The sequence below is a fragment of the Colossoma macropomum genome, unplaced genomic scaffold, assembly GCF_904425465.1.
Source record: "Colossoma macropomum unplaced genomic scaffold, Colossoma_macropomum, whole genome shotgun sequence".
NCBI classification, from domain to species: domain Eukaryota; kingdom Metazoa; phylum Chordata; class Actinopteri; order Characiformes; family Serrasalmidae; genus Colossoma; species Colossoma macropomum.
Window position 1 is genome coordinate 17324862 of NW_023494784.1, and position 144179 is coordinate 17469040.

General features: G+C 38.9%; 6 protein-coding genes across 13 annotated transcripts in view; 2 read left to right on the plus strand and 4 right to left on the minus strand.

The window, feature by feature from the left end:
* Positions 1 to 17928: 17928 nt before the first annotated feature.
* Positions 17929 to 59589, minus strand: tbc1d4 (TBC1 domain family, member 4). Of its 5 annotated transcripts, none has more exons than XM_036580921.1 (21): positions 58490 to 59589; positions 48279 to 48875; positions 46123 to 46212; positions 45598 to 45702; positions 43721 to 43853; positions 43522 to 43613; positions 43326 to 43436; positions 42550 to 42666; positions 41017 to 41067; positions 37204 to 37406; positions 35285 to 35431; positions 32721 to 32869; positions 31440 to 31646; positions 29860 to 29862; positions 28233 to 28394; positions 27349 to 27507; positions 25675 to 25919; positions 24496 to 24655; positions 23158 to 23327; positions 21726 to 21902; positions 17929 to 20012 (listed from the first exon to the last, which is right to left on the minus strand). In XM_036580921.1, exons 1-21 carry the CDS (start codon positions 58886 to 58888, stop codon positions 19782 to 19784), a joined length of 3708 nt encoding a protein of 1235 aa, XP_036436814.1. In that variant the 5' UTR covers positions 58889 to 59589; the 3' UTR covers positions 17929 to 19781. The 5 variants fall into 5 exon arrangements, with proteins under 5 accessions (XP_036436814.1, XP_036436659.1, XP_036436888.1 ...); XM_036580766.1 differs by having other exon boundaries at positions 37204 to 37409; XM_036580995.1 differs by lacking the exon at positions 35285 to 35431 and having other exon boundaries at positions 37204 to 37409.
* Positions 59590 to 62577: 2988 nt separating this feature from the next.
* commd6 (COMM domain containing 6) lies at positions 62578 to 69048 on the minus strand. Of its 3 annotated transcripts, none has more exons than XM_036573442.1 (9): positions 68996 to 69048; positions 68778 to 68828; positions 67445 to 67503; positions 67231 to 67296; positions 67065 to 67141; positions 66126 to 66294; positions 64774 to 64926; positions 64627 to 64673; positions 62578 to 63172 (listed from the first exon to the last, which is right to left on the minus strand). In XM_036573442.1, the coding sequence occupies exons 1-9, from the start codon at positions 69015 to 69017 to the stop codon at positions 63076 to 63078; spliced, it is 741 nt and encodes a 246-aa protein (XP_036429335.1). In that variant the 5' UTR covers positions 69018 to 69048; the 3' UTR covers positions 62578 to 63075. The 3 variants fall into 3 exon arrangements, with proteins under 3 accessions (XP_036429335.1, XP_036429350.1, XP_036429342.1); XM_036573457.1 differs by having other exon boundaries at positions 63140 to 63172; positions 64609 to 64673; positions 68996 to 69047; XM_036573449.1 differs by lacking the exon at positions 62578 to 63172 and having other exon boundaries at positions 64398 to 64673; positions 68996 to 69046.
* Positions 69049 to 71375: 2327 nt separating this feature from the next.
* On the plus strand, positions 71376 to 78807 carry grtp1b (growth hormone regulated TBC protein 1b). Its single transcript, XM_036573468.1, has 8 exons — positions 71376 to 71512; positions 72611 to 72762; positions 72877 to 73035; positions 74250 to 74374; positions 74668 to 74764; positions 77238 to 77410; positions 78261 to 78446; positions 78556 to 78807. Exons 1-8 carry the CDS (start codon positions 71448 to 71450, stop codon positions 78652 to 78654), a joined length of 1056 nt encoding a protein of 351 aa, XP_036429361.1. The 5' UTR covers positions 71376 to 71447; the 3' UTR covers positions 78655 to 78807.
* A 1737-nt stretch (positions 78808 to 80544) lies between these two features.
* On the minus strand, positions 80545 to 86410 carry lamp1b (lysosomal associated membrane protein 1b). Its single transcript, XM_036581174.1, has 6 exons — positions 86065 to 86410; positions 84697 to 84881; positions 83551 to 83673; positions 82601 to 82667; positions 82344 to 82511; positions 80545 to 82197 (listed from the first exon to the last, which is right to left on the minus strand). Exons 1-6 carry the CDS (start codon positions 86123 to 86125, stop codon positions 82058 to 82060), a joined length of 744 nt encoding a protein of 247 aa, XP_036437067.1. The 5' UTR covers positions 86126 to 86410; the 3' UTR covers positions 80545 to 82057.
* A 12768-nt stretch (positions 86411 to 99178) lies between these two features.
* cd247l (CD247 antigen like) lies at positions 99179 to 119628 on the plus strand. 2 transcript variants are annotated; one of them, XM_036581300.1, is made up of 8 exons: positions 99179 to 99379; positions 108028 to 108125; positions 108221 to 108271; positions 108688 to 108768; positions 111167 to 111199; positions 116443 to 116496; positions 116593 to 116622; positions 117764 to 119628. In XM_036581300.1, exons 1-8 carry the CDS (start codon positions 99322 to 99324, stop codon positions 117839 to 117841), a joined length of 483 nt encoding a protein of 160 aa, XP_036437193.1. In that variant the 5' UTR covers positions 99179 to 99321; the 3' UTR covers positions 117842 to 119628. The 2 variants fall into 2 exon arrangements, with proteins under 2 accessions (XP_036437193.1, XP_036437274.1); XM_036581381.1 differs by lacking the exon at positions 99179 to 99379 and adding an exon at positions 104154 to 104233.
* Positions 119629 to 125303: 5675 nt separating this feature from the next.
* pou2f1b (POU class 2 homeobox 1b) overlaps positions 125304 to 144179 on the minus strand; it is a 24173-nt gene continuing 5297 nt past the window's right edge. Inside the window, exons 2-14 of the mRNA XM_036581512.1 lie at positions 141696 to 141761; positions 140939 to 141030; positions 137262 to 137441; positions 135242 to 135380; positions 135046 to 135137; positions 134682 to 134855; positions 133949 to 134090; positions 132659 to 132804; positions 132293 to 132472; positions 131974 to 132079; positions 130801 to 131143; positions 129626 to 129714; positions 125304 to 128706 (exon numbers count right to left, since the gene is read on the minus strand). Coding sequence (XP_036437405.1) covers positions 128414 to 128706; positions 129626 to 129714; positions 130801 to 131143; positions 131974 to 132079; positions 132293 to 132472; positions 132659 to 132804; positions 133949 to 134090; positions 134682 to 134855; positions 135046 to 135137; positions 135242 to 135380; positions 137262 to 137441; positions 140939 to 141030; positions 141696 to 141761 — 2042 coding nt within the window. The 3' untranslated portion in view covers positions 125304 to 128413. The remainder of the gene's footprint in view (positions 128707 to 129625; positions 129715 to 130800; positions 131144 to 131973; positions 132080 to 132292; positions 132473 to 132658; positions 132805 to 133948; positions 134091 to 134681; positions 134856 to 135045; positions 135138 to 135241; positions 135381 to 137261; positions 137442 to 140938; positions 141031 to 141695; positions 141762 to 144179) is intronic.

The window sequence follows — 144179 nt, forward strand, 5'->3', positions numbered from 1 at the left end:
AGTGGGCAGGGATATGTGCTCATTAAAAAAGCCAACACACACTGCCTCTTCCCCACATACACACACACACACACACACACACACACGCACACTCACTCACACACGCTCACAGACAGCCATGTACACACATACCTCACATAATCTCTATATTAGGTCCCATTTCCCTTTTCATTTTCACGCATGCATGAAGTGCATCTGGCCACTTAGATACCCCTCAGAGTGGATGTGCTCGGTTTGAAGCCTGGCCTCACGCTCTAACTGCCCGGCAGTGTGTCTTTGCCCGCTGCAATCTTCTTGTGTTTTTCTGCTACCGGAGGTGAGTCAAATAGCTGAGTGATTTGCGCTGGTGGAGAGCGAGGTGCTGGATCGATACTATTTTTCATCTAAGGTTATAACTACTCTTCAATAATTCAAGCCTGCATTCAGAGATCCTATCAGTCAAACAAATACCTGGGCCACTGTCAATTTTCCAGCTATTCCAGAAATTACATCAGGCTCGGCTGATAAAACGAGACGGCCAACCGGCGGACAGAAGGAAGCACACCTGAGGCACCGCTGGCGCCTCCTTTGGAGCACACAAGACCGCCTAATTGCGGGGCACGCTATCAATCCGCAATTTGCATGTCTGCAATTAGTCACAGCCGATATCAAGAGGGCCCCATCTCCTCCCCCCTCACCACGATGACGCAGTCCACACGCTCGCCTCGACTCCGCCATGATGAATCCGGCCTGATGAGCTCCAGGAAAGGTTAATGAAGCACAATGGGAAATCAGTCCTCCTCCACCCGCGCTCCACACACACATAGACACACGCAAAGGCTGGAGGAGGTTCTCTGGGTGGAGTGGGAGATAGCAGCTCCAGCTTTTCTCTCCAGCAAGCAGAGGCAGCGCTGCCCACACAGGCAGAATAAAAGCCCAGCCCAAACTCCTGCTGGAGAATGATCAGGCAAGCAGAGGGACTGGAGACTGCAGGGGAGAGGGGCTGGAGAGATCCAGAGGAGGAAAGTAGACATCTCAACAGCTCAACTTTTACCTTTATTGAGGACAAATGAGGAAAACAAGCCTACAAGCCTGTATTAGAACAAAGTTGTCCAAGTTTCAGTGAGTTCACGCCTTAAAAAACAGACGACTGCAAGACAGTAACACTGAATGTGCATTGAAAAACCTGTTGCAACATTCATTTCATTTCAATTATGTATATTTTCAAATATATTAATGCATATTAACAAAAATTATATTTCTAAAATGGTAACTTTACAAGCGAAAGGAAAGGTCCTTACGTTGTACTCTAAAGTAAATTTGCAAAGTAATTTGTCCATTACTGTAATGCAATGTGAGATTTTATTACAACTAAATTTGAATCTTTTTTTAATCGATCTAGTCAGGCAGCAGACATTTTCAAAATAGTGTAAAAAAAATGGAGATTTAAGGTTTTGATGACAGTGATGACATAACATTTTTAGAAAAGCAGAATTATGAATATTTATGATTCAGTGACATAGCTCAGTGACATAAATCATTGACACTGATTACAGGATTGGTATTTATTAATTAAATAGTTTAATAAATACATAAATAATCTTAAATTAAATGACATGTATTTTAGGCACTTACACCTCCAAAAATTCTAAAATGTCAGGTGGTGCGACCATCAAATCACGTATGCAGATTAAGTATGCTGTTAAACGGGTAATTTAGTCATATAAAATTCTAAATAAAATAGTTTGGCATGGTTTTAAATCATTATGGTTTAAAATCATCATATGTTGCAAAATCAGGCAGCTTTAAAAGTATTCAACCTGTGTTCAAGGATGTAAGAGTTGTAATGTTCTGTTTCTCCCTGTCTGCCTTTGTTTACCTTCCCCTGTGTATCTGTCCGTGTGCTTTTGTTGTTGTTTTTGTTCTTGTCTCCTCCCCTGTCCTGCCTCCTTGTTGTCTCTCCTGTGTGTAGTCTGTAGCTCTGTCCTTTCATTAGTCCCAAATGTTTTGTTTGTCCTGAACGTATTTGTACCCCTGTTTTTTTGTCTTGTGGTTGCTTGGCATTGTTTGTTCAGTTGTGACTTTGTTGCCCTGATATTTCTTTGTGTTTATTAGCAACTTATCTCGTTCCTTTTTTGTTTTATTATGTCCCAGTTTTCTTCGTTTTTTAGATTTGTTTCATTCTTGGTTGTTTTAGATTCTCTTTTCTCTGCATTATTCTTCTTTTATCTTCCATGGCTCACAATAAAACCAACTCGCGCACGCATCCTGCTTTTCTCCTGCTCATCCTACAATACCAAGAACAAAGATTTTTATGGGTGTCCAAGTACAAAGACTAGTTTATACATGTTTTCAGTAGTGATGACTTTCAAATGTAATATTTTTATGAATGTGTGGTTGCGCCACCTGACATTTTCTGGGTGGTGAAACTGATTTTCCGTTTTTAACATAAATTCCAAAACATTGAGTACATTGATGCCCTGTGATGGACTGTCCAGGATGTTTCTTGCCTTTCGTCCAATTTGGCTGGTCTACGCTCCAGCACCCCCCACAGCCCAGGAGGATTAGTGGCTTAGATGATGAGTGAGTGAGTGAATACATTGACTCTTGCAAATGCACATCATATTTTTAATAAGATTTTTTTAACTAATCTTTTTGAAAGCCTTGCCATTCACCTTTTCACAAACATATATTTTGCAAATCACCTCACTGAGCAACACCTCTCACAGCCCACCTGCATTTCTTCCTTACCCCATTTATGAATAGCTCTGGGTGGCACTAGTCCTCTCTTCTGATAGAAAAATCAGTAATAGACAGAGGAGAGAGAGAAAGAAGAGAGATAGAGAGAGAGAGAGAGAGAGAGAGAGAGAGAGATAGAGATAGAATGGGCCCCCAGCCAGATGCCTGAAACCTGAGGGAGATGGAGCATTGCCTGCTAAAGCCAGACACAGGTCTCTCTCTCATTCAGCATCTCCATTCATCTCATCCACGGAGCACAGGCGATGACCCCGGACAACTGCAAAGGCCATGGAGAGAGGCTGTATAATGCGCCTTAGAAAAAGTACAAGGCTGCACAGTGAGCTTGATGGTGATGGCGAGGTGTTGTGGTTTGCGTTTGAGTGTGCAAGCGAGGGCGGAGGCTGTTTGTTATTAGTTAAGAGGGTGTGGTGTCAGTGGTCGGAGATGGTGGTGGGGGGGTTGTGAAATTAATTGAGGGTGTGCCCACGGCCAGAGCAGCTGGCTCCCCTCCCTCTTCACACTTCAGCACTGTCAACTCGGCAGTGCATGTGTGTGCATGTGTGCTTCTTGTACACACCCTGGTTACAAGCAGCTGCTCGGAGCGAAACTGAACACAAATGAACAGTTGCACTCCACAATTTGTCAAGTTCTTCGTTGCCATTTGTTAGTATTAAAAATACATACATTTGAATTTTACATGTGGTACTCACTCAAAAAGCACATACACTATATGGCCAAAAGTATGCAAGTACCTGATCTTCACACCTATATGAGCTTGTTGGACATTCTTCCAAAACAATGGGCGTTAATATATGGTTATAACTGCTATAACAGCTACAACAGTCTCCACACTTCTGAGAAGACTTTCCACAAGATTTTTAAGTGTGTCTGTGGGAATTTGTGTCCATTCAGTCAAAAGAGTGTTTGAGAGGTCAGGCACTGATGTTGGATGAGAAGTCCTGGCTCTCAATTGATTTTCTAATTCATCCCAAAGGTGCTCAGTTAGGTCAGAGCACTGTGCAGGCCACTGGAGCTCCTTCACACTAAACTCGTCTTTATGAACGTTTCTTTGTGTGCAGGGGCACAGTCATGCTGGAACAGGAAAGGGCCTTCCCCAAACTGTTGCCACAAAGTTAGAAGCATATCATTGTCTAAAATTTCTCATTATGCTGTAACATTAATATTACCTTTCAGTGAAACTAAAAGGATGAGCCCAAACCCTGAACAACAGCCAAAGTCCATCATTTCTTCTCTTCTACACTATGCCTTCTGGTAGATGTCGTTCTCCTGCCGTTCACCAAGCTCAGATCCATTTTATATAAATAGCACTTACAGTTGTCCAGGGCAGATCTAGCAGGGCAGAAATTTCACAAACTGACTTGGTGTTCTCTGACAATGCCATGCTTGAAGTCACTGAGCTCTTCAGAATTCCCATTTTATTACAAGTGTTTGTCTATGGAGACTGCATGGCTATGTGCTTGATTTTATACACCTGTTAGTAATGGGTGTAGCTGAAACACCAGCACTCAATGATTAGAAGAGGTGTCCAACAAGAAGGAAGCCGGGCACCCTAAGCAAGAATCTATATGAGAGACCCCTATCCCCCATCCTTGTCAATTTATTTTGCAAATAAGAATGAAAAAAATACTTTTTTTTTTGTCTAGATAAATAAACTAAATGCAAATAAAATACATGACAACGTGTTTTTAAGTGCTTTGTAATTGAATTACTGACACACACAATATTTTATATGTACAGACAGGTGACAAATGAAAGTGATGAAAGGGATATTATAGAAGGGCTGGAGTGCATAAACCCCCTACTACTAAGATAATTGCACGTTTGAGAGCTCAGTGGTGTACAAACCACTGAACTGATGGTAGTGGTCTTATCCAGGGTGGCAATGCCACCATCCACTGGGCACAAAGAGACACTGAATGGTTGATGAGTATGAAAAAGGTGTAAATCATGTTAACCCTACAGAGCACCTATGAAAGACTTTGGAATGACATGTCCGAAAGCAACCCTACCATCAAGGAAGAATAATGTTCCACCCCTCTAGTTCAGTTCCAGGGGCTTGTAGAATCTATGACAAGGCACATTAAAGCTGCTCTGCTGGCTTTAACTTTAGAATAAATAGTTAAGAATAACAATTATAATAAAGTAACACCAGAATAAAAAAACACACTATCCAGATAAAAGCCTTAACATGCACAGAAATTGCCTGGTAAAAGCAGTAAAGGAGGAAAGCAGAGCCAGACCTGCTCCTCCCAAAGCAAAGTTCACTGGCAACATGCATGGAAGATGAGCAACAGTTTATCAGCAGTGCCACACAGGCCACACTGCCAGGAATGGAGCAGAACAACAAATATTTGTCAGCAGTCGTTTCACCGGCCAAAGGCCTACAAGAACCCCACCCCCCCAAACCTCCTCGCTGCATGTTTGCTCTGCTCACGCTCTTCACACTGTTTTCATTGAGTTGCACTGAGTTCATCTCTTACGTCAGAGCGCTGTGGTGTCATCCAATTCCCTCTCTGCCCACTCCAACTCAGCGGCCAGAGTGCAGCATCCGCTGACCAGGAGGACGTGCCGAATGTGCCGATGAAGTCAGTGCGATCCTCACACCCATAACTCCTCAATGATGGCCCACCAAAGTCTCCAGAGCGGAGCTCCTCCCTCCACCGAGGTCAGAAGAGACATTCTCCAAAAAGATCAGGCCTCTTCTGCTTTTCTTTCATGTAAATAATAAGTCCACTTTGACTAACACATAATTCAATTACGAGGGGAGTAGCCAGAACGTTGGCTTCGATTGACTCTCGGGAGCAAGACACATTCATGAAGAGATCTTACCTCAGCTGAAAAAATGGGTTTTGATTGGCTGAAGTCATGAAAGAAGTAAGTTTTGTTGTTATCAGTCCTGCATGACAGTTTAGTCATCAGCTGATGGATATATAATATATATAATATACTGCAGATAATGGTCATTTTTTTATTCAAAGGCTTGTATCTTCTCTTAGATGCTCCTCTTACACATCCTAATATATTACTCTGCATGCATGCAGCACCCTCCATCAATTGTGTAAGGTTTTTATTATGCATGTACTGGCCAAGTCTCTCAGTATATATCAAGCTAAGACACATTTTTGAAAGCATCTATGTGTCAAAGTGCCTGCGCTGGACTTGTAGGTATTTCCTTGTGTCTTCTAAGTTAACATGGACACTCTTGGAGCCAGGGCTGGACTGGGAACTAAATTCAGTCCTGAACTTTTGTCCACACTAGCCCACTACAATCACAGTGACCTCCCCACCCACCACGACCTCCAAAAACCATGACACCCCCTTCAGTTACAGTGAGTGAACACATATTTTCGAACAACAGTAAACACAGTTTATCTCTTTCAAATATGTGAGCATGAACTGGTCAAAGTCACTGCAGCTTGGCTGAGAACTGGAGTCACTGCTAGTTAGCTAATTAGCCAGTGTCTGATATACATTAACATTAAGCTAGTCCTTTGTAGCTTTATTGTAAATACATGTGAAAACGAATACACTGAATGAAATGGCTAATTTACACTTTCTGTACTTTGGCCCTTCAAGTTCTCTTCTAAGCTAGCTTTCATAGTTTAGCTTTCCCGGTTGTTATCATGTGATGTTCTGGGGGTGGCGGCATTTGTGGGATTGGCCGATGGCCACACACTGAGAATGCAGTCTGCCACTAGCATGTCTAGACATGTGCACGCCAGTATTCACCAAGCACATACTGTTTGTCCCAGGCGGTCTCCATTCATTTTATATAGGACTACATTAGAAACAACCATGCATTTCTGTCTTTATCACTTTCTCAGCTGCCCACCCACACAGCAGCCCATCAGAAACTGTCCTGGTCCTTCCAATGGCCAGTCCATTCCTGGTTGGAACAAAACTCTATTTTTGTCTCCATTTTTTATTTTTTGACAACATTTGATAATACCAGCTGTCTTTAGCTTTATGTGAAAATTTCATGATGAAGAATGATGTAGAAAGTGGAAACAAATTCAGTTGTTATAGGTAAGTTGTTTTCATGACTTAGTAAGGTGTGGGAATGAGAAAATTAAGTTGTTGTAGTTAAGATGTGGGCATTAGAATGAGATAGCTGTTATAGTTAAGTCATTGGCATGACTTAGTAAGGCGTGGTAACGAGATAGTGGTTATAGTTAAGCTGTGGACCTGATTTCATAAGGCGTGGGAACAAGATAGCTGCTATAGTTAAGCCATGGGCATGACTTAGTAAGGCATGGGAAAAAGCTAGTTAAGTTGTTATAATTAAGCCGTGGGTGTGACTTAGTAGGGAGTGTGAACAAGGTAATTAAGTTGTTATAATTAAACCTTGGGCATTACTCAGTAAGATGTGCGAATGAGATAATTAATTTATTATAGATAAGCTGCGGGCATGTGGTAAGGCACGGGAACAAGATAGTTAAGTTGTTATAGTTAAGCTGTGGGCATGACATAGTAAGTCATGGGATTGCATTAGGATCCACAGATGCAGGAGGGTGTTTTAAGTTGTGGATGCTAAAATTCTTAGCACCATAAAGGTGATGTACACCATGACATCATGCTAAACACTATTTTTTTCATTTGAATTATTTGGATAACATGACACAAAACATATTGTGTTGAGAGATAGCAAAAGAGATATGTACGTATGATTAACACAACAACCACTGATGCACACCCTGTTGTCTGTTCTCTCATCCTTGAAGAACTCTATGCAAATATGGTGAGTGTCACCCAATCAGATGGTTGATATAGGTGTGGAAACCACTTGTGTCACGCCTACTGTCAACCTACACAAGCACATCTAGCAGCAGATTATTACAATGATTGAAGAAAATTGAATGAGAGATGGAGATAAGTATGTTGGCAAAAAAATAAGTTTTATATGAATACGGCTGCGTCGAGGCACAGACAGAGCCTACGACTACTGCATGTGTTTTAGCAACGCATCCCCAAAACACCCAGCAGTTGGTGAGGCAAGTGATTCACTTCACTCTAAAATTCAGCGTCAAATTGATTGCACTGTGCTGTTCTTTTGTTATTCTTCTGTTATTGTTTTTAGCAGTTGCTGGTAAATAATCCTGAAATCTGTGGATGCTGCAGCCCTCTCCTTTCAACCCTACTTACCCTGCTAACCTTAATAAGTTGTGGTCACGTATTATTTTTATGAAGAAGGGATGTCACCAGCAGGGTTCTGTACAAATGCTCTTGTGTCTGAATGCAACCTTGCAGGTGAGCAGGTGTCTACAAACTTTTGGACACATTGTGTATCTCTATTTAAACAGAACAATCAAATATCGTTGCTGTAACAAAACATTGCGTCTCAAAAATTGTAACTTTATCAGGCAAATATGTTCTTGACTTTCATGTATGTTAATGTTATGAGATTCTATTCCAAGTAGAAAAACACGTTACCTATGTGCAATTTTTTTATGTTATTTAGCATATTTAGTGCAATGATTTTACTGAATCAGGGTAAATCTTTTGGCTGCATTATTTCCTTAAAGCTATTATACATATTCTGAAATTATTTTAAAACAACTGCTGTATTATTTTCATAAAATGTGATGTGCACATCTGAAATGGTCTGTCCTTTTGGTCATTGTGAGCACTTGAAATTCACATTGCACAGAACAAAGGGGTGTGGGGAAAAAAAAACAGCTGCAAAAAGCTCCATTTCTGGAAATCTTGGACTGTAGGAGAGGTGCAATGTGCCACGGGCAGCTGTGCCTGTTGGAGGAGTCTTTGGGGGGGATGTGGAGCCAGAGGGGGCAACTGAGGAGGGTGTGGACACCCCCCACCCCCAGACGAAGCAGCACTTTGTTCCCCTCCCAAAGGAAAGCAGATTAATTCAGCGCTGGATCAGGTAAAGCCAGTGATTTTTCCAGCGACGCTGCAGCCGGTCCTGTGGGATTAGTGTCGAGCTGGCCAGGCAGTTGGGGGGGGATGTGAGAGAAAGTGTGGCTCGCAAATGGCCTCCAGGCAGGAGAGGAGCCTTGACAGGTACACCGGGACAAACACTGATTGCATTCAAAATCCACTGTCGGGCATGATTCGTATCAAGCAAAGATCTCATGTTTTGTGTTCTTGCCTCCTCCATCCAATTTCCCTCGTGTCAAATGTGACACAATGGACCATTACTGGTGATTGGCTTAGACACCATGAATGCTTGATGTCTGTTTGACATTTGGTGTTCTGAAGAAGAAGAAGGAAAATAGTGCCTGTATTTTACCATGCTTCACAACAGTGCCCAAACCTATTCAATTTAAACAGCCTATACCATGGAATACTAAATCTTCTCCCTTTTTTAAAATTTTCATGTAGCATGTTAACGTTTCAAAACTCGCCATTCACTTCCCAGTCCATACAGTCCATATGTGGAAAATGAGCTGCAAAAACAGCCCCATTTTCAACACATTGTTTTAGTGATGTCATGAAAACCAGCACAAATATAGTTAACCTACTGCATTTTAGCTCCGCCCATTTATGCTGAAATTTCATCCTGGACTGCTTTTAAAGGGTGCAATACATCATAAGTGGGATGCAGGAGGAGAAAATGTAGGATACAGGCCCTTTAAAGGCACTTTCAAACAATTTCTTATATTTTATTTTTTGCTCGATGGTGTTTTGTTTTTATATACCAAAAATAATTACAATTCATTTTTTTAATGATCATTTCATAACCTCTCTTTATCCCTTAGAATCCCTTAGGGTGTTTTTAGTACTGTGTGTTTTTGTACTGACATCACAAAAACAATGACTTCGAAACAGGCTGTTTTTCTAGCTTACTTTCCATGTATGAACTGAATGGACCGGAGAGTGAAGGGTACTGGTAATGGATTTGAAACTTTAGCAATCTTTTATTTTAAAAAAACAAGAGAAGTTTTGGTTTTGTTCGATACGGGTCCTTTGAAGCAACTCAGCCTACAGAAAAGATTTCACTTACGTTAACTGGGCACTGGCAGTGACAGGCCATAACAGAGTGCATAAGCTATGGCAGTGAACTGAGGGAGGAAGGGGTGACGAAAGCCCCTCTGGGACGCAGCCGGCCTTGTCCAGATCTCCTGGGCCCACGCCTCACACCTGGGTCTCCAGTGCCCTGCAGCTGCCTCTGTCACCCGCCCTCTAAACTCTGAGCACACACTGCCCTAATGGAGCATGACTGCTGAATATACGAGCGGCTAACTATCACAGAGCACCACTCTGCACTGTTGGTCTTTTACATGATTGTTTGTCAAATCTAACTATCAAATTTACAGAATTGTCTCATTACCAAGAGCGAACACAGGTTCAGTGTCCAAAGTTTGCTTCTTTAGTTTTGCTCTTCAGCTATAAGGCTATTGTAGCTAAAGAGTAATAAAAGCTTAGTATCAACTATTAGCACCACACAAACTGCCTGCTTCAATCATCCACACTTCCTCAAAGCAAACAGACGTCTTAAATAATCTCAAGTAGACTTGCTTATGTGGTTTTGAACATAACCTATTACTATCTATAAAAATGGGGAAAAGTAAAGAGTTAATTCCATGAAAAGAGTGCCATTGAGTCCACATTACATTTACATATATAGCCAGCCTACAGCATTTTAGCCCCACCCATTTCAGGAAAAGGACACTGTGTAACATACTGCTATCTATGAAAATGGAGTGCCACTTGAGTCCACAATGTTTAATTTACAAACATTTACATATGCATCCAGTCTACGGCATTTTAGCTCCACCCATTCATGTTGAAGTTATAAGCAATGTTTCAGCCCAGACTGCTGTATTTGAGCCACAATAAATGGCAGCCAATCTGAACAGATAAACAGATAAAAATTCATGCTTCAAAAAGGCTGCTACTGCTGTTTCAGCTGTGCAACATTTTATAAGACTAGAGTGTCAGAAAAAGAGTGTCTAATGTGAAATAGTCTTCATAAAGAAGACTATTTCACATTACTTAATGTGGTTTGCGGCAAGTGTGATGATTTAGGAATTAAGTTTTCACTGCTAACCTGTTGTTGACAAGCTTCCATTGCTTTTTAGCCACATTCGCCTCTTAGCTCTAAGGCAAATCCAAAAGAAAAAAGTAAACTTTAAATGACTGATCGACAACCTTTGGGATAAACACAGAAGTTCATGCTTTCTCCAACTGTAGAAATGTGAACATATCCATTCAAACTGGTCCTGCATGCTTATATAAGCTTAAGAAGCCAGACTGAGAATTATATAGGCCTTATAGGACTCATTACAACAACATACTTCAGCTTATACGCAAGGTACTGCATTGCTGAGGGCGAGCCTTTGGTTTCCTTTTTCCAACTGTTCTCGCTCTCTGCAGTAGATACCAGTCTTCTCTGCCACAAGCCATGCAGTGAGAATCACCTTATAAGGCAGGAGGGAAACTTCCCTCCCTCCACAGCCATCTAACCTCACCAGCACCGCCTGCCAGATTCTAAGTCTAGCTTCATGACGGTGACCCTGAACCAGCCCTGCCCTCAAACACAGGTTTATAACTGCTGGGAGCAAGCTGTGTCCAGGTAAAGGCTGAGTGGGAACCAGAAGGCTAAAGCAATACAGGAGAATAAGATAAGCAAGAGAACACAAAAAGATGCAGAAAGGTTTGAGCACTTCTTGTTGTTCCTTATGTGTAATGTGGAAGTAGCTTAGAGCATTTCTCAATTAATCTCTATCATTATCACAATAATATATTTATTTATTTATATTGGACACCATTTGAAAATGCCAGCAGCTCTTTAAATCATGTGGACATTTTATAATGAATGGCCAATAGAAATGGTCTAAATGTGCTTGGAATGCAGTCCTGTTACATTAATATACATGAAATTAAAAAAGGCTTTTGCCTTTACCTATAAAGTTGCCACTTTGGTTATTATTTTTCTTATGACAGCCACAAAAACAAAATGAAAAATGGAAAATCTATCAAATATATATCATACATCATACATTCTTCTTGAACTTCTTGAAGGGTTTATGTACCAAAAACGGTCATTTTTACTTGACCATTTCCAATCTCTTTTTATCCCCTAGAACAGAACAGGCTGTTTTGCTACTGTGCCTTTAAGACTGGTTTTATTTTCATGCAACTTTAGTTAATTAGATTCTTGCTTCTAACCATACCATGGTTCTAACCATTGCCACACCTGCTCCAGCTAATCAACATCTTCCCAAGTTCATGATTGGCTGGAGCAGATGTATAAGAGTTAAGTAAGGGACAGAGCAGATTATTGGAGACAGGTTAGAAGGAAGGTATCTCTTCAGAACAAGGGATGGAGACCACTGATGTAAAGCCTCCTGCAACTCACACGAAACTCAGTCGCAACAGTGGCATGTGTCTTAACTTTGTAAAACAATTTCATGAAAGTATCAATCAAAACAGCAAAATTACATTGCATGATCACGTCAACTGACGTACTTTAAAATGACCATCAATGTACAAGAAAGTAAAACAAATGATTTTTATTTGTAATATATATAAAATATATATGAGAGTTAAAAGAGACAGATGAAAGATATATATAGGTATAGAAAGAAATAACAGCTGGAAAATATATACTTAAATGATAAAATTGCTGCAAACGTAATTGCATGTCATAAATAAGTATGATATGGCGTATCAAAAAATACATCTAGAAGAGTAATCGAATATGTCGAGTGCAACTTTTCCTGTTTTTGAATTGCTCCATGTTACTGTCAAGTTGCACAGAAATTATGCTGCAGGCAACTCAACCTGCAACTAGTTGCATGAAAGTTTCACTGTGTAAAACCAGTGTAAGACTGAATCTGTAAATTCTTCGTTCTAATTGGCTGCCCTTCTATTACACCTCATTGACAAAGCAGTCTGGGCTGAAACCCTTTTTATAACTTCAGCGTTAAAGGGTGGGGCCAAACTACTGTAGGATGAATAGGCGGAATGTGCTGGTTTTTGTGACATCACAAAAACAATGAATTCAAAACAGGCTGTTTTTTGCAACTTAGTTGACTGCATGGACAGGACAGTGAATGGTAACAATGTTTACACACTACATCAACTTTTACTTTAAGGAAAAAAAAAAAGAGAAACATTTGAGAAAAAATTGTTTTTTCATGATATGGGCCCTTTAAAAACATCCATACAGGGAAATCATATCCTTCACAAGACTGCACAGTCTACAGTGTTCCCAAGCACTCTCCTGGCCTTTGACATAAGCCACTCCATTGTATATTTCCATGGTGGGGAGTGAAGACGTGGTACAAAACAAACAGCAGTGATAAGGCTGTGCAGAGGAAGCGTTGTGTACGGCAATCCTTCCAGCATCCATCCAGGCATTCCCTTCCGCAGGAAGCGCCCTCGCTCGGGAATATGCAGGGAATGTAACCTTTTGTTTAGAGTACGATATGCGCCGGGATGCTGCCTGCCGAGCGGCTCTTTGCGGGCTTTCGCCAATAAAAAAGAGGCTTATCTAAACAGAAGGGTGAGCAGCACATTGTCTCCAGATCTCAGGGCAGGCCTAATGATTCACACGCCTCAACTCCCTGCAGTAAAATCAGCCGTTATTTTCCATCCGCCTCTGAGACAACAGCCCTCCACCTTCTCAACCAAACTCCAACCTGTGACAGCTCAGCGTGCTCATAAATCTATACTTATGAAAGCACTTACGCTTTTTTTCGTGTATCAGAGCATATTCATCTGAGAACCACAAAACACTCCCTGGTCAGCCCATATGCGCTACACAATTGTTCATACCCCAAACTCATGATCTCATTGTGACACCACCTGCAATAATGTAAATCACAACAACACAAAGACAGACATGATCCTTTTTAACCATATAATCATACTCAAACCTTGCACAGTGCACAGCGTTCACCTAAGCTGACACTGGTAATGATGGTGATTTGATACAGGCTACAGTGTTTCACAACAACCCTGGCAGAATAAACTGCTCTTATTGCTGTGTCACTGTGATAAAGAAATGTCAATGACGAAAAGCCAAAGGCCTAAATATTTCCACCCAATGAAGTTATCACAAAGACTACAGCTCCTGCATGAACATCGCAGGATCAATCCTAGCCATTGATGATATTGAAAAGATCAATCATTGTAGGCTAGAGCTACACTATGTAAGATTTAAGGATTTGGAGACCTCTCTGGTGGAAATATGTAACTGCATGCAATGTGCAGAAGATCATTTTGTAATGTGGGTTGTGCTTCGGAGTCCTTCTGATGATTGAGAGCGTGTTGGAAAAAGTTTTCAAAAGACGTGTCTTCTGAGGATGTAAGTGAATTATCTACTATTGTCATCATTCCGCTATTCTTCCTGGGGTCCATTAGACATACCATATGATACCATAGCATGTGATGTTAATACGTAAAAGCATATGATGTGGTCTGAAAAAAAAATCGACACCTCCGAATTTTTAAATTATTATTACAAGATTTACAGGTTGACTCGCAGCAGCACACACACACCATATTTTAGCAATACTCAGTAATGCTACTACTGCTCAAAAATCAGGGTAGGGTAACTTGGAGGAAAGAAGCCTCATCCCTCATTATTTTCTCTCATGTTCAAAAATGATCAAATGATGCAGCCAAATCTAATGTCAACATATTGACTGAATGGCTATAAACGGATCTAATTCATCTTTGTCATCTGATAATAGTGATCTCTGCATTTATATAAAATTGGACGAGAAAAGTTTTTAAAAATATGTGCATGGGGGCTGTAGAGAGAGCAATACATGCAGCTTTGAGAAGGGAACAAAAATTCCCCCCAAGACAAAAGTCAAAAGGCCCTCTTTAGCATACTGCCATAAATATATTACATAGATTTTCTTCACAAATACAAACTTGTTTACTGGAGCTTCACTGGCAAGCAGCTACTAGCTTTACATGCTACCTACAGATTGTTAGCTAGTATTGGGCAAAAATTTTAGCTGTCTTGTGGGAAATGAGTTTTACAGACTTTTTCATCATATGCACTAATTACTTGCACTTATCCATTAAATGCTACAGCTTAGTTTGTAGTGTTACTGTTGCATTATATTAATGTAATGATAAAGTCCTGTGACTACTTCATTGGTCAAATTAAGGCTCAACCAGAAGTGCATATACTTCACATTTAGCAAGCACAGAGTATTTAACATAGACAGGGGCTGTGCCAGTCCTCTATGCATGAACCTGTAAAGCAACAAAACTAACAGCCTTTTCTGAACACCACCATTACACTCCCAGGCAACCAGTTTTCCATTTTTTTAATATTATTTTGATTTTCAAAGACATTTTCCAAACTTTGGCAAATAACTAAGGGGTTGAAGTATGAAAACAGAGTGAAGGACATTCTTAACAGAAGATGGACATCTTGACTGTTTATGCGATGCACGAAGTCCATGACCCTCTAACAGACAAGTGGATAGAGTGTGCTGATTGTACTGTAATGGTAATCAAAGAATAAACACGAAACAGTGCAAACAGTGATGCTGTAACACATACACCAACTAGACTGAGAGGAAAAAAGACCATAATATGGACCTTCACACTGTGATTATGTATCAAGTTTTATGAAAAACAAAAACAGAGATTGTATTCTGGCACCGTCTTTACAAAGCAACAGAAAGCATGACTTAACACGTCAGTGCACCACTGCGGCTCATGGCTGTGATGAACTCTATTCAACATGAACGTTATGCTAGTTTAATTAGCATACATACTTCATTGCCTATATGAAGTAACACTTCACACATTTACAGAAAGAGCAGAAATGTATGGACTGGTTAAAACAGGAATTCCACAGATTTTTTCCACAATTTTTTTTCTCATGGTTCTGCATGGTTAAGATGTATTCAAGAGCTGCTCTCTCCCAGAGAAACTTAAGTCAGAATTGGTCACAGTGGTGGTGATGGGAACCAGACGTCTAAAGGTTTAATGCCTCTAAAAGCTTCTTCACCCAAAGCTAATACATGAAATGGTTACGAATACGCTGCATAATGTCTGAAACATTGTTTTATGATAATTTTGTAAGAAATGTTTGGCCTAAAATATAGTTTTTAAAATATAGTTTTAAAAGGTAGAGAAGCACAAGGAGGACCTAAGGCAAAATATTCCCCAAAGAAAACACTATTTTACCATTATCTACATATTGTCACTGCCCAAAAAAGTATCTGCATTCTTTGATTTTTTTTTCTTTGGGTACAGAAGTGTTCTTTACACTGTATGAAAATTTTATGATGATTGGACCAATAGAAATGCTCCAAAATTGCTGCATATTAACTTATATTAAAAGTAAAGAACATTTTTGTCCTCTTGTATAAAGTTACCATTTTGGAGATACTTATTTTTCTTTGGACACCAACAATATTGGAAACTAGAAGAAACAAGCAGGTTCAGTAGTCGTTTTGAATACTAAATAAAAGCACTATATCTGAGTTGTAGAGATATCGCGACCTCTGGTTTCTATCATCTCCACTGCAAAGTAGAGTCGGTAAGTTTCTCTATACTGCACAATTAAACATCCATTTAATCCACTCTGAATAACACTGTTTACATCTCAAAGATTGTAATATGCAGAATTCTTTGACAATCTGAGGATTTTTCCCCTTTAACACAGTTTTGCGCACCCTCACACAGTGGTACTGGTATGGACAGACTGACACAGGACAGAATGCCCATGTTTGCTGTAGGTTCATGTTGAAATTTGCAATGAATCACAATAACAACAACTAAGCCCTTGATTAAAGGACAACTGTGACATTTGGGCAAACACGCATCACTTGGATAACCTACAGTAAATGCGAGGAGACATTTCTGGATTGAAATGAATCTTTCTATGAGAAATGTGGAGACACAGAATGTCTTACCAGCTGTTTAGAACAGCAGCCAAGGGTACCAGAGGGATTCCAAAACAAAGACTCAAAATTGCATCAAAATTGCGTTAATCTTTCCGGGTGGAATTATTTGCTATCAATATGGTAACAAGTGGCTCTGAAAGCCATCAAGTTAAAAGTGTCATTGCAATTACCTTCTGTAATGCGTTTTAAATTCTCCCCTCACCAGAGCACCTCCTTGATTGTGCGCCAGTTTGCTCCCGTAAGCTGAACTGAGAGCAGTGTTGCCTGTTCCTTAGCAATTAAGATAGAGCTGATATATAATCTAATATCAGTATAAGAGGCAACTTCTGTTCCAAGCTTCAAAGGATGAAGTGGAGCTAACTGTTTCTAGTCTTTTACGTCAGACCACTGAACAAAGGTAACAACTGTAATACCTCTGAGCGTTTAAAGCACAAAAACGTCACTGCTGACACTTCTATTTCAAACGAAAACAGACAAAGAAAAAAGTTTTACAACATTCTCAAAGGATATGTAGCTCTTCCTGTGTAGTTTCTTTAGAATCACAGAAATACATAAGTAACCCACCTGCAACATTTCAGTTCTATGGCAGCAACAATGGAAGCAACTCTACCTCCAAAAATGACTGAAGGTAAAAGCATATTGGACAGTTGCATGAGAAAAGCATCTCAGCTGCCAACACAGCCTGGACAGCTTCAGCCAACTGTTCATACAACTGATAGTAAAAGATGACATATGAAGTATATTCGGTCCTGTGAAACTGTCAAGTGGAGGTGAGTTTAGATCAAGTCTTATAACTGATATCTAAAAAAGGTATCAGTTATAAGTTACATCACAATAAACAATATCTTGGCACCTTAAATCTAGTCATCATCATCATCGTAATCATCATCATCATCATGTTAAACCACTTAATCCAGATAGGTTCGAGGTTGCAGGAGGTGCTGGAACCTATTCCAGTGGTCCTTGGGCGGAAGGCACATAGTCAACATACCTAATATTTTCATTATGAGATGGCTGTTAGAGATTATAAGATTACTTAACTTATTTCTAGATGTCTTACATGCTTTAAGTAATTTTACCTACAGAAATATTCTTATTTTATTGCATGTTTCGGGATATAATGCAGTCAATTTTGTTTAATACAAGAAATAATGCTGGAACTCAGCAAAACCAAAAGAATACCAATAGAATGAGAATGTCTATCAATAAAATGACTAAAAACAAGTAAAAATGTCTAGAAATAAGTTAAATAATCCCAAAATGAGAAATATCAGACATATTGACCAGATTGAAGACAATTTCACTTGTCTTTGTTTTGCAATGTATGAAACGGAAATCTTACAAATCAATCAGTGAGTGTTTTATCAGACATTCACATACTATTCAGTGCATCATCACTTAGAGAGATATACACCATGATTCATTTTCATTTGTACATGAACAGCACTATGCAACATTTTCACCTCTTGCTCAACAGTTGCACATGAATGGTTCTCTGCTGGTCATCCAGCTGAACCAGCCTTATGAAAACATTAGAATAAAGAGTATCCTGCACGTTTGACCTTAGTAAACCTGCATATTGCTTCAGCGAGTCACTTTGGAAAACACATTTACCAAGCTGAAGTACCAGCATACAAATGAACTTATCACACTCCACACCTAGAACCGTTAAGTAATGTTCATTCCTCTTAATATTTTATGAAAATTTAATAGAAAAAAAGTCTGCTCATCACACCCTTTAGGGCAGAGGGAATGGGGGGAGCTTTACACAGATTCACTCGATCCATGTTAAATAGCTGCACTCCACTGACACGGTGGCAGCTGGAGGGTCCTTCTCTGAGACAAGCTGCATACTGAAGTACTTTATCAACAGGGAAAAAAAACAAGATTTTTTGCAAATTAAGGGCACGACATTTTGCATAGCTACAACAGCTATCGAGCATTCATTAACAATGCGTGACATCGACATAAATCATTTATAAGGCTTCACTGACAGATTACTTCAGAAGCATGAGGCTTTTCAGCAACTAAGACACTGAGGAGAGTTACGAGAAGTCATGCACTCTGCACGCACACATGATGCTAAACATAATATTTGTGCAAATGTCAAGTACAATTTTGGAGTTTGGATTTACACATAACACAAGACAAAATTCATTCGTGGACACAGAAACAAGCTTTTGGACGGTTTTTGAGTTGTCAGAATAGGTGGTTTTGTTTCTGTGTTTCTATAGCCATAACTGTAGGACTTCTTTATGAAATACTCTCAGACGGTGAATCGCACTATGCAACTAGCACACCAGCAGACTCACTTTTTGTCCCTTTGACACGACTGATTTGTACATTCAGTAACAGGTGAACTGCCAGAGAGGCGTAGGAGTTTGGAGAGCAGGTTAAATTTGGATGACACTGGTAAGTCAGAGCGGAAACTCAGAGGCAGTTTCATTTCCTGCTTGAACTTTGGGTTAAGCTCTTTGAGCACAGTTGTCAATCTGATAGGCTAAATATTTTGGTTTCTCTCGGTTGATTGAGTCACTGTCCCTTTTGTTGTGTTCCATCAGCTTTTTACAAGCTCTTTAGTGAGCGCAAAGAAAAAAAAAAAATGTTTCTGCCTGCCGCTCCCAAAACGTACACCGACATCAAGGCAGCGTTCCACAATATGCACACCGCCATGAGTCACGCTGTTCTTTGGAAAGAAAATACATTCGTATTGTTTTCAAGTATTTTCAACACAAGCTGACATCACAGCAAAGCTGCACGTTTACGCAGAGGCCACCATCCTACATTAAACCTGCAGTGAATAAAGCATAGTGGACTGGAGCAAATCTGACATAAGCAGGCCTTCTTATTTCTCACTCTCGTTTCCTTAGGGGCATTTTTCATGGCACTGGAAGTATATATACTCCATATACTTGTTTGACAAGGACTGAATCAATTGCAGAAGGCTACACATTCTGGTTACACTCCCTCTCCAGAAACACCCTCTGACCAAAGCTGTGGTCATAGCAGTAGGTGTCTAAAGTTCCACAGTCTATATGGATGCATCAGCCCCTAAATGCTATGATGGTGAACGATTGAGAGATGTATGTTGGGAAGACTGCATAGCTCCACCTGGTAATCATCTCAAACCTTCAGTTTTCCTCCATCAATGGATTTGACATCCAAGTCTGCAAGTTCCTCATTATCGCACAGGCCAAATCACGGTTTATTGCTGGCTGCTTTGGTTTTGCTGTTACTGCTGGACTTCAGTTGGGTCATCTCAACATCCGTGGCGGCATCTTGAGGGAGGCTGCTGCGCATGCGCTCGACGGTCTTCTGGTAGGAAGCCTTCTCTTGCTCCAGCGAGCGGATCAGGTGCTTCATCTGACTCTCGCGGGCCAGAAAGCTCTCCACACTGCTCTCCAAACTCTGGATCTTCACCCGCGCAGCCTGCCACAAACATCAAGTATTAGAAATACTTATCAGGGAACGAAAATGGACAATGTTTTTCACAGAGCGCTAACGAAAACCAAATCACTTTTAACTTCCAAAATTAAAGCTTCATTTAAAATGTGCTAGATAAATAGATTAGCCTATTATCTTGCTCCATTTACTCTTATTGTTAGTGTTGGGGGTGATCTTGTACAAAATAATGCATTACAGTGACCTGATTGCTGTGTCCTGTAACAAAGTAGTAACTAACACATTACTGTTAAGTTTTTGTAATCACTGCAGTTACTGTCTTTATACGAATTACGTTACTTACATGTTTCTAACAAGGCAATATTAATTACGTGTGATGCACTGAAATCATAAATTTCCTCTATATAGATTATTGGTGTCTGTCCTGGTGATTATGTGCCTTTGTGAATGTGAGCAGCGCAGCAGGACACTGTGAACTTTAGTTATCTGTCTAAAAATTGATGAATACCTAATTGATGAAAATCATAATTTTAATCAAACACAACTCACTATGTCTGGTAAAATGGCAGGGATAGTGACAGGCCTTTGAAATGATATTTACTGTGATTGACTATTTTTTTCCAAAGGACAGAAATTTGTTTTGGTTTCAGAGAGTAACACAGGAGTAAAGTAATGAGAAATTAGATTACTTTTTACAGTAATCTAATAGGTTAAGAACGTAACAGGTAAAGTAATCCCATTACAGTCTGAGAGATGTAAGTGGTAACTTGCAATGTATTAATTTTTCATTACCCCTACACTGTTTGTTGAGTAAATGCAACACTGATTGACTTCATATTGCTATTTTTAACAAGTGGCTTTTAAGAAGGATTTTCTTCTTAGGAACTGTTGGTGAATGAGGCCCTATGTTATCAGCTAGTTAACCAGATTTCAAAATAAAATAAAGCTTCACCTGCTTTTGTTGCCTATTTCAATCACATTCTGTGAAAAAGCACTTCAGTCTCAAGATAACTGTATGTCCCTACGTTAATTACTATTATTGGACTATCTGCAGGTCTGTCTGTAGTCAGTTGGAGACACTTGAGACTCATGTTCGTTAGCAACCACAGGGTGGAGAGAATGAGACATTAAGATGGATGGTGTCTGGCTGAAGACTGATTCTTTTATTAAGATCATCTGTCACGGTTTCTCTTTTAGTGGGTAAATCGAAGCTCTATACTGTTCAGTGACACTTTGCCATTCTGTTATAAATTCTGATCCATAGCACCATTTCTTGTCTTTAGTTCTTCACAACTAACAGTGAAAAACAAAACCCAAGTCTCAAGTAGCTACACATAAATTTAGGAGATCTCAAGCTGCTTCTTAAAACCTGGCCAAAAGAATGGAACAAAAATAGACCACCATATCTGCGAGTGAGTATATCTGCAAGGGTTCCCAAAAGTCTGGCTCAAGAGAAGAATCTTTGGCAGAACATGCCTTGGCAGTGACGTTTGAATTGTGTTTCTTTGTTTTGAAGAACTCAGCGAGGAGTTGTGTAATGCTGCCACCTACTGGCAAACAGGATACACACACAATGGCTCTATGATTCCTATACAACATTTCTACGATAAAATGCTCTGTAATAATTTCACGTACTTATTTTTTAAAAAGTTATCACATAGATGAATTAGTTATAGATGATTTTTTCAATATATTTAATAAAAATAATCAAAAAATCTGGGTTAAAAAAAAAATACACACCTGCAGTTTCTCCAGCAGCTCCATATTTTGCTTCTTTAGCTGGGCATTGGTCTTCTCTAGCTTGTCCAATCTGTCTGAGTCCTCTGAAACTGGAGGGCCATCCATCATCTCGTCCTGTAGAACATGGTACTCCACCTCATAGGCATGCAGCTGCTTGGAGATGTCCATCTCTAAAGCCTGACAAACAACAGAGCACTCTGGCCATTACACAGATTTCCCTCAGGGATCAATAAAGTATATCTGCATACTATGAGCGATGAAAGACAATCACTCTGAGGAGACCACTTTGTAGAATCCCATGGAATTTGGGAAGTTCAAGACAAAACAAACCTCATGGTCAGAAGAAGAGTGTGCAGTAAAGTGAGAGAGAACTAATAGTTCCTGTTATCAGTTTAGACGTGGCTTCCATTATATGAGTGACACATAATAGGAAATACCTCTGGATTACCTTAAAGCCACTCTATGGTCATATTTGTTCAGCAAACAGTCACATGGTATTGTAATCTTATTCCTGTGACAAAATGCTGTTGGCAGGGTGTGGTTTTCTGATTTAAGCCATATTTGAGCTGAATAATTAATAACCTGAAAAAGGTACTATAACTTAACTGAGTACCAGTGTGATCCAGGAATTTAATTTAGGACAGACAAATCATGCGGTATGTTATTGTTTTTTACTTTTTAAGAGTGCTGCTTGTGTGAGCTTCTGTGCCTAATTTGGGCTATCTGTGGTAATTTGGGGAAATTCTGCAGGATACTTTATCTTATACAAATTGGCCAGAAAAATCCCTTACAATTTACCTTACAGAACCTCCCTTGATAAAACTACTCTAACTCCAATAGTGCTTTGCTGTTTCACAGGATTTATTGCTTAGCCAGCTAACTTTAAACTTAGTTCAGAGGTGGATCCCTCCGATTAAATTTTTCACAAATTGCTGCATGTCATCATCTATTAATTTCTTTTATAGTACACATAAAATGAAGACATTAAGATCAATCACATTAAAAATGACACTTTTCAGTGGAGGACAAGAAAATCAAATTACTAAACAGGAAGAATATAAGCTAAAGCAATGGCCAAAAAGCAACCCTGTTAACACATGGGCAGCACAACAACATTACTTTCTGTTGTTAGAATTCCTTTTTTTCATATTTATGTCATATCAGTACTTGGTCCCCCACTCAAAACTTCCCTCCCTCGACTCTTAATGCAACTGATTGTTCACCGAAACATTCATGCTTCTATGTGCATGCACATGGAGATTAATCATAGCTAATCCAGGGTGCACAGAGAAAGCTGTTAACCACCATTGCAAAATGAATTAACCGCAGCTGCAAGGTTGTTAGGCTTCGTAAAGCTGAAACATTAGTCAGGAACACTAACTCAGTCAAACATGCTTTGCGATACTGGCCCCAGTTCTCAAAGGCTTTCTACCTTAGTGATTGTCTCTTCCATCTGGTTCTGTGTGAGGGTGGGGATGGTGGTTTTAAGGTAGTCAACGATGCTCTCAAAGCTGTCACACTCCAGTATCTCTCCTTCGTGGCTGCTCAGAAGACAAAGGGCCACCTTGAAGATCACCTCCGTGCCCTGGACAAACAGGAGGTCTACCAAACACAGCCCATATATATTCATGAGAAACATTCAGACAGTAATGAGTAGCCATAAACATAGCATACCTGGCTACAGGACATACAGGACGTTTTTATCAACACGATTATTCTTATCAATACCGCTTATCAATTCAGTACTTCACAGATACGCTGCTTAGATTCATTATTATTTGTTTCACTCTCTATGCCATAAGTGAATGTGGTTCCTTACCTTGTTCTGTGAGTGTGTATGTACACAATACTGTGCAAAAGTTAGACACCACCCTTCTTTTATTTAATTTCCAGTCAAAAGGACATAAAGTGTCAAGAAAAAAAAAGCAGAAAACATACTTAACAGAGAAATACACAGACGTCTCAACAACTAAATATAATTTCAAATTTTTCATTATTTAGTGTATCCACTCTTTGCCTTCATTACAGCTTCCATTTATTTATGAAGACTTCAGCTTTTCAAAGAATTATGCAAGGACATCTCTGAAGTTCACTCTTAGAAGTTGGTTGTGTTTTCTGCTTCTCACAATCCAAGTAAACAAAAACTTATTCTATAATATTGAGATCTGGACTCTGGAATGGTCAGTCCATTGTTCGGATAACACCAGCAGCTTCTGGGTTTTCTTATATTTTTGTCTACTTCCTTTCTTTACAGCCACACATCCTTTCAGACTCATAGTGCTGTGTTGGCTTCTTATTTTTACTTCGTTTTGACTTTCAAATTCGTTGTACAGTTGGGTCATCTTATATCTAATTCCCTAATTCTCCTCAGAGATATGTCTCCTGAAAAATGAATAACTTGTACAGAATATTGGTTTGAACTTTCAATAAATTCAATAAATGAAGTGTGGTCTCTTATGGCTCCACAGTACTGTATGCGTGAGCGAGTAAGCACAGCCCCACCCCTCAGACAGTTGCGACATTTCCTTAAATTCTCCAGCACTGATTTCCGTACATTCGTCCAGCACTGACAGTAGAACGAACCATTTACATTGGACCACAGCAATCCAGTTTTCTACTGATTTATGACCTGGTCCCATTTAGAGTCTGGTTTCAGGTGTCACCCCTACTGACTGCACTTTAATTCAGTATTCTTTACACCTGATTGTGAACACTAAAAGATTTAATGTGCACTGTATACATCGCTCAAGCTGCAAGCAGGCTCACATACCGAAGATGCGGGAGACAAAGCCCAGAGGGAACTGCGAGGCGTAGAGCGTGAGGAACCAGGGCGCGGCGTACAGGCTTGGGCTGATCTCGTGCTCCTCCAGGTGTGAGTACAGGCCACGGTGGTAATCATGCAGCAGCCGTGACAACTGGTACATCTGGATCTACAAAGAGAGAGAGAGGGAGAGTGTGGGTGCACCCACACTAAGCATGGTGAGCTCTGTCCAGGAGGAGCAGGCGAAGGCCGCTTATGCTGCTGGCTCTGTCGCCAGCCTGGAGGATTAAACATTAGCGCAGCTGATGAATAACCAGAGAGGAACAGCTGAAGACGGAAGGCTAACAGAGGAATCAGTGTAGGAGGTTTGGGGAAGAGGTGGGGTAAAAATGAGTAAGTGCATGTTGTTTGCTTTTGAAAGCTGAGAGGACACAGCTGAGAGGCGTACCACTGAGGGGGGGAGGTTGGCATGCCGTTAATGCTTTACTAATGAAGAATACTTGTTGCTGCGGTCGTAGGAAATCCTCTGAAATGGTAACTTTACAGGAAAAAGAAAAAAAATGTTGTAACAATCTGATAATGTAACCTAAAAACCATAAAAAGGTGCACTTTATTCACAAGGCTACACGACACCTACATAATGTTTTTTTATGACAACTAGCATAAACCTACACAGATATTTATAAAACCTTATTCAGTGCCAGTTGTCATAACGCTGCCCGAGGTGAGATAAAAATGGACTAAAACAGCCTTTATAACAACTGAGGTTCGTTGGAATAAGTTTAAACAGGTTTATATTAGGTGTCAAAGGCTTTGTAGGTGTCATGCAGCCTTACGAATGCTGCCTTCAGTAAAGTGTTACCGAATATTCTTTAGCTCATTATAAGTCAATAAAGTGGTCTGGAATATTAAAATATACCGTTTTATAACTGTAATCACATTGTTGCTGCTGGGTGAATATCTGCAGTGCAAAAGAGGTAACTATCTAACTTCTCATCTAACATTAAGCCCCATTCAGAGTCACCTATTGTTCCCCTGTACTCTTCAAAAAAAAAAACCTGTCTGGCAACATTCTTCATGACCATGGCGTACTTGGCAAACACATTAGATCCATAATAAGTGGAAAAAACATGGCATACAGGAACGAAAAACGCAAACTCTCTCTTTCTCACACAGAGTCCTCCTCACCTGCAGGGAAATCATATCAGGGCAGTACTGGCGGCGTAGACCCAGGTCATACATTAGGAATTTGAGCGTGTCAAAGGCCTGCTCCTCGCTCATGTGCAGCAGCAGTACACCAGCTACAAAGCTGATGCCTTGGCAGTAGCCCACCTCCGTGTCCAGCAGGGAGTAGGCTTTCAGTAAGTTATAGAGGGACAGCTGACCCGCGCCCAGCTGAGCGCTGAAGTACTGGTGCGTGGGGAACGTGCGGCCTACAGGAGAGAAGAGATAACGGTCAAACAAAGATGAATCATAAGTAAATAAGCAAAAATATAATGCCATCCTTTATCAAGGCTGTCCAATGCAACAACATTGTAGCACGTAGTAGAAGAAATGAATCCTGTCCAAATACAAGACAGAACAGTTGCACACATGCAAAGTCCTAGAGCTCATGATAATGGTAGTCAATTATGTATTGGTGAACTATTCTCAGTACATGGAAAGTGAAGTATAAAACATCTGGTAATTCCAACACTATAGAACAAATTCAGATGTCTATAAAAAGTTACATTTAGCAATGTAGCAACGTATAAATGCACAAAAGTCGTTCGGGGCTGTGCTGTCAGAGGAGGCTAAGATTTAGGATTTTACAGTTTGCCTGCTGAAAAAATTAGCCACCCGAAAAACATCTTTTGATTCAGAGGCTGAGGCACCTCCTCCTGTGCGTATTGCCTTTGCTATCTTTAGCCTGCACCCCTTTTTAGAATTAACTGATTATGTCAAAACTCAAATAACACTGAGTCTTACCCTTCAGGTAATAAATTATTTTGCTTCTTGTTTTGAAATCTATGATGGCTACCATACTCAAAATCCTGCTGGTGTTCATGTGCGGGTTTCATCAAATTTAGCAAAGCACAAAACTTCTTGAGTGCTAGTAGTGTTTGTTGTAGGGAGTCTGAATTATTCCAGAGAATAAAAAAAGATTTCACAAAATGAACATTACAATATTTTACATGCTGCTTCTGTTTTTCTGCAGTTGAAATAACAAATTGTTTTACTAATTAGAAGAATTATTATTACATATTTATAAATTTATAATTTTGAAATTTTTACGTAGTTTTAATTTCATTGCTTATTTTAATTTGTGCTACAATACTTTTACAATACTATTCTAGCAACAGTGTTACACGCTAAAAAAGTTAACATACAGTTCTGTTTACTAATTACCAATAAAACTAACAAATATTATATCCAGTGTCTAGTTACACAAATAGGAAAATCTTCCTGTGCTTATACACTTTGTATAGTCTAGTGCATGTGTGAGTAAAGGCTTCAAGCAGCTACTCTTTACTAAGGAACACATTTTTGTTTAATTTAAACATAACAGTTTTGTTATTTAGTATCAGATATAAAAAAGTTTATTTGAGATTACTTAATGACACAGTCTGAGGCAAGCGTGTGAAGAAGATTTGCATAATGACTAACTGGTGGGGTACAGACTTTACACAGAGAAGCTTTCATGCAACTTTAGTCTGCTGTTATTCTGATCCACGCTTGCATAAAAGTTTCACCGGATACACCCATCTGAAGAAAATTTTATCAAGCATGTCTTGACTGATCACGACTATATTTGGAGTATGGAGAAAACTGTAAATTTCGGTGTCCTGCAGCAGGGGTTAGGGGTGTGTTAGGGGTACTGACCCAGGTCTACCAGGATGGCGTGCTGCTGGGCAGTCAGCTGCTTCAGAAGGTCCTGGTAAGGCGTGTCGGGAGGCTGCTGTCGCTGAGGTAGGCGGTGACGCAGGCGATACTGCTGGGAGAGGAGCAGCCACACTTCACCACGACGACTCTTAGGCACACCTGCGCACACACATCCACATACACAAAATTTATATTCAGACACCAACGTTATACAGCACAGCTGAACAATTTTAAATAGATTAAAAACAAATGTTTACATGCATTAAAAGAGAATTTAAAAAGAAAGAGAGGGTTAATAGATATTAATTAGGCAAATTCTTTAGACTGATAATAGATCCTCTTTAGTCACCTATCAACCATATTTTAGGCAAGCCTAAAATGTAGGATGTGGCCCATCAAAATATCAAAACAGTTCTGGCTCTGAAACTTAATTGGTGGAGCCATGTTCAAAGCAGCTGTAAAATGCCTTAAATATGCATGAGTGCACACCTCAAGTGTATTCTGTATTAATTTTATATTTATACTCTGAGATAGTAAAAACAGTTTCTTGTATGGACCGCGGAATGTAGCACTGATAGACTGGTCGGGCCAGGCATTAGCATGTACACAAAGTAAATGGCCCAAAACATTATTAACATACCCTACACAGGAACTGGTTGTGTGTAAGCTGAGGGGCTGAAACTATACGCTCATATGACCCGAAAACTAATAAGTTTCTATATTCTAAAATTCTTAAGTTGCATTGACCACTCATTACCAGCCCAAGTCAAAATAAAAGGCCTTAAAATGCTGGGGCTAGCTTTGGCTCAGTGTACCTCAGAGACATATAGATATATAGATATAAAGTAGAGCTGGGTTAGCATGTGAGAGGAGTGTGGTGGTACCTTGGCAGAGAGCAGTCTGGATCTCCTCTTTATCCCACTGCACCTTGGTCCGGCAGGGCACATTCAGCTTCCTCTCCCACAGAGCCTGCACCTCTTTAGGACACTCACCCACTTCCTGATAGTCCAGCTTCATCTTACGAATGTGCAGCTCATCCCGACTGGCTGCATGCAGAAGACACATAATATTAGCTACTGGTCTCAGCTTTTAATCTCTGAATGATGCTGAACAAGACTAGCGTTATCATGATTTTACTGCTGCATACTGCAATTACAGCTGTCTTTATTATTCAATTAAACCTTAAAAAACATACTAATTAAAAGTTCTCAGTAGATCAGGAATGAGTAGTTAATGAATTCTAGAATAACAATGCGTATTTTAAATAGTCCTACTTATCTCTAATACAGTAAAAATCAGAGCCTGATAAACCCCCATTTATATTACTTTTTGCAGGGCAGTTTTCTTGCTGTAAATGGTGTAAGCCGTCACTTAAGGTTCTCAAGGGCTTGGCTTTTGTAAAATTTATTCAGTATTGTTTGTAGAAAAAGCACAGTGAGACTTCTTTTTAGATTGCTATTAACTATTAGTTCTTTGTCTATTATTGCACTCAACAAAATACAATTTTGGGGTGGATTGTGGGCCTCAAAATAGGATGTTGCTTAGGGCCAGGAAGAATTCAGAAACCATCCTGATGTGTTAGCATATGGTGTTGTATTATTATTATTTTTAAAGAGGTCTTGTCTAAGGCTTTATAGTTTATTTATTTCCATTAAAGTATGTTCGAATCTGTAAAAGGCTACATATGGTTTGTAACTGTCCTATTAAGTCTATTTTTATTTTTTACATTTGTTGGATCACTTGAATTTCCTCAGAAATGCATTTGCAACATCTGACACTGTTCATCAGGCTCACAACATTAAAATGTATTAAGGGACTCCTTTGCAAATGGCATCTTTTTGTGATAATATATACAATAATACTGTTGCAAAAGCCAAAGCTGTGATAACGGTTAACAAACAACATGTTGTTCAGCCGTGGCTAATGTGCAGAAAAAGCCTCTCAAACCAGCTGTTAGAGAACAGAGTAAAAGAGTAAAGGGACTGACAGAGAAGAGTCAGTCATTATGATGCTGTAACACGCACAGTGCAGTTAGAGATGCAATAGAAACTTCAGATACTGTTGCATGGCTGCTTTGAGACATGAACATTTTCACTTCTATCAATGAGACAAAACAACACTCTCACATCCAAGAAGTGCACAAGAGAGTAACTAAGTAACTAAACAGGGAACAGCAGCTCTGCCAGCTTATACACTATACGCTGCAATTACAAATGCATTAAGCTTCTAATCAAAAGAAATTCAATCCACACAGCCAAGAAGAAAGACTAAACCACAAGACAAACTGGCCAACGAGACATTCTAGCCATTAGGGATGCTAAAAGATGAACAATAGACAAAGCAAGTGGCTTATTTGATTTGGTCATATTTAAAACTTGGTTAGTTTATCTGCATATGAAGATGCAATGCAGTCTCTTTCTCTCTATTTTTCAGTGAGGTCATCAGCATGCTATGAACTACAAGCATCACAGACTGTTTAGCCAGAGTCTAGCCTTTCTGGCCTTTTCTTACCTTCTGTACAAAACAAGTCTTTTCAGGTACTGCAGATTCTCCACACAGTGGACTCAGATACATAAAGCATCACATAAAGGAGAGATAGGAAGGGAGTTATAGAGAATACAGCTGTCATTTGAAGCCAAACATTACTGTGATGCCCAACAGAGGGCAATATTTCACAAGTTAAAAGTGTTTTGTTATAGCTAAATCCACAACTGTCAGCAGAACTTTAACACTAACATACTGAAAACACTAACATACACAAACTGTCCACTGTAGTTAAGAGGTCACTGAAATCAAAATGTATTTATTAGATATACTTGAACTTAATCCAGGGATTCCAATCTAAATATATCTCTGTCCTAGAATCTCAAACAGAGGCGATGAGAGAGCTGTTGACCCACTAAATACAGGTGAAACAACATCTAAGCAAAAGTAACCAGAGCTAATGCGGGCCGCCCGTTCCGCGCCCCTGCTGCAGCTTGTGGAGGAACATAGACTAGAATGATAACAGCACATATGTCAAACCCCAGATAAACATGTAATGACAGAATCATGTGCTAATCTTGTGTTTGTGTGCCTGAGGGTGTGCATGTGAGGGGGAATAGTGGCACAGGGGTGTGTATACAAGGCATGTCATAGAACATAATGCACAGCATTATCAGCACAAACAAGTTGAAAAATGTGCGTGTGAGTGTGTGTGCGTGTGTGTGTATATGTTTGTTTTTCATACATTTTCAGAACAAAACGGTCCAACATATTTCAATATGTTTCATGTTTATATACACACACACTGGCCAGGGTCACAGGCACGCAAGTTTTATTACAAACTTCTATAACCTAAGAATAGCTCACCCATTTTGAACTGAGGTCTCTGTAATTACTGAATAATAAGCCTTAGTATGTAATAAGCCTGTAACATTCATTGTTACTGACATTCATTGTAATCATTATTTCTCATTTTCATTGCCAGTAAAATTATTTGTAAACTAGAATAATTTGTAAACTGACAATTCGTTGGTCGAAATTGTCATTGGCCGAAAGTTGTGTGCATTATGTAGGCAGCTACATATATATTACACACATATATTACACATATTTTTAGATATAGGTATTCACATAATAGATACGGCATCTATCACACCAGGCATGTCAAACTGGGGACCCTCAGGGCCAAAGTGCTGTGGAGATTAGCGTTTACCCTCATCTAACACTGAATTCAGTTCACGACGGCCTTGCTAATTAGCTGATGAGCTGAATCAGGTGTGTTTAATGAGGCAGTGTGCTGAAGTCTGCATTGTTTTGGCCTGAAAAAGACTGGAGCTTGACATGGGTATTATATCATGTCCCCACACCTTGACACAGCTCTAGCTCAAATAAATAAACATTACTCACTGCTGCCCTCTAAAGGTGTTCAGGCACCAATCAGATGTTAGAACTTCTGTTGTTTTTGTAAGACCCACGACATGCCTAAGTCAGCACGTATTCTGTTTTCTTTTATAAAAAATAATTGGTGTCATGTGTGGATGAAAGAGTCTCACAGATTGGAGAAAGAAGGAAATAAGTATCTTTGTATGTATATGTATGACACTAACCCTCCAGGCGCTGGTTCTCCTTCTCCATGCGGATGAGAAGGATCTGCTGGTGTATCGCTGTCCTCCATAACGCTCTGTAATCTGATGGAGTGCGGTGGCCGGTCTCCCCTCCAGTGCCCTGCTCTGAGGGAAGCAGGCTGGCCAGAGCATCGTGGCCATGGGCTGAGGCACGAGGAGAGAGGGGCAGCAGCTCCCGGCCATCCATGTCTAAAAAAAAAAAACAAACAAAAAAAACCCCACAGAATTCCCATTCAATAGGGGCGTGAAAATACTATTTAACAGAAGACTATGATTCAACTGCATCAGTTCTGTAATGTTGAAATTAATTATATTGATATTATAGTGACATTTAGTAAAGCACTTAAATATAAGTTTTATTGAAACATCACTCTTCCTGAAAATAAATATGCTGATAACCTAAGGTCTAAGGCATTGTTTTGCTTCACACATACTATCTCTATTTGGCATGAGTGACGCGTAACGTCTTAATTTTCATTCTGGTGCTTATGTTAACAGGTCAGAGCTTTCATATAGGTTGCCTGTGCAGAGGGTCCCAGATGTGGCACAGAAGCAGTGCAGTATTTAGAGAACTGGTGAGTATCCTATTTTCTCAGCATTTCTCACTGAAATAAGCTATTAAAATCAATGGAAATAAATCTAAATAAATAACTTAATGAAACACAAACGTTTCAATTTGTGACTGTTGTCAAATAAAACTCTAGCTAAACATTTCACGCTGCATATACATTTTCCAGTAGGTCCACCAGGCTTGAAACGACTGCCCAAGTCACAAAGCTATTAAGGGTAAACAAATGTATCATGCTCTTTTTACAAATTCTACTTTATTGAGTAAAGTAACTGAGTCCACTATTTGTACATTATGAAAAATAGTCTATAGAACTGGCGTGCTGAATGTGTGAATGGCTAATATGTGGGAGTTGTAAAAGTCATGCTGCCACATTGCTCGTCATGCAGAGGCAGCATGCGTGAAACAGGCGTTAATCTCATGCAGCTGCTCCAGAGCGTCCCAATCTATTGGTAGTGCTTTTTAAATGGAGATTATGTGCCTGTGTCAGCAAAGACTGCACCTTGAAGTAGCTTAATTCACTAATTAAAAGGTGTGTCTGGATATTTTTGGACACACGGTGTACACAAGCAGCATTTCAACAAAAACATAAAGGACCATTTTTTACCCTGCAATGTTGACTATAAACAGCATGTTTGGGAGAAAAGGGGCCGTGTTGTGCCTGTACACATGCTCATTTGTGTTTGTTTACACACCAGCCTTGTGCATGGACGCCGTGGCCTTGTTCATCGGCGAGGCCACCCTCAGAAAAATCTTCTGACGCCAGGACACTCTGCGCGGAGTCACAGCGGTCAGCGAGTCACTGCTGCAGCCAGACAGAGTCCTCTTCCTGCCCTCTCCATTACTGTCACACATACAAACATAGGGTCAGCGGATACATCTTTGCCTTGAAAATTTTACTGATATGATGACAGGAAAAGTTTTTTTACTTCCACATTTTTTCAAAATAGCGTTTTGAAATGAATAGGCAAACAGAGTCTATTCTATGGTGAGGCAAATGATACATTGTGTGTCATCTAGCTAGTCAAAACTATAAAGTAAGCATTCCAATATGTTTTTCCCATCATCATTTTCAGGCAAACAAGAAAGCAAATGTTCTACTATTGGGTAGAACTGCACTACAATGAAAAGCCACAATGAGTTCAATGAGAAGCCCATATTTTTGCAGTTAAGAGCTCTTCACAAATAGCTATTAGAAACAAAATACACAGTTTATAAAGACATACAACATAAAAGCAAAAGCCTACAATGCAATTACTAGTCAGAAAAGAAATAAAAACTAACTCTGAGAAAGTAAGTACCTTCATGCGTGAATAACAGGTTAAACAACTATGTCAATTCTGTTAAGAAAAAATACAGAAGCAGGGACGTATTTAGAAAAGAAGTGTTCTTCAAATCGGGGCCTTGAATCCACATACCGCTCCTGGAATTTGTATTCACTGGTAGGTATGAGATTAGGTGGTCAATCAGTTACATCAAAGGTTCAATTAACCATTTTTTGATTAGAAAATTCTGGAACCGAAACGGGATCTTCCAACTTCCTTACTCACATATAACAAGCAAACAGCAGAATATATTTTGTCAAAATTGACCTAACCCTTAGAACAGCCAATTAGAATAGAAAGAGTTTATGTCAGACTTTATCATAAGACACAGTGCCAAGTGGTCCGTCTAGCACATCCATTTAGAGCTCTCTCCAAGGTCAAGCCAGCCAGCTTCAGTTTCACATTAATTTCCAGGTGTATGCCACTTACCTCTGTTAACCTAATCAGCACTGCTCTGACACACAAAGACTTTGGCAGAGACATACACCAACATCAGACCAACTGAAAATCTGAAAGGTCTCGAAAATTCTGAGAAAGCTAACGCCAAACTCAAACTCAAAGGTCAAACTTTGTCAAGTCAAGTGAGAAATGCTGTATTGAGTTAAGGTTGTACATTAAATTAAGGAATGAGGTGATCTCCAGGGATTTGGGTGCGAGAAGAGAACATGCTCTAGGGTGGGTGATATGACAAAAGCACAACATGATACTTGATTTCCACAATATACAACCTGCATCACAGGCTTGCAAACTGCACTAGTAACACAATAATACTCCCTCAGTAATACTGTAAAATAAAAACAGACATCAAACAATTTGCCAAAGTTAACTAATAAAATAAGATAAGATAACGCATTGACATCCAATTAGTTACTTGCCACTACATAGTTAGTATACAGTGGTTGTTGTTTACAGTCTCTGTATAACTGGTCTAAATCGGTTTATGAGACACACAGTGTTCTAGGCGTACTGATGACACCCACAATATACCCAGAAAAGCACATAATTTCATAATTTATCACTATAATAATAACATATCATCATATTGCCCACGCCTGCTGAAGGCTGTTTAGACATGGGAAAAGGGAACTTGGAGCAAATATGAATGGCAGGAGCTCCTTTAAAAAGTACAAATGGAAGAGTTGGCCAATAAAAATCAATGTAACTAGCATTTACATAAGCCTTTTCTTTTTACCAATCACTAACGTGTGCTGAATTCACTAACTGTTAGAGCTCACTTGAACTTCTAAATGCTCTCAGTACTAGCTTTATAACCGGAATGAACTTTTCATTTGTCAACAAGACATCTGTTCCAGTGTTCTGAATCCAAGTCATAAAGCACATTTGGGGAAAAACAACTTTCCCTTAAACCAGTAAATTGCATCTGTTCAGAGAACAGTCTTATATGATAGCAAACCTACAATTAGTGTAAATTAATCAGAATTTGAATGAACTCATTAGTGTAAAAATCAGTGCCTGTATTAAACTAATATCAATGTGTCATTTGATAAGTGGAAGTAAGTTCAATTATTGCAGTTTTTTTAATAAATTGCTAAAGAAAGCTAAAGACTGTAAACACAGTGAAGCCTAGATTAGCAGAAAGCAGAACCAGTTTGTAGTAACATGCTGTTTGTAGTCTGGTACTGTTAGTGCTGTAGTTATGTTATATATTTTGTGCACTTAGCTGTACAAAAGATTGCGAAGCATCATGCAAGTATCGGTTTGACTGGTTCCTCTGCCGACAAATAGTTCAGCAGTGCAGAAAAAGAGGAAAGCAGTTCCTCTCAGAGAGTAGATAGGCATACTGACAGAAGCCTTTGAGTTAAGGATCAGACAGACAAAGAGAAGACTGCTGCCAACCCAGTGCTAAAACCCGGGGTGCCAGTGTTACTGCACCGTCCCGGGATAGTGGGGGGGCAACGTGCACCCCCTCTCACCTCTTGGGGCTGTCCGGCAGGGAGGCCAACGAGCTGAGGGAGCCCTGGTAAAAACTTTTCAGGAAAGTGGGAGTGGTGAAGGAGGAGGGGAGGCTGAAGGAGGACTCGCCCTCAGACACACTGCGCTTTCTCGTGACGCTGATCGGGCTAAAAGAAGGCCCACAACAAACATACATTACTACAGGCAAGAAAAAGAACTCTGCTGTGGCAGAATGGTCAGGGACGAAAGAGGGCTGTCTATTTTGAGGCAGATTAATATTCTTCAAAGGCAAAAATACTGATACATTACAATAAGAGTACCCTTATGACAGGTATGGTTTAAATAAGGTTATTAATTAGGTCATAAACACCTTAAAAAGTTGTTCAAATATATAAATAAATAAATAACAATAATAATAATTAAAAAGTACAACAGTGAGCTGTTACATCTGATGAATATGAATATGAATATGAATATGGTGAAGCTGACTGGTTGCCACTGATGGAGAAGATAAAGTAAGATAAAAAACCTAGCTAGATCTGAGGCTTATTAATATGGATGAATGTGGCCTCATTTGGCAAGCACTGGGCCACTGCTATGTGTTATAACCATGTAATGATTTTTAAGGTGTTTATGACCTTATTAATAACTATTAATAAACATTCGTAACACTTTGCAAGGGTACTCTTACTGTAAAGTGGTACAAAATCCTGCAGTGCCTGCTTTGGTAACATAATTTAGTACTTTAATCGTTTGCTAATGAGCAGCTTTTCTATCAGCTCAAATGTATGTAGAAGTTACAAACGTCTTAAAAAAATTAGGGAATTCTACCAATTTTTCAAAATTCCTGCAAAGTATTAAAATACATAATTAAATTGTCATTTGGAGTAGGTTGATATTAAATTTTTCCATTCTATAGAAACCTATTTGAGTCAGAATTGTTCACAGTGGTGGTAAAAAGAAAACAGATGTCCAAAGTGTTTAATGCCTCCTAAAGCTACCTCACATGAAATCATCACATGAAATGGTACCGAATACATTACTTGATACCTAGAACACTTTTTTATGACAGTTGTATGATAATGTTTTTGGCTTCCGGTGTTATAAGGCAAAACAGCCCCAAGGAAAACTTTTTTTTCTTATTTGATAGTATTGTACCATTACCAACATCACACATAAAACTCTGAAGGCACTGTCTGTTTGGATGCTAAACAAGAAGGCTACCTTTACATTATAAACTTTGTGACCCCTAGTCCTTATCACCACCACTGTAAGGAAATCTGAGCTGTAAGTTTCTCTTGATTGCACCATTTCACATCAAAACACTCTGAATGAGTTCATTTACATCTTAATGTTTGAAACACAGAAATTAAAAAAAGGGGGAATTTCCCTTTAAATACGTTCTCTCCCATTTTGATTGTTTTAAATGGTCTAAATAAGTGTTGGATTTCAGTCAGAATCAAAAGTGCATCCACACAGTTGTAGAATTTGTGCCACAGTGATTTGGTCATTTGTTTGCATTAGTATAAAATTTAGCAATACACAGCGACATGCCTCATTCTTCAGTAAACATGTTAGCACACATGCTAAAGTCAGTAACCTTTTACTGATCATCATGAAGAAAACTTCTCTTTTGCAGAGTCTAATCTTCTCAAACAAGAGGAAATAAACTTTATTACTCAGCAGTTGTGTAAACCCAAAGATCCAAAGATATCTGTATCCTTTCTAAGACCTTCAGTCTTTACCATATCGGCTACATCTCTGTGTTCACTTGAGTTCAGCAATCACTGTGCAGGTCAACACATCATATGTACACTAATAATTTGGAGGTCAGCGATTAAGATTAAATCCACATTAAATCCATTTCCACCAAGCCTGAGATAAACAGATGCAGTCATGAGCTGATCATGTGAGGGGGAGACAGGAAGTGATGCGTTACCTGCTCTGAAGCAGCTCTGGAGCAACAGACTGCTGCCTGCGCAGGGGGGCCTTGGCCTGGGTCGGCACGTCTGTGAAAGAAATCCTCTTCTTGATGGGCGGGTGGCTGAAAGTGTGCGCCCGACGACGGAACTGAGGGGCATCGGGGTCCTCCTCCACATAAGCAGGAGGGGTCCCTGGAGGAGAGTCACCAGGAGAGTCGTCCTGCTGGATGGTCAGAAACAGGATAGACTGGTCAGCGGGCTGTTTATTAAAAGGGGAAACATGGTCATGTGCAGTCAGATAAAGCAACTAAACCCTGAAGCTATTATAAATAACAGAAGCCTGACTGAGCTATGTATTCCCAATGGCACTAGACTTTACCATAGTAAATAGTTAGCAATTTGTACTCAGGTTGCACATCATGTTTTTAATTGTTTTCACAACAGCCTTTGCAGTTCTGATACTACAGAAGGCTGCAATATGCACGAGACAAATTATTAATGTTTACTCTTTTCTGTGACCATCTTGACCACACCTCTGAATTTAGGGATTCATATGAATTTTTTTTATTCATATGAATAATTTTGGATTTGAACATTTCACAATATTCTGTTAAAAAACAGCACTGCCAAAGAACACCATCAACAATATCAACCATCAACATCATCAACTATAAATACAATGACTTTATTCAATATATTACAATGCACCGTAATAGATGCAATTAAACAGGACTAAATATGCTCTTTTTGTAATGAAACATACAGTTGGTCAGTGTTCTTTAAGCACTGATGTTATCCATGATACATTCAGAAAAGATACTGTGATTTATCACAATAACGATTAATATCATCGTATTGTCCACCCTTAGTTCAGAGCATTCTCTTATACATATACATACTCTAACTGCCCAGTCTACTTAAGCACGTACTGATGACCACCTTCAAGCTATAAACACACAAAAACACTTGACTGAACGCCAGCTACACAGTAGTGAACAGTCTCCACTCACCCACAGCCCTCTCTGAACCCTCTCAGTGTGCAGCCCAGGGCGCTAGCACAGTCCGAAATGGCAGGGCTGGAGGCAGCGTGACTAAACACATGCTCTGTGATCTATTGTATGCTAATGGACCGTGTCCTGTGACCGCCGATATCACACACGCATGAGTCAGTGGAGTTGCACCTGAACACAATGGAGAATCTGAGCGTGTTTACTGCACCGGCTATAGGAAGGGCCCACTCTGGCTCTCTTCCTCACTCTGTTTCCTGTCCCCGTGCTGTGGGTCCTGAACCTATGCTCTCCCATTACACGGCTTTCAGCAAGGCCAGGAAACCAGCAACGGCTGTACAACGCTGTCCCTCAGTATATTCTCAGTCTATTTATGTACGGCAACCTCCCCCCGGCCCCCCTCCAACCAGCCTCCCCCTGCCAAGGCTAAATTTGGGAAAAACACTGATTATCTGCACTATATAACAGGAGAAAACAAGCTACACTGGCAGCTTTCTTAGCCGTGCCCTGAAGGGGAGACATCATACAAAGGGCATTTGCAGAAGACTTTGCCAAATTAACAGTTTATTATGGCACATTCAGGACACAGTCCAGATTTTAAGAGCATGAACATTTTAGGCCCTTAACCGTAGGCTTACTATTCAGTTATTCTTCTTAAGGCTTGTTATTGTTATTATTATTTAGTAAATTTTTAGGTTACTACTATGAAACCAATATGTATGTTATGCAGATAGGAGAATATAGGATTGCAGATTGAGTGAGGGTTCACTCTGCATTTTTTGTGGAAAGTGAAAAAACCTGACACACTGTAGGGATGTGCATTCTGAGCAATTTTGATATTCGAGCATCCACAAAGATTAATGAACAGATAATTGCATGAGGGGATTTAATTAATTATTTAAGTAATTAATTATTAATAAATAAATAAATAAATAAATAAATACAAACATACATACATAAATGCAGGTCTGTAGGCTTCCTTTTAGGTGAAAGCACTGGTAGTGTTAAATAAATTAATAAACACCATGAAAAGAAACATATTTGAAAACACAGCCAAGAGAAATCAGTAAGTTTTCATGTTGGGTAAGTAACAGAGGCTTCCTCTTCAGGTGATCTAATTAGCTAAAACTACAGCTAACTGGTACAACACTGGATGGTAATAAGGACTCGTCATCTTCCTAGAGATGTTAGTTTGTCAAAGAAATACATTTTTATTCATTTGCCTTGTGACAAAGCCATACCAGAGCCTTTCTAATAAAAGCCTTCTCAATCACGTCCTTAAAAATGCACTCGTGTTAAGGCACTTGTGTTCTTGCAGTAGCGAACTGTAGTATAATACACCTACTTGCAAACACAAGGAAGCTCACGACATATTACAGCTCTGTTAAAACATAAAATTGACTGAAATGATAGCCTGTATATTTTCTCTGTCTTCTCATAACGAAACATAAGGAACACCCTTGTAATGACTTCAGTACTGGAATACTGGCACCTTGAACGGTTAACCGAGTACTCAAGCACTCGTGCTCATCCCTAGTGCACTGCACAGCCGTTTATGGCTGCGCATGTCACTGTTGCTAAGCATCAACAGAATCATAACTGTCAAACAGCTGTGTAAACTGGCTGTCTATATACAATCAGAAAGCTCTTTCACTTGCCACTTGTGATCCTGCTAGTAAAAATGAGCTAAACTTCAGGGTTTTTAGTTCACTGAATGACAACTATCACTGAATGCGCACAGTCCTTTGATCTGATTAGTCAGCACAGAAACAAGGACACAAAGTGTTAATGATGCAAAACACCAGCATCTAGTACTCCAAAAGTCCTAGAAAGTATGCACTCGTCACAATGTGTCCACAACGCTCAACAGACACAGCCATTTTAGCTAACACAAGGTTGGTTTCACTCTGGTTACTAGAGTGCCAGTAGAATCAGAATCTCTACTTCACATCTAAAAAGGTTACTTGACTACTTTCAATCGAGTTTTTTTTTTTGCAGCACTCTGCACAAGACAGCCACGCATGGTGCTAGAGGCACCCAGTGTGCAAAAACACTTTGAAAAACACGTCTTTTCCTTTGAAGACAACAGAAAAAGGTGCCTGTGTCCTCAAAAAATGCATACAATGTAAACCCCCACCAAGAGGTTAAAACACTACATATTCTAATAATATTCTAATTACAGAAAGCTGATGAAGAACTCTCTTTCAGTTACGACTTATCCCACCAGTGCATGAAGAAATGTGTGTGGATCTCTCAATATTTAACAGTCATATCTCAACAACCAGTAAATCAACCAAAAATTCTTCAACACAAACGTTCCAGTAAGGCATGTACATAACCCACGCACCCCACCCTGCTCTCAGGCGTGGTTAGTAGGCCTCATTGCATGGGAGGAGACTTAAGCAAAAGGCCTGAGTGTCTGTAATGTGGGATAGAGATACCATGTTTTCCAGCATGAGCTACAGGGCCTCACATTGACAGCCCTACTTGGGCCATGTGAGAGTTCATGTGGAAGAAACACCCTGAAGGACCGATCACACACTTACCTCACATTTCACACACTGACGAGACACAGAAAATATTTAGGTCCCAGAGAGAGAGACAGGCCTGAGCACAGACAGGACTCAGCAAACATCTAGCCACTTATGCCTGTCTATGTGGATGCTAAGAGATACTGGCAAACAAATACTGTTAACACACGCCACAGAGAAATACAAACTGTGCAGCAGAGAGTGTTCTTCAGCTAAACTGAGAGTAAACTACGAGCTCCAGGAATTCACATTCACTGCATGAGGGGGAGTAGAGTCAAGAGAGGATACTCACCCGATCAAAGCTGCCCATGCTTCCCAGACGCATGCGCATTCGGCTAGCCCCCTGGAGGAGAGAGACCAAACTTCATTCTTTTTGCAGACGGCTTTACGAAAAAGTAACAATCTGTCAAGATTCTCATTTTCATAATTATATAAACTAAGAAGGAAACAATAATGATACAGCTACAGGCAAGTAAACACTCAATATATTTACAAATACATACATACACACACCAATGAGATCTCAAAAACATTTTCCAAAACTTTCATCTATCAGCATCTGTTGTTGCATGAAAAAGCACATGCTGACAAACTCACACATACACACGAGGGCTTGGAACTAGTGATAAAATTCAATATCATGATATTTTCTTTATGTCAGTATCAGACAATACAGAGTACTGTGCAAAGTCCATTTTTTTTCTTTTCCAGGCAAAACAGCCACTAAGTACAAGTTTTTTTTTTATTTGTCAGCATCAGAAAAAAAGAAGAAAATATATATTTAACAGAGAAGCCTTAGAAACTAAATATAATATGATTTATTTCGTTTGTGGATGTGTCCACCCTTGTTTTCATTACAGCTTCCATTCTTTTTTGGGAAACTTGCTTTCCATTTTTCAAAGCAGTGACATTTTGCCATGCTTCCAAATTCAGTCTTAGCACTAGAACACTGGTATTTCTTTGGACAGAGACAAAATTCTCTAAATCTTTTAATGATTTTTGATATCCAGTTTTGGAAACTCCTGCTTTTTTACTTCCTTTGACTTCCCCCTTATGTAAGCAGATTAGCTTATATAGAGCTTCCTTAGAAATATCTCCTGAAAAATTAGTAAGTTCATGTTAATTTTGACTGGAAATTAAATAAATGATCGGTGGTCTCTGACTTTTTGTGAGGGTATAAGTTAGCATTAATAAAGTTTATAAGTTTACATTAATAAAGTTAATGAACTTCATGAGTCTTGAAATCTTACATAGTTTCTCATTTAAAATATTGCTAAAACTGAAGGTATACAGATATACTGATATAGAGCATGGCCCGTGAGGATGTTTTGATTTGTCCTATGAGAAAGTTATCCTAACCATCTTCATCCAATGAGAGAAAAAAACATTTTTTTACTATAACTTTTTAAAAATGATTTTCCTTTTAAAATTTTGAAGCATTTTAGTAACAAATTATAGTGTAATGTTTTTAAGAACTTGATTTCAAACCTACCTAACCTCTTATTTGGATATTGTTTTATGTTTCTGGCCATAGGGCCATCACAAACATTACACTCTGGTCCCCCAAGATAAAAAGATTGGGTCTTGATGTAGATGATGCATCACCTAGCCCTCGTACACACACGTAAGCACACACCATACACACTTACACGCATACACTCCTTTGTGGAAAAAACAAAACAGATGGTAGAGACATCTAACAAAAACACTGTGTACACAAAGGTATTATTAAGCTACCACACGAGAATAAATAGGTCAATCCGTATTCCTGTACCAATGAGAGATGTACAGAATGGGCACAGACAAAAAACAAAAACACACACACCCTTGAAAAGATGTTCTCCAGAGAGCTGGTGAGGGAGCTGCGTGCTTTGTTCTTCAGGACATCCAGCTTATTGCGTCCAGCTGAGTTGTCTGAGCCCGTGTTATTGGGAGCATTTTGCTACAGAAAGACAGTAAATAAAGAATAAATAAAGAGTTTTCTGGAAATGTAATTTTACACAAGTACAACCAATAAAGTCTAGTTAATCCATTCTCATTCAGATAAAAAAAATCTGCTCAGATATATTACAGTTTCACTACTCTACACTGACAGGCAGTTTTCTTGACACAGATTCAACAGAGAAACAATGTCTGTGTAAAAGTGAAACTACAGAACTAGTCTTAATTTGTGTCCGGAAGTCTGGGACTACTGGAGGTACTTTGAAATGTACATCTTTTTCCCAGTGGGTGGCCTGGAGCCTGATAAGAGTGCTATGTTTGGAAAAGCTTGGACTGTTTTTGTTAGTTCTGCTCTTCTTTAAGTCAGACAAGAGACAAAAAAGGGAGGCATTCGTTAGTTTTCTCTGAGCTGCGTGAGCCGCATCAAGGATCTGCTATGCTTTTTCTCAGTCTCAGTTTCAGAACCATAACATCATAGGGAGCCATGTCTTAATCCAATCTGATGACATTTGAAATCTGTCCAATTAGAAGCAGGTCACAGCTTGAGCTGTCCCAGTTGCTGTGAGTCACTATGAGTGGGTGAGATGTGTGGTGGAATTTGAGGGATTGGTGGGACTGGCCTTTTTATTATTGTACTGTATGAAAATGTGTGTGTGGTACCTGAGGAGCTTCTCCGATATGAACATGGGTCTTCTGCTTGGTCTCACACAGTTGCCTGAGGTGAAGAATAACCAGCTCATTCTCTTCCTGATCAGAGCTCGGCTTTAACCTCTGTATGACAGAAAAGGAAATATAATACAGCACAAAATATTAATTTTGTTCCATTGCCGTTAGATTGCCCCCCTTCCATGCTTACCTGCACACGCTCAAAAATGTCTGCTTGTTCATTATCGCTCAGCATGGAGAGGTGTTTTTGAATAGCCAGCTTTGCCCTGGGAGGGTACAAACCTGCAGCCACGTAAAAGGAAAAAACAACAGGAAAACACTGCTTTCATTGAGGAAACCCAGCCACAGAGAGTGTATAGAGGGGGCGCTGGTGGAGGCAGTGGACGTACCTTCAATCCTCTCACAGAGCTTATGCAGGTCGTGCATGGGGCAGGCCTCGCACAGTTTGACCTGGGTCTTAGAGTTCTGTAGTGCTGCAGCTGTGCTGAAGGCCTGCTTCAGGGTCAGCATCACCTCATCTACCTGAGAGGAGGACATGCCACAGCGCACTTACTTTCTTCTTTTCTTGAAGGAACAGTTAAGCCAGACATACATTATATGATTTTTAAAATCCTAACAGATTTTTAAGTTTTAAGATTTCAGAGTGTCACACACTTGATGTCTGTCTTCTGCAGAATTTCTTGCATTTTGTCATTAAGGCGAACACCCTAGGCACTAAGGCAAAAAGAGGGCACAACATATAGAACAAGTTTTGGCTACTAAAAAAACACTCAAATCCTACCTGCCTACACTACAAAACCATCCGTGCTATCAATCACTACCAACCAAGCTTCTGACCTTAAAAAATTGTGTCAGCTTGTGACAGCAGCATGCGAATTCCACTCCATCATCACACACTTGTCTCAAACTGTGTTGAGTTGTTAGATAATTTTAAAGAGACTTGCTAAAAAGGTTTCTGACACTGTAAACATACAGTTATCTATATGAAAATGTACTAAGTGTATCAAACACAGCACTGTGCAAAAGTCTTAGTCAACTAAGAAAATGGTATGTATCTTAACAGTAAGTATTTATTTGTCGAATAAAAAAACGAAAAAAAAAACACATTGGAATAAACACAAATGAGCAAATAAACAGTACATTGAGATTTTATGTCAGATAGCGTTTTAGCTTAACCAACTTAACCTTTTAAAAAACCTCCCCTCAAGGAAGCTCAGTATTTCCAATTACCATCCAATACTTACGTTTATCAATCCTTCATTAAATCAAAGCAAGTGTGCTGCTTAATCAATTCAAATCAATGCAATAAATAAAGCACACAGAGAAGTCAAGAATCAAAACTGTTATTCTAAACAACATATTAATAACTTTTTAAAATTTTGTTACTTGAATCTTGTTCATACTTTTGTCCTGGTAGCTCCAGAGCAAAAAAAAAAAAATAAAGACGCAAACTTCAGACTACAAAACATGTCTTGTCTAATTAACCACAGTAAGAGTAAGAGGAAAATTATGTAAAGAGATTTTTCCCAAGCTGTTACTTTAGCAGAGACTATGATATGTTATGGTTAAAAGAAAAGATGTTCACATTACAGGCCGTAACCTTCAATTCTGGCTTTTTTATTGCCTAGCTACACTCCTGCCCTGAAATGACCTGCATGCCCACATCCAAAGTAATAACACAACATTAATAACCCACAGGTGTCATGAAGGACAACAAACAAAAGAACTAGTAGCACAAGACTTTATCGAAAACCATTAGCTGCGAACTGCTCCCAGCTGTTCATGACTATGGGAGAAGGTGTAATAAGGCCAAATGCATCGCTTCTGCAGCTAACTTCAAGTTAGCCACTGCTGCCACATTGTGACACTGGATGGTCATAGTAATATGTGCATGTGCAGGAGAGGAAGATATGAATTCCAAGTCCATCTCTTGCATGGCCATGACTTGGAAACATTCAATACAAGACTACAGCAGATCTGAACAGAAAAGGCCAGATTCGAATTTGTGCTCCTTCAACTTGGTAATGTCAATGTAGTTAATTTGGATAAAGAACACATCATTGCTTAAAACAAAAACATCAATCTAAACCCTTTTCAGTAGCATCCATTTAGATTTCAGTCTGCAGCCAGAACTGTGTCAAAGATAATGTTCACACCACAGGCAGGGCACAGTCATTGTTCCCTTTCTACCCAATAATAAATAATGGATTAGTGGCATATGTGCATGTGGCGAAGGGAGAATAGAAGGCGGCACTGAGCTGCTTACCAGAGATTCGCTGGCACACTGGAACACGTAACACACGTACTGGCTGGGTCCAGACTCCACCGCATCCCGACAGATGAAGCCAAAGTGGTCTGTCTGTTTCACTCCCTGCAATTGTTGCATGTGGCGACATAAATTGTGGAAAGAATTATAAAGCAATAACATACAAAGAAAATGACTGCTGTAAATCAAGACATACAACTGCTCATAATACCGCTAAAGAAATGTGATGTAATTCAGCCAGGGTGAGTTGTATGTATAAATGCTTTAAAAAGCCTTATAGCATAAAACATAAACAAAAAGGCCTTGTTTCCTCTAGGCTGTTAACAAGCCATACAATAATATCAAATATAAACACAGTAAATTATGCCTGACAGGCTGAAGCCATTATAAACAACCCCCTCAAACCTGGAAATTCACCAGTTTGAAGGGAATATGCCAGGAAAGCTCCTTGACATTAAACCTGAGTTGGTGGATAAGATCGGCCTGCAATAAACAAACTCTTGGGACAAATCCCAGACCACAAACCTGAGAGCAGGATGAGATATCTTTGAAATTCTTCTCCAGAACTACCGTCTTACTGTCAGGGCTGATGAGGTTCACCTCAAAACGTCCCACCTGAAGCCACAAAAAGACAGCTAGCTTCAAAAGTGACCTTTCATTCAACAATGGGGGAAGACGCAAAAAAACAAAACATGAACACAATGTCTTTTGATGCCTCATAATAGAGATCCTGGCTTTTGTGAAAGCAATCTCGGCAGCAAAAATACTCAAACATTCACAAGGTCAGAGGCCACACAAGTGACTTCTCAGAGCTCATTTAAAAGAAACTATATTGTGAGAATTTCTAGTGGCTGCTCTTCATGGAAAACAGCCTTGGGTGACCATGTGAAGAATGGTTCACTGACCGTTTAGCTAGCATGCATAATAGCTACTGAGAAATCTGATAATCACCAAGGCTGTGTGAAGCTATTAAATAAGGGTTAGATTTTAAAGCCAACAGCTTTATCACATTAGAGTGATTTAATAGAGGCTACTTCAGAATACATAGCTAGAAAAGGTTGAAATACGTTTTGTCCACTTGGCAATGTAGCATTTAATTTAAAGAATAGTCAATTTAACAACATGTTTAATTGAAAATTCAGTGAAAATTTACATTTACAGAGTTTTCCTTTGAGTCAAAATTTAGTCAATCAACTGAGCTACATTTAGTGTCTGAAATGTGCTTCTTTAGTTTTGTACTGGCACTCTGAGGCTAAAGTAGCCAACAAGTAATGGAAGCTTATACCACCACAATAGACCCTTATTATTCTTCTGGTTACGATGCAGTGAAGGTCGCCATAGTAGGGAAAACATTACAGCAGTGACAGTGTTTATGAATGAGAACGTAGAGGACTCATTTATTTTATATCCTCACTACAGTATTTACCATTTTTTTCAGGAAAGACATTTGTTTGGTGGAGCAGTTTTCATTTTCAGACAGATTAACAAGGGCTACAAACTTTTCTTTGAGAATTACCTGCATGACTACAAAGGTAAGGATCTTATAAGTTACCCAATAAGGTCAGCTAAACTTACCTGCTAATGTTTAACAGAACATAGTCAATGTTGTGCTGGTTAGGAGTAAAGTTAACATAATTAGTAATACCTCATTGTTTTTGGGTCATTTTTACAGTTTCCTCTGTCTAACATTGCCTAATTACCCATGTCTAATGTTGTTTTGCACAGCGTCTTGTTCTAAATAGCCAGATTGGAGTGTTTTATATCTACACTAACCGACATGATGATGTTTAATTACTTAAGCGTTTGAGCAGTAATATCACTAACGTTAATGATTACTATACAAAAGTGCCAAATACTGATCAACGTAATTGCCACACATAACCCTGCAGTCCACACAGTTAATTGGCTCATCTACCTAACATTAGATAAGCACCAGTTTTTATTTTATTCATGGATAATATCACATATTCTCTCTCCCTTCAACAGGCAGCTACTCACCCTTTTTTTAAATCCATACGTTCATGCATCCCAGTGCCAAAGCTGAAAGTGTCATTAGTGTCATATGTTAACGTAGACCTTGTCAAGCTTGCTCCTCTATAAAAATGAAAATTGTTTAACCAAACATTTTTTCAAAGTTCTTAGTGGAAATATGAGGTAAATAATGAGAACAGAGTCCTCTATGTTCTAATTTGTAAACGCTGACACTGTTTTATTGTTTTCCCTACTATGATGAACCCTACTATGCTCCACTACAATGAAAACTGAACTGTGAAAAGCGTCCACTAACACTGTGCAAATCACACTTTTTTGGGGTTAGATTTCCACACTTAAACCTAAAGACAGCTCTGCTGAAAATATAGGCTATGATTATAATTGCAGCCCTTACTATTTGAAAATTGTTCTATATAAATATAAAAATGATTAATCCTTCAGCCTCAACATCACATAACATATGAAAATACAAGCGATTTTTTTATTTCTCATCGAGAGATAACTAAGAGATTAATTTGGTGTTTCGACTACACTTGGCACAAAGGGAAATCTGTGGAGATTAGTTGAACTATTCCTTTAAAACAGGCATGATGTGTAATCAAATGTAGTAAAAGCCCCACCTTTTCACACACACAATCACTTGTTTGGGCCTATGTTATGTGTATATGCATACCTATGTACGCTCATACCTGGAACAGCATGGTGCGGTTCTTGTCTGCGTCTGACGGCTGTACGTTGTTGGGTGCGCTGGCGTGTCTTCTGCGTGTAGGCCCCTTGGCCCCGGCCTGCATCGTTCTGCTCTGCATGCCGCCAGCCAGGCTGTTGCAGCGCGTGCGGATCTCCTGCTGCTCCTCGAATCCTGAATCCTCCAGGATACACTCAGGGAAAGCTCCACGCAGACTACCCACGCTGAGGCTGCCGCCCAGTTTCCCATTACTCACTCTGGCCTGATCTCCAGCTCCTGGCTCTGCCCCTGCAGCCTCAGCGAGCGAGGCGCTCAGTGGGTCATCCCCAACGATGAACTCCACGGAGGTCTCTGTCGAGCTGCGCTGGCCATTCAGAAGATGCAGCCGCTTGCGCTCCACCTCGTGCTGCCGAAACTTGTCAATGCAGTCGTCAATAAGGGTGGAGGGGGCTTTTTTGTGGTTGACTGTCACTTTGCCACAGTAAAGCACCTCAAACTTCTGGGAGTTGTAAAAAGACTCTTCTCCCTCCTGCTTGGGCCTGCTGTCCTCCTTAAGTGCAACTTTAGAGGCCTGCCTGATGCTGCTGATGACTTCAGGAACCTGTAGGTTGGAGGGAAAAACAGCCTTGACTCTTCAGAGCTGATAAAAGCCAAACTTGGCCATGGTTCCTATTAATAGCCCAGAATGAACAAATTGAGATGCAGAGTGATTTCCGGCTCAGACTTGTCTCCTTAATGAAGCTACAAAGGGTCAAGAAAAAACACTGCAGTGGGCGGACAGTGCCAATATCAGGATATTTAATGAAATTATCACAATACCAATAATAGTAACAGATACTGCTATGATACTAATCTGAATAAGCCTTAATAAGCCTGACAGAAGGACTGCAATAAGGTTAAGCCTAGGACTGGGTTAAAGCTAACACAATGCAGCCTCAATTCACAAACTAAATACAGCACTCAGGTTAAATTACTATATTTAAAATTTTGCAAAATGGACCTTACATCACATAAGTAAAACAATATTTATACAACATAACGCCCTACAAGTAGCCAAAGACACCATCTTCACTACTTGCACGTTGACAGTGATTACTGTAATGTGTCACCTTAAATACACAGTAAAACCTAAAACTGAACTCGAGAACAGTTTTGAAAAAATAACAGTTTAGAAGTCTGGTATGATGCCCTTTGTCTCTAGGTTGCTTAATAGTGGAGCCGGCCTGCAATATTCACATAAATCTGAGAGCAGGCAGCCAAGACATTGCTGGGTGCCAAAGTCAGATTTTCCCATAAAGAGCAAACACATCAAACAGAATTACTCTACGGAGGGCCTGTGAATAGCTACTGAGTTCAACTGTCTTTCAAAGGCTCGGAAAGTTCCTGTCACTTCACTCGAAGTGAAGTACATGGACGGCTTTGCAAACAAAATTAAACTGATTTACATTAGCAAGACAGCTCTTGCCGAGAGAACACAAACAGTGCTTGGGTGACAGAACTGGGCCAAGCACCAGGGAGGCTCAGAGGTGATATAAATGGAGGGCTAGCAGCACCAAACGGACACCAGAATAGCTCTTAGAGTGGACAGAGTGGTTCCCTTAATTTACACAACACCTCAAAATGTATGTCCAGTAGGGGTGGGCAACATTGTGATATTGTGATAAATTACATCACATCATATCACTGCAACACCGACCAGCTGCATGTTTCATTACAAAGCGCACATAATTATTTCAGTTATTATTTTTAATTGGATTTAGTGCAGGGCAGTACGAGACTCTGAATAAAAATCAATGTACACAGTTGTTCCAATTAAATCATATCTCAGAAAAACTAAGTACTGTAATGTATATCGTGATAGTGTATATCTTTTTCATGAGCTTCTGTGGATCAAATGCAGTTGGATGTTATGTTTTAAAAATACTCATGATATCATACATACTAAAATGGTTTCCCCTGTTTGATTAAAAATGCTCAGTGATATTCCTAAAAGAAGCTTTTACAAAAAGAGAAAAAAAACATTTTTGATTGTACCATACATAATGTATACCAGGGCCAACTTCATGGAAAACTGAATTTTCCTTGCTTTTCTGAAGTAAAAGAAAAGTGTGATGTAGTATGTTATCACTGTTAAAGTTTCAAAATGTACAGCTTACTCCCCGGTCTGAATGGTCCATAAATGGAAACTAAGATACAAAAACAGTTTTGAATTCACTGCTTTTGTGATGTCACAAAAACCAAAACATCTACATATAATCAGCCTTCAGCAGGTTGGTTCCACCCATCCATGCTGATGTTATAAGGAGTGATTCAGTTCGGACTGTTTTAAGTGCAGGTCTTTAACCCATTAAAATAAATGCAAAATCAATCTTTTTACTTCTGTATTTAAATGTTTTGTATCATGGTGCAAAAGCCATCATCGCTATTATGAAATCTGTGTATCGTTACACCTCTAATGTAAAGACTGTGCTGTCTTTGAACAAAGAAACAATTTTATGCAGTGGTGCTAAGTGCCCATCTGGACAAATGTTCATTAAATAGGTTTTAATGAGAAGCATTGATTCAAAAACCCTAATGAATACAGCAAACATGTCACTAGCAAAAAACAGCATACTGTAATGGCGACTGGCGCACTTAAGGTTTAAAAACACAAGGCTCCAGTCAACACCAAGGTCAAATGGATTACTTGCTCAAGGCAGCGATAGAGAGTAAACCAAACATAACTCCACGCTGTGCACACACTCATATCACTGCTGAAGATAAGATTCAGTAGACTTGGTTGACAAACGTACTTATCCTTTTAAAAAAGGCATTCAGCTGTATAGGTTAAAGGATCTCAGTTGCAGTGGGTAAACAGTACATTATCACGTTCAGTAGCACGACCTGGGGAACCATGACAACCTTTAGAGCCATTTGCCCACGCCCATTAAGCACATTACGACAACTTTTACCAGACTCCCAAAAGACTTTTCACTGGAGGTTTGTCAGAATTAGATACTACATGCATCAAAGCATGTCATTCATATAGCATCATAATACTACTACAGCTTTTTCATCAACTATTTTATGTATTTTGTTGATACTAAAAAGGAAACTAGACATATTCACAGACAGATCACACACAGACAGATCTATATGAGTACATTATTTAAGTTTCCAAGGACGACTGTGGACAAGAGTACGCTGCTCCTCATATAAAAGCCTCCTTGAAGTCAGGACGAAAAGCAAACATCACTTGACATGTTACATCTCTCGTAAAATAGCTGACTTGTGGAAGCAAGAGAAAGGGTGCGGCGCCTGGTTTTTTAACTGACAGTTGGCACATTTCCAAGAAATACATGAAGATTTCCAGCAAATCTCTGACATCACAGCCCACTGAAAAAAACGACCATATCCAACCCTTTTGAATTATCAGCGACAAACAGATTTAACGGGAAATGTGTGCTAAAGGGCTCATATCTTACAGTTCTCTTCTATTTTATTTCCACCTGAGATCCGCTTTTGAGCTTTGTGTGGGTGTATGAACCAAGAACAGCAATAATTCATTTTTACATGACAATTTTTCAACCCCTCTTTATCCCTTCTACTCAAACAGGCTGTTCTGTAACTGTACCTTTAAGACTGACATATTTAACATTTAACTGACCTCTGCTTTGATTGGCTGCCCTGCATTGTGCCTCACTCAAAAAGCAGTCTAGGTTGAAATGCACCTCATAACAGTGTGAATATATTTAATATATATATATATATATATATATATATATATATATATATATATATATATATATATATAATCTTCAAATGCTTTATATGTGTGAGATCACAAAAACAACTGATTCAAAACAAGCTGTTTTTGCAGCTTAGTTTCCATATAAGGACTGCATGGACTGGGGAGCAAACAACACATTTCGAAACCTTAACAATGATTATATATGATGTAAAACTTGCAAAAAAGGGATGAGTTTAGATTGAAGTGAGGAGCCTTCTATGGGCCGTTTAACACAAAGGTGCATGATTCCATTTTAGCCTGAACGCAAATGTGAGCTGCTGTAAAGTAACAAACAATGTGCCTTGCACACATCCAGAAGGTCAAGGTTCCTGCACCAACATCCTGTTTAAAACTTGGAGCAATGAAATATACTTGTCTTGCATTACCCTGACAACTTTGTAAGAACACCTCTAAATCCTTTACTCCACTTAAATCAATTAGTTGTGATGTAATTGACCACCATGATTTAATCTGAATCATTTGCACTGAGCCTAATGCCTAAACGTGCCACAGGACTGTCCTTGGAGAGACACTTAAGAGCATGGGCAGATAATCAAGCTCCACTGCTTGCCAGAAACAGTTTCAAGGAAAGTGATCAGTTGAATCAGTCAGATTTAATGTAACACAGGATCAACACTGTTCACAAGAAATATATTGCTCTCTGGCTTCCATGAGGTAGGCCGCATCTCTAATTTTCTCTGGGATTTTTGTGGATTTGTGGACATTTGCACATTTTGACATGTTTCCTGTCAAAGTGGTCTCTGGCAAATCTGCAATTACTAAGCAGCAACCACAGCAGGGGGCTGACACATAGAGTGTGGGCTTTAAAAAATAGAGCTGATGAGTAATGACTTAGAGTCACACAGAGCAGAAGAATGGTCCATGACAACAGCAGTCCCATTTAAACCTAAAAGATGTCAATTAAGCAAATCATTCCCATATCAGTGTACGCAACTAACTAAAAAAACATCTGCACAGTCTGTGTGAGCATTAACAGCTGTTGTTTGGTAACTGGGGCAGGGTTCTGACAGTGTTATTTTCATGCTCTGTTGTAGATTCCCGATTGTAGTCCATGTCTCATGTTTCTAGGCCTGGAGCAGGTTCCAACCACACTGTGGTGAAGCTGAAATCCATGCTAAGGGTCAGTGTCCAGACATGACTCAGGCTGGCACAAACTTCACAGACTATTTTTACAGACACCAAGACAATTGCCTTTATTCAAAAAGGTTGGATAAAGCTAAACACTATGTACAGTTCGTCCCACCAGTTCTGAGATCATTTTAACCATGGACCAGCTAAATGCTACGCTAATTGCACAGCCTGTACAGATCCAAATATATTACAATGATCTGCCCAAAGGACCTGTGCAAAGGTGTGAACATACAGGCCTATGTATCCTATGCTAGGTTTATGATTCAAGATGCCAGTACCTGAACACTGAAATCGCTATACAGATATTTCTATTTTCTCACAGAAAGAAGGAGAACATATGCAGACAAACAATTAATTGAATGAATTTAATTCTGATTTTGTGTTTTAACAGGACTGTGAAATGTGGTTAGTACCAGTTGTCACTGGCTATGTTTACATGCAACGATTTTTGCCAATCCGATTGAATACAATCCGATTACAGATTTAGACTGAGGTGTTTATATGCACTCTATTCAACAATCTGATGGAAAATCTTCGTTTACATGCTCACTACAAGTAATCCGATGCAAAATGACGCGCATGCGTGGAGTAGCGCTTAGAGTAAACGTTACCATGACAGCGAACATCACGTGAGGTCCAGACCAGTTTCTGCTCCGCCATGTTGAGCGGTGTAAACTTTCGCCGTGACGCGACGCACATGCGCAGAACATACTTACACGTTCCGATTGGAATGTAATCGGATTCAGGCGTTTACATGGCTATTATTCTTCTATTTAACGGATTATTTAGAAGTTTACCCACCTCGTTTAATCGGATAGAAATTGTATTCCGAATGGCCTCAATCGGATTAGACTATTCCGATTGAGGTGTTTACATGGACATATTCTATTCCGACTGAGCTATTAGTCGGATTATTAACGGATTATCAGGCTGCATGTAAACGTGGCTACTGGCAGCTCATCAGCTCATCTGAAGAATTAGCATCTGTTACTCCATCAACACAAAAACCTACTGGTTTCCTACAGCTACGTCCGTTTTAGCACTTGTTTTTTTCTGCCCTGTCATCCGTACCCCAAATATCAGTTCATTAACCATTTACAGATACTTGAAAAGTAACATCAGTCAAAATGCACATCTCTTGCAAAATTATTTATGGGTTGTAATGATAAACAAAATAAACAGATTTGACGTGATGCAGTGGTATCTCAATATGGCACACTGTTCTGATGCAGCAAAAATAGGGAGCACCTGAGTTTGTGCCTCATGTTCATATGTTACACCATGCACAGAGCTTATACACCTGCACACTAGGAGCATAACAATGCACGTATTTTCAGGTTCAATGTTATTTTTAATTCTGAAGTCAAAATTAAATTAAATATTTAATAGTTTCTATGTCAAAAATGATTTTATACAGCCTGAATCATACTCAACACATTAGTTTCCCTCTAACAAATAGACGTTCTCCAATGGAACTCTTTCAACACTGGATGCACCATCCTCCTACAAAATAAACACCAAAAAATCACAACTCCTAGAATTTTTTATGATTTATAAAAGGTCTAGTCATTTGAGTATGGGTACCTACAGAACAAAAGCCCCTCCCCCTCCCTGTTAACTTTACTCTGATAGGCTGCACTCAGATGCTTAGTTTTGATCATTGACAGTGTTTTCAATCAACAGATGATAAATAAGAGACCCCTGGAAGAGACTGAGAGTTGGCCATAGAGTTTCGATTTTCAATACCATGTTTAAAATTTGATTCTTCAATACGTATTGAGATGGTTTCACCCTTGATAATTTGTAATTAAGACCTACGGGACACGCCAAGCCGGCATTTAAAAACTAGTGTCAGTTATGTCCAACTGATGATCGCCTTCCGTCAGCTCACCATCACTTCTTGTCTAATGTGAAAGTTGGCATTCGAACACACCGCTAACACTACAGCTGACAACCGACATGCACATACGTAATGCACCTGCACGGAAGCTTTTCTGTGTGTGTATTTTATAACAATATTAATGTTTTATTGTTGGGAATATGATAACCACATATGATTCGTTTAAATATTTGTACATTTGAACAGTAAAAACAAAGTTGAAAATGGCCATTACTAGTGCTAAAGCTTTGCTATTTACTTTAGGCTATTCTCTGTATGTGTCCTCTTGAGAGTGACGTTTTCTTAAGTTGCTCTCTTTCTTGCTTTCATTCAAGAAAGATAATGTTGAGCATGCTGAAATAACATCTTGAGTTGACGAAGATGGACTGGAGTCAACGAAGCCATAAACACCACACTGAGCACGTCTGACGGCCGGCAGTCGGCTTGGTGTGTCCCGGGCCTCGGTATAATTAATGTGTCAGGACTGCCAAATTTATCATTTGCTAATTGTTATCACAATATTGCCTTTTTGCAATAATGATATGGCAAAAGGATGTATTCGCAAATGAGTCTTCTAAACAACCGCCATGTCTTTTTTTAACTATGTTTTGAGAACATTTTTATCAACCACACCTACAGATGACTGTTTCCGTGGGTGTTTTGATGAATCAAAGTATTCATGAAATTCAAAAAAAGTAAATTAGGTCCAAATAACACAAACTGACGTCACATTACTGATTTCCCCACACGTTTCATATAATGCAAGGCATACCGCAATTGCAGCATACAGCAATATAGCCACAATACTAGTATACTGTTTGTATTGTGCTGTCCTCGTTTTTTTCCATCCCATTTTAAGTAATGTGCTGTCAGCTTCTGCATATTCTGTGTAACAATATGTCTAAACATGATTGAGTTTGCTAAAGTGGTCAACTGGCTCTGACTCATTTTCAATCATCTTAAATTGATTAAAAAAAGGAAGGACAAACGCAGCTGTAGGACCCAAGGCATTGCAAATATTTCCAAAGTCAAGCACTGCTTTCTCCTTTCGGTGAGGCAATAGACATTACTCAGTGCAGGAATAAAATACAGCCTTTTAACTGATGAGATGCTTATCTTTTTACTTTAATCAGTTCAGGCTGCTCAACTGAACTCAAACAGAGCAGAACAAAAAAAAAGGTGCTTTCCAACTAATAACTGTTCTGTAGTAAGAGACGAGACAGCCTAAACTGTAGCACTTTCCTGTGTTTTTGAGATGAGGGTAAAACTACAACAGCCTACAAATGTCAGCACTACTGAACCCTGAACAGTAGATTCAATGTCATGTTCAGTAGTAGTTTGAGAACAGGGAGAGATGTGAGTGAGGAGAAATTCCTCATGGTCCATCTGGCACGTGTTGCTATCCAGCCAGTTTTTCTTGCATAACGACGTGGCCATGAGGTGCTCATATTGCCTTTAGGAGTGCTGCGTGCACTAACGCCACGCTTCACTTCAGGAACAGAACATCACCCTCGCTCACGTTCACACACCAAACCACTTCATTCAAGCACGGCAGCCATGTGCTCAGCGAATTCTTGCTCACCAGAATCACTGGTTTCTCCTTATAGACTGACTAAGCTTAAAACTTAAGCTAGAAAGAAGATCTTGTGGCTCAAAAATCATTTTGTCATGTGCACAAGTACCAGCAGTTCCCTGTTTATGAAGGTTTAGTGTTCAGCTCTGAATGAGAAGGTCATAGTAGTTAGCTTGTGTAAAACAAGCACTGTTATATCTTTTCAGTTAAATCATTTATAATATATATTTAAGGAAAACTTTTGTCAAATCCAGGAAGCAAAGCTTGTGGGAGGAACTTAAGAGAGTGTTGTCCAATGAAAGCAGGTATTTATATATTTGCATAAAGCCACAGTGTGTACGGTGTTACAGAAGCCAAGTTTGTCCTCATGTGTATTTTATATGCAACTGTACACGCACAATGCAATTCACTCAAGTCTTCAAAACAGCCAAAACCTTAATTCAAACAAGGAGCCAGATCGAAAGAATATGTGCAGAAGAGGAAACGTGCATAACTCAAAAGGTCAAAAAAACTAACAGGATGGCCTTTCACTTGTAAATATTATGCAGATCTGCTCATGCCTCCCACATGCACATCCTGCACACTCACACTTCTGTAAAGAGTTACACTACATTACAGTACAAAAATCCATAGAACACCACAGATGGTATGATATAACAGGCCACACTGTAGCAGACCTATAATCAATTAGTCTGCCAGCTCAGCATGAGAGACACGTTACAAATAAGAAGTTCAAACTGCCTTGGGCATCACTTAAATTAGTCCAAATATAATAAAGCCTTCAGCCTTTAGCCAATTAGGTGCTTTCTGTGTGTGTGCAGCAGGGATGATGATGATGACCTGTGAATCGCACGTGAACCAATGAATACCTCTTACTTCATGGCACTGGCCCATATTTGCATTTACACTGACAAACAGGGGTTAGTCATGCAGTGGAGATCATATTTTGTGTTTTCCCTGTTCTGACACACCAAATCAGCTATTAACAAGCCCTTCCTGAGTTGGGATGTGTGGATTAGGGCAGAAAAACTAGTCAATGTATTAAAGTTTGCAGGACAGAGGTACTCCAAGGGGTAGTTAGCTGGATAACTTAAGGCTAAACTCAAGCCCATCAAATTGCAGAAGAGGTAAGAGATGTTGCTCTTGGACAATCTTCACTTTGAGCTTAAGACAACCAGCTAATTGAGAAATCCTGCTTTGTGAAATATCTCCAAAAAAGCACCGGTCTTTAAACAGGAATTCCACATATTTTTCAAAAATGTCTGCATAATTAAATTATTAGCACGTAAACAGTGACATCCATAGTGGTTTGCTGTGCAATGCTCCGCCCCAGAGAAACTGACCCAAGACAGTAAATCAGAGTTGTTCACAGTGGTGGTCATAGGAACCAGATGTCTGAAGCACTGAATGACCCCAGAAGCTGCCTCACTGAGCTCAATTACATAAAACGGTCAGAAATATGCTGCCTGATGCAGGACATAGTTGTACCATAGTTTTTTGATAAACTTTTATCCTGAAACATAGTTTTAAAAGCTATTTATAGAGGAGAGGTATGTGCAGGATATTGTGCAGCAAAATGTTACCAAAGAAGAAAACTTTTTTGAGTGGACAGTAATTGTGTCCATGCAGAGGTATTTATTTTCTATATGAGTAATGCATTTAAAATACATTGTGATTCATATTTTGGGCATTTATGGTCAATTTAATATACAATGCAAATTGAATTTAAGTAAACACATATGCATGCATGCAAGTGACAGAGGGTGAAGGTCACGGTGTTTATGCAAAGTGGATGTGCAGTTCACATTCATTAATGAGGTCCACGCGCGCGCACGCACGTACCTGGTTGGGCTCTCCAGCCTTGAACACATGGCAGGCCATCTCGGACTCGGGGTCCTCCGGCTGGCTGCGGATGAGGTAGGCGAAGTAGCTGAGGTCGTGGCTGTTGTGGATGAACCTCGATATGAACTGCGCCTTGTGCTCGAAGATGAAGACGGACGCGTTGCTGCTGTTGGCGGGCACGCAGCGGATGAGGGGAGGGCAGAGGGACAGCTGGACCTGGCGGGCCTGAGCGGGTCCGGGCTCGTTTCTCTCGCCTCTCCTGCGGATCTCAGCCACCAGCCACGGCAGCATGGGCAGAGTGGTCCTCCTGTCCAGGGTGCACCAACCCATGTAGCACAGAGAGAAGCTCCTCTCGGGCTTCGGACTGCTGCCTTTGGTGTCATTACTCTGTCCCTCCATCTCTTCTTCTTCTCAGGCTGAGGAGGACAAAGAAGGAGAAGTAGACCAACCCGTTCTGGCAGCTCTGCTCTTCGTCACTGGGCCGAGTTTCAGCGGCGCATGGGGAAGAAGGGAAGTGTGGAAGTGGAGCGGGGCACAAAGCGACGGGCTGCTTTTCCTTTTCCTGGCTGGCAGACTGAGCTCTGCCTCGCTTCACTCACAGTCTTTGGTAGAAGAGTGGAAAAGTTAGTCTAACACTAACACGGCGGCTGCAGGACTCGTCCTTCACGTAGCTGGAAGAAGAAATAAGGCTCTCTTTTAAAGACACAGCCGTGTCCGTCTTTCTTCAGACAAAGTGAAGAAGAGATCAGTTTCAGTAAATAAGCATCCATTCAGACGGGCTGCAGCTCCAGCTCAGCCGTTCAAGTCAGTAAGGCACCGAAACGTGGCGTCTCAGGGTGTAAACACACACACACACACACACAGAGAGAAAGAGCAGCACGAAGGAAGGAGGGAGTCTCCAGTCTTCTCTTCTCCTCCTTTCCTCTCCTCTCCTCACACATACAGGAGCTGTTATGGTGAACTAGAGCTAAAATCCTTTAAAAACGCTACTTTCTTTCTCGCTCTTTCGTCCTGAGCAGCTCATTCTTGGCCATTTTTGACAACAGCCCAGCGTCGTCCTCTCCTCCCCCACCGCTCAGCTCCTCAGCTCCTGTGGGCGTGGCCGCGGCGGAGGCGTTAACCTGATGGCATGTGGATCGAGGGATGGTCCCTCCCACCACACGTGACTAATAATGCCCCGCCCCTCTCTCGCTATCTCGCACACACAAACACAAAATCAGGTTTGTATTTCTATCCTAGTGGGGTTTTGACGTAGCGTTCCAAAACGCATTATAAAGCACTTTCAGGGGTTTTCTGTTTTTAATGATATACATTGTTTGGAGAGAAATTACACATACAAGAAATATCAATGCTATATAACACTCTTAAAAAGAGGGTTCTTCAAGGATGCTTTATTAAAGAAAGTGGGCCTCATTCACCAATATCTTCCTAAGTTTTTTCTTAAATCTGTTCTAATAAGAAAAAGTCCACATCAGATTGATGACGTGTTCTTAAACCATACAACTGTTCAGACCTTTGTGCTCGAGTGTGTAGATTCTGTTCTTCCCTAAGAACAAATCCCAAATAAAAAAAAACATTGGTGAATGTCAGATTCTTCATGAAAACTGTGTGGGTGGGTTTTAAGAAGAAATTTCTTCTTAAGAAGGCTTGGTGAGTGAGGCCCAGTGGTTCTTTATAGATCCATGAACACTCAAAGAACTATTTGCATGCTTAAATGATTCGCTGCATGGTGAAATGGTTCTTCAGATTGATGTGTTGCATATGGTTATATATATAGAACCTTTTTCAGAATGGATCTATACAGCATCAATATTCTGTTGTTACAAGCTTGACATCTTAACAATAGAAGCCTTAAAAAAACATTGAGTTTTCATGGTTCGATATAGAACCATTGTCTTTACTAAGAACCATCGAAGAACCATCTTTTTTGAGAGTGTATGACTATTATCACCTTTATTACAGAAGAACAAATGTTTTTGCATTATACATCAGCAGTTATTCTTTTTAAAAACGTGTTATATTCAAAATCGTTAGCAACAGGTATACAGCATTTTGGAATAAAACCGGTTCTGTATTCTGTCAGAGGTGGAAAACTCTTAAAGTGATCGTACTTGTTAATATACGTAAAGGGTTATTCTCCTTTTTTCAAAATGTTTGAAAAATGTAATCATTAACATGCAAACAAAGTCATGCAGAGTGGTTTGACTCGAAATGCGGCACTGCACAGAAACTTACAGAGTCAGAATTGTTCACAGTGGTGGTGATAGGAACCAGACATCTTAAGTGTTTAATGCCTCTTGAAGCTACTTCCTCACTTAGTTATTACGCAAATGGTTAAGAATGCATCGTTTGATGCATGAGACATTGTTTTATGAGAGTTTGAGATTAAATGTTGGCCTAAATCTTATTTTTTAAATACATGAAGGGCAAAATAAGGCAAAATAATACCAGAAGAAAACATATTTACAGATTTACATCTATTTTGCCATCATCAACATTACATTTAAAACAGAAGACATGTGTAGGTTCACTGGTCATTTTGTATTGCAAAAAACAGTTATATTTTAGGCATTATGACCTCTGGTTTCAATCACTACCACCATAAAGAAATCAGTCAGTAAGTTTTTCTACAATGAAGCATTTTAAACCACTGACCACTGCATTTTGTTTTACTAAAACATCTAGTCAAATTCCTATGAATATTAAATTAAACTGCCCGCAGCTATGCTAATTTGTGCAGACTTGTTAGCATGAATGACACAGACTGTGTCAGCTGGTCTAGCATCAAGGTAAGGCTGTTCAAATGGGGCCTGTGGACCTAACGCATATTTTTGGCTGCACACTTCCACTCTGAGTAAGACTGTGACAGAGTACCGATACATTTAAGTACAGTTTCTCTGTTCTTTTTCCACCCTTTTCAGATAAAAGAGATTTTTTGCCAAATGCCCCCATTTCACTGAAATTTTTTATGTTTCCCAATCATCCTCAGGGTATTTGGTTCCAACAAAGAACTAAATACATGACCACATACACACACACCCTGACACACAGGCCTGTGGGTTTGACCCTGGAGAACAGAAGTATCTGTAAACATGCACGTAGAGCAGGTGTTCTGCACGGCAGAGAATAGAGGAAAAGAATACATGCTTTATATAGAGTAGTAGTGTTATTCATTAAAACTGACTCAGACACAAATATGTAAACAATTGCTTATATTTGACTTATTCATTGTTAGCATCCAATAAAACATTATATGGCATAGTAAAAATTTACTTTAATTCTAGGGGAAAAACATTAATAATAATATTACATGATTTGACAGCTTTGTTGACAGGAGATAACTGGTATCTATTAATTTCCACCCAGCTCTTTGTAGTGGTGTATGCTGAGGTAGTGTGAAGCATGTTGTCATGAACAGCGCACACAGTCAAATAAAAAGGGCAGGCAAGAGTGTTAATATTTGAATGGTTTTGTAATCCAACAGCTGTTATTTTATATGCTTACTGACAGAAGTTTCCTTTATTGTACCTTACTGTGTGTGTGTGGAGCTCTACAAGTAAAAATCAGTTGAATGGTATTTTTTTTCCTCCTCATTCAAGTTCAACATTATTGGACTCATGTTACATTTATTTGAATAAACTGACACATGATATTTCAGCTCTGGAGGTTCATTTTTATAAGCCAGGTGTTCTTTATACTCAAAACATAGGCAGCATTTATCAAGGCCAATAGAGTTAGCCCTGAATGCTGCTAGTGCTCTGCATGTAACAAGATGCCATGGATGCAAGCTCTCTCAGTCCCAGAAATAGATAAAATATGCAGTACATGTAACCTCATCAGAGCCACCCTGTGGCCTTGGGGCCTACCACATCTGCAAGAGCTCCTGTTCCAGGTGCATGCTTTTGGGTTGCCACAATCAGAATATAACAAATGTTACATATATATATATATATATATATACACACACACACACTTATTTTACACTGTTTCCTCACTCCATCTGTAGACTTAATCAAACAGTAAAGGGAAGGCACTTCAGCTATTAAGGGCTTAAACAGACATACTGTATATTACCATCGAAAGTGCATGATGTCCAATCATCAACATGGTTGCTGGGAATGCACCAATCCAGTATACTGGATAAGTAACAGCACCTATACTGACCTTATTAATTGGATTGGATATTGCTCAGACGTGAACAATCTACATTCTATACAGTTTTTTAGTCACAGTCCTTATAAAATTGTAACAGTGCATTACCCAGCTTACTTTTTTTAAGCCACATTTTGAGTCCAAGTCAAGTCTAAGACCATGACCAGTCGAGATTGTTGAGTCTAAAGGGGGCCGAGACCAAGTCCAGATGAGAGCGAGACTGAGTCAAGATGAAGACCCCCCAAAAAGTCTTTAACTACTTCTGTCCAAATTTTTTTAATTGTTTGTCACATGACTTTATGAAGTCATTAATAAGTGAGCCGTACCCCTACAGATTCCCTTGGGAAAGCAGAATTTACACTTTAATTTGGTTATACTGTTTAAAGCTACAATATGTAAGATTCAGGGATTTGGAGACCTCTCTGGTGGTGATTTCACACAATGTGCAGATGAATATTTTGTAACGTCAGTTGTGCTTCAGCCCATTTCCCCAAGCAGATGAATCTGATGCTTGCGATCACGTTGAAAGGCCTGTTAAAGAGAACTCAGTCAAAACTTGGTGAAGGACGTGTCTTCTGAAGATGTAATGATCTACTATTGACATCATATCGTCATCAGTATAATGTTGCTTTCGCATTTGGGATCTGTTCTTTTTGAGTCTGTGTGCGTGATGTTAATACATAAAGATATCTGACGTGGTCCGAAAAACTGAATAAACGCCCCTGATTTTTCAAAGATCATTTCACACTTTACAGGGTGACTCACAACAGCAACTTGGTTGCAAGTCAGTTGCCATTGGTGACAGTTAAAAGAAAGGAAATACAAACAAATACTTCTAAAGGCAGCTGGTCTTGGTCGAGACCAGAGACTAAATTTGGTAAGACCAATGACAAGACACTGCAAGTACACAACAAATTTGAGACAACAGTAAAAGGCCAAGACTGGACACGAATACTAGAGTACCACCTTACACATCAAATAATGATCCCAGGCAATTCCATACAACAAGGTATACTTTGAAGGAAAGAAAAGAACACTGGTATCAGATTGCTACCTAGCATCGTCCGATTTTCAGAATTCAGGTCTCAAAACTGGTATCAGCAGAGAATATGAGATCAGTGGATCTCTCAGTCCGCCAGTTGATTTTTCAAGGTTAGGATTAATGCAAAGATAAAATAAGAAAATTCCATGGTACTGTACTATATGGATGCACAATGTTTTATACTGATTATATAGTAGTAACTGCAGGAATGGCAATTAACAGTAATTAGTACATCTAGTATATTAGTAGTAATACAGAGTCTTACAGTGCGCTCCACAGAAAATGCATGAATTGTCAGGTTGTATAGTTGGCTTTTGTCAAAGCAATAACAGTCAGACTATGTGATTCACTATAAACACAATGTTGCACTATTTGTGTTTTTGTTATGTTGCAATATCTGTACTGAATGTATTAATCAAGGATGTGTGAGATGGAAATGAATGCTCTTTCAAAAAAGTCCAACAACCAAAAAGATGTACTGCATTTACACATCTATGCCTGTTTAAACCATCTCTAGAAATATGTCAAAAGCTCTCATGTGAGCAGCGCTCTCTTTGGAGAAATTTAAGGGAACCTGTTTAGTGGGAATCACATGATACTGTTTTAGACCAGTTACAATTGCTTAATTATATTATAAATGCAAGCACCATTCATTATGTTTGGGTTGACAGTGTAACCTCCGGTATTTCTGAAAATCATTTAAGCAAACAGTAGTTTCATTGAAAGATCTTTATTCGCTGCTCTTCAGATACTGCTCTGGGAAAGCATGCAAAGCGAAGTGTATTATTATAAGCGCAAACATACCATAGCCAAATATCCCACAGCAGGGCTGTCAAATAGCACAAATAAATAACAAAACACACTGAATGTAAACAATTGGTCAATACTGAAGTTTTCTACACGCAACCATAAAAATAGTGGCCACCTGGAGTTGAGTGCTTACACAGTCTCCAAAACAGACGCCATTTCCTTGAATTGTCTGAAGAAGTTCTGAAGTGAAAAAGAAGCAAACAAGAAAGGTAAATACATTTTTTGGCAGGCAGTCTTCGTCTGATTACTTTTCTGAATAACAGAGATGACTGTAGCAAACCTGGAACTGAAGAACCGTCATCTCAAAGGACTTATAAGAAATTTCTCCGGATGTGTTTGCAATTTTCATCAAGATGGAGATGTATGGGGAGTTGAGGGAGCGACATGTGTCAGAGCTCACAGCCATGCCCAGCTTCCACTGTATATCCACCAGCTAAGATTAGAGAGGTGTTGTTACACTTGATGATCTTATAAATGTATACAGAACTTCTGAGCATCAAAATAAAGCCATAAGACGCCCTCGATTATCACATTGCAAATAGCCTAAAACTGTGACAAATTTGAAATTCAATGACTAGTTTGTTATTAATAATAATTACAATAATTTATTCTTCCACCAAACAATATAGATTGTTAAAGGGCCATGTAACTATCACTACATCTGCTATGAACATGCATATTAACATCTTGAGCATAACTGCAGCAAACTCTAGAGAGAGCTTTTCTGCTTGAAAGACCAGGAAAACACCTTTGTTTGTGGAGGAACTTTTGAAAAAACACAACTGCTTTGGTATGATTTTTTATGGGTGGGCTGTTTTGAAATGTTTTCTCTAGGGTGAAACAAACATTTTTTGTTTTTGTTTATAATTTTCTTTAACAACTGAAGAAAGAGGTATACTAATGCTGCACTAACTAGCCTGGATGTATTTATTAGCCTACAGCTCAGTGACTAGGAGTCACCAACAGTCTGGACTGTTTGATATCACAGGGTAGGAGTGGGTAATATGGCCAAAATATTATATCACGATACTTAAATACATGATGCATGTCACAATACGATTTGACACACAGACACAGTCCACATGTAGTGCCTAAAAACTACCATTAAAAACTTTATTTAATATTTACTATGCAGTATACTATTCTGCACTAAAACCATTTGAACAGGAAGCTTTCAATCAGTGTTTTTAATGAAACATGCACTTGATCAGTGTTCTTTAAGTACTGACTATATCCATGACATGCTCAGAACAGCATATTGTGTGTCACAATAATAAAATAGTAAGGGAACACTGATGAGTGAAAACATGAAAACGATATAAAATTGTGAATTCTATCAAACCAGTGAGGCTAAAGGATATAATGCTGCACTTCAAAATACTGCTTAACACCACAAATGACATATGAAATGCTTGTTTTAAGCTAGAATGTCTCTTTAATTGTAGGATGTGGTTTGCCAAGCAAAAAAATCTATATAAAATAATCTAACATTATTCAATGATTCTATCAGCACAATGTCTTTTTGTTCTTCTAACCTGGCACATAATTCAACTTTTGATATGGCTCAACCAATCAGATGTCAGAACTGGAACTATCCATTTTACGTAGCGTAATTTTAATCATGTGAATTACCTGTCCGATGGTGGCCATGGCTTGGGCCTCTTGGTGTGTTTGTACAAGAGAGCCATTTTCAGTCCACAGCTGATGCACCACTTGTAGTGCTGGTTTGGACCATTTACAGCTTGCCTCACCTAATTTACTGATCAGGAGATCAGCAGTGAGCTTGCTCTTCGCAGCTGATCTATAAGAAATCACAAGTAAAAAAAGAAGTCAACGCATAAACTTGCCAACAACACACACTGCTGACAAAACTATGATAATCCATGTCACAAGCAGCAACGACAGCATTTGCCAGAGTGATAACATGTACACAAACAACTCTATTATCAAAATCAGTCTCACCTTTGACACAAATATTAAAGTAACGAGACAGCATGTCCTGCTCTCTGGGAGGGCCATGAGCCATGTGCTCGGCAAGATCACTTTCTCTACGTCTGATATTATATGAGAGGCTTTCTCTATTCTTACGGTCTTCGTGTGCATATACTGTATAGCCAGTCATGTAGCTTGATTTTCTACAGATCTCACACTATAAAGAGTCATTTTATTCTTTTTAACATTATTCACTAATAACTTGCAATATGTATTCAAATAATATACAATCGTATGCAAAAGTTTGGGTGCATGACATGTTTTGTTGATGTTCTATGTGAAAATAGGTTAACACATCCTCTACAGAGAACACATTTCTGCACATTTAACATATTGGAAAAAATAATAAACATAAAATGTGACCTGTGCAAAAATAATAGCACATTTTATATTTAATGTTTTATTTTTTTCCAATATGTAAATAAGCAGAATTTGTGCACTAAAATGTGCAGAAGTGTGTTCTCTGTAAAGCATGTGACAACTTACTTTCACTTAACATCAACAAAACATGTCATTTGACCGGCAGTGTTCAAACTTTTGCATATGAGGGAGACAGACAGACAGATAGACAGGCTTTACCTAAAATTAAAGGATAACAGCCTTATAATATCCTGAACTGACTTCCAATCAAGGTTTATTCCAGCTCTCTGAAATCTCTGTTGTGGAAAAGAGAGAACAGTCACTATGTGGAAGATACAATTTCAGTGAAAATCTGTAAAAATTTAACTGTGGCGCAAAAACTTACCTGGCAGTTTTCTACCAAATCTACTGCACTACTCTTTCCTTGAAGATGAAGCAGAATCTCATGACACTGGAAAAGTTAAAAGATCATAATCAGTTCTGTAGCCTACATAAAAGCCTGCCCACAATGCCAAACAGGCTTTGTGAGATAATAAATCAAATGACAAAGATCACTCTTTTATAATCAAAAGACCAAACAGGACACAATCAGTTCTTACTGTTTCTGCAAATACTTCTGATGGCAGTTTTCCAATGTTCTCAACCACTGTATCCACATCTGGAAGGAAATATTTTTTTAGCTGTTTCTGAGTGGGTTTGCTTTGTTAATCACTGAGGTGGCTTTTCCAAAAGCACTGCAGCTTCCAAAACTGCAGGTCATTCTTAAGAGACTTCGATGAAACTAATGAATGTTTACCATTTTAGGACTTTTAGGAAGACGCTAAAGTGACAGTGATAAATTGCTCTATGTTTGTTTAGTTCAGGGTCAGTGACTAGTTGCATAAAGGGTTCATAGACGTTATACCAAATAACCGTGCAATGCAATTACTAAACAGAATAAAACCAGTGTTAATAATACTGCAGTAATAACTGAATTATGATTATATACACCGATCAGCCGCAACATTGAACCCACTTCCTTGTTTCTACACATTGACCATTTTATCAGTTTCAGTTACTGTATAGGTTCACATTGTTGTTCTACAATTACATAATGCAGTCCATCTGTTTCTCCGTGTACTTTGTTGGCTCTTTCATCCTGTTTTACAATGGTCAGGACCCCTCAGGACCACCACAGAGCAGGTACTATTTGGGTGGTGGATCATTCTCAGCACTGCAGTAACACTGACGTGGTGGTGGTGTGTTAGTGTGTGTTGTGCTGGTACGAGTGGATCAGACACAGCAGTGCTGCTGGAGTTTTTAAACACTGTGTCCACTCACTGTCCACTCTATTAGACCCTCCTACCTTGTTGGTCCTGCCTTGTAGATGTGAAGTCAGAGACAGTAGCTCATCTGTTGTTGCACAGTTGGTCATCCTTCATCAGTGGTCACAGGACGCCGCCCACAGGACGCTGCATATTTCTGGTTGGTGGACTGTTCTCAGTTCAGCAGTGACACTGAGGTGTTTAAAAACTCCAGCAGCACTGCTGTGACTGATCCACTCGTACCAGCACAACACACACTAACACACCACCACGTCAGTGTCACGCAGTGCTGAGAATAATCCACCACCCAAATAGTATCTGCTCTGTGGTGGTCCTGTGGGGGTCCTGACCACTGAAGAACAGGTAAAAGGGGCTAACAAAGTAACGTTAGGCAGAAAAACAGATGGACTACAGTCTGAAATTGTAGAACTACAAAGTGCATCTATATGAAAAACATGAATGTGTGGAGCTGACAAAAGGGACAGTGTTACGGCTGATCTGTGTAAGTTACATTCTGTCTGCCAAATGTTTATGTTTGGCAGGCAAGTTAGTAATCAGGAGATATTTTCTCTGCACAGCTGCTACAAACCACGCAATAGAAAAAGGTTCATTCTTCATATCAACTCACCAGACGACAGCTCCACTCCGACCATCACTGCAGAGAGCTGATCTGACTGATCTGACTCCGGAAAAAAACGAGACTGCAGTCAGCACTCGATTACAGACTGGACAGTTCTAGGAGTCCAGAATATTCCGAGTTAGAGCTTCGTTTCTACATCGCAAATATCATCTTTTTAAATTTAAAATAAGAGATAAACAAGTGTATTTGACTGATCTTCAACAAACCACGTAGCTCCTGTTTCCGCATACGTCACTGGATCCCTCGCTGATTGGCTGATTTCTGAACAGTTTTCTCTCTCTCTCTCTCTCTCTCTCTCTCTCTCTCTCTCTCTCTCTCTCTCTCTCTCTCTCTCTCTCTCTCTCTCTGTGCATGTTAACCTGTTCGTGTCCAAAATGTGCTAAACAGTGTATCGGGAAACTGCTGCAAAACATTGTCTAAAGCAGGGGTGCTCACATTTTTTGTCTTGGAAGGCCAACGTGTAATGTTTGGTGTGGTCCACTCCAAAAGACAAAAAGACAAACAATACACAAAATGGTTAAAAAAGCATTTCAGAATATTATATATAATATTTACCTTTATTTAAATACTTAAAATACACAATATAATACAATCAAAATAATACAATTCTGAATTAAAAAGAATAATTTAATAAATTATACATAGTACAAATACATAATTGGAAGGTGATGGGGAGACGTGGCAGGCCAACTCAAACATCCTCGCTGGTCAACTTAGGATAGGCCTGGACTAAAACGATGAGATTTTGTATAGATTAACTCTGGATGAACAGCGAACAGTAGGCATTTTACCTGAACCTTTATTGACAGTCAGTTTTGATTTGTTTAAATTCACAGTGTCATGTCAAAGGACTGGATTAATACGATAAATGAATTGATATAATCTCACATTTTAGCCATGTTTGATCATTAGACAGGTTTGTGCCCAGGCAGTCTCAGAATGTGTAGCCTAAAAGAAATTAAAATGTTAGAAATGGACATAATAAGAAAACGTGATTTCAGTGTCCGAACTTTTTTATGTAATTGTCAGTGAATCGTCAGTAATACTGCAATTTAATCTCGAGGCTTAATCTTTCTGTTTAGGTTCTTAAAGTTTAGACATTTTAGCATCGAAACCCTTCTAATTCTGCTCAAACTCTCCGTCGTTTAAATTTGCCGTCGTGTCTTCACTGAGCCTGTAGCGCCACCTGCTGTCTGGAGTTTTTCAGTACCGCTCTTTAGACTCGAGCTGTGTCCACACGCTGCTGTACTGTACACACTGTAATAATGAATGAGCTACACGGTCGTGTAACGTGTTTGACTTACTATTTAGTGTGTGTGTGTGTGGATGCAGCAAAGCACTATTTACCAGAACTGACTATCTACCAGAACTAATTATCTACCAGAACTATCTACCAGAACTATCTACCAGATCTAACTGTCTACCAGAACTATCTACCAGAACTAACTATCTACCAGAACTATCTTACCAGAACTAACTATCTACCAGAACTATCTACCAGAACTAACTATCTACCAGAACTATCTACCAGAACTATCTACCAGAACTAACTATCTACCAGAACTATCTTACCAGAACTAACTATCTACCAGAACTATCTACCAGAACTAACTATCTACCAGAACTATCTATCAGAACTAACTATCTACCAGAACTAACTACCAGAACTAACTATCTACCAGAACTATCTACCAGAACTAACTATCTACCAGAACTATCTACCACTGTCTACCAGAACTACATCTACCAGAACTATATCTACCAGAACCAACTGTCTACCAGAACCAGGGTACATCTGTATATCTGTGTGAAACATGATGGTCTATTTTTAATACCACATAATTATTCTAGTGTACTTCCAGGCTTCAGAAATATAAAAAAGAAGAAAGGAAGAAAGAGTCTTAGTCTCTAACCATAACTAAATGGTTAACATGTCAACAAAGTGTGTGTTATGACAAACAAAATGGTTTGGTGTGAGAAACTTACAGTCAGAATTGTTCACAGTGGCAGTGATAGGAACCAGACATCTGAAGAGTTTAATGCCTCCAAAAACCCTCTCACAGCGTGAAATGGTTGTGAATACACTGCTTGATGTACTTTTTGTACTTTAGTGACAACATTTTGATCTAAAATATATTTTATTCAATTTATTTTAATCCATTCAAGGCAGGTGAATACATGAATGGTGTTCTAAGGCAAAATAGTCCCCAAAGAAAACTTTTTTGTGACTATTTTACCACCATCAATGTTACATAAAGACTCAGAACACGTGTAGGTTCACTGGTGGTTTTGAATAGTTAATAAAAAGGCTGTATCTGCATTGCAGATATTGTGACCCCTCGTTCCCATCACCACCACTGTAAAGAAATCTGAGTCTGTAAGCTTTTCTGCAAATGAACCATTTCACACCAAATCAGTCTGAATGACTCTGTTTGTATATCAACCACTGAATTATTCAGAAAGTATGAAAAATCTGTGGAATTCCCCTTTAAGATGACACAGGAAAACTGTCATTTATACAGGTTTGTAGAAGCACTGTAAATCTGCATAAAGGGAGCGGCTTGTGTAATAAGTTACCGACGGCTCAGCAGCCTGCAGGTAGAGTTTCATCATAATGAAGCTACAGAGTGGAAGGGAAGGAGGCTAATGTGAACGGAGATGAGTCTGTTGGGTGATCATGAATCTCCTGAAGATGAAATTTCAAATGGAAATGACTGTCAGAGGTAAGTTATATATACATATATGTTTTAATACTTCCAAGTCTTTCCTCATTTTAACTCTGTTTATAGGCTTTATCACCACCAGCAGAGCAAGACGCTGAGCACTATCACCTGTGCGTCAGATGATGTGTTCATGACCAACAGGTCATTGCCTACTTGTTGTCGCTTTAAATTACATTCTTTACCCCTTTAATAGCTTTTATTATTATTTTTAGGCCTTGTGCTGTTTTGATGATTACACTCTTAAAACAGATGGTTCTTCAAGGGTTATTTAGCAAAGACACTGGAACCATGAGTACCATATCAAATCATTTCATGCTTAAATGGTTCTTTCTATGATGAAATGATTCTTCAGATTGATAGAGAATGTGTTGTATATGGTTCTATATAGAACCTTTTTGAAAATGGTTCTATATAGCACCAAAAAGGGTTCTTCTATTATTACAAGCTTGACATTGTAACAGTAGCAGAATCCTTTTTTGCTCTTATATATAGAACCATTTTCAAAAAGGATCTACATGTTTTCCACCAATCTGAAGAACCATGCTAAAAAACTATTTAAACATAAAATGGTTCTATGCAGACTCTTAAAAAAGGGTTCCTCAAGGGTTCTTTAGTAAAAAAAAAGGTTCTATATAGAACCATGAACACTCAAAGAACACACTGCATGATGAAAGGATTCTTTGCATCATGAAAGTGTTCTTCAGATTGATGGAGACTGTGCTGTAGATGGTTCTATCTCAAACCTTTTTTGTAAATGGTTCAATACAGCACCCAAAAGGGTTCTTCTATTGTTATGATGTCAAGCTTATAACAATGGAAGAACCCTTTTCAACATCTATAGCACATTCATGCACATATTCCATCAATCTGAAGAACTCTTTCATGATGCAAAGAACCCTTTAATAATGCTTTCTTTGAGTGTTCATGGTTCTATATAGAGTATAGAAAAATCAAAGTTTATGTCATAGTTAAAGCACATGCTTGTCTTTCTTGTCTTTTTATTATAAACAAGTGATGCAGTTTTAACTGAAACAATTAGATGCCAAAAATGTTGCCGCCCTACAAGATTAAGAGATTATACTTTCCCTCACAATGTAGAGTAGACCAGTATGGATTCAAACAGCCTGATGACTTGAACCATGAATCCTGTGAGGAGATGATGACTGAGTACTTAACCATGCTCTCCAGAAGATCAGTGAAGTGGTCCAGACTGTTAAAAGAGAACACCAAGGTAGAGAAGAATCTGAAAGGTGGGCTCAACACCCCCCACATACACACGCACACAGAATTCTGTTTTGTTGTCATATACACACACACACATGCTAATCTCTTATAGTGAGCTCCTGTGTGTTTGTGGTTGGCAGTGAAGCGGTATGTGAGAAAAGGAGTCCCTAATGAATACCGGGCTCTGATCTGGATGGCAGCCAGTGGAGCCCAGCAGCATCTGCAGATGAACCACGGCTATTACCACTCTCTTCTGAAGGCTCGGCATGACCACCACCTGGAGCAGACTATACGCACTGGTCAGTCTCTCCTGTCTGAAAGATCAGTGTAACCTGTAACCACTTTCTTGATGCTGTAGGTAGGACTGGGTATCGAAATTCAGTGGTGCCAAACTAATTACTTTAGCGCAACTGAGGGTTAAAAAATTCTGGATCATTTGTGGGGCTTTGAAGTTCGTTAAAAGCAGGTATCAAAATTAAAGCATATTTCAGGGATCAGCTCCAAAGTCAAAATATTTTGACCACTACACAGCTCTAGTTGTAAGCCTGCTTTCCACTCATACTAACACTACTGTAAGAAAAACAGCCCCAGATGTTGACTTTCCACCTCTGTGCTTTACAGTAGCCTTAGTGCAGTCTGGTTGGAATTCTTCTCCAGGGGTTTCTCCACACACAGAGTCTACCATCAGTTTGACAAGTTTTTATTTGAAACAAGTATCATTTTGTTAAACATTTCATAAAGAAACAGGAAAAACTTCATTCAAGTGCTTCTGTTACTTGCAAACTTGTAGTACTTTTATCACAACTCCACTATTCAGAGCAGCCCAGAGACAGTGGGGTTCATCTTTTGAGTCTTGGTTCCTCTCAGTGTTTCGTCTTTATGCTCTCTGGAAGTTTTTGCAGCAACTGTCACTCATGGCTTGTTCATTTGAGGGTTTGGATATTTCTAAAGCTGCTTTGGAACAATATCAGTTGAAAGAGATTGACTTGAATTGAATGAAAAAAAATGTCAGCATCGTTGTGACAAACTGCAACTGACACAGTGCTTTTCAGCTAGATAAGTATGAAAACAACAGTGTCTCAATATACAGTCACATGCAAAAGTTTGGGCACCCCTGGTCAAATGACATGATTTGTTCATTTGTTTTGATTTATTGATTTGTGAAAATAAGTTGACACATCCTCCACAGAGAACACACTTCTGCACAATTTTAATGCACAATTATTAATTATTGTTTATTTACTGAATTTAACTTAAAAAATAGAACAAATGTGCCCTGTGCAGAAGTTATGCCATGTTTTATTTTTCCAATATGTTAAACTCAGATGAATATGAAGATGAATACAAATTGTACACAAATATTGGTACGAAATTGCCATATTTTGTGTGTTCTGACTTTTTTGTGCTGCGTAAAGTTAGTGTTGACTACACAGGCATCTTATCTGCACATTTAATTTCCCCACAAGGGAAAATAAATGAGTCTGTTCAGCAGAGTTTTTCTCTCCTGTCTCAGACCTGCACAGAACCTTCCCAGATAACATCCACTTCCACGACTCCTCCCAGCTGTGTTTACAGACGGCTCTGTTTAATGTGCTTCTGGCGTACGGACACCACAACAAGGATGTTGGTTACTGTCAGGTACTGCACTAGTTTGGCATCAGGCGTATTACTCCAGGACAGATACTGTATGCTCCTTTTTTTTAACTTTACAGCCACAGTTATCCACGCATTTACATTATTTTTGATCTGTATGCCCATGTGACTAGACAGCTTCTGGTCTATGTATTTATTTAAGTTCTACCTGCCTGAGGCTGTTAGACGTTATTTGCTCAGTCAGTACTTTGGCTAAACCTGTTTCACCACACATCTTCTGACCAGTTCACTCCTAACATCCCAAGTTTAACTTTATGCCTTTTTTTTTCTTTTTTAAGGGAATGAACTTTATTGCAGGATACCTCCTTATCATAACCAAAGATGAAGAGAAGTCATTCTGGTTAATGGATGCTTTGCTGGGCAGAATCTTACCTGGTCAGTCTCTTATTTTCATCCATTATGTGCATAGTCCTGTAATTCAATACTATATGTAAAACAGGTCTAGTGTTTATATAGTTATATGCAAATGTTTCAACATCCACAAGTTAAATGTTTTGTTGTTTTTCTAAGTGAAAGGAAGTTAACACATCCTCTACGGGGAACAAACTTAATTATGGCTTTGTTTTGCAATTTTAGTGCACAGTTTCTATTTATCTGCTGAGTTTAACATTTTGAAAAAAAAAACCCTAAAATACAAAACGTGCCATAACTTTTGCACAGGACACATTTTCTGTTTAAATTTTTTCTTCAATATGTTAAATTCAGCAAATAAACTGTAATTGTGCATTAAAATGTGCAGAACTGTGTGCTCTATACACTGTAAACCCTGACAAGTTTAGTCTACTTAAACTATTCAAGTAAATCGTTGAGTTTTGTTAAACTAAATACATTCAGGCTTTTAACAACATATAAGCAAACATGACACAAACTATTCTGTCGCAGAAACTTGGGCTTTTCAGTTCCAGTAACTTCTATGTTACGTTGACATAATTGTAAAGATCACAAGCTGAAATGTAAAAGAAAATTCCTCTAATAGGAGTTTTCAGAGTTACATACTGTTACACTGGCTTTGACAAAAACTACTATCTCGGAAGCAATTTAAGTCATTTTGTTACCAGCAAACTGACAGAGACACTGAACACATTCATGGTTAGGAGACCTAAAGCATGTGAAGTGCATCCAAACTCATATCAACCTATATGTAACATGTTACATGTTGTTTGTTTGAAAACAACATTTGAAGGAAAAATAAGAGCTGCTAAACGGAAATCTTGCTAGGAATTCTGGGTGACTCCACCCCTTACTCTCTTACATATCTTTGTGATTTTCTTTTTCTCACAAAAATAAGTCCACTTGAATCAATCCAACAATACAAACAACTGGCCTGGATTGAGTGATAACAACTAATTGCAAGTGAGTAATTATAACTTGATTATTGAAGTCCAAGTAACATCAGGGCCTTAGAGGATGTGTACTTACTTTCACTTAGAAAATCAAGAATACATATAATTTGTTTGGGGCGCTCACACTTTTGCATACGACTGTATATTATTTGAATATATATTGCAAGTTATTAAAGAGTAAAAATATGGTTTAGATTCACTATTGTGTAATATAGGCCAAATATGAGCTCAGATATGAGACATTACAGCCTTATTAGCAGAAGGACTGTGCAGGTTAGTGGACACTGCTCATAGTTTAGACCTTCTACGGTCATTAGTGACTACAGCTTTCTAAGAGTCTCAGTTCAGTAGAAAGTGTGAAGTTTTAACATTATTATGAATGATAGTAAAGTGAGCTCATCTCAGTCAGCCTGCGTCTGGCAGTCATGTACGGCTCCTCGAGGGCTGTAAGTAATTAGAGAGATGATGCAAAATATCTTTACATGTTGGTAAACCAGCCTTAACTGACAGTGTGATTTAAACCTGGACCTGCCTTAATGAAGTGAAACTGAGACTAACTGAGGACTAAACATTACTGTTAAAGGGAAGTAAATAAGTTCCCCAGTGAAGGTCCTTTTTCATTCCTGGACTAAATCTACTTAAGTCTGAGCCCATGTCTAACAGCTTTGCTTTATGTGAACAGAACTCAAATGGAAAAGAAACACATGTAAAGTGTATTTGTGAAGTACATTTAAAAATGGCCAAAAAATATTTTTTGGTAATGTATTTTAGTGTTTAGGAATACGTTTGGGAATTAAACAATGCATTTGAAATGCATCTCACATACTCAAAAAATACTTGTGCTTATGCTTTTTTTCATATAGGAAAGCTAACATTATGGCAAATATCAAATCAACTTATCTTTTTATATACACTCCTTAAAAAGGTGCCAAAAGGGTTCGTTATGTCAGGTTTGGTTCCCTAAAAACTTTTGGTTCCCTCAAAACTTACCATTTCTGTAAATGAGTTGTGTGAATGTGAAGAAGCTTTTTCAATGTAAAGAATCTCTACAAAAATTTCAAAAAGGTTTTGTGAAAGGAAATTAAACTGAAATTGAACTTTTACACATCTTTTTTCAAACATTGTTCTTTAGGGAAAAAGTCTTCTGTGGCATTTTGGAGAGTGTACAGTGTTTGATGGAAAATCCGAAGAAATTTCTTATTGCTTATCCAAAACGTAGTTGATCAACCAAGACATGTTTGGTGTCCAAAGTTTGCACTGAAGCTACAAACCTAATATAGCTAATAAGTAATGGAAGCTTATAGCTACCAATATGTATCAATATCAGAAACCACATCACATAACAACTTGGCACGGTTTGAAGCACGTGTGATGATTCAGTCACGCTGCTTGCGCAGTGCCAACTGGTGAGGAACAAACATCCTTAACCTCACAGTGCAGAACCAAAGAAAGGTGAGGAAATAAGAAATGACAGAGGGGTGAACTCTGTGCTCTTTGTGGCCCAGATTACTACACCCCTGCTATGCTGGGACTGAAGACAGATCAGGAGGTGCTGGGAGAGCTGGTGAAGGTTAAGGTGCCTGCTGTGTGGCAGGCCATGACTCGGCACAATGTAATGTGGACGCTGGTGGTCTCCCGGTGGTTTCTTTGCCTTTACATTGACATCCTTCCCATGGAAGTGAGTAAAAGACAGGTGAACAAACAAAACACCTGTCAATTCAGACTACAGAAACCTCATAAGGCATTTAGTGGTGAAATAATATTACTTACAGGGGAATTCAAAATTTCTGTGTTAATTAAAAGGTTAAGATGTAAACAAAGTCTTTCAGAGTGGTTCAATGTGAAATGCTTAACTAACAAAATCGCAATAGTTCACAGTGCTGGTGATGAGAACTTGCTGTCTGTTTTATGCCTCTAAAAGCTCCCTCACAGAAAGTTAGTACATTAAATAGTCACGAATACACTGTTTGGTGCCTGATACACAGTTTTACTATAATTTTGAGACGCTTTTGGCCTAAAGTGTGTGCTTTTTTAATCCATTTATGACCAAATGTACCTATTAAACCTCAGAAAACACGTGGGGGTTCACTGGTTGTTCTGGATAGTAAGTGGCTATATTTGTATTGTAGATATAATGAACCCTGGTTCTTACCACCACCACTGTAAAGAAATCTGGGACTGTAAGTTCTTATACAATGACCCATTTCACATCAAACTACTCTGAATGGCTTTGTTTACTTTTTTAATGATTGAATTATTGAATTTTGAAAAATCAATGGAATGTTCCTTTTTGGCTGTGGTTCTCAAACTAGTCCTCAGGGCAGCCCAAACTGTCCACAAAAATGTGGTCTGGTGGACCTATGACTAGTTTGAGAACCACTGACTTAAGGATTGAAGTGTACGTGAGTAACATTTTTACACTTTCAAACTGAGCTAAAATACCCTTGTTTTCTGTTTGTTGTTTATATTTGATATAATGTGAAATGAATAAAAAGACCTGTAGACCCTGTGGTGTTACTTTCTGTCAGACAGTGCTGCGAATATGGGATTGTCTTTTCTACGAGGGCTCGAAGATACTGTTCCGTGTGGCCCTCACGCTGATTCGTCACCATCAGAACCTCATCCAGCAGGCAAAGAACCTCCCTGACATCTGTGAGCGTTTCAAACAGATCACCCGCGGGGAGTTCGTGGAAGACTGCCATGCATTCATACAGGTAACATCTGTAGATATCCTGACAAAGCTTTGTTGTGTAGCTTATTTGATGAGTAGGCTACGTGTAGAGTGATAACTGTAGTGCTCTGATTATCCTTATCTCTTCTCAGAACATTTTTACGGAGCCTGGGAGCCTCTCCATGGCAACCATCACTAAACTCAGGGAAACATGTCGAGATCGCATACAAGCTCAGGAGTCTGGATGTTAACAGGGATAACAAACCAACCATTTCCACACACAGACATTACAACGCTATTGAGAATTTACTCCCTTAACATGAGTAATGAATATCACAGGTGACTAACACTGTTGTTACGAATTTGTGTCTATCATTTTGAACTTGTCTAATGAGGAACAATATATAGGTACAAATATATTGTGTATCATTAAGTAAATATATATATATATATATATATATATATATACATAGACACACAGCAGGACAATGATCCAAAGCACACAAGCAAGTCTACTTTTTAATGGCTCAAAAGAAACAAAATTAAGTTTTGGAGTGTCCGAGTCAAAGTCCTGACTTGAATCAGGTTCATTTGCTGTGGCAAGACCTTAAACAGGCAGTTCATTCTCAAAACCCTCCAATGTAGCCGAATTAAAACAATTCTGCAAAGAAGAATGGGCCAAAATTCCTCCACAGCAATGTAAAAGACTCATCGCAATTTTTTTGAAAACATTTTGAAACAATTTCAGTTGTTACTGCCAAGGGTGGCACAACCAGTTATTAGGTTTAGCAGCAATTACTTTTTTACATGTATGATATAGGTTTTGAATAATTCTTTAGCGTCAATAAATGTAATGATAATTTAAAACCTGCTTATTGTGTTTATTCGTGTTGTCTTTATCTTGTATTAACATTAGCTGGATGATCTGAAGCATTTAAATGTGACACATTAGCAAAAATAGAAGAAATTAGGAAGGGGCAAATACTTTTTCACAGCACTTTTTCCCAGCCACTTCATTATGTACACCTACCTTGTATCTACACTCATTGTCCATTTTATCAGCTCCACTAACCTATAATCCATCTGTGTCTCTGCATAATGTTACTTTTTTAGCCCCCTTTTACTCTGTTCTTCAATGGTCAGGACCCCAACAGGACCACCACCACAAAGCAGGTATAATTTGGGTGGTGGATAATTCTCAGCACTGCAGTGACACTGAATTGGTGGTGGTGTGTTAGTGTGTGTTGTGCTGGTGCAAGTGGATCAGACACAGCAGTGCTGCTGGAGTTTTTAAAAACCTCAGTGTCGCTGCTGGACTAAAAATAGTCCACCAACCAAAAAATCCCAGCCAACAGCATCTTGTGATCACTGATGAAGGACTAGAGGATGACCAACAAAAACTGTGCAGCAACAGATGAGCAGATGAAGGGGAAAGTCAAAAACATGTAAGTGGAATAAACACTGCCACCATCAGATGAACACTTAAAGTTTTCATTCTGAAGAAAATCAAGCTCCACTCTTGCTTGAGAACTGAAAAATCCACAGGTGTTTCTGTCCATCCTTCCACTTTAAGAAGACAACTCAACAGTATGAGTCTGAAAGGATGTGTAGCTGTCAAGAAGCCGTTACTGAAAAAATGGAATAGACAAAAAAAACAAAAAGAAAAAAAAAAAAAATCTGCAAATCAAACTAAGAAGCTGCTGGTGTTCTCAGAACAATTTACTGTTCACCCCAGAGTCCAGACCTCAACATCACTGAATGTGTTTGGGAATACTTTGATCGTGAGAAGCAGAAAATGCAACCAACTTTTAAGACTGAACTTTGGAAGTGTGGAGAAACACCCCTGCAGATTTCTTTAACAAACTGAAAGCAGGTCATCTTAAAAAATGAAACAATGAAACCTGTAATAAAGTTAAAGAGAGGACAAACTAATTACTGAAATACTGATATATTTAGTTGTTGAGGCTTTTGTGTAATTTCCTGTTAAATTTGTTCCGTATTTTTCTCTGACACTGAAAAATGAATAACTTGTACTTGATAGCTGTTTTGACTGGAAATGAAATAAACGAAGGGTAGTCTCTGACTTTTGCACAGTACTGTACTCATAACTATTAGATACATTATGAATACCATTAGACCAATCAAGCTCTATTATTCCCTTTTATTTGTCATTACATTTAGAAATGAAAACATTCTCTATTAAAACAATAATAACTAACAGCGATGGATTGCAACACATAATTCTCATTCATATTACCCTATCCCATAGCACCTTGCACTACAGCCAAGGCACAGGGACACAGCTGGCAGAAATAACACAGTAACACACCAGCAAAAGCAGATTATAACACTCCTTTCATGTATTCAGTGCGTCTGTTGTAACAGTTAATATCCACTCTCTGTAACTAGAGTTAAATGATACTTAATCCCACTCAATGCATCAAAAATCACATCAAGCCTGCGTAATATTAGTGTATAACAAACCCTTGTTTACCACAGTGCAATATCCAATGTTCTTCTTACAGTACTGTAACCAAATCTCTCCCTCTCTTCTTTCCTCTCTGTGCACAAATCCTTAACATGCTGGATGAGGGGAAGCAGTCAAGATGGTTAACGTTCACACTAAGCAGCAAAAATGTATGTCTTGTTTAGTGATCGTTAGAAGATATTTATAAATTGTTTGCAAGTCATAAACTGATTTCTCAAAAAATTCTAGTCAAGCTGACTCTCATGCCAAATTCATCTATATGTTTCACAAGTCACCTTGTTTTTTTTTTTTAATCTTCATGCTCTGTGTGCTCCTTGGAAGTTGGTTTTATAAACAACAATTGTATTTCAGAAAGTAAAGCTTGTTTAATCTTGCATGAAGCACCTTTAACTGAGGGGCACTGGAGGGCTTCAGTCTAGTGGGAAAAAACGTCTTAACAACCACGCATAAACCCTCCTCTGCTGCAGCAAACTTCTTCTCAGTGGGCATAACATATGCAGTGACCAATGCTGCCTATTGAATTTCACTTGGTAACAAAAATTACACCAGACCCTAAGGTATCAGCTTGGATTATCTACCAAACCTGTACCTGTTTACATGGCTACCTCAGTCCAGCAATGCTGTAACTTCACCATCCTGATTTTCAGTATAGAACAGACCAGGAGCAAGGAAAGCATCCTCCCTTTTAAATGTGCTGAAAAAAAACTAGCTATAGCAGCTATTTTCCCTAAATAATCCTCCTACGTACAACTGTAAGTTCAATTAGTTGTGTGACCAGCTGAAGTCTTCACTGTGGCCCAGTTACCCAAGCTTAGATGAAAACTAGCCTTTGACTAAACAATGCTTTAAATGGAGAGTCTTCACAGCGAGTTTTAGTCCAAGGCTGTGCTTCATCTAGGAGAACTAGACCTTGTAGTGATGCTAAATGTCAGCCACTTCAAAAAGTCTCAGTGGCAAAAGATTATATATCCTAACACTATTTTCTAATTATTATACAACTGAAAGTCCAGAAGACACTGAGCCACCTCAGGCAATAAAGGTTATGGCAGCGTACGAGTAGCAGAGGGCAAGGCAGGTGAAAATAAGCAGGTTTAAGTGTAAATGTGATTGAGTCCATGAAGTAGTGGTGGCTGCTCATTCTGGCTTGGAAGATCATGTGAGAAGGTTCAGATGGTCTGGTAGCCAGCATGACTCCTCTTCCTGCCGATAAGGTAGGCAAAGAGGACGATGAGCACCAGGCCAGCCAGGGCAGCACCCACTATGATGGGGATCAACATTTCATCTTCATCCAGCTCACAGTCCTCAGCTGAGGAAGATATTAAAACAAGATCAAGTCAAAAACATTGAGATCTATAAATGATACATGCTCCTTTGAGTTTTTACAAAAAGAGAAACAGCAGTTGTGAGTAAACTGAAAATGAAAAGGAGGCACATCATAAAAAATGAGACTACCTGCTCCAAATTGATCACCACTGACACCAAATGGCTGCACCTGCAGCTGAAAGGTGTTGAGGGAGAAATTCTGCCCAACGTTCAAAGTCAGCTCTCGTTGGCACATGTAAGAGTACCCCAGATTTCCTTGCAGGTAGTCCAGACTAGTGTTACTGACAGACAGGGGCTCTAAGAGAAGACAAAGATAATTCAGTTCAATACATTGAACTGGCCATGATTTAATAACAGCCATCCAATTAATCACAGTAATAACTTACGAGCCATGTCTGACAACTTGGCTGACAGCTCCAGTCCACTGAGGTGATACTTGTTAGTTGTAGAATTCTGAAAGGCAAACAGCACCACCATGAAATATGAGCAGGAAGATAAACATATCATCCACAACTAGCCTCCTAGCGTATTCTTTACACCGACCCAATGCTGTAATCATGTAGATAACATGATATAAGTATGAATGTTATTATTATTATTATAGCTTTAGTAGACAACAAGACACAAAGCTCAGAGACTCAAAATGGGTTTTCCTCTTTAATATTTTCATATGCTTCTGGCATGTATAGAAGCCCTATCCTACCAGCTAGAGGGGATATTTTCCCTAAAATAGTATATAATAGTATTTAAAAATAATGACTTATTTTCTTGAAGTTTTTACTCAACATCTCAAAATAATGACTTGAATTTAATTATTAAAGTAAAGTAATTATTTCAGGATAATGAATCATTATTAGGGGATACTGTCATTATTTTTGACCGCAGTAAGTAATTATTTTCGATGTACTAAGTCATAATCTTGGCATAGTGAATCAAACTTGAAGAAAATAAACCCTTATTCTAACATAGTAAATCAATTTTATCAGAAAATGAAATCATTATTTCTAGACAGTAAATTATTATTACAAGGAACTAAGTCATAATTTTGATATACTAAGTAAATATATTGAGAAAATAAGTGATTACTGTGGCATAATATGTCTTCATTAAGAGATACTAAATCATTATTTTGGCATACTAAGTCAATATTTTAAGAAACAGAGAAGGTACTGGTTTTGTGTGGAAAAAAAACAACTAATTTATTTTAAAATAGCCTAAAGAGAAACTATAAGGATGACATCATGTCTGGACAAGTATGAAAGAGAAAAGTAAGTGCTTTGCCAATCATACAATAAAGACAGCAGAAAGTGATAGTGATAAAGGGGAATCAACTGACCAAAGAGAAGATGAAAGTGAGATTAGTGTTGTCTTCTGTGAGTTTTAGAGTTGCACTCTCAGCCTCGCAAGATCCAGACTGCTTGGTCAGGTTCGGACGCAGGTTTACGATTTCCTGAACTGCCTACACAAACAAAAACAGATTGAAAAAAGATTACAAGAAATTCACTGCTGAATACAGTAAACAAACCGAAAAAGGTAAGCACTGAGTTATTATTGCATGGCTTGTTTCACCAATTTGACTACATTTCAGCCTGCCAGGCCAAAAAATTCCATCACCCAGACAATGCCTTGACATAACGAAAAAACAAACTTCAATCCATATGAGTCGCACTCTTTTGTTATGAAGTCCTATTATCTGTTAGGTAGTGGTTTTTCCCTTGCACTACAAGTTCTTGGTACATGGTCAGGTGGCCACAACAGACAGCACAAGGCAGCTGTTGGTTATATAAATAGACAGACAAGTGTCCTCTATATGTACCAAAAATGTTAGACACCTGCCTACCCAATATTTCTTCTGAAAAACAAAGAATAATATTGTCCCATTTACTGCAGTAACAGCCTCAACTCTTACTAGATGGTGGGACACCGCGCTAAGGATTTGACTGCATTCAGCCACTAGTGACTTCAGCTACTGATATTGGATAATTAATTCTGGATCACAAACGCCTCTCCAAATTATCCTAAAGGTATTGGATGGTGCTCTGTCTCTCAGGGGACACAGTCCCACTGCTCCACAGCCCAATGCTGCATATGTTTATACACCCCTAGCTGACATTTGGTATTGGGCATGGTGACCTTAGACTTCCAACCCATTCTATTGGCAATGCTTCTCTATGGAGATTTTACAAGCTGTGTGCTCTGTTGCCACCGATGGGTGTGCTTTAAAGAAGCTGAATTCACTAATTAGGAGCAGTGTCTGGACACTTTTGGCCAGGTAGTGTACTTTAGTGGTTGCTACGGTAGGAAAAACACACTGAAACTGTGTACACCTAGTAATCAGACAATTACACATATTTACTCCACCATCATCTCAAGAATTGGTACCTTGGATAGCTGATAACATCTCAGTAAAGACCCTCTAAGGTATATCTGGGCTCGTGACAGTTCTGTGTAGTCGAGAGAGGTTAAAAGAGCACGAACATACCTTGCCCTGAGAGCGAGAGAGGTAAGTAATGTTGAGCTGCAGTCCCATGCGTGCCATCAGGCAGGCGGTGCCGTTGTTGGTAACATTGTAGTCCCCTCTCTCGGGTTTGCTAGGAGGTGAGGGGGGAGCCGGAGGAGAAGTAGTGGCCAGCGCATCACTGGATAAACTCGGACGTAGTGTTACAGCTGTAATGACAACATCATAGCGTTGACGTCACCATTTTCTCTCACTCATGTGATACACAATGGGCTTCTAGCAATGATGTAAAGTTAGATATTTCCAAAGGCAGGTCTTGCTTTGAGGAATGCAGAGTGATAATCAGGCAAATAATAAGTTGGTCACTTTCTATAAATACTTCATAGATTATACACGCATGCTCAAAATTGTTAAAGGGGCACACCAGCCTAAATGAAAAATGTAACCCTTGCTACATCTGTTGTAAACATGCCTACTCATTGCCTACAGTGGTGCCACAACAGTCCAGAGAGTGAGATTTTCCAGTTTAAAGACTAAGAAAATCCCTCTCTGATGATGTATCTTGAAGGTGGGAGGAACATCTGAAAAACTACAAGCTCTGTTTGAAGGCTAGCTTAATTTTTCTTTTAATTTTCTCAGTGTTACTGCTAATAAGCTGTATTTATTAGCCTCTAAATCAGCGTGCATCTTTTTCTCAATTGGGTCAGGAGGGTTCCCAATGCTTGCCTTATGTATTTTGGCAATGCCTGCTGGGTAACGTAGTTGGAGAATTTTGTTAAAAGATACAAAAATGTGAATTCTATCAAATGGCGAGGCTGGGGGATTCAGTGTTGTGCTGCAAAATAATACATAACATATTAAATGCTAGTTTTAGACCTGAATGTCCCTTTATCAATATGGTGAAACGCAGTTATCAATAGTGTGGGGATAGGGTTGGGTTTAGGATTAGGAATAGGATTAGGTTTAGCCTCTGTCTTATCTTAAAGCTCTCTTGCATTTAATAGACATTATTAGAATATTAATTGAAGAGAAAGTGAGCAACTATCAAAATGTTACCAAAAAATGTTTTTAACAAAGCAATGTTATAATGGACAATGAATAAAAAGGGAAAGGCAGGAAAAACTCTGTAGCATAATGCAGAATGAATGAAAGGTCTTCTTGGCAGGGTTTATTATCACATGAGAGACCCAGATCTTGCAACAGTACACCAGGCAAACCTATTTCAAAATAACATGACTATTAAGCAGAGAGGCTTACACTGTTCTGTAGCCAGCTGCGTTACCTTTCCAACACTGTTACATAACAGCAACATTTCCCAAATAATCACACGGAGAGCAGAAATTCAGAGGCAAGTGAATGTCTTGTTATCTAGCAAGCGTTACTGTGACTTACCCAACACCAGCAGGAAGGTTAGCGCAGCTGGCAGAGGTTGTTTTGGGCGGTGAGGGATCATGTTTCGAGGAGAAAGAGTGGTTAACGACCCAGCAGAGCCTAAATCTCAACACTCCGGGCCTGGATGAAGGGAGGCAGCTACACAGCTGTACACAACAAGCCCGCGACGGTTGCTACAACGCTGAGACCGGCCTCGGCGGCTTCCTCTGTGTTATTATCAGTGGGCCAAATCCAACTCAGATAAACGCGCTGCTCTAACTGCCCTGGTTTGTTTTGCTTTCATGGCCGGAGATGGACCCCCACCAACGCACCAGGAAGAAATATTGAGTCATGTGAGCGACTGGAGGACCACCCTGAGCATGCGCAGTTGCGCACCACTGCTACACAACGATGATGCACGACAAAAACCGAGACAGGTCCAGTGGCGGTGATAAAGTGGTACAGCAGAGATTAAACCATCCTAAACATAGTTTACCCAGTTTTTGGGTAGCTACAGACTGTAGGGATATGATGGAATTTCGTAGATTATATCAAGTAGTATCAGGTAGCTTTGACCAATGATTACAGCTGATTCGGGCTAATTAATGTTTAACAAATATCCATAAGAGTCGACTCCAAGCATTTCGAATCACTTGGCCAAGAGTCGACCCCTACAATCAGACTGGTTGGAGTCAAAGAATCGACTCTTTTGGAATCAATTCACCATCACTACTACACGATATCATACACGTTCTGAGCTAAAACGGTACAGCTAGATCTTTTACAGTAATGAAAATATACATATATGATTTCTAATTTGTCCATTTACGTCTTATATTGTGGCTTGGATTCATGGTAAAGTCCTTACTTGTCAAAGCAGTTAAATTAACAGCAGACTGAAGACAAACCTTAAAGTAATTGTGTGGTGAGACTTTTGTAAACAGGCTGCCAAACGCTCATATCACACTTCTGTGAGTGGCTGCTAGTAACACTTTGCTGTAGGGCAGTGTTCATAAAGCTACATGGCACCAACATAAACTTGTGGCAGCTGACATAAACCCTGCATGAATGTTTATAAACGCTTATTCCAACAGGCGTCATTCGCTATGAATTCACTAAGAAAACTTTTGGCAGTTTTGATCAAAGCTAGCTAAAGTATCCCTTATGATAGATGACGCCTATTGGAATAAGCGTTTATAAACATTAATGTAGGGTTATGCCGGTTGTCATGACAAGCTGTCATGTTGCCTTATGAACAGTGCCCTACAGTGAAGTGTTATTTGGCTGCTGAAGTATAAAGACTTTACTAGAAATAACTTGTTTTCTAATTGCTGAGATACATTGCTTGATTTTTAAACTATAACTAAGACTATGTGAATCTAGCGCACAAAATAAGTGACTATCATTCCATAGTAATAATACAGTAATAATAATACAGTAGTTTTTGACAGTCTGCTTGAATAAGTCAGGCCTAAGCCACATTCAGCATGTTTTCACAGAGGGCTGACAGCAGCAGGAATCACGTGAGTGAGAACAAAACATGGAGGCACAAAAGCCTCAATCAGATGACAAGCATAGTTGACAGGAAGGCTCCAAAATTTAATGAGGACCCTCACAGCACTATGCCACCTAACCCTTTACCCCATTCAGTCCTGATTCCAGCCTCATTTCAGGTGTTGGTATGATTAAAGGGAAATGTTCAAAATTTCTACCCAGTTCAGTCATTGAGATTTCAACAGTCATTCTGAGTGCTTTGATGTGAAATAGTGCTTTGTAGAGATTCTTACTGACAAAGGTTTCTTTACAATGGCCATTTTATTTATCATCCAAAATCCTATCATCCTACACGTCTTCTGTGTTTTTATATGTGATGTAGATGATGGTAAAATAGTTGGGAGAAAAAATATAATTACGCCTTATATAAAATTTCTGACACAGTTAAGTTTCTTTTGAAAGGAGCATTTCACACCAAAGCACTCAGAATGACTTTGTTTGCATCTACAACCCCAATTCCAAAAAAAGCTGGGATGCTGTGTAAAATGTAAGTAAATGTAAATAGTGCCATGTCTACCATTGTGTAGCATCCCCTCTTGTTTTAACAACAGCCTGTAAATGTCTGGGAGGTGAGGAGACCAATTGCTGGAGTTTTGGGAGATGAATATTGTCCCATTCTTGTCTGATGTAGGATTCTAGCTGTTCGACAGTCCTGGGTGTGCTTTGCTGGATTTTCTGTTTCATGATGCGCCATATGTTTCCTATTGGTGAAAGGTCTGGACTGCAGGCAGGTCTGTTCAGCACCCGGGCTCTTCTTCTGCGAGGCCATGCTGTTGGTGGATGCTAGTGTAGTTTAGCATTGTCTTGCTGAAATATGCAAGGCCTTCTTTGAAAAAGACGCTGTCTGGATGGCAGTATACATTGCCAAAACCTGTATATTTTGTTCAGCATTAACGATGCCTTCACAGATGTGCAGTTACCCATGCCATGTGCACTAATGCTCCACCATACCATCGCGGATGCTGGTTTTTGAACTGTGTGCTAATAACAAGCTGGGAGGTCTTTAGCATGGAGGATGCAGTGTCCATGATTTCCAAAAAGAATTTCAAACTTTGATTCATTGGACCACAGGATACTTTTCCACTTCCCCTCAGTCCATCTTAAATCAGCGTTTCTGGATACTGTTTATATATAATTTCTTCTTTGCATGATACAGTTTTAACTTGCATTTGTGGATTGCACAGTGAACTGCGTTTACAGACAGTGATTTCTGGAAGTGTTCCTGAGCCCAAACAGTGATTTCCAGCACAGAATCATGCCTGTTTTCAGTGCAGTGCCACCTGAGGGCCCGAAGATCATAAGCATCCAATATTGACCGTGGGCCTTGTCCCTTGTGTACAGGGATTTCTCCAGATTCTCTGAATCTTTTGATGATATTATGTACTGTAGATGGTGGAATATTCAAAGTCTTTGCAATTTTGCATTGAGGAACATTTTTCTGAAATTGTTTCATAATTTTTAGATGCAGTTTTTCACAGGTTGATGAACTTCTGCCCATCTTTGCTTCTGAGAGACTCTGCCTCTCTAAAATGCTCTTTTTTATACTCAGCCATGTGAGTTAATTGCAAATTATTCCTTTAGCTGTTTTATTATTATTACCACTTACTTTTCCAGCCTTTTGTTGCCCTTGTTTGAGATGCGTTGTCACCATCAAGTTCTAAATGAGTTAATGTTTTTCATGAAATGGTAAAATGTCTCACTTTCAACATCTGATATGTGTTCTATGTTCTATTGTGAATAAAATATGGGTCTATGAGATTTGCAGATCACTGCATTCTGGTTTTATTTACAAGGAATTAAAAAGTTTTCAGGTAATGAAATAGTCTGAGAGCATGAGACATTTGGCACATTTATTCCTTGCCTGTGCATTGTTTTATGATCAAACTTGTTTGATAGCTGCTATTCACTTCATATTAAAAAATGAAATATAAATGCAATCTGTGATTTAAAAGTCTTTTATATCATAGATAATAGAAAAAGTCATATGAAATAAATGATACAGAAATAAATAATTAGAAGAACATAGAAATGTGTAATCACATATTCTTACCACAGGGTGGAGTGTTATACTTGGAAAGCCTCACATCAGCTGCTGACCAGTTTTCTCTGCACAGTTTAATGAAAAAAAAGTTTAGTGGTGGCACTTTATGAGGCTAAATAGTCAAATAGGCTAAAAGTGCAATAACTCTGTGTGTATGTACATATAATAACCTACTCATAAGTTAAAAAGGTATTCCAGTTAATAACTTACTGAGATTCACTTAACTTGCATTGAATTCATACAAATACTTTCATCCAGGAAGTTATTGCAGTGCATTCCTCCTAAGCCTGTTTTATCTGATTTTGATTAGCAGTTTTACTCTCTTCATTCATACTCTGTTCATTCTGTCACTCAGTGATGCATTGCTTTCTGTGAGAATCCACTGAAAATACCAAATAAGTTTCTTATTTCTCTTTTAGGAACTGTGTTCACGTTTGAAAAAGTGTTGTCAGGAGTGATTGCGCAATGTAACCAGTAGACTGTGGGCTGTCTTTTTTAATCTGCTTTAAGTGTTATCCGCATTCTGTTAAAGAAAACACGTTGCAGAGCAGGCTTATAATCTTGTTAGGCTTGTTAGGAGCAATATAGTCAGTTTCAGTTCAGCTGTTTGACAAAGTATTCCACATCGCTGATGTTTTATGCCAAAGCTGCTAATGCTCATATCATATTCCTGTTAGTGGCTGCTGAAGTTTAAAAACCTTGAATGGCTAAAATACTTAAAGACGCTCTGTGCTGTGATTCTGAAGTAATTTTTTTTCCCCAAAATTTTTGAATAATATGGTTAAGATGTGAACAAATTCATTCAGAGTAGTTTGATATGAAATTCTCCATTCCAGAGAAACTTGCTGAGCCAGAGTTGTTCACAGTGGTGGTGACAGGAACCAGACATCTGAAGGGCTTAAAGCCTAAAACCTCCCTCACAGAAATGTATTATATGAAATGATTGCAAATACGCTTGAGAGCGAGTTTTGGCCTAAAACGTTTTTTTTCTATGGCTAGCTCCACTAATTTGAACACTCGACTATTCATTTTCAACTATTTATTCATTCCTATAACCACTTCACATTATTCTCGATGATTGAATTATGTAGCAATCTTGAAAAACTGAATTCCTCTTTAATGGACCCTGATGATAGGCTAATAGTGTGGAGACTACTAAAGAGGTTGCTGCTCTTGCACAGACAGTTTGCATATTTGTTCATACCTGCTAAGTCCAAAGACAAGAACAGGGACTCAAACTGAACTGATACCATCACACCATTTACTTTCACTGTCCAGTTAAATGTTGCATTATTCTTAAAAGACCTGGATGCAAAAAAGTGCTATCAGAGGTGATATGCCAAAAAATACATGCACAAACAAAATGAGTGCCATTCTGTTTCATCTGGGATCTTTTCACCACAGGAGGACGGGTAAACGGCTAATGACTCGTGAAACCAGACTCTTCTATTTTTGTGTTCACAGTTTTTTTTTTTTTTACCCAAATGAGGAAGGGAAAAGTACATAGACAAAGTGTGAAAGATTCAACAGTAATGTATGCATAGAGAACACTGGGCCTTCTTCTCCAACATCTTCCTAAGTTTTTTCCTAAATTTGTTCTTGAGAAAGGTCCTAAGAAAAAGTCTGTTTCAGATTCATGACATGTTCTTAAACCACAGAACTGTTCACACCTTTGTGCTCTTGACTGAGTGTGGATTCTGTTCTTATCTAAGAACTACACCGATCAGGCATAACATTATGACCAGCTCCTTGTTTCTACTCTCATTGTCCATTTTATCAGCTCCACTTACTATATAGGTGCACTTTGTAGTTCTACAATTACAGACTGTAGTCCATCTGTTGCTCTGCATACATTGTTAGCCCCCTTTTACTCTGTTCTTCAGTGGTCAGGACCCCCATGGACCCTCACAGAGCAGGTATAATTTGGGTGGTGGATCATTCTCAGCACTGCAGAAACACTGACGTGGTGGTGGTGTGTTAGTGTGTGTTGTGCTGGCCTGAGTGGATCAGACACAGCAGTGCTGCTGAAGTTTTTAAACACCTCAGTGTCACTGCTGGACTGAGAATAGTCCACCAACCAAAAATATCCAGCCAACAGTGTCCTGTGGGCAGCGTCCTGTGGGCAGCATCCTGTGGGCAGCGTCCTGTGACCACTATGAAGGACTAGAGGATGACCAACACAAACTGTGCAGCAGCAGATGAGCTGTCGTCTCTGACTTTACATCTACATGGTGGACTGACAAGGTAGGAGTGTCTAACAGAGTGGACAGTGAGTGGACACAGTGTTTAAAAACTCCAGCAGCACTACTGTGTCTGATCCACTCGTACCAGCACAACACACACTAACACACCACCACGTCAGTGTTACTGCAGTGCTGAGAATGATCCACCACCCAAATTATACCTATTCTGTGAGGGTCCATGGGAGTTCTGACCACTGAAGAACAGGGTAAAAGGGGCTAACAAAGTATGCAGAGAAACAGATGGACTACATTATGTAACTGTAAAACTACAAAAATGCACCTATACGATAAGTGGAGCTGATAAAATGGACAATGAGAGTAGAAACAAGGAGGTGGTCATAATGTCATGCCTGATCAGTGTAATCCCAAATAAGAAAACACTGGTGAATGTCTTCTTAAAAAACTGCATAAATGGGTTTAAGAAGAAATTTCTTGTTAAGAATGGTTAGTGAATGGGGCCCAATGATGAGTAAAATTAGAAGCTAATCTGTAGCATGCCTGGTTATATGTAGAATATGGATTAATCACACTTATTTGTAAAGGACACACAGTCTGGATGCAGCAGAGTGGAGACCTCTATGGAAAGCTGGCCTGAGTAAATGTTCAGTGTGTTTGGACTTCTGCAGGTTGATTGAGCAGACTTCTCATCCATTTGTCAAAGCTTCATATAATATGCAGTGCCAAATGTACCATAAGTATTAAAGGGCCTCTGACTTGGAGAAACAAATTTTTCTCTTTTTTTCAATAAAAAGTTTGATATAGTACACTGTTAAAATTTCAATATGAGGCATTTTTGAAGTTCTTCACGAGGTATTGTGATATATTTACCATATCACCCAGTCCTGCTTTTAACTCATTTGCACTTTAGATTGCTTCTACATAGAGCAGCACTGCACTGGCCTGGGTTAAAACCAGTGCAATAACTGATTTAAGCTGTGGGACAACTTTGCTAATATAAGGTCCAAAGGTAATTCTGTTCTATGTTCTATATTATTAAAGTCTGGATTGAAAAACACCCAACCTGTTCTTTCTTCAGGTTTCCTAACAAACAGACCCAAATCTATTTAAGAAACATGTCAAACCATTTTTTTGCATAAGGAATGAAAAAACAGTGACACTTTGTCACCATAATAAAAGCACTTTAAAAAGTGCTGCCTTGGGTATGCAAAGATCATAACAGTTTAAGAAAAGTATGCTTTCTATGAGGGGTTTTATGATGAGTGAGTAGGATAACTGATAAATCCAGGTGACGTTTCAATTTCAAATCAAACTTGACTTGAACACCTATTTTATACATTTGACCTTAAACAAAAAATACTAAATACTAAAAAGTAAATGTTTCTGATATTTCTAAAGACTCACCACACTGCACACCCAACCATGAGGGTCTTTAGGGGTCTGTTTTGTGATATCATTTATTATATAATGCTTTTCTAGTTATATTCCAACAGTATGTTCCTGTATGTTGATAATTCCATGCTGACTTTTGAGGACAATGATTTTGCTTTCGAAATTTCGCAACTTTTAACACTCAGGTTATGTTACAATATTGAAACCATTACAAATTTTTACACATTCATGACTTTAAGCCAAAAAAGTCTATCAAAATGTGTAAAATTTAGAAATGTAAAAGTTCGCCTCCCTAGGTCAGAGGTACTCAAATAAATCTTTGTATTAAGTATATGCAATTAGTCTTTTTTTTAACTGGATGTGGGAAAATAAAAAATAGTATCACATCTTTGATTCATAAAGAAACATTTGCAAAAATACTGCACTACATGGCCGAGAGTTTGCAGACTCCCCTGTTAATTAATGGGTTTGGCTATTTCGGCCACTCTCATTGCTGACAGGTGCTTACATGTACACGACACATCGATAAGATCACAATGTGAAAGGCCAAACATTGTCCCCAAATAGATGTACATTATTAATTAGAATCGTCAATCATTTTTCTCGTTCGTTTTTCATTACTGAGCTGTGCCATCTTGTCTTTAAAGTCACAGTGTGCTCTGATAGCTGGGCGCGAACTGGGAGGGCCTGCCTCGGATTTTCTAACAAAAGTGGAGAAGACGATGCTCAGCAGTGGGGTGAGGTGTAACGGCCTGCTCAGCCAATCATATCAGACCTCGCAACATGTCAGCCAATCAAATCAGACATTGCAAGTTGTGTAAGCCAATCATATAAGACCTGTGGGAGGGTCTCCGGTGTTACTCGCGCTACAGGGTCAGCAAAGTTGTGCTGAAGTTGTGACAGGATTTTGGCTGAAAGCTCACCGAAATGAAAATTAGGCCTTATTAAAATATATAATACAGCTACAGAATGAAACAGTAAGTAGTTACAGAGTGAAGATACCCGCCTTCAAAACGAATTTGTGTCAATCTGTGGTCAGTTTACCTGACTATTGAGATTTTACCGTTTGCTTGTTAGCTAGCTTAACTTCAGGTTTTGTGAGGTAACGTTAGGATTAGCTAACTAGCCGAAGAGCTATTTTAGTCTAAGAAACTTCACAGATATTGAAAGTAAACGAGTGAAAGAGATTGAAATAACATCACTGACAGCTCTTTATGTCATTGTTTTCGTATTTCTCTTCAGTATTTGGAACAATCACATCAGTAGCCACAGACTGTTTACAGTGAGTTGAAGTCAGTGAAAAGGTCATACAGTGTTGATCATGACACAGTTTTATATCCCTCAGTCCCTCAACATGTAGATGGACATTTCTGTAAGAGAGGCTCCACTGAACACAGTCAGGTAAGAAGATTTTTGCCAGTTAAGTTTTACGCCTTGAGTTATTGTAAATCTGAGTTTAGTAAAAAAAAATAATAAGGAGAGGGAGAGAAAGAAACTGAGGGACACTGACAGGACTGAAGGAGCAGATCTGATCAGGTACTCATCTACAGTCTGTGTATTTGAATAAGACATTTAGGACCTGATGATAGGCTAATAGTGTGGAGACTACTAAAGAGGCTGCTGCTCTTGCACAGACAGTTTGCATATTTGTTCATACCTGCTAAGTCCAAAGACAAGAACAGGGACTCAAACTGAACTGATACCATCACACCATTTACTTTCACTGTCCAGTTAAATGTTGCATTATTCTTAGAGGACCTGGACACAAAAAAGTGCTATCAGAGGTGATATGCCAAAAAATACATGCACAAACAAAATGAGTGCCATTCTGTTTCATCTGGGATCTTTTCACCACAGGAGGACGGGTAAACGGCTAATGACTCGTGAAACCAGACTCTTCTATTTTTGTGTTCACAGTTTTTTTTTTTTTTACCCAAATGAGGAAGGGAAAAGTACATAGACAAAGTGTGAAAGATTCAGCAGTAATGTATGCATAGAGAACACTGGGCCTTCTTCTCCAACATCTTCCTAAGTTTTTTCCTAAATTTGTTCTTGAGAAAGGTCCTAAGAAAAAGTCTGTTTCAGATTCATGACATGTTCTTAAACCGAACTGGGAGGGCCTGCCTCGGATTTTCTAACAAAAGTGGAGAAGACGATGCTCAGCAGTGGGGTGAGGTGTAACGGCCTGCTCAGCCAATCATATCAGACCTCGCAACATGTCAGCCAATCAAATCAGACATTGCAAGTTGTGTAAGCCAATCATATAAGACCTGTGGGAGGGTCTCCGGTGTTACTCGCGCTACAGGGTCAGCAACCGCTGAAGTTGTGACAGGATTTTGGCTGAAAGCTCACCGAAATGAAAATTAGGCCTTATTAAAATATATAATACAGCTACAGAATGAAACAGTAAGTAGTTACAGAGTGAAGATACCCGCCTTCAAAACGAATTTGTGTCAATCTGTGGTCAGTTTACCTGACTATTGAGATTTTACCGTTTGCTTGTTAGCTAGCTTAACTTCAGGTTTTGTGAGGTAACGTTAGGATTAGCTAACTAGCCGAAGAGCTATTTTAGTCTAAGAAACTTCACAGATATTGAAAGTAAACGAGTGAAAGAGATAGAAATAACATCACTGACAGCTCTTTATGTCATTGTTTTCGTATTTCTCTTCAGTATTTGGAACAATCACATCAGTAGCCACAGACTGTTTACAGTGAGTTGAAGTCAGTAAAAAGGTCATACAGTGTTGATCATGACACAGTTTTATATCCCTCAGTCCCTCAACATGTAGATGGACATTTCTGTAAGAGAGGCTCCACTGAACACAGTCAGGTAAGAAGATTTTTGCCAGTTAAGTTTTACGCCTTGAGTTATTGTAAATCTGAGTTTAGTAAAAAAAAATAATAAGGAGAGGGAGAGAAAGAAACTGAGGGACACTGACAGGACTGAAGGAGCAGATCTGATCAGGTACTCATCTACAGTCTGTGTATTTGAATAAGACATTTAGGACCTGCACCTTAGAGGAGATTGCATTGTTTGTCTTCAGTACGTTTTCTTGGTCTGTGCCTGCTGTACGTGGAAGGATAGAGTTTAAGTTGTATTAGATCCTAATACTAACTATGAAAAGACAGATCTTCTGCATGCCAGCTTTGCCAAATAGTCATGTTTTTTGATCAGTTTTATGCCTCTTGTCCGTTGCTGTAAAACACAACAACATAAATCACTAGTGACCCCCCTGGTGTTAGTGCCTGACCTCACTAATGCTGTTGCAGCTGAATGGAAGCCAGTCCCTGCAGCCATGTTCCACAGTTCAGTGGAGAGTCCTCCCAGAAGAGTGGAGGCTGTTACTGCAGCAAAGGGGGACAAACTCTTCATTATTTGCATTACGCTAAACGTAGGCAGATGCCTAGGATCCCCATGAGCCAAGAGCTTAATGAAAATAAAAATTAGATATACTGCACATGTTGATGTTAAGTAACCTATTTTGAAAAAAAAATATTTAAAAAAAAAAAAAGTTGTTATGTGTGATTGTAATGATTATTTTCATTAACTTCAATGCAGCCCCCCAGTCATGGTTATAATGCACTATTCCATGCTGTTATGTAATGGCAACTGCGGAAAGACAGACTGGTATGAGCAAGACAGTTAGGCGATAGTCTACATAATGGAGAAAAGGTTTTATCTGTGTGATCTGAGTGCTGACAGCAAATCAAGCAAAGTCTTCTAAGTGCAGAAAAAAAAACACAAAAATAGAGAGGAAAGCAAAAGGTAACTACATTTTTACAATCAGAATGGAGGGCTGAACAATCTCAAAAGGCCATACATACTGCTAGAGTTAATGTTAATGTATAGATGATAATGTATAGATTACTCACTCCAGTTTTCCAGTAATCACTCAAAAAAGTAATCCATTACAAGTTCCTACTCTCAAAATGTAATAAGTGAGATTATGTTACTTATTACTTATTGTGAAAATCGTGATCTCATTACTTTGCCATATTTCTCTGGACCAAATTCTCATCTTATTGACAAATAGTTTTGGAAACATATGTGTGGAGAGTAATGAGGCCGGTGCAAACACGACAAACTTTAATGAAACAAAAACAAGTTAGAACCATCACTGAGAATGATACTAAATATACTGCAAGCCTTTAAACCAAGAACCACAGAGCAAACCAAATCCGGGGCAGACACGTGACTGTTACATATAACAACGTCGACCAGACAGTCAAGGGCTGAAACTAAAGGCTTAGATGTAGATAGAAACAATAAGGAACACCTGGCAGGAGGAGTCAGGAACTACAGACAGGAAGGAATCCTAATAAGGAAAGTGGGAAAAGGGGTGGAGCAAAGAAATCAAAACAAAAACAATAGCACATGGCAACAACACAGGGGAAGAAACAGGCACATTCAGAGGGACACAGGGGTAACTGACCCATATTTCTTAAGACAAGCAAAATTATCTGCATACATACTGAGATAATTTCACTTAATGAAGTTGAGTAAAAATGTCTTGGCATAAGTTAAATAAACTAATAATATCTTACAACAGTCTTAAAATGAGAAATAGATATATTGATATAAATTAGATATATGGACTAGATTTAAGACAGCCTTTCTTGCAGCATAGAAGGTTACACCATTCAGGAGACCACTAATTTAAAAATCTGCATCCAGGGGCTCCATTCCTAGCTTTTGCTTGGGGCCCACAATCACTAAATCTGTCCCTGTATTAATGATTATAGTTTTGGAGTTAGTAATTTAACAAATACATATAGGTATAATATTCGGGTGTCCACATACTTTTGGTCGTTTAGTGAATGTAAAGCGAAGACATGACGCGCTACATCTGAGTTAGGTAGGGAAGTTTTAAAGGAGCAGAAAATCTACTGCTTTAGGGACTCTGTTCCTATCAAATAAATAAAGCTTGGCACAAATGCACTTATAAATGTAGATTAAAAACATCCACCTAACACCTTTTCTTTGGTCAAAGTCAACTCACTCATGATAGAATCCAATAAAGGTAATAAGGAATAAAGTCTCTACTGGGTACATGACTGTCAGTCAAGTCATTTCTGAATGCTACAGTGGGGCCAAAGTCAGCTATTAGGTACACCTAGAGAGTAATGCCTAATAAAGTGGCAGCTTAACGTTTACAGTCATGTGCAAAAGTTTGGGCACCCCTGAGATGTTTTTTTGGATTTTTCTTAGTGAAAATAAGTCAAAACATCCCCTGCAGAGAATCTCTGCGATTATAATGCATAATTACTGTTTATTTGCTTAATTTACCACAAAAAAAACAAAAACATAAAATGTGGCTTGTGTAAAAGTTATGGCATATTTTATTGTTTTTCTTAATATATAATTGTCTTATATGTTTGTTTTGTTTTTTCACAGTATGTTGAAAAAACAGAAACTCTCCATTAAAAGTAGCAGAAAAATGCCATTTTCAAGTTTGTTCCCTTTAAAGGGTGATCTGTTAACTTTTAACCAGGGATGTTCAAACTTTTGCCCATGACTCTATGTAATGCTTTTCCTTCTTTACCTGTAACTCTGATCTAGACTTGTTCTGAATTGAAAATGAAAATATTCATTTTATTTTACAATAAAGCTTTGACAGGTTTGAGCTGCAATAACTAGACAGTTGAAATATACAGTATTTTTGCAAAAACTACTTTTTCCTAAATAAATAAAAATTCAAAGAAATAGTAATTTCATCCAAAATAAATAAGTGAATAAATGATATACCGTGTTACATACCTCTTTTCCAGATTTTGACCTTCATGAAGTTACGTTCCATCTGTCATTGAGTACAGACCGACACTGTGTGCATGTATAACTGGTCTACAAACACACAGGAAGTGCTGGCAACAAAGGTGTTGAGATGAGAGGACCGAAGGTGCTGAGGTGGGAGCTTTGAGACCTTAGAGAACCACCACTAGGCAGATCCGAGTGCTGGGGCCATTTCCTGTTAGCAAAGGGACTCTACAAGCCGACATATGCGCAAGGCAGACTTCTACACAGCCCCTCAGCCAGGCCAAGCTACGGAATAAAGACCACCTGATATCTTTCTGGAATCCCAGGGGAATGTGATGGCAGTCTTCAGGACAGTGACCCTGCTGTGCCTGGCCTTACTGCTCTCCTCCACAGGTCAGAGAAAATGTATTCCTCTTTGTACTTATCATACGCTCCCGCCCTGCTCTGTATGTAAAATCATAACGACTACGTTTTTCAGTTTTTTGGTTTTTGCTGTACACTTTTAGTTCTATTACATATGGAGAACTTTGCAGGACTTAACATCGGACATGGTTTTTGTTATAAAGAACTGCTTCTAAATCTGTGAAGTAAGCAAGATGTATCAAGTCTCTTCCGCACAGCCAGCAAGAAGCTGTTTGAAAAAAGTGCCTAACCCATAAAATGAAGAGATTGCAACACAGTTACCCTGAGTCTCAACTGTCACTCTGATATCACAGCACATGTGATCTGATGTTGCTTTTAGCTTTTATGTTGTAGTTGAACAAAAGCCTTTGTTATTTCCTTCCACTGTAAAAGAGGTAAAAGAGAAAGTTACCCATAAACAGTCTAGAAAGGTTTGATTTGTAGCTCCACTCATTTAGAAATCGCCAAACAAGGTTACCAGGGTTGCACAATCTGTTTAACCCTTTAAAAGGCCAGGAACCGCCAGCAAGTCCCAGTCTTTATTACATAATTTAGGATTAATTGAGTGAGTTTGCAATGTTGTCCATATAGTTACTGCATGATCTCTAGGATGCAATTCACCTGAGATTTAAGAGGTTAAGTTACATATACTGCATGCACGTATAGCAGAATTGTAATATGCCATAGCTGCAAAATATGTGTATGTGTGTATTCATCTTCATATTCATGTTTTTATGTAAATCCTTACAGTGAGTATCGTACTCCATCACCTAAAGCAGCAATTCTGCCAACCTGTTCCTATTGTGGATCAAATGATTTTAAACATTGAACGCATTGTGGTCAAAGCAACAAAACACAGTGTAAACAGTGCAGTCAGTTTCCTGCTATAGGGGTGGCTTTGGCCCTCACCAAGAGACCATAACCTTAGGCCCAGAAGCAAAGATATGTCAGTTGGAACTAATTAGCAGCTGCTAAACACAGCTGATAATAATGTAATCAAAAGACCTACATTTAAAAAAAGATGTTAGAAACAACATTGTACTTCAATCTTCAACTTATATCTCCTTTTTGTCATTTTTCATTGTTTGACATATGTTGAAACCACCAGCAGCCCTTTACATTGTGTGTTCATAATGAATAGATCAATTGAAATGGCCCAAAATTACTTGGAATAAAACTTCTAAGTTGCTGTTTTGGAGATACTCTTTTTGTACGATGTATAAAATGCAAAACTGTGTCTATATTGTGAAAAGTCCAACTCTTCACAATATTCTAATTTATTTTCTAGAATTATTCTGTATTTATGATATTCTTGTCTCATTCTTCACTATTCTTCATTTCACTTCAACTTTAGACATGAAATACAGCTTAATTTGCATGTTAGTTAAATGAATGCAGCATACAGCTTTATCAATGATCGTCTAGTGGGGCCACCTTAGATTACATCCTTGCTGACTGTTAATAATGTGTCTCATGCTGTTCTCTCTGTTGATTACCTCACACTGGAAACTCCTTTTGCTGCCACTGGAAAAAAAACCCTAACTTCTGTCTTGGAGTGCATTTGATGTCAAACGACTTTTATAAAGCAATGCAGCTGTAGTGCGTAACTGTATTATGTATCATCTTTTGCACAACTCACTCAAAAATGTAGCCTTTTATTGGTTGTATCTCAACCATATTTTTAATATGTTGTTTAATGTGCTCTAAACAGGGTGTGGCTGTCTGGGGAGGTGCATAAATAATGACTGAATAAAACAAATGCAAATAAGACTTATAATTCAAGTATGCCCCAAAAACAATATTTTCATTACAACCATTTATTGAGTAAATAAGGAACAGATTGAATAAAAGTAATCTCTCTCATTATACATGTGTTGTATAGTCTATGAGAACATAAAAATGTCAAATTTAACTTTTAAACTAAACTCATCAACTACACCCGCAGCAGTATCTTCTAACCACAAGTCTGTGGTCTAATGCACTGAGAGTGTCTGCATCTTTCCATTTAATAAAACCCTCCCTCGCAGCTTTTTGCAATTTCTCTGCTCGGATCATTCACAAAGGTAACTAACAGACGCTCGCTTGCCTCTCATTTACAATGAATTTTCATTTTAAATCTCTCTGATTTCTGCTTCAGAAGTTGTCCTGCATCACTAGCCATAGTTCTCATTCTCTGGCTTCTTGCTGCTAACCGATAATTTTGTAGCTTCTACAGCGCAACGCTTAGACCTATACAGTCGGTTTATTGTTGGGCTGTTAAAGTGCTTGATAGAACATTCAATAGTTCCAACACTGCTACTGTATAAAACATCACAACATTAAACTGGGACAACTTATTTAAATTTAGAGTTACGTGTCTTGTAGGGAGGAGTGGGGCACACACGCGGGGTAAAATGCAGCATGGATTTTTTTGTGTAGTCAGAGAGGCTCCAGTAAAACGTGCTTTTGGTCACCTTCTCATGTTCCCATAGCAACTTCATCTTGGAACTTCTATATCTGTGACAGATATTTCTCAAGATTCAGCCTGAGGACTGTTTTTGAACCATAAAAATAATTACTCTTGTTGGTGGCTGTGTACAGCACTGTTTTGAAGCATGTAAATAACTGTCAGAGAGAGTTAGCCCGACTAAAGTACAGCTTCCACACAGCGGGGTTAGTTTTAGTGATTTAGTGTTAAACATGCAGCGCAGCGTTGCATTGTTTTAGGTAGCGTCAGGTGGCAGAGCAGTGGCAGGGAGAGTCAGCCGATAAACACCAGGCAAGTTCATTTTTATACTCTACTCGTATAATTTGAATGGAGTAAAACTTTCAGTGTCACTTATCATGCTTGGTATCAGATTACTACCTTTTCACAGACTCGCTGTTTTCGAGGTGAAAAATATGAGCTGAAAAAGGCTGGAACAGTAATGTTAGCTGAGGTAAGCTGAGTATTAGCATTTGGCTGACTGCCTTTTTCTGCGTACATTTTGCTGCGTAGTGCACCGTGACATGCTGAGGAATAACAGTGCTCGGAGTCGCCGAGTGCCAGCCTGCATCCACACGGAGTGTCTGTGCTGGTGTTTGACCTCCATTAAAAATAATGGTTTTGAATTTTTGGATGCTGCATGATATGGCATGTCCACTGTGCGCAGGCCTTAAGCCTCCAAAAGTAAACAATTAGAGCAGTCCACTATTTTTATGAATATGTGCACATATTCATCAGACGTGCTCTATAGATTAATTTCATTTTGCTAATATTTCTTCTTCTTCTACTTTGCAGTCAAAATAAATTTGCTATGTTTGACACAGCCTCATCATGTTTATTTTTATGTTTATATTTATATGTATATTTAGGTTGGAAAGCTCGTCTGGTTTAAGCCACATCAAATTGTGTTGAATTAATTGTGTTGTGCATCGTTTTACCAGACTTTTAAAACTAGCTACTCTGTCAGTTACAATTAATCCCACCTGTGGGATAAGCTGTAACCTGTGCACTCACGCTTCTTTCAGGTGAATTGTTCAAGAAATAGTAGACGCTGGAAATTAAATAATTTGTAGCAGAGATGTGTAGGTTTTGTTGTAGAACATAAAATGACTGATTTTTCTTAAGAAAAAACAGCAAAAAAAAATGTGTTAGGTTATGCCCTGCTCTCCTCTATATAAGATCCTGTATGGTTGGCGCCTCATCACTGCTTGCAGTAAGACAACTGGAAATAGATTCACTAGATCAGTGACAAGAGATGTAGTGATACCTGTAAGGAAGTCGACCTTTGGACAGTCTTATTTTAGTCAGAGCAGCTCAAACTTAGAATGAGCTGCCTGTACAGATAAGAGAATGGCCTACATTTGGCTCTTCTTCAGCTAATTTAAAATCATGGCTAAAAGCTGGCATTGAGTCTGAATTATATGCTGTATTACTGCATGTATCACCACAGTGTATATAATTTGTATGTAATTTAATAAGCCTTGATAAATGCGTTTGTTTTCTTGTACCTGCTTAAGAGCTAGGGTTGAAAATTAGCCAAGTTGGCTAAATGGGCACAAAAATGTTTGTTAAAGTGCATCTCTGTGTATGAAAACTAACTAAGTAAAAAAATAAATAAATACCACAACAAACAACAGTAAAACATATGTTATTTAAATGCTTTTGTGTCACAGAAATAGTCATAGCAAAATAGTACCAAAATAACTCTATTTTGTATTTATTAACATCATGTGTAAAAACGCAGAAGACACCTGTAGGTCCACTGATAGTAAATAAAATGGCTGTATTTACATTGTGGACATTGTGACCCCTGGTTCCTATCACCACCATTGTAAAGAAAATTGAGCTGGCATGTTTCTCTACAGTGAACCATTTCACATCAAACTACTCTGAATGCTTTTGATTACATCTCAATTTCTGAGTTATGAAAAAAAAATAAGAATTGGTGGAATTCCACTTTAATCTAAATGTGAACTACTGCACAGACTTACAGAACATTTTTTGCTAACCTGCAAAACGATTTCTGCTTACATTCAGAACGATGGAACTTAAGCATGACAACAATTTCCCAGATTTGATACTTCGTGTGATCTGTGTTTTTAATGTCATGTGAGAAAAACATAATCGTGTCTGATTCTATCATATTACTGATCAGTATGTGGCCAGTTTGTAACCACCAGCCTCCAGCCACTATTAACAGTGACTTTGAACGGCAGTGGTATATTAGGACCCCCCAGGAACTCCTCCCCTCCCCTCAGGCGCTGCACCGCGCACCTCATACAGAGAACCCACTGAACTAGATTCTGAAGTACACTCAAGCTCTGACCACAGAGATACATGCCCCAGACAAGCCTCTGACAGGAAGACACGCACGCTTACCAGTAAAGTGACTTTCTCTCACCGTTGTTATTTATTTCTCATCACATGCCGAGCCTTTGCTTCTCATTTTCAATGCAGTTTTAACATGAAAACTGATAGAATTTGTGCTAAGTGCTCTACTGGCTGTGCTTTTGGAGTCTCAGCGTAATTGCATGATTTTCATAACAACAGGAAGAGATTTTGTCTCTGCTGTCCAGTCACTTTGTGACTAAGAGTAAACAGCCACTTTTTTCTGCTCATCTCAGCTTTTTTCTTCCCAAAATCTCACTGACTGTAATTCTGCAGGGCACATCTTTCAATATTAACTTGGCTTGGAATGTTTTTAAAGTTGAATTGACAAAATATTGATAGTTATTTCATGAGTGCTGAGTAAAGGGTATGTTTGCCCTTGTTTACACTGAAGCAAGTTTAGATGAATAAAGTTTAATAAAGTATTTGCAGTATTTAGTTAGTATATTAGTTCATATTTACTCTAAGAGTGAGCAACATCCTTATCTTGATAAATAGTGTATGTATCATCAGGAGGGGAAAACAGGCCACAACATAACATTTTTTATTATTTTATCAAGAACAACATTTTTAATACAAGCAACCTGCAAATTTCTGCTAAAAATAGAAGCATAAAGAATGTACATAAAGAATTCATCTGAAGGTAGTAGGAATGCAAATGTTACACTTTACATCACAGGTGGAGTTAATTGTAACACACTGAGGGATTATTAGCTGTAACAGTTGCTAAAAAGGTAATTTATGCAACTAAATTAATTTGAACCAGACAAATTTTCAAACCTAAATACTAAATGATTATCTACATGATTAGCAAAAGAGGCCGTGTCAAACTCTGGAAAATTTATTACTGAGCAAATATTTGAACGAAGTTTAATTTAAATATGTTCTTGCTGTCAGAACAAAACCTCGTATCTCATTTTTTGATGTTTTAGATTTTTTAACAAAATTTGAACGCGCCAGCTGCTCTTTACCTCGTGTTACGTTTTAATGATGAATGGACCAAAAAAAATGCCCAAAATGACTTTGAAAGTTAAGAATGTATTTTTCTATCTCCTGTTAAGTTACAATTTCGAAGATATAAGATTTTGTTCCTACAGCGACAATATTTTTCTGTAGTATATTATGGATTATTCTTTGCATAAAACTTCCAAAAAGTTAAAGGTTTCGAATTTATATGGGAGATATTAACTGCTCCCATTGTTTACTTTGGGAGGCTTAGTTGTAACAGCATATTAAAACTAACCCTACAGTGTGAAGTCTGCACTTTAGCCTGGTAAGCTCTCTCTGTGAGTCTTTCGCATGCTTCAGATGGTGCTGTTTTACAGCCAAGGTGTGAATTCTGTAATACACACACCTCAGTAATCCAAAAAAAAGTTACTTTCATGATATAAAAATAGTGTTAAGGATGAATCTTGAGAAGTATCTGTGTGAATACAAGAAGCTGATCAGAAGCATATTCCACTTGAGCTTGTCTAACTGCATAAAATATTCACTTACATTTTATCCTGCGTTTGGTTGTGCCCCGCTTTCCCCTACTTCTACATAAAACAACTGCATGTATCATTGATCACAATTTAGATCAAAAACCAGTTATAGTTTTTCTAGTTTGATTTTCTCCTTTTGCAAATGTTGAATGCATTTAAAAGTCATTGGACTCATAGTTTGTTTTGGATTTTTAAATGCAGCACTTTTGTTTTGCATTTTGTCCATTTAAATTGTTCTCGAACCTGAGAAAAACTAAACATCATGATACATATACATATGCATATATACATAAATGTCTTTGTGTTGTGATGTTATAATTTTGTTATATCGGTCCCACCCAATTCCTGAATTGACTTTATATTAAAATTACAAGGTTGTAATTTGTTATAAATGGCGTCTAGTTTTGTGCCATTCTCAAAACCACTGCTGAAGTGGTGCTAAAGATTTGAAATCAGAAAAGGACTAAACTAACTCACTTCATGCAGTTGTGCTGGTTGTTGTGGATTGAGTAAAATTTTTCAGTCATTTTTTTTAGTTATTTATTGTTTATTATTGCTTTGGTCTTGTAAAGTAAAAAGTCGCTATTTGATTTATGTGATCCTCCTCAGGACTGGAAATTACTTTAGTAATTGTATGTTACTACATACAGTTGTATGCAAACGTTTTGGCACCCCAGTCACACGTTTTGTTGATTTACTACGAAAAAATATGTAAACACACAGAGAACAAACTCCTGCTCATTTTAGTGCACAATTACTGTTTATTTGCTGAATTTAACATGTTATGGCACATTTAATATTTATGCTTTTTCCTAATGTGTTAAACTAAAAAAAAAAAAATAGAAAATGTAGGAAAAAGACTTATTTATTATTACTTATTATTGTATTTATTTTAACTTAGAAAATCAACAAAACATATAATTTGAGTGTTCAAACTTCTGCATGTATGACTGTGTGTTTCCGTACTTAAGTATTAATACGTAAGGTTTGTACTTTAATCAAGTATTTGAAATGCATGTTAAAACACTTATAATGTTACTTAATTTCATTTCCAAGAGAACATTTATGTCTTCAATCAGATCTTCAGAGTACTCATTACGAATCTCAAAGGCCAACACATTTTTTTGTTTGTATTTTTCTGATGCCAATCAGTCAGGTTCCCCAGTTTTTATTTAAAATGTCCAGTCAAATCCATATCAGTGTAAAATAAAGCCCACAACTGTGCAAATTCATTTTTGTGTACCAGTACCAACCATTAGTGACCAGAGCACAGTCATGGCTTACGTTGCTGAGGAAGGTGAGGAGCAGGAGTGCAGTGTGTTACTTCAGGACACTGAGTAAAGGATAATGCTGTGCAATGCAGCAGCACATGCCTGCATGCCAAGCTCAGCCTAGGATTTAAATGAGTTTGAGTTTTACAAAATATTATGGGGAATTCCACCAGTTGTTCTATAATTCTGTGTAATTAAATCATTAAGGTCAGTAAAACAGCGTCATTAATAATGGTTTGATGTCAAATGTGCTCCTCTAGAGAAACTTACCTGTTCACAGTGATGGTGAAAGGAACCAGACATCAAAAGAGATTAATGCCTCTAAAAGCTAACTCACCAAAATTGATTACATGAAGTGGTTACGGGTGCGCTGCCTCGTGCATGAAACAGTGTTTGACGATAGTTTTGAGATAAGATGTGGCCTAAAACATATTTTTAAAACTTGAAAGGCAAAATAGTACTCAGAGAATTTTTTTTTTTTTTTCAGATTTACCACTGTTTTACCATCATCGACACTACATATAAAACTCCGAAGACACATGTAGGTTCTCTGGTTGTTATTCATAGTAAATTAATAGCTATATTTGTGTTGCGTAGACATAGCGAGTCCTTGTTCATATCATAATCATGTTAAGAAGTTTGAGTCAGTAAGTTTCTCTACAATGAACATTTGACATTAGAACACTCTGAATGACTTTGTTTACATCTCTGCTGTTGAATTATAGAGACATTTTAAAAAATCTAAGGAATTAAAAAGAATTAAGATAGGCAAAAAATCTTTATCTTACTTATGTTTAAATGTAGCTACTTTTTGACTTTGACTTTGGCTAAAGTATTCTTTTTGTCTCATACTTCCACTTTTAACTGAGTAAGTACTTGGATGCCTTGGATATCATTTTTGACACAGTAATAGAGCACAGACTGTCCCTTACCAAAGGAAGCTAGAGACAATTTTCAACTTATGTATGTCTACCTAGTTAGTCTAGGTAATTAGTTTGTCTCAATAGTGTCCTCTGTTCTTTCTCTCTGTAGAGGCCATGAGTTTGAGTGACCCCGTCACCTGCTACGTCCTGGATGCAGTTCTGCTGCTTTACTGCATCATTTTCACGGCGCTCTACTTCAGGATAAAAGTGAGACTGTCATATGAACATCTGCACTGATGATAAGCATTATCGCCGCGTTGTCCTGCGATGTGTTCTGAACATTTTTCTCTTGTACATTTTAGTTTTCAAGGCTACAGTCTGATAACTCCACACCAGCCGAGCCTCTCTATGAGGTGAGTTTCTGTTCGTGTGGTTTTCTTGGTGCAGCAGGTGCTCTGCAAGGCTGTGTATTTTTGTTTAAGATTCAAATGAAAGTTTGCTATCAGTGCATTCAGATTCCCCGCCGTATGTTTAGTTGTATGCCATTGCTGTCACATTGAAACCTCATTATTTTCTTTTTTTGCCAGCTGCCCTTTACATTGTGTGAATGTTTCACAACAGACAGACCAAAAGAAATGTTCCAAAATTATATGGAATAAAGTCTTGTTATATTAACATATAGTTACAAAACCGTTCTCCTTCTCGTATAAAGTTATCATTTTGACAATATAAGGCTTTGACAATATGCAGTATGTGTGTGTGTGTGTGTGTGTGTGTGTGTGTGTGTGTGTGTGTGTTATTCTTGACTTTCTTTCTCTGTTCTCATCAGGGTCTGAAAACTGATCAAATTGCAGATGACTATCAAACACTGGAGCCTCAACGTAGCCAGGCTGGTGGGCCTGTTAGACGGGTGAGCTGAATGCGATGCTTTTTGCATCTTTTGTGAACGTAATACATCATCACTATGGATTGTATTAGCTTGTACAGGGATGCATTGAATTTACTTGATGTACATCATCTCCACATTAATAAAATACAGTACTGTGCACAAGTCAGAGACGACGTTTCGTTTATTACACTTCCAGTCAATATGTAGATAACATTTAACAGCAAATTACACAGAAGCCTCAATAACGAAATATGAAATCTATTTTTTCATTATTTAATGTATCCACTCTTCACTTTTATAACATTCCATTCTTTTCAGGAGAATTTCTTTCAGTTTTTCAAAGAAATCTGCAGGGATATTTTCCCACACCTCCAAAGTTCAGTCTTAGAATTTGGTTATATTTTCAGCTTCTCTTGATCCACATAAACACATTCAATTATGTTGAGTTCTGGACTCTGGGGTGGACAGTCCAAGATGGCACCTTCTTTGTTTGATTTGCAAGTTTTCTTCTTTTTCGTCTGTTTGCACTCTCTCCTTCTTTTCACTTGTTTTCATCTGACTTTTGCCTTCTATATGCAAGTGGACTACCTTCTGTCTCAGATATACGTCCTGAAAAAATGAACTTGTACTTAATGACTATTTGACAGGAAAGTAAATAAATGAAGGGTGGTCTTTGACTATTGCACAGTACGGTATATTACATCATTACATACAGTTTTGTCTTTATTTTTTGCTGTCCTGTTGTAACATTTCTTAAAGTAGAAATCGTGTATATATTTGAATGACATAAATTCAGTAGATCACTTTTTTCAGTGTAAGATCGACATATTATTTCATGTAGAATCAGTTCCACTTCAGTGATTGTGCTTTCCGTACAGACTCTGTCATCATGAAGCATGACAAAACTCGCACCTCTTGCTACAAACATTAGCAAATATTTAGCATTTTAAATAGTACAGTGGGTGAAATAACTATTAAAAAATGTAATAAAGATTTTTCTAATGCAGCTATTCACATGAAATTTAGACCAGACATTGGGATTAACTCAATAAAATGACACAGCTAAGCAAATCATAACGTTCCAATCCATAAAAAAGTTATGTGCTGTAAAGTGGAATGATACAGTGAACTACAGTGAACACAGTGAATTTGTTTAATACTTCGTGGAGAAGCCTTTGCTTGCAGTGACAGTTTGAAGAAGCTTCCTGTACAAAGAATCTGATATCTCACAGTGTTTAGGTGGGATTTTGGCCCATTCTTTTACACAGAGAGCCCGCTGGTGAATCTTCAGTCTTCAGTTCCTTTCTCCGATTTACTTTTGGGGTAAATCTGGTAACTGACTGGACCATTCAAACACCATAATTTTCTTCCTATGTGTGAATGAATTGAGAGTCTCCTTTGCAGTATGTTTTGGATCACTGTGCTGCTGAAAGGTGTCATCCTCATTCTTCTCAAGAATTTTTCGGTACATAGCTCCATTCATCTACCCTTCCGTAATTTGGATTCTAACCAGTACCATGAGAAGAGAAATCAAAACTTGATATGGAGGTGGAAGCATCATGGCATGGGGCTGCATATGCATATGTCTCCCATCTGACCATATTACATTCTCTTAGTGCTCTACAGGCTCCTCCAAATGCTCTGTGGCAAACTTCAAACAAGTTTCACTGTGCCTTTTCTTCAGTATTGGAGTCTTCTAGGGTGATTGTGAATGGAGACCAGGGTGGTGGAATGCACAGCCTGTTGTTTTTTCTGTGACAACTGTACCCGTTGGTCTCCAGGTCTTTCTGGCTTCTCTGTTTGAAATCTTGTAAGGAGCTCCTGTGTGTGGCCCGTTGTTGTTTGAGTGATGTTCGTTCCACCTGTGGATAATGGCCCCGATGGTGCTTATAGGAACATTTATGTGTTGAGGAATTTGTCACTTAGCAGTGCCATTGCTGTGCTACTCTTCTATCTTGTCGCGAAGGGAGAACTCCTTGCCTCTGCTGATCGTGAGATGTTTCCTGCGTGACAGCTTGGTGCTAAATGATTTGTTTCTTGTATTCAGAAGTTTTTCTAAGAGTGAAGTACTAACCTATCAAACTTGCACTAACTCAGCTGATTTGAATTAACATCAGCTGGTTTAGTGCTTTTTCTAATAGTATTCAATACATTTTTCCTGTCTTAATTCACTTTACTGCACATAACTTTTTTTTATGGATTAGAATGTTATTTCTTTGTGTTTTTTATATTATTGGTCTAAATTCCATGTGAAACATTGGAAATGTTTAAAAAATTGTTGATATGTTGAACACGTATTACCTCCCACGGTATCATATATGACCTCTACGTATGATCTCTGTTCCATATTTGCTAAGAATTTCATTTACATCATTCATGAAGTTTTAATTTACTTACTTCTGTATCATTTTAATTCTAGAATCGAGCGCAGCAGGAGGAAAGCCAGTATGAGGTGAGTAGAGCTCTTTATACATGATGAAATGCTTAAGCTGTGCAAAGCAGCGTAAGATCAGGAATGAAAATGAAGTCAATAGATACCCGTGTCATTGGCAAAAAGTCCCACATGTTGGTTCATGTATACATACATATATATATATATATACATATATATTTGTCGCTGTTGTCAGAACAAAACCTCGTATTTGCAACATAACTTTACAGGAGAAAGAAAAAACATGCAAGTCAACGGAACCAGAGTTTTTCCCAAGTCATTTTGGGCCGTTTTTTTAATCCGTTTGTCATGAAATTTACACACAATGTAAAGAACAACTGGTATTTTCAAATTATGTCAAAAACTTAAAAAACTGCAAAAATGGAGATACAAGGTTTTGCTCCGTCAGCAGCGATATATATTCAGTATTTTAAATTAGTTTACAGTCTATGTCAGGGGTGCACAACTCCTGGTCCTGGAGGGCCAGTGACCAGCACAGTTTGGAGGTTTCCCATCTCAAACACACCCTCTCAACCTGGCAATTAACAGATAAGTGTAAACAGGTGGGTTGGAGCAGGTAACTCACCAAACTGTGCTGAACACCGGCCCTCCAGGACTGGAGTTGTGCACCCCTGCTCTATGTTCTTTTAATGTGAATACAAGTGCGAGTGTGGGCAAATCTTATCAGCTTTTAACGCCTATCTTGTCATAGTCTAGCTTCAAACACAAGCCAGTTTTCATTATACAGAGAGTTTAATAAAGTGCACTTTTACAGTTGTGACAAAGACAAAGAACTTGTCTCTGTACTACGGCAAAAAAAGGAGCAATATCAAAGTGAATGAAGAGCAAGGCCACGACACCGGCATTTTTAACACGTAATCTAAAACTCCATCACCAAACACGCAGCGATCAGTTTAAATTCAGAGCTGCAGACTCATAGAGTACCTCTACTTTGTGATACGGTATGTGTTGTTGTAATTACCCTGCAATGATTCGAAAGACAAATGCAGCTTTTTACTCCAATTTAAAGATCTGATGCGTGTTAGTACATTTTACAGTAATCAAAGCCATTTTCACATATTGAAACGTAAAAGACTTTGGGTGAAGCAGTGAATCTTAAAACAGTACTCAAGTTACATTTGTTTTTTAAATGAACTTGAGAAAAAGATTCCAGCTACACTTTCATAAACATCATGCAAACAGAAATGTCTGTGATTTTTTGCTGGTTATGTATTCTAAAATTAGATTTGCACAGAATTTGTTGTAGACAATTAGAAAATAAATAGCACAATAAATGACATAATTAATTAATAAATTATAATTACCTAATCAATATTTTTTGAAAATCAAACAAATTTCTACTTGTATTTGATGGGCCCCTTCACAGCATATTTTGTTTTATTACATGGTTTAATTGCATTACTTTAATAATTTTCTAGGTGAAACAAGACAAACTTGGACAAACTTAAACATCACAAACTTTAGTGCACAATTTATATTTGTTTGCTAAGTTTAACATTGGAAATAAAATAAAGCATAAAATATAATAATATATTTTATATATATTTATTATATATTTATTATATAATAAATAAAATATTTATTATATAATAAAATGTATCATAACTTTTGCACAGCCCACATTTATGTGTTTTTCCCAATATATTAAATTCAGCAAACAAAAAGTAATTGTAAATTCTCTGTAGAGGATTCATACTGATTTTCACTTCGATATTAAAACAAACATATAAACTGAGCAGTCGTGCACAAACCAGTCACGCTGGATTAATATTCATTACCCTACCAGGCATTATGTAATCATTCCTCACGTTGATCTGAGTCTTTTCTTTAATGGTTATGCTTTTTCTTGTTTTATAATCTGTCCTCCATCAGAGCCTGTTGAAGTTTCGTGAGGCCAGATAGTTACGTGCTGTGTTGCAGCCTATTTAAGCTGGGCCCAAAACTGTGCCATCAGCGCTTTTAAGTCTGTTGAAGTTCATATCTTAAATATAGTAGAACGACTGATCTTGGCCTCGTATGCTGTGGAAAGTTAGCAGTGAAAAAGCTGAGAGTCTGTGAGACTAAGAAAGCTTTGCTCAGTCAGCTACCTGACTGAGCGTCACAAAGGAGCTTTGCTCTATTAGGCCTGTGTGAGCTGTGAAGTCTAACCATGCAGAGCTGTGGTTTGACATGAATTTGGTTTACAAAATACGAAAATATGATGATAATACAGATAAAGGCTTTTTTAGAGATTAGCATGTTGTGAATCTACCCTGTTACTCTACACAGTGTACTCACAGTCTGTCTGATCAGCAGAGAAAGCATATTCTCTCTCATATTAAGTTTTGTCAGTGACCACAGTTTCAACCTCGCCATCACTTACGAAGCCTGCAAAAGCAACCTGGCGAAATATGTGGTTTAGCAAGAAGCCAGCTTGGTTTACGCCAAGGAAAGTGCACATAGCATCAGGTCTCCTTTGCCAAAGCCTACCATTTTTAGGTCTGCAGTCTCCAAACAGCAATTATAAACTGACAGTTCTGGCCTGTACCAGCTGTTATTGACGTGAACAGTAGCTACGTTCCGAAGCCTAGGCTGCACTTCTCGGCCGCTACGTCATAGCAGGCCTTTCAAAGTGAAGGACTTTGTGTACACAGCCTAGAAATGCAGCGTACATTCGGAGTGATTTTGAGGACGCAACAGATGTATTCTTCCAGGCCTTCGGTTACCCACAGTTCTCTGTGCACAAACGATGCAAAGGAAAAAAAAAACAGCACCACGAAAATGCTGGGAATCGAAGCCTTTGGAGCAGAGCTTGTTTTTTCATGTCCTTGAATTCGTCTTTGTTACCTTATAAAGTGTAAAACGACTGATTAATTAAAGCATTTGCACATATATTGTACATCATCAATCTATCATATTTTATTTAGAAGTATTTGTATATATGTAGTTTATCGTACTACATAAGAACATCTCTATTTCCGAGAAAGAAATGAAAAAGCAAAGGGCTCCATTTTGTCTCACCAGTTCCCTCCCAAGTTTGACATCACCACCCAGCCTTAGCACTGTTCTGTTTGTGTGACCAATAGGCTGCTAAAGAGGAGTCTTCATAGGACAGTCGTACCTAGGACCCGCACTACTTCAGCTGCAGCCTAGGCTTTGGAATGCTGCTAATAACTGATATCATGGAGGATAGAAAATAGAAATCTGTTATTATCAGAAAATAAATACTCAAAAAAAGTATAACTGCAAAAATAATCATCAGGAAAAAAGAGATTTCATAACAATTCCTTTCTTGAGTAATAGATATTCTTTTTAGAATCAAAATAAACACATTCAATGACTTATTCACCAGTGTATTATTATAATTTGTTGTTTTTTTATTTTATAAAAATCTGTTTTTGTCCTGTAATTGATTGATTGGTATGGTTTAATGGATCGCTTTACACAGGAAACTTCATTTAATAATTAATCATTATAATTGCTGTATTTTAGTTATTCATTAAGTTATGCACTGCTCTGTATTTGATGTCAAACAGTGGATTTGCCCTCTGTTCTACTTTGTTGTTAGTAAAAGGCAGTGAAACTTCTACATACAGATCAGTTTCTTATGCTGTCAAAGTGGAATTCTGGTCCTCTCCTGCATGCAGAGGACTTTTAAAAGAAACAGAGTTGTGTTTTTTCCCATAGGTTTTGCCACAGCATCTGTTACCCTAAGCATTCTGTGTGATCCAGCAGCTTTAAACTCTTAATGCAGTCTGACTGTTGTGAGATGATTCTGCCTTTAATTCTCCAACTCAGTCAAGTAATTGACTAAACCCATCAAATGTGCAAAAACGCTCATATTCAGGCCCAGTCTACCGTATTTGTGGCCTAAATATCCATTAATCTCCATCATCTTGGTATCTATGCATTCAGGTATACAAAACTTGCTCATGTGGAATACCAAATTAAAGTTCATAAAAATGTCTCAATCTGTGAATTTTTTTAAAGTAAAGGTGCCAAAAGGACTCTTTGGAGTGATGCCGTTAGAGTGATGCCGTTAGAGTGATGCCTTTCAGTGGACGGTTCTTTAAAGTACATTTTGTAATTGAGATGCATGAATGTGAAGAACCTTTTTAAAGTGTAACCTCTTTTTGCCATCCCCCTAATAGATCAACTCTGATGTTTTTAATTAATATAACCAAATAAAACATTTTCTCCCATAACTCTGTTATCAGACTAACCCTCTGGAGGGCATTTTCTTGATTTTTGCATATATTATTAAATTTGCCTTTAAAGGCACTTGCCTATGACATGATACCCACATATTATATACCAAAATATTCAAAACAATCTCAGCTCTCTCTATAATGAGGCTTTTTTGACCAGGAGCACTGTGTAAAGAAATAATTGAGCCCAAAAACTGAAAAAATTAAATCTGGTTTTAGAAATTCTTAATATCGCTTGTGAAAACATAGCTTTACTCATATGGACCAATTGTTTTGGTGCTTTAAATGTTTTGGTGCTTTAAATGGGTCACACAAATCCACCAGTTACCCACAGTGAGAGGCAGATGGCGCGTATTTCAACTTGTCACATACGATCCCATGATGAGATGGAATGGAAAGGGCAGACTCTCCAGATTCAGGAACTGTTTGAACCGTATTTCTGCGCTATATTATCACAAAGATATTAATAGAAACACTTAGAAATATCTAATTTGATGCACGGCACGTTCATTGACCCCAGGGGGTTAACTAGAACACGTGAGCAATAAGGGGTAAAAAATGGTAGGGTAAGAGCTCCCTGCGGTGAAAACAATACATTCCTCTTCACAAAGACAACCTTGCCGAGATAAAGAGGACAGCAACTGCAGCCTTCATGAGATCAGAAAACTATACAGAACGGTCACAATGAAAAAATAGCATTTAAACACATCAAAAACACTTTTATAAATGTTGGCTTGCTTGCTCACCAACAAAGACAAAAATCCTGCTCACTTTCCATTTTCTACATCATACACATTTCCCTCAAAATATATTCCATCAATGTTACTACAGAGAAAAAGACAACTGTGGAACCACCAAAAATGGTGGAAACTGAATTTTATGATTACTGTAAAAAAGGCCTAAAGAACCTCCACATAACTTTAAGGTAAAACTAGAAGCCTGTTTGATAAATGTAAAATAATGTAGCCACAGGGGCCCTCTGGTGGTCATTCATTACAATGCAAAGATCCTTCAAGTATCTTTCAGAAGAGACACCAGTTTGTTTCTGTTCCACAGCCACTGAGATCACCAACGAATGACGAATACCAAGAGATCAAAGCAAAAAGCAAGGTACATACCTGACTATTCTCAGTATTCATAAGATTTAATAATGGACCTTCATTTACAGCTGGTAAACACCATGTTGATGTCTGTATCTCTCCACAGCCTCGCAAAAGTAAGAGCAAAACCAAAGAGGTAAATAACAGTGATTTTATCCATTTTGAGCTGTAGTAGTGGTAAATTAATGTTTTCTTGGTGTGTCACAGTTAATGCAAACATTCATTTAAAGGCTTATCATATTGAGCTTGTTCATTGATTATATTATGGCTTCCGGAGTGTACTTACAGAAGATTTTCCTGCATATTTTAAATGCATAATAATGCCTGAGCTTTTAGGTTCAAAATAATAATAAATACAGCCTCAGGTTGCAATCTGTGGAGCTTCGTAATAGGCTAATGTTATAGCGCCCCCTATTTACATACATCCGCATACAGCACTCTTTGCCAGTTCTTTCAGCCTGATACAGTGGGCAAGTATTCTACCTTTGGAAACAACAGGACATTATATTCCTGTCACTGCACTACCACAGTGGAATTATCTATAAATCAAAATGTCACATTTCAAGTACAATTTGGTAAAACACATCTATTTGTAAAGACGTTTAGCCTGAGGATTTGTATCTGTAGACACCATTTGTATTTCTTTATTTTGAACTGATTAAGGAGCAGGGTTAATTCTACTTCGCTTACGCGTTGATTGCGGCTTGTAAAATTCCCCTGGAGGCTGCTTCAGACCAAACTCGGCATGCTTCTTCAGAGTTGTATTTTGTACTTTTGTGTTAAATTTGGTCTCAGTTAGGCGATGTGTGGCTGAGTTGCAGCCAAATTAGTTTTTAAAAAACACCAGCATGGTCTAATTGACATATTCCAGTAAAACTGTGTTGAACAGTCAACATTTTTTGAATAAATGTTTACTTCCAGTAATTCTATTATGGTTTGGTCTGTGCAAATCATTTTAGCAGGGAATCGGAAGAATGCAATAGTTTGGGCTCCCTTCAGTTATGATTGTGCATGCTAGCCCTGATCTTGTGAGGCTCACTTACGAATCAACTGGAACGTACACTCTGTTCATGGGAGTCCACACAATTCTATATATTTCATAGTCCAACACTGTAAAGTCAACATTCCAGAATGTAGCTGCAGTATTGATAAAAAGTCAATAATAAAGCCCTGAAGTCTGTCAGCTCAGTGTTTGGATTCTATAGGCTTAGTTTCAATTTAACGTTGTTTGGACATGTATCATTAATAGAGATTTGTTAACTGCTTCCTCCCTGTAGTCTGGAGCTGAGAGCAGGAAGGATGCAGCCGAGGCCATCGAGATGGATCCCATTCCTCCTTTACCATCACGGGCCTAAGCCAATACACACAGCGTCAATCCAACGCAACCTTTTTCACACATTTCAACCATTGGAAAAAGTCAAATAGGATACCAGGCAATGTTGGTGAAGGTTTATCTGTAATGTCATGTATCCTGTTAACATAATCGCTTCATCAAGCAGTCATCCAGAATATGCAATTCTAGCTTTCTCAAAAAGTGTATGAATATTCGATATTGTAAGAATATGTAAGAGTGTGAATTAAAATTTAAAACCGCTCAGCTGAGTTTTGGTCCAGCAGATGGTGCTGTAGTTCAGAGACAAGGGCTCTCATGCATTTTCTTAAAATATCAGCTAAAAGGGAATTCTTGCATGTTGAGTATATGAAGGCATGAAGTAATTGTTGACCATACTTTTATACATAATTCTGTAAAGGTTAGGATATTTTTGCCTGTTTTCTTTTTAATGTAAATATAAAATAGACTATTTTTCATTTGCATTGTGAGTTAGCTGCATTAACTCATTTTAGACATGCTAGGCTTGTTCTCAAAGTTACGTGTAGTTGTATACGGTCAGCTCAAGGGGCTTATATATATATATATATATATATATATATATATATATATATATATATATATATTTGGGATGATATAGATGGGATGGTGAAAGAACAATTTTTTGTGTGGATTTAGATGTATGTTTTGATGGATTGTCTTGCTAGGAGATCCAACCACAACCCACAGTTGTAGCTTTTTGGCAGAAGCAACCAGATTTCTATTTAATGGATGGATTTAATGTCATGTTGAAAATTTGTGTTCATCCACTTCTGTTCTCACGTCAGATTCTTCTGGCACGACTTCCAGATAGATTGTTGGTATATAGGTGGCGTGCAGGCTTGGTGACCCCAGAATGCTTCCACTTTCTGCAAATCTCCAACTTGGAGAAATGTTTTGCCTCTCTAATCATCCTCCATGCTGTGCTTTTGGATAAAATAAACCTGCGTTCAGGCAGGTTCACTAACAGTGAATTTGGTCATTGCTTGATTTACAAATGACTACAAACTTTTGTATCATTTGTTCTCTAATCTTCCCCATGTTGATGAATGATGAAGGGAATTTGGCCATTTTGTCACCTCATATTTAGACCCCAATGAAACAGAAAGTCATGGATAACTACTTAAGAGATAATGAACACTCAAGTGTACTTAAAAAAAGAGTGAAATTCTTCAGTTATTTCTCATAAGCATTATAGGGGTGCCAATTCAATTAAAGGGTACAAATCATATTTCCAGTGAGGTTGAGCTAATTAATCACAAAAGCATTTTTTCGTGATCTTTTTTTACCCATCTTTACTAACTTTACAAAAGGTACCAGTAATTATGGAGTTGACTGTACATATATACAGTGCCTTGCAAATGTTTTTAAGCCCCTTAAAAGTTATCATATTTATCTGGGCTGTAAAACACACTTAGACAGATTGTTCCAGTCAGTATTTATGTTGCAAACCAAGATGCTCTTAGTAAGTAAATTTTCTAAAAAAAACTTAAACTTGGTGCTTCCACAGCACAGGGATTGAATACTTATGCAAATGTAATTTTTCAGTCAGTAATTTTTGTCATGTAATATTTTCTTACACGAAACCAAAATCAATGAATTTTGAAGGTCAGTCTTCTATGACAGCACAAAATATCAGTCATTTGTAATCCAGATGAATAGGATGACTTTTGAGGGAAAATAATACTTTTGCAAGGTGCTCACTGAGCACTTTATTGGAAACACCTCCTTGTGTCTACACTCATTGTCCATTTTATCAGCTCTACTTACCATATACATACATTTTGTAGTTCTACAATTACAGACTGTAGTCCATCTGTTTCTCTGCATACATTGTTAGCCCCTATCTACCTGTTCTGCAGTGGTCAGGACCCCCACAGAGCAGATATTAATTGGGTGGTGGATCATTCTCAGCACTAATACTGGGTGTGTTAGTGTGTGTTGTGCTGGTCTGAGTGGATCAGACACAGCAGCGCTGCTGGAGTTTTTAAACACCTCAGTGTCACTGCTGGACTGAGAATAGTCCACCAACCAAAAATATCCAGCCAACAGCGTCCTGTGGGCAGCGTCCTGTGACCACTGATGAAGGACTAGAGGATGACCAACACAAACTGTGCAGCAGCAGATGAGTCACTGACTCTGACTAGGTAGACCAACAAGGTAGGAGTGTCTAATAGAGTGGACAGTGAGTGGACAGTGTTTAAAAACTCCAGTAGCACTACTGTGTCTGATCCACTCATTCCAGCGCAACACACACTAACACACCACCACGTTAGTGTCGCTGCAGTGCTGAGAATGATCCACTACCTAAGTAATACCTGTTCTGTGGTGGTCCTGCGGGGGTCCTGACCATTAAAGAATAGGGTGAAAGGGGGCTAACAAAGTATGCAGAGAAACAGATGGACTACAGTCTGTAATTGTAGAACTACAAAGTGCACCTAAATGGTGAGTGGAACTGATAAAATGGACAATGAGTGTAGATTCAAGGTCTTCCTGATAAAGTGCTCACTGAGTGTATATACACATGGTCGTTGCTCATTAAAAGGCCTTTTGAATCCAGGGCTGTTTTATGTAAAGTAGCTCAGAGTAGAAGTGCTGCTCAGGAATCTGGTTTGTGATTAATGCTGTATATGCAGATAGAGATTTTTCATGCAAATAGACCAGGATTATTCATATTCATCTGAATTTCTGCAGCTGATTCTTAGTGTATAAACATTTCACCTGTAAGATTTTGATTAATCTCACTCAATCTAATCAATGCAGGCTACATAATCGCTTATACATCTTTAGTGCTATTGCTAGTTCACGAATGTATATTTGCTGTGCTAATAAACATTTTCATATGTATGTTTTCACTGTTTACTTAATACTTAGTTTTGTTTTCCATAGAATTCATAAACAGACAGTACCTTAATCATAAATTATATGCTGCGTGACACAAACAGGCCTGTTCCTAACTGTGAAAAGCTCATTTCTGGATGGCAGCTGTACTGTAACATGACTAAAAGCGAGAAGGCTAATCATTCACCTGATTGGATTTTCACCTGCATTAACCCAGCAGCACAGTTAAGGCCAGGGTGATTTCCAGCCTAACAGCCAAAAGAGGTTAATTTAAAATGCACCCAAAACATGGCAAGACTGAAAACCTCTTACAATATTAAAACACTTGGAAAATGGTTTAATGATGTTTACAACAAAAGAGAACTGTACAGTTACAGTAAAAGATTCTTTATATATATATTTATATAAAAAAAAACAAAAGGAAAAAAAAATACAGCAGACAAATGCATCAAATCTACCATGTATCCTGATTCACATACTTATATTTCTACACAATCGTTCAGTTCTAAGCTACCATGATGTAGCCATTTTAGAGTCCAGTCATAGGCATGTGTTCATAAAGTAACAGAGAGCGAGTGTCATTGAAGTCTGAGTCCGTAGTGATACCCAGTTATCCAACAAATCAGCATCACTGTAATACAGGAGTACAATCTACAGTATGTGACAGGGTGGGGAGAAAAAACAGGACACATTCCTTGAGCTTTTGCTGTAGGAAATGCAAATGACCATTTACAGAACGGCTTGACTGAAGCAGTATGTACATGATTTTTTTTTAAAACCTTTTCCTATTTTTTCCTCTTTTGTTTTAAAAACAATGGGCAGTGAAACTGATATCACATACATTGACACACCCAAAACATATAAAAATACTATTTGTTTAACCTACTAAGAGTAAGACAGTTTCTGCAATTAACTCCATGCTGTGACAGAAAAAGAGCAATACATCCAACGAACGAGAAATTTAAAATGACAAACTTTTGTTTTTGCTTTTTTTGTTGTTTTTTTTTCAGTTTTTTTTTTTTTACGTCTTTTAAGTATCTCAGAAAAATACCAAAATATACATCTAAGCTTTGGAATTACTGAGGTTAGGACTAAAACATCAGAGCTGGGTTCTGTTCCTTAATACACATGCTGAAGGACTCGGAGAGGACGAGAGAGAAACAGAACAAAAGACAGAGTAATCTTTGGTATCTGCGTTTGTCAAACGTTTTCATATTTGGATTTTTGCTTTGGGATAGAGCTTGTAACATCTGTCGACGGCCTGCGCTTGGAATAAAGCTGTCGCGCGACGCGCCGAAGACCCATTTGGTAAAGAGTTGTGCCGCACAGACACAGCCCCAGTGGCCTACAGGACAACGATGCATAGTTGCACAGCTGATCAGTCAAACCAAGGGAAAACGATATGACGGAAAGCGTCGAGACAAACCGTGAAGGATAAACAAACAAACACAGCACACTGAAATTGTCGGACAGTGCGAAAGTGACCTCGGAAAGATGCGTTTTTGGTAGCGACACGTATAGAAACGTTTGTTTTTTTTTGTTTTTTTTTTTATTATACAGCCATAGAGACAAAGACGATGAAGTCCAGAGAACAGACAGTTCATCCTGAGCAGGCTGCAGTTTGCACAGGACATCCTTCAGTGTGTACTAACAAACATTACCCAGCCCACGAGGGGTTAATTTTACAAGTCCTTTGGAGAAGCCTGCCCCTCCCTGTCCTTCACGCCCTGACCGATACCCAGCTGAAGGTGTAACAGAGTGACGTCGAATCCATTGCTAAAGGCAGGGAGTGAGGAGAGACAGTTTAGTCCATACAATCACTTTGGAAGTCTTTGGTTACCACAGAAAGGATGAAGGCCTAGCAGACTGAGACAGACAGCATGTATATTCGCTCACATACAAAAGAAACCCTGTAGCTACATTCATACAAAAGAAAGACGTTAAAAGAGACGATTGTCAAATCATAAAAAATACACTACAAGGTTACCTACAAAGACAAATATGTTCAGGGGTAAAATAAATATGAGGTTCGCAACTAAAACAAACCTAGAGTCCTAACGCTCACGAGCGTACATGTGTGTCGCATGTCTCCGTAGCTAGATCCTCACCCCGTGCACTAAATGGACGTCTGCAGGCTTCTCTTTTAGGACAGGGTTGTTTTTTTTTAGTTCATTTTTCAAAGTAGATTAAAGCAAGTTTTCACTCTGTCTCGAGTTAGAAATGAGGTATACAACAGCTCCTTTACCCAGACCAGCTAGCCCTCCCATCTGGTGCACGACAACTTCTGCCAGTCTTTTTTTAGTCTTTTTTTCTTTTTTTCCCTAGCAACAGACTCGAGGCCTACTGCAGCAAAACACAAGCCAGAAACTACACGGCTACAAACAGTCATTCCGAAAGCCAAAGGAATCATCTAATCACCCACTCAGACCACTTCTCCACAACTAACACTGCAATAGATCTGCTGCAGAAGTGCTATCGATCCAATCCGCCGGAATACCACCCTAAATCACACAGGTTAAAAAGCATACAAGTGGTTGCCGTTGCATCAATCTGCTATAATGCTCTGAAGAGATCCGTTTCTCCCCACATGTTTCAGCTGGTCTTTTGTTAGAACTCCTACTTCCAAGCAGTTTGATCAAGAAATTCTATGGTAATGTTTTACTTGAACCTTGACACATAACACTGAGATAACAATGCCACAGACATCGTCATGCCAGCTCATGTCATGTTGTAGAATCCAATATTGTAATAATTCCTCAATATTGTAATATCACCCAGAAATGATACGTAATAATATTTTGAACTTGGTCAAAAATAATGTAATGTAATGACTTGGCCAATAATACTCAGCGTCTAAACTGATAATATAATGAATGTTACAGTAGTATCTTATTACATTATTGGGATTGTTGGTCTTATTTTTTTCCCCTAAAATGGATGATGTAACACTTTAAAGAGCAGTAGCCAAAAGGCTTTTACAGTGCTTTTGTGCATTCTGCAAAACATAAATATTATCAACTTGTAAATAGAGTAGTTTCCCAATAATATAATTAAAAATTACATTAGCATTACAGAAAAAAATACTACATTAGCAGTTTACACATCGTATTACATTATAGAGCACGTTGTTACATTTACAACATTTTATTACTTTTTCGACCATGTTAAGCACAAAATATTATAGTAAAAAATCTTTGGGAAATTATTACATTACTGGGTTCCACACATGCTAGTTTTTATTTAAAGTGTAGTTTCCTAAGTCTAGTTAGCCATCATGATGTTAGTCATGACAATTATCGATTATGGTAACATGACACTCTTATATTTGTCATAGCAGCATATGACCTCTTTGTGGCATGTTTACGTCAGTGTTATGCAGCAAGTTTTAAACAAAGTGTTACCAATTCTACTCTGCAGAATGACCTCAGAAAGCAAATGCACCACCACCAAGAACTAAGATAACCCCTTCGCCTTCACAACAGCTGGAGTCAGGTTATTAATAAAGCTTTTTTCAGCAGGTCTCCAACCTGCTCGAGTCACACCTAAATAGGTAGCAACATTTCTATGTCCAAACATAAAAAACAACAGAAGTCCAATACTCACAGCGTTATTTCAACGGTCGATATGCACCGAGTGAGTTAGACATAGAAGCATGCTAGGATGTATCCTCGTTCACTCATACAAACGCGCACGCAAAAATAAACTCCACTCACATGACACACCCGCACTACAGTTTGCTACAATGCATCAATCTTCTAAAATCAATAGTAAGGCATAAATGATAAGGATAAGTTAATTTTATTAAACTAAGAAAGCCAGTGATGTTGCTCCCTCATGCTATACAAAAAAATATAAAACAAATTAAAGGCAACAGAAGTAAATAAGTTCAAATGATTGTTAAAAAAAAAATTAAGATCAGGTGCTTTCGAGTCCGTTTCCTAAGCAAAAGTAAAAGCTGGGAGCACCAAACCCCTCCCAATAACAGACTGTATCTCAGTGTGGGAGGGGCCTAAACAACAGCCATCCCACCTCCAAGGGGTGTGGTCTTTATTTTTGGTCTTGAGAGTTTTTCAGAATTGCTATCATAAAAAGAAGAAGTTTTTTTTTTTTTGTTTGTTTTTTTAGCCTTTTTCTCTGTTTTTGTGAATAAGCATGACAAAACACTACATTCAATTCTGATAATAGTTCAAATATAAAATATGAGTATATTACATATGCGTATATATATAGAATTTAGAAAAAAGAAAGGGAAAAAAAAAACACAACAGTTCTTTCTCTAATTCTTTGAAGTCGTTCCTCAGATAAATATTTCAGTAACTTCCCATGGTCCCGGCACCACCGGTCACCAAACCACTGCGTTAAAACAACCGAGATACATTACCTACACATAAAACTACACATCCCATGAGGGCCATGTTGCGGCCTCGGGAACAGAACCAGCAGAGTGAGCAGCAACAAGACATCAACCCAGCCGCAAAGACAAAGGCCTATTTACTTTGGCAAGTAGGATAATAAAATAAGAACTGGTTAACCTGGAGATACCCTATAAGTAGTAGTACTTGAAATAGCAGTAGTAGTTTGACTCGACGTTATTTATTATATGTGTATCTAGAATGCATTGCTGAGAATTTTGAGAGAAAAAAAAAAGGACAGTTGAAAAATTAACAGCTCTTTTACATTCTGGAGTTGTCTGTTGGTGCCATTTTGTTTAAAGTGAACCTTCCATTTAAGTGCTGATGAGGTAATTCAAATAACAAAAAATATAACAGAAGTTTTAAAATGTGAGAAACCGACAGGTCGATAGGAACAGTTTGAGGATAGCATTCAGGGCAGTAATGGATTAGGCAATAGGGGCAAAATAAAAAAGGAGCTAGCACTGGCCTGTTCAGGCAAAATTCAGATTCAACCTGCCAGTGAGGTTTTACAGGTACAATCAGTACATGCTTAGAGCTCAATTTCATTAACATGGTCTGGTTGACAGCACTTGTGCTCTGAAACGGAAAGCATGTATGCTACTGCGCTTGGAGACCAGAACCAAGGATGTATCAGCAGCCTGAAAAACAGCCTGTTTAAAAAAAAAATAAATACAAAATAAGAGTCCTGACTGTACCTTTTCTATACGAATGCTTAAGAAGAGAGTGGTTTACTCTTTCAGTACACCACAATTATGTACCGTTACAGCCTTATGGGAGTGCGCCAGTGCTGTGCCAAGCTCAGAGCGACGTGTGCGAGTACCCAGAGGGCAAATAGTGGAGCGTTTTCTTGCATTCCACAGGTTCCAGATGCTACAAGATCATTAAAAATGTGAGTGGAATCCAGTGAACTGTGTGATATTTGGAGAGCAGCTTCAGCAAAGCCCGTCGATTACAGCATGACTGCATCAAACCTAGAACGTAAGAAGATGACTCTGAATAAACAGCACTTACAGACAAGGCCCTTCCTTTGTCTTTGGATCGCTCAATGCTTTGATATCAAGGGCTAAAACAAGTCAGCACTGCACTACGCTATATATTTCACTTTAAAGCTGAACACACAGTTCATTTTTACTATGTTCACCATGAGCTGTGGGTGGGAGAAGTAAGAGATGAGGAAGTTTATCAGTAGTGTAGAGTAGTGATAGTGTGGCCAGCGCTTCGCTGGACCCCACAGGCACAGCAGCTAGCGAGAAAACGACTTTGGTTCAAGCTTTACGTCATGGCTGAATTACATTGGTAAGGGGGGGGGGAGGGGACAACAAGACCGCCCTGCTAAAGCTCCGAACAATGGTCCCAACCTGCCTCCATAGTGGATACTTCAGTCTACCAAGGATCAAACCAATTAAAACACAGCTACACAGGGGAGCGAATAATAAAAAAAAAGAAACCAAGAAAGAGCCTGTAAGGCAAACAAATGCACTAGCATTGCTTCCATCCACTCACACCAACATCTTTCAAATATATTAACTTTATTAGGGAGAGGGAGGGCAACCTCTCCAGTTTCCTCCCTCTCACTCACAAAGACTTTTCACCAACCACCTGGAGGCGGACAGGCTACTTTGGGGTGTCGTCGCTGCAGCATGTGTGTCCTGACCGCCTCCGAACCTTTTACAAACTCCACCCTCCCCATCCACTCGGGTTATTTTTGGTTAGCTGCACTGACGAGACAGAGCAGAGCAGGGAGAGCCATCTCAACTAGAAGAAAAAAAAAGGAAAGTTTTGTCTTTGGAAATGATCTTCAAAATATTGCATTATCATATTTTCCTGTGGTCTACCAAGAGCCTCTCCGCTCATAAATATTTAGACTTACGCTACGCTACAACGGTAATATACAGCAACAAGGTTTTTAACAAATATTTTTGGTATATCTCGTCAGAGAGGCCTGCCAAAGGCCTCGAAAATAAAAAGAACCTCTTCCTCAAAAGCGTGATGAATTTCTTCCTTAAATAACAGGCAGACTGCAGTTCTCAAATCCAGTTTTTTTTGGTACAGGTACTGTGCACAAGTAGAAAAACAAACACCTTAAAAATTCTCCTGGACAGAGGACAACCTCTCCTCTCCTGGGCCGGGTTGCCTTCTGAACGTTAAGGTCACCCACCACGCGTTTGGTGGCATCATCCTGTACGACCTAGACCAACCCAGGAGACCACACAGAAAGCACACCCTGTGTTGGGAAGACCTTAAGAGGCTGACGGATTTGGGATGAATACAGGTCACAGTCTAGACATCGCACGGTCGCCCCGATGACGTACAGTAGCACAACAGTTTCCAGGAGCTTTCAGTGCGTGATCTACATGGCGACCCATCACCCGCTCAAAAAGCATCCTCTGTTGATGGACTGCTTGCGCAATCCTTTAAAGCTATTAGTATTCTGTAAATACACCCAACTCAGGGTCCACGCTTCAGACCCACCCTAGAGTACGCTTAAAAAAAAAACCTCTGCTACTAAGTATTGAGAATTTTTTTTCTTCGATAAATCAGTGTTTCCAGACAGAGACCAGTCAAACGATTCCTTAAAGCAATGAAACCGTAATCGCAGCCACTTATTACTCCTTTAAAGCCTTGTAACCACAAGTGAGAATGATAAGTCTAAAGCTGAATTAGATAAAAAAGAAACCACAGGAAGCCAAAGGAAAAGCTCTAGAAAGATCTGATATGAACGTCCAAAAGGCCTGCAAAGCAGCGCCTTTAAAAAAGAAACGTTTCAAATCGTGAGGTGTCAAGACACCTTCCTCAGTGGTGATGATGGCGATCACAACAAAGACTATTAACGCTATCAGTAAGGAGCAATGATTCGACAAGTAAACAATATCAGTACACATTTTTGGTTAGGAGTGTTTAGGACCAAAAAGGAAGATATAAAAATGCAAAAAAAAAAAAGGAGTGAAGTGAGTGAGGCGAGCTCACTCAAAGCGAACACGTCTTTGCATTACCGAGCGAGCAAGCGTGCAGTCCAGAGACAGTTCCGTTTCGGCTATCTTTTACGCCAGGCTCTCTAGTAATGCCAACATTCGTGAAGGTTGTTGCTGAAAAATCAAAGCAGGCAACAAGGTCCAAAAAGTACATCGTTTGAAACAAAATGGATGAAGGAAGTATGAAAAAGGAGAAACACTAAAATAATAATACAAAAACCTCTTGTTGAGTTTCTTTTTGGTGGTAGCAAAGGGATTAAATAATGATTGATGAGGAAAAGGAGAGGGGAAAGGAGGAAGAAGAAGGAGGAAAGAGAATGGGCAAAGCCTTCACTGGGCCTTAGAGGCGGTGGTGATTGTGGAGGCGGGCACGGTTGCCGTGGTGACAGCATTGTGGTGGGTATCGGCGGCAACGTGTAGGTTGAGGGCTCCGGCGGCCCCTGCGCTCGCACCGGCGGACACCAAGCTGACCGGGTTGCTGGTGAGCAGAGACAGGTTCTGGGGGTTCAGGAAGAGGGGCGCCGTCACCAGGTTGGGCGTGCTCCCGGCACTGGCGTTGGCAAACAGCAAGTTACCACTGCCATCCAAAGAGGTGATGGGCAGAGTCCCGCTAGATGCCAGAGCTACGGAAGAAGAGAATTAAAGTTACTTCACTGAGCAACTATGAACTACATAGGTTTATTTCAAACTGCTTCAGCACACCTGATTCAAATAATCAGCTAATTCATCTATGGTCTGTCCACAAAGCGTCCTACACAGCGACTTTTCCTAGGTTAGAAAGGCTTTATGTCAAGAACTCACGAGCCCATGGATTTTTCTGAAACAACTAAACTATTTGACATCAATCCACAATATCAGTCTAGAGTTGCTACATAACACTGTGTTTCTAATTTCTATGTATCAAAAACGATCATAATTCTTTTTAACATGAACATTTTCCAGCGTCTTTATTTCTTAATATATTATGAATTAAATGAATTGAATAGCCTGTTTTTGTTACTGTGACTTTAAGACCAATAGATGTAAGTGAGTTCTGCTTAGATTGGCTACACTGTACCTCATTTAAAAAGCAGTCCATCCAAGAAATTTATGTTGTGTTCTGCTTCTCGTTAGACTGAATGGGGTTCTTGCCAACATTTTGTAAAGCTTGTGCAACCTCATAACAGCTATAGAAGAAGTTTGCGGTCAGAGCGTGTATAGGTCAATAAACAAGCCTTTCTTGATTTGAAAATACTATACAAAAGGCCAGGGGTCTCTGATTTAATCTTCCAAATATGGCAAAAGGCAAGCACGTTTTTTTTTAAAGACATTTCACTCATTTACTGCAGAGTAAATGGAAGAATGAATTTCATCACAAAAACTACTATAAATGACACCTGAACACCATGTCAGAACACATTTCAGATTGCAGTAATCAATTTGGCCCATTTCAAACTGCATCATTACCATTACCATAATTCTTAGCGATACAGGTGAATCTTAAGCTGCTGAAGCCATGCAGAGCGATAAGGAAAAGATAGGTGTACTTGCCGCTCCACACACCTTGGATAGTGGCCAAGGTGCTGTTGCTCATCAGTGCTGGACTCAACGCGCTGCCCAAACCACCAGGAGCCAGACTCAGCAGAGCCCCACTAAACAGCACAAACAAAAGACAAAAGGCAATTTCAGTAATTCTACTGACTAAAAAATTAAGCATTTTGGTCCACTGCTTGATTTTAACCTCTTCAACTCCTTGAGACCACTGGTGGATCCAAAACGCACTGTCATATTCTTCATAACTTTCATATTCCATAAGCTACATTCAAAAGGTGGGTGTCATATGAGAGCTGAAACTGTCTCCAGTCAAATAGATGGGTGATGTAATTTAAAACCCTCATAATAGAAGAAGCTGAACTTCCACAAATCTGGGCTATACACTATAAACAGATGGTGTCTCTTCAGTGATCTGCTCCGTAAAAATTATTTTTATAAAATAATACAAAGAGCGTCTAAGATTTTTGGCTTTCAGCAGTAAATTGTAAGCGTATAGCAATATGTGTATGATCATAAAACACGTTCTGTTAATTTGAGGGGAGCATTTACAAAAAATAAATAAATAAATAAAAATGTACATTTATTTCTTACTGAATAATTTGCCTTACGATTTGGTCATGTAAATTCAGATGGACAAACCAAAATATACCCTGGAGAATAAGACGTTAAATACTGATTTGCAGTTACTTAAGTTTTGTTAAAGCGATCTCACGTTTTCCTTTCACCTAATGTAGTTGATTAGCCAACACTCGTTAAAGGAGAAGTTTGTTTCCGTAGTTTTGAACTGGAGCTAAGAGGCTGAAGTAACCTAGAAAGAAGAGAAGCTTATACTCCACCAATTAACACTGTACACACTGCACGCTTAAATCATCTCAGTTGCCTCAAACTGCGTGATGTTGTTTAGTAATGTCAAACAGACTTTCTTATATGGTTTTTGATACTATATGTACACTGTTATCTATAAACATGGACACTGCATAGCTAAAACAGTAGTAGCAGCCATCCTGAAGTCTGAATTTTGTTTGTACTTTTGTTTTTTATGGACAACATTATAGTCACAGAGTATTAAGGGGTATAAGCTTTCATTACGTTAGCCACATTAGCACTGTAACATAAGTGAGGGTTATTTTTTTGCAAAAATACATTCATTTTTGTGATACATACATACACACACAGCTACATACCCAGGAGCGAACTGTGAGGAGGCCATGAGGCCCGGGTTGAGACCAGCAGCTGCAGCCATGGCGGCGAAACTTGCGCTGGTGGGAAGCTGGGCGGCCCCCTGCAGTGCAGCTGACAAGCTGGGTGCCGCCACCATCACCTGCCCTGTGCCCAGTGTGTTGGCCAGTGAGGATGGTGCCTGGGTCACCGTAGTCGCCGGCTCCTGTGACGTCGAAGACTCAGCCGAGGACGCCTGCATCGTGCTGGGGGAGGGGCTGAGTGAAGGAGACGAGGCTGCAGTCGTAACGACGGGAACAGAGGAGATGACGGACGCAGTGTTGGAGGAGGCCGAGCCCACAGGCGTGCCTGGAAAAAGGGCCGGGCAGTGGGTTCACTAGGGTCTGACATTTTATAACAGTTTCCTAATACTGATTTTAAGGAACCACTAATTCCAACAACCAACGAAGTCAAACCTTTATATGGTTAAAAATTAAACAGATTCCAACAGTTTTAATTACTGTCTTAAATAACATATAAAGAAAGAATCTGCTTATAAATAACCTTAAAATAAGTAGATAAAATGAATTCTCACAATGTTGACCTCTCAAACAACAGCAATTTTAAAAGCCCCTTAACATGGAAGAAGGAAGGAAAATTAAAAGCTTCAAAATGTACCGTTTCATATATGGAAACATTTTAAATCTGTTTGGTTTTGTTTTTGAGGCATCACAAAAAGCAATGCATTTACACCTAGTCAGGCTACAGCAGTTTACATCCACCCATTCATGCTGAAGTCATAAGGAGTGTTTCAGCCTCAACTGCATTGTGAGGCACAATGCAGGGCAGCCAATCAGAAAAGAGGTCATTTACACATGTCTGCTTTAAATGCAGAGAAACAAAAACCAGCAAGTTTAAATCTAAAGGATCTAGAAAATTGTTGTGTAAATAGGAATTATAAACATTACAAACGAGACCTTGGTGAAAAAATAAAATACAAGGAAAATTTAGGACATGGGCCCTTTAAAGTGTTTTGTTTTGGTCTAATTTAAAAAAGCCCCTCGCAAATTACCTGTTATTAAAACCTCAGCATAAATGCCTACAAAGGTGTAGAACTTTAATACAGATCAATATTACCAGCTAAATGATACATTGGCTGCATCCTAGTCTCCACTTTTCTGGTCTATGATGCTGCTTACCAGTGAAGCCAATGCTGGAGACACTTGTGCTGGTGAGAGGCAAAACAGGATTTACAGTCAGTGTAGTCGGGGTGGTACTGGTCACAAGACTGGCCGTGGAAGGCGCCTAGAGAAAACAAAGGCAACAGAAGACATTAAACTTAGAATTTCTGAATGGGATGGAGACATCTATACCAACATCAGTTTAGTGACATGGTTTCAGCACTTTTTCATGTTATATTTTTCATATTTTCACACTGACAGTATGTGTAAATGTGTGTCGTATGTGTAATTATGTGTCTATTTATTATATATAACTACATCTATCTATTTAACGCACCAGGGGTGTGGAGGGGGAGAAGATTGCTTTGATGGGGGTGCTGCCGGCACTGCCGCTGCTGGGCGGGTTGATCCTCTTCTCCTTCTGCCGGCGGTTGCAGAACCACACACGGATCACCTCCTTCTCCATGTTCAGCTGGTCGGCGATCATGGTGATCTCCTCAGAGGTAGGTTTTTGGTTCTGCTTGAAGAGGGCAAAGACACCACAAATGCCCTTTCAACATGAGACAGTCACTGCGAGTTGAAGGCTTATGTTAAGGACTTGCTCTAAAGTTTCATAATTCATCTACAAAAGTATCATATCAAATTATGAAGTAAAGGCTAGTAGTGTTGAGTCAGTGTGGTTCTAATAGAAGATATCACTCACCTCCAGAAAGCTCTTTTCTAAGGCCACTCTGATGTTGGTCTCGATGCTGGTCCTTTTCTTGCGACGCCGGTTGAGGCCCTCCATGCCCAGCCCAGGGGAGCCCAAAGAGCTGGGACTGGACAGGGCCTGGTCTGACGTCTGGTTCTCTGCACACACAGCGCGCGCAAACACACACAAGGATGGATATAAGTACCTGAGGCTACAGTTCAATCCTGCACCTCTCTAGACATGAGAGGCGAGACACGTTACTATTCAGTGGAAAGAGAGAAAGTTGAGTTATGTGAGTTTATCACACACAGCGGGTGTTGCAAAAGGGTCTTAAACTCAAATTACATGGGGGTCAGTAACCAGGTAGTCTTCTTTAACAGGGGCTGGTTAGAAAAAATGCAGTGGTACAAAAAGTGAAGAATAATTTTATGCAAGTTTTACTTCTAACTACACATTTTTTTGTTATCATTATTATTGTTATTAGCAGTGGTACAAATACAAAGCCTTTAATAAATATTTTAGTTTTCAGAAAATTTCATTTTAACAGCAGAATTATATGGGGCTTTCCTGCTGAACGTAAGAGAATTTTTTTATGAGTAAAATGTTGACGAAGTGGATAAATCTGTGTTCCCAGGGGATTCAATTAATAATTACATTGATTTCTGAATTCTGCCTCATTGTATTTACTACTGTGTCCTGTGTGAATCCATGACTGCAGATTTAAGTCTAAATTAGTATAAAAGCTAAGTTAGTTAGAGGTTAATTACAGCCATCCCCACCCAGTATGCAGAATTCATGCTCTGTCAGTTTTCATTTGAATAGCCTAAAATCTTATATTTGGTAACCAGCCACAGTACCCGGTATATAAAGAAAATGTACCTCTCGGGCGTGTAAATATTATATTGTGGACTCAGAAAACTGAAATACGTATATTTTTCAGGATAAATTGTAAATGTGTGACAGGCTGTATGAAACTGTATTGCAGGCCGGATGTGTAGTTTGAGACCCCCCTGCCCCCCAAATCAACGCTACATTAAATACACCATAAATTAAAAATAATATGAAACCAAACTCAACTGCTGAAACTAGACACAGTCTAGTTTTCACCAAAATGAGCAGTGAAGCAGTGAAATGTGTTTCTAGTGTTCTAGCAGTTATGCAAGTTCAGCAGTGAGCTGACCCGCGGGAAACCCTCAACTACAGATGGCTATGACAGGAATCTGCTCCATATCCTATCCAACATTCTTCACATCATGCTAGGTCAATCTGGAGCTAGAGAGGGGGGGCAGAGTAGAGACATACCTGCATCGTTGAGCCATTTCTCTAGCAAAGGCTTCAGCTTGCACATGTTTTTAAAGCTCAGGTTCAAGGCCTCAAAGCGAGAAATGGTGGTTTGGCTGAAGTCGTTTCCATAAAGCTTTCCCATAGCAAGGCCGACATCCCCCTTTCAAAGAGAAATTCCATTACAGAGATCCATAAGAACGCTACACAGTGTAGTGAAGTGGACGATAACAGGGCTGTTACTATCACTATCGATTATATTATTAATCAGGCAATCAGCAGAATATATATAATAGAAGATTTTCAGTGTTGTCAGCTCTAAGCTGGTGATGGAGTAAATACACTTTCCACACTGAGTTTAATATTATTTATGGACGTTCTACCTTAAACATTGACATTCGAAGGTTGTAGCAGATATTCAAGTAATATGTTCTTTACCTTGTATGATTTACAGTGAATCTGTTGGTAAATTAACTTAAAACCAAAACTATAAAGCCAAATTATATACTACTGGAGGAGCCTGTTTAATAGGCTCTGTCTGGCATGTTGATCAGCCTAGATCTATCTTGTAAAAACAGAACTGCATTAGGGTGTGTTTTCTATACTTCCAGGTTGTTTTTACATACACAATTTGTTACAACACTTTAGGTAAAAGTCAAGGACTATGCAGATCCCAGCAGACACTTCATGCTCCAGGCTGTGACATGTTAAGCCAATATGTATGCATGTGATGTGTGTGTATGTAGCGGTTTACCTGAGTAAAGCCCAGTTTGATTCTCCTCTGTTTGAAGGTTTTGGCAAACTGTTCCAGCTCCTCCAGATCACTGGGCTCCTCCAGGCTGGGGGTGTCCAAGCGCTTTGGCGTTGTCTGGCTGTGGGGGAGGGTCTGGATTGGGGTAGCTGCTATCGTGCGTGTCGGTGTTGCGGGCTAAAAGGTAACAGCACAAATGAAGTCAAGACCAAGATTATGTACTCTTGAAAAAGTTTTTTCAGAGCGAAGCCACAGAAGAACACTTCTTTTTTTTAACCGACACCTGTCTGTACCATGTAAATTCCAATTTAAGTCATCTTAATATTTTAGGCCTTTAATTTGTAAAATGTAATGTCAGTTTTCCAACCTGTGTGGTGAGGGTGATGCTTGGCTGAGTCTGCAGGAGGTTGGCTTGGCTTTGAGGTAGTTGAGTTAGAAGATTCTGGGCTTGCAAGAGGCCTGTTAAACACACATTAAAAAGGAAATCAGTAAAGGCCAGCAGAAGCTGAAGAAGGCTGGCTGTATACAGTGCTGTGTGGAGGCTGAAAGGACAGAGTGCTCACTCTGCTGGCCCTGCGGCGTCTGCGAGATGATGAACTGCGCCGGCTGCAGCTGAGTGGCGATGGGGTGGCCTGGCTGCACCAGCACAAACTGCTGAAGGTTGAGGTTCTGTTGCTGCTGCTGCTGCAGCTGCTGCAACTGCTGCAAGATACAGACAAACAGAGAGAAACACGTCACTCATTACACATACTGCCAGCTGCAGAGTTCTCTGTATACTGCACTTTACACTGTGAGCTGCCGTCTCTACATTTCAAGCAACGTCTTGGTAATTTTTTTTCTCAATTATTTCTCCTTACTCCAAATGTCTGGGCACACAAAAGGACAAAAGTACATTGCATAGCTATAAATCTTTACAGGGGAATTCTCCTGGATTTTTTTATTAATTTCTGTAGAAAATTTAAATCATGGTCATTCGGTGTGGTTTGATAGAAATGGGCCATTCTAGAGAAACTTGAGAATTGTTCACAGTAGTGAATATGGGAACCAGATGTCTGAAATGTCAAATGCTTCTAAGACCTCTCTCACCTGAAGGTATCACACAAACTATTACACAAAATAGTTTTATAGAAAGCGGCCTATGATCTATTTTAAATACATGCACAGAAAAGAGGTACATAAAGGGAGTTACAAGACAAAGATAAAAAAAAAACAAAACAAAACAAAAAAACTCTTTACCATGATTAACATTACATACAAAAACTCAGAAGGCATGTGTAGGTTCACTGGTCATTTATAACCCCATTACACAATTATAACATTTAATTATAATCACACTGGGTCAGCGTCATCTAAACAATCTTCTCCTTCAGAGTACAACAGCCATGTCATCAAAAATCAGTCTGAAAAATAGGTCAAATCTGACTCATGTTGATGCCTATATATATACACACACAGGTCTCCAAAGGACAAAGGGACACCATCATCATTTTTTTTATTTATATAATTTGTTAATTTATTGCGGGAAATTCACTTATTGATCAATACTTTGAATGCAACTGAGCAATAGCAAGGTAGAAAACATTCACCTAACCCTCTAATATTACTTCAGAACTAATGTTGGGGCACTAATCCAAATGCACACACGTTCAGAGAAGGTTAGAAAACTTGAATCGTGAGCTAAATGAATCTGACAGAAAAGTATTTTTTCTTCAGAATTAAATGTCTATGAGAAAGCTTAGAGATGCACTGAAAACTGCAAAATTAAGAGTGAAAAATGTGGTGGAAAGAGAAGTGTTCAAAACCTGCACTGCTCTGGTCATTCACAAGAGAGCATAAAACAGGCCTAAGCCTCAGTTATGCACACACATGCACTCCATTCCTTCAAGATGTGATATAACCTAAATAAAATGCTGAATACTTACCTACATAAAGAACAGTGACACTGATGTTTGAGTGTTTCTACTTGCCTTACTTAAGTTTTTAACTGTAACTACCAGGATAATTTTGAGTTTGTTAGTAACTCTGGTTGTTATTGCAGGTAATAACTTTTCCAAATAAATAAATAATCAATTGTCTAGGAAATTCATAAATAGACATAAATACACACATATATATATTTACACAAACACACACACACACACACATATATATAAATAATATTTCATATATACTCATATATTATATATGTATAAAATAAGCAATGCCATTTGAAATTACTTGCTAACTCTACACACTTTGAGGCTAATGTGTGATGAATTAGGCATGCAGTTCACACAATGCTTCCATAACTTGTTGCCTACAACAAGTTTTTCTTTAGCGCAAAACTAAAGAAGCAAACATCGGACACCACACGTGCCACGGCTGATGAAGTAAGGGGAAAACTTTGCATTTTCTTCTCCTGTGTGTTGTTTTTTCCCACCAGACTATTCCTTTAAATACAACCTCCATACAGAGTAATGCCTTATCATTTACCATATTTCACCATTCGTTATCATGTAAATACACATCTATAGAAAAGAGAGACGTGAAAACAGAACATTAAGTTAGATGTTTCAGTAAAATAACAGTTGACAGGGCTCTTACGGATGTGATCTGGATGGGCTGGGAGAGGGGGATCTGTGTGATCGGTGTGGCAGCGGAGGCGGAGATACTGGCTCCCGTGGTGCTGCTCTGCTGGCTGGCCGAGTGCTGCTGCACAGCTGCCAACAGCTGCGCCTGAGCCTGCTGCAACAGCAGCTGCTGCTGCGCTGGGGTCAGAGTCAACTACAGACAGACAGAGACAGAGAGACGGAGAGAGTCAGAGAGAGACAGAGAGAGAGAGCGAGAGAGAGATATTAGTTACAATCAAATCAGTCAAACTCATTAGACTACAGCTCATAACACATTTATAATTAATATGATATTCAAAGCTGGTGATGTACTTAGTACTTTAAAAAAAAAAACACATGGATGAAAACAGAAATGCATTGCTTCCTCGACACGATGCTGGTCTTGAGTACCACATGCTCGACTCCACACTAACATGCACTCCCTCACACAGCCTCAAACCTGTGACCAGTATTTCACCAACACCCCAAAACAGCTTCATCTACACCGGTCAGCACACTGAGCCTTTACGGAGGACAGTAACAGACTCTGAGGTTCGACACAGAATGAATGCATGAGCGATTCTTTGGTGAACACATGCAGAAAGTCATTCAGCAAACTAACGACCAACAAAGACTGTACAGTGCATGCTGGAGATCAACAATACAGTTCTGTCAGGACTCCTGACCGTATAACACACTGCAGTACAGGACATGCATTACAAGCAGTGCAAGGCTGATTTATCAGAAGGCTGATAATATTAGCCAATACTGAGGTGCAGTTAGGGGTGGGCAACATGGCAGAAATATATTATTATGACGCTTGAAGACATTTGATGTATACAATACGCATCACAATATTTAAGTTGAAGCAGAAAAAACATTTTGAATCCATTGTTTTTGTGGTCAGAAAAACCAACCCATTTACACATATCCGCCTATTCAGCTTACAGCAGTGTAGCCCCGCCCACTCACACTGAAGCTATAAGGAGTGTTTCAGCTTGGACTGCTTTTCAGTGGAGTGCAATACAGGGCAGCCAATCAGGACAGCCCTCATTTACATATATCAGTCTTAAAGACACAGTCTGCTTAATTCTGAGGGATAAACAGAGCTCACAGTTAACTGACACTTTGTCAGTTACTCATTATTAGGCCTGTCATGGTTATGAAAGTTTAGCTGACGATTACTTGTTACATAAATAACTTGATTTACGATGCAACTGTCTGTTTTGTACATTTAATGCGACTAATAAAGTACAAGTTTAAAGCAGCTAAAACTGGCCTATTAGCTTATCTTGCTTTGCTAGCTGTTTACTTTGTAGGTAACAAAAGATGATACCCTGCACTCTCTGTAACAAGCAAACTAATGAAAACACACCCGCCTCACACTATGCTTGTTGCAATATGATTTACATGACATTAAACTGGGCTTATCTAAAAAAATTGCAATAATTATACAATAACTGCAAACAGACCATCATGTAATAATTGTGACAGGCCTACATTATTCAACCTAAACTATTGGGGTCTACTTAATTTTTTTAGACCAAATTAAATTATATCAGCTGACACTACCAATTAGCAGTATTTAGCTCCTTAAAGTCAGAACTGTTCACAAAAACTTCATATCGGTCAGGCCCTAATCGTGAGTGCTGACCAACTGTTCTACTGTCTGTCCAGCTTAAAGAAGATCTGCCTCCTAGAGGTGCTGGCTGTGCAGTCCATCACTTCAAACAGTAAAGAATGGCTCTGATGAAAAGGGGAGCTGACTGTGTCATATGAGGGGACATGGTGGTGAGATCGAGTGAGCGTGCATGGACACCCTCTGTACAGGCAGCGTGCCACTTACTCCAGCTATCTGACCCCCGGCCAACATGAGCTGAGTCTGGGGCAGTGCGCCCTGCTGACTGGAGGCTGGAAGCTCAGCCGAATCCTCTGACTTACACTGAAGACAGAACAGAGAGCAGGGTCAGGGCCTGGAGCACAGACCCCCAGCTTTCACGTCCCACCCTGACTAGAGCAGAAAACGCTCCAGAAAGAGGATTCGAGACCCGCCCAGGAATCTGCATTGAGCAAAAGCTTTAACGTCCATAACCAGCCGAGTTTCAGCAAGCAACCAAGCAACTTTCAGTATGACAGAGAAATGAAACAAATGAATTGATAAATGAACCGCCCTTGTGGTCATTTTGCATGACAAACATCTGTTAAAACAAAAGAGCAATGGAAAAAAATTAAAATAAATAATAATTATTTTATATATATATATATATATATATATATATATATATATATATATATATATATATATATATATATATATATATATATATATAGTAGAGAAAGGTATCCAGATATTATATACACCCACCCTCCACATCTTACAGGTACAGGAGATAGAAAAATGAAGGGAAGGGGGTGCAGACAGTGGGGGTGAAGAGAGAAAGAGTAAGAAGAGAAATCAGAGGGGAAAAGAGAGCAAGAGAAAGAGTGAGAGGAAGAGAAACAAGCAGGAGAGAAAGTGAGAGAAAAAGAGTGAGAGAGACAGGAGGGGAGGAGAGAAGAAAGAGGGGAGGACAAGCTCAGAGAGAAAGAGAATGAGATAAAGAGGGGTAAAATTAGAGCAAGAAAAAAAGAAAAAGAACAAAAATGATGTTGAGAAAGGGATGAAAAAATAGAGAGAGAGAGAGAGAGAGAGAGAGAGAGCTAGAGAGAAAAGAGGAGGGAAGAAGAGAAGAGTGAGAAGGGACAAGTTCAGAGAGAGAGAGAGAGAGAGAGAGAGAGAGAGAGAGAGAGAGAGAGAGAGAGAGAGAGTGAGATAAAGAGGGGAAAAATCAGAGCAAGACAAAGAGAGAGTGAGAGAATGAAGGTTGAGAGAGGGAGAGAAAGAGAGAGAAATAAAAGAGTGAACCCCAAATGCTCTAGTGGCCCTGGTGATAAAAATACACTGCGGTCCTCTGAGACGTGAAGGGAGAGGGAGGTGGGGTATGTTAATTAAAGAAACGGTTATGCAGTGCATGCAAATTCTGCATAGATTTGCATATTCTCCACCATCTGTTTCCGAGCAACTGCAGAGCAGCTAATTAGCATATGGGCACAATTAATTTCCCTTGTAAAAAGGAGATAGCAGCATTGCTTTTTTCACTGGCACGTCTGTGTAGCTCCAATCTTTACACTTTCAACAAATCCAGCATACTGATCACTCTCACACACTCACACACACACACACACACACACACACACCTTGTTCCAGCCTTGTACCAAACACACACATAGAGCTTATTAATGTGCAGTCATTCACAGGTATGATAATAATAGAGCGGGTCAGACAGCGGTTTAGCCGCTCCGACAGGATGCATCATGTCAGTGGAGAACAATGACCCCCGGGGACATCACTACATTCCTCTCGGTCTTTAGTCCTACTTACTCCTATAGTCCCTCCGTAGTCCTCAGTTTTTACCTCACAGAATACATGTTTCATTAAACTGACAGAACTTATGGAAGAACAATGTCTGAGTGTTAAAGGAAAAAAGAGAGAGAGAAAGAAAGGAAGAAAGCAACCCTGTGAGAGGTACAGACAGAGAGAAAGCAAGCGAGGGAGAGAGTGCTACAAGGAGAGAGAGAGCAAAAGTGAATGAGAGAGAGTTAGAGAGAGAGAGAAAGAGAGCTGAAGCGTACCTGTTGGAGCAGGGCCTGTGCGTGTGCGTTGGTGATTGCGTTTGTTGTTTGCACCGTCTGCCTCTGAAAGTCCAGTCCGTTTGTTTGGGCACCTGGAGGGAGAGAAAGAGGCAGCCGCTCAATAGATCACAGCCTTAAAAAACCCCTTTCAACTGACACAGAACACCTCGTGTCCTCTCTTTCAGAACGAAAGGCTTTTTGTGATAAATATTCAGAGGCATTCCCCCATTCTGCCTTCATACATCCTCAAATAACCACATCACACCATCACACAATCCACAGAGGATAATACGTTAATGACGGGAGATTTCACTGTAGCGACTACATGAGCATAAAAGCAAAAAGCTGCTCTGTGTTAACTGCTGATGTGAATTTAAACAGGCAAACACAACACAACCAACACAGGATACAGAAAAATCTGTGCAACACTCTCAATAAAGGTGAGTCCTTTGGAGAGATGCCGTAAAAGAACCAACCTTTGGTTCCCTGAAGGACCTTTCAATTGATGGTTCTTTGAAGACCCAATCTTGTAAATGAGATGCAGGAGTTTGAAGAACCTTTCTAATGTTTAAAGAATCTCCACAATCTTTACCAAATGAATGATTCCCGTAGAACGGTATGTCAAAGCCAACAACAGGACCCTTTATATTTAAGAGTGCACCAAAACAGCAGCTAATTAGCTACCTACACTGACTAAAACAGCAAGAGGTGAAAAACCAGGTGAACAGTGATCTAGTCTAATGGCCAGGTAACTCACCTGTGTTTCCGTCCCCACTCTCCATTGCACATTTACTCGTTTCTGACGGATTACTCATTCTAGAATCTGGAAGAAACAGAGACAGACTTGAACTGGACCATCACCTCTACCGTCCTTTATCACCTCATTCTAACCAATGTAGAATAGTATCTCATTAGGTAAGTTTAGGTTTATGATGCTGCCTGTATTTACAAACACTCAACACGCATCATCATACATGACCAGTGTTACAGGAGGTATCAAATATAAAGATGTCATTTCTGTATTGATGGGTATCTGTGAGCAGAAAATGCTGGATCAGATATCGGAGGGGAAAATGTGAATAAATTAAACCCGATTCTGTAACAAACCTATCCTGAGACAGCACGCTCACACTGTGATGTGTGATGTGATGTTGTCAGCTGTGTATTTCTTCCTGCACTATAGTGGAGTGTCTGAGTAGCTTAATTGAAGTGCTTCAATTAAAACTAGCTAATTTTAAAGCTTTGTAGCTTCGTTTTTAAAGAAGAAATATCGGTATCAGTTTTAGCCGACACTCAAGATTTCAATATCGCTATCAGAAAAGTAAAATCACTCCAACTCTAATCCCAAGTTCAACGCACTCAGTAGTGTCTAACAATGCATTGTGAAAGTGATAATGAACTGTAGAAAATGGACCAGCTATTAATGATGCCATCTAATGCAACTGCATTGTGTGAACACTAAAGTTTGTAAATGATCAGCACCTTAACAACCCACTCCAGCACTCCTCTTGCCTCTCAGCTCTAGTGACGTTAGTAAGATGTGCAACAACATGATTATAGATGATTATCATTGCTGTCAGAACAAAACCTTGTATCTCCATTTTTGCCATTTTTCATTCCGAGATATTTGAAATTTTCAGCTTCCTCTTACATTTTGTCCAGTGGAAATCGTCCAAAATGATTGAGAATAAATCATTGCTCTATTAATGTCTGTTAAAAGTTTTTTTCCCTTCTCCTGTAAAGTTATCTTTTTGGAGATACGAGTTTTTGTTCCGACAGCAACGTTATATAATAATTGATCTTTTTTTTTTTAATTTATCATAAGCACACCAAACAGTGAACCAAGTGTTGTGAATCTATTCATGGGCTAAGTGTTTTGATACACCTCTGATGCTCAATAATAACCCTTTCAATAACTCTCAATAGTTTCATGTCTTTATTTCAGTAGTCTAACACTGCGTTGATGTTTTATTGTGCATACATTCAACCTGTGCATGCTAGTTTGACCCTGATGGACAGAGACACGTCCACTAGTGCAACTAAAACATGATGTATTCAGTAACACACGTGACCTTATGCTCCTAGAAACAGCAACTCAAAAGAAGTATAACCAATTTTCTATTTGTTTTAAACAAAATATGAAAGATGATACTGTACATCCTCGCCTCACTTAACCTTCCCTTCAGGATATGCTGAATTGGGCAAAGAGACTGAATTTGAAAATTAAGCTGTAGTAAGTCCAATAGACTAAGTATTCAGATGATGATGAAGGGTTTTTAATTTCCTACCATAGTAGAGGTGGCCAATATGACAATATTTTATTGTATTGCGATAATCACACAATACGATCACATCACAATATATTGTTTCAGCATCGTGATCACGATGTGTGTACATGCACTTCAGTCACATTGCAGGACGTGCATTTAAGGCGAATTAAATCAAACACATCATGCTACAACTTTTTTGCTGCTTGGTACAAAAGGAAACTCACACGGTTCTCATTTGCCATGACTACAGCATAATTTATTCCGATTTAGGCGTTCTTGGAAACATGGAGACGAGCAGTCACAGCGCTCTGCTTTTGTGTTTGGTGCATTGAAACCAACTGTATAGCATTAAAGTTCAATAAAAGATGTCTCGCACTCAGAGAAAGTCTCCAGAGTAAAAAGCCATTTTTTTATTATTTTTTATTTTATTTAAATCAATATATATTGATTTTATTGGAATTATTATTTTTCTCCAAATTCAAGTGGATTTTTTTCATATCACAATATATATCACAGGAAAAAAATACTGCAATGTCAGTTTTTTTCTAGTATCGTGCAGCCTTCATTTTTGCCTTATCACCCACCTCAATGCTACAATATCATTTTGGTATCAAGTATTAAAATACTGTACTTGGTATCAAACTCAAAACTGGTATCATGACCACTATATATATGATCGTCAGCATATCTGCATAAAAACCCCATTGCTCCTCCATATCCAGCATACATCTGCACTGAGATGCTCAAACACCATTATTACATTTTTTTAAAAATTAAAGAGCTCAAATTACTTAGCAAAGATGCTCTCTCTGTACTTTACTCCTCACCAAAAGATTTCATTCAGAACGAACACACGCACCGTTACAGTCCCACTCACCAGCCACAGCTGCACCTGCTCTCTCCAGCATGGTCTCCATGAGCATCCACAGCAACTCTTTCACCTCACACACCGCAAAGAGAGTCGCACTCGC

Coding starts and splice junctions, on each gene's coding strand:
- tbc1d4 (XM_036580766.1), bottom strand. CDS start 58,888: ATGGAGGGACAGAGTAATGACACCAAAGGCAGCAGTCCGAAGCCCGAG. Junction 45,703..46,122: donor ATATCTCATCCTGCTCTCAG/GTTTGTGGTCTG, acceptor CAACAATTGCAG/GGAGTGAAACAGACAGACCA. Junction 43,854..45,597: donor AGTGTGCCAGCGAATCTCTG/GTAAGCAGCTCA, acceptor TCCTCCTCTCAG/GTAGATGAGGTGATGCTGAC.
- lamp1b (XM_036581174.1), bottom strand. CDS start 86,125: ATGATCCCTCACCGCCCAAAACAACCTCTGCCAGCTGCGCTAACCTTC. Junction 82,512..82,600: donor CAAGTTGTCAGACATGGCTC/GTAAGTTATTAC, acceptor GTCTTCTCTTAG/AGCCCCTGTCTGTCAGTAAC. Junction 82,198..82,343: donor TGGTGATCAATTTGGAGCAG/GTAGTCTCATTT, acceptor TATCTTCCTCAG/CTGAGGACTGTGAGCTGGAT.
- commd6 (XM_036573442.1), bottom strand. CDS start 69,017: ATGCGGAAACAGGAGCTACGTG. Junction 67,504..68,777: donor CGGAGTGGAGCTGTCGTCTG/GTGAGTTGATAT, acceptor ATTTCCTTCCAG/ATGTGGATACAGTGGTTGAG. Junction 66,295..67,064: donor CTGTTATCCTTTAATTTTAG/GTAAAGCCTGTC, acceptor GATTTCTTATAG/ATCAGCTGCGAAGAGCAAGC.
- cd247l (XM_036581300.1), top strand. CDS start 99,322: ATGGCAGTCTTCAGGACAGTGACCCTGCTGTGCCTGGCCTTACTGCTC. Junction 108,769..111,166: donor CTGGTGGGCCTGTTAGACGG/GTGAGCTGAATG, acceptor TTTTAATTCTAG/AATCGAGCGCAGCAGGAGGA. Junction 116,497..116,592: donor AGATCAAAGCAAAAAGCAAG/GTACATACCTGA, acceptor ATCTCTCCACAG/CCTCGCAAAAGTAAGAGCAA.
- grtp1b (XM_036573468.1), top strand. CDS start 71,448: ATGAGTCTGTTGGGTGATCATGAATCTCCTGAAGATGAAATTTCAAAT. Junction 73,036..74,249: donor GGAGCAGACTATACGCACTG/GTCAGTCTCTCC, acceptor CTCCTGTCTCAG/ACCTGCACAGAACCTTCCCA. Junction 74,375..74,667: donor AGGATGTTGGTTACTGTCAG/GTACTGCACTAG, acceptor TTCTTTTTTAAG/GGAATGAACTTTATTGCAGG.